Source organism: Pelophylax lessonae (genome assembly GCF_965119305.1).
Source record: "Pelophylax lessonae genome assembly, chromosome: 5".
NCBI lineage: Eukaryota > Metazoa > Chordata > Amphibia > Anura > Ranidae > Pelophylax > Pelophylax lessonae.
This window is the reverse complement of record NC_138772.1, coordinates 536794827-536939005: the sequence shown is the minus strand read 5'-3', so window position 1 is coordinate 536939005 and position 144179 is coordinate 536794827. Positions and strand designations below refer to the sequence as shown.

Here is a 144179-nt window from a genome sequence, read left to right as displayed (position 1 = left end):
TTGTCTGAAGTTCCACCAGGGTGTCCTCATGTATTGTGGAAAGGATGTAGACGTCCCTTTTATCTTTCCACTTCAGAGCTAGTACCTCTTCATTGCGCATACTGGCTTTTTCCCCCCCCGATTTAATCTTTGGCTGATCAATCTCTGTGGGAAGCCCTTGCGGTTGGACCGTGCTGTCCCGCCGGCCACAGTCTTTTTTAAGGTATAGATGGCGGAAAAGTGGGAGACTTGTATAAAAATTGTCTACATATAGGTGGTAACCCTTCCCAAACAGTGGTTCTATCAGCTGCCAGACGATTTTGCCACTTGTCCCGATATAGGTAGGGCACCCAGGGGGGTTTATCTGACTGTCCTTTCCCTCATAAATTTTAAAATCGAAAATGTAGCCCGTGGCCCTGTCGCATACTTTGTAAAACTTTACCCCATATCTGGCACGTTTACTTGAGAGGTATTGTTTTATTCCAAGCCTTCCGGTGAAGTGGACTAGGGATTCATCCACACAAATGTTTTTATCAGGGGTAAACATTTGCTTGAAGCTGGAGCAAATAAAATTGATTAGGGGCCGAATTTTGAATAATTTATCATAATTTGGATGATTTCGGGGGAGGCACTGGGCATTATCGTTGAAATGTAAAAATCGCATCATCATTTCATAACGGGTTCTGGGTATCAAAGAGGAGTAGACTGGCATATGATGGCAAGGTACGGTAGACCAGTAGGAATGGAGTTCATTTTTTTTTGTCAGACCCATGTTGAGGGTCAGTCCAAGGAAAAGTTTAAATTCTTCCACGGTGAGGGGTTTCCAAACAAAGGGGCGGGCATAGGATGAATCGGGATTGCTGGAAATATGTTGGCTGGCGTACAGATTACACTGCTCCACAATGTAGTTCAGCAGATCATTCGTGAAAAACAAATTAAAATAATAAAGTGGGGTTACATTTTCCGATTGGATTTGAGGGCCTGGCTGTGCTGTAAAAGGGGGAATTACAAGTTCTGCTGAAGTATCGGGCAGCCATGTCGTATATAACAGAACATCCGGAAGGCTAGTATGGGCCCTGCCTCGTTGTGGGTGGGACGCCCCGTTACCAGCAGCTGGCCTGTCATGCAGGGATGATGCCCTGCTTGCGCTTGCCACTGCACTAGGACTTGCAGAACTGCTGGTGGATGCCTGCGTATATTCGTGGACGTGGAGTGCTGCACTGCTGGTGGATGCCTGCGGAGTTGTTGCGCGGCTGGTGGATGCCTGCGGAGTTGTTGCGCGGCTGGTGGATGCCTGCGGAGTTGTTGCGCGGCTGGTGGATACCTGAGGAGTTGTTGCGTGGCTGGTGGAGGCCTCAGGAGTTGTTGCGCTGCTGGTGGAAGCCTGCGCCTGCTCAAATCTCCTGACCCTCTTTGATTGAATTCTGTCATCCTCCGTTTCCATTTCTGAGCCACTGCTTTCTACTGGCTCATACTCGCTATCCGAGTGTGACGGAGAGAGTTCCCCGCTACTCTCATCCGACATACTCTGGATAATTTGGACAGCCTCCTCGCCGCTATAAAATTTTTTCGCCATGTGGACAGATGTGCACATATGATTTCTGGGACAGATGTTGAAGTGAGATGCGGCAGATGTTCACTGGGACAGGTGCGTCAGATCACGGACAGGTGTAGCAGATCAGGTGACGATGTGCGCGGGATGATCCACGGACAGATGTGTCAGATCAGACAGGTGTAGCAGATCAGGTGACGATGTGCGCAGGATGATCCACGGACAGATGTGCGCCTGATGATTTTTATATCGGTGTTTTGGGACACTGTGTTTTGGGGACGCTGTTTTTGGGGACGCTGTTTTTGGGGATGCTGTGTTTTGGGGACACTAACAGGGTGATCAGTGTGTAATTAGCAAAAAAAAATGCTTCAAACTCACTAATCCCCTGGCTGCAGCACAGATTGTCTCTTCTCCTCACTGACAGGATCTGTGTGAGGAAAAGAAGAGATCAAAGCCGTTACAACGGCTGTGTTTACATTACATGACAGCTGTGATTGGACACAGCTGTCATGTGATCAGGAGGGCCAATCACAGGGCCCTCCTGCCGAATGTTGTTGCCGCGTGTCCGAGCGACACAGGCACATCGAGATCGCGCCGCTGCGCACGCCTGCGGCGGCGCGATCTCTCTCCTTCTGAAGGACGTTCCGGAACGTCCATTCAGAAGGACAAGACTCCCGCCCGGCCGTATATGTACTATGGCCGGGTGGGAGGTGGTTAACTACTTCTGGATCAGAAGATTTTCCCCTTTAATGACCAGGCCATTTTTTACGATTCGGCACTGCGTTATTTAAACGGACAATTGCGCGGTTGTGCGACACTGTACCACAAATAGAGCTTTATTTTGGTGGTATTTGATAACCTGTGCGATTTTCTTTTTTTTTTTGCGCTATAAACAAAAAAAAGAGTGCAATTCTGAAAAAAAAAAAAAAAACAATATGTTTCACTTTCTGCTATATATATAACATTGCCGAAAAATAAAAAATTAAAAATCAAATGTTTTCATCATTTTAGGCCAATTTGTTTTCTGCTACATATCTTTATTAAAAGAAATCCCAATAAAGATATTTTGATTGGTTTGGGCAAAAGTTATCGTGTCTACAAACTAGGGGAAAGATTTGTCATTTATTTTTATTTATTTTTTTACTAGCAATGGCGGTGATCAGCGGTTTTTAGCGGGACTGCGACATTGCGGCGGACAGATCGTACCCCTAACTTGCATTTTTCAACACTTTTGGGAGTACCAGTGACATTACTACAGTAAGCAGTGCTAAAAATATGCACGGTTACTGTAATAATGACACTGGCAGAGAATGGGGTTAACCCAGGGGCGATCAAAGGGTTAAATGTGAGCCTAGGGGGTGCTTTCTAAATGTGAGGGGGATGGGCTTGTGAAATCAACACAGAGACCTGTGATTCTAAATAGGAGGAACACAGGAACTCTGTTTACAACAGCAGACCCCTTTCTCTCTTCACGGGGGAGCGATCGAGGGAACCTGGTCGGCAAGGAGATCTACAGTCAAAGCTCATTCAGCTGTACATCTCTTATGGGTCACAGGAGTGCAGTTCCTAGTATACACACATATATAATATATGTATACGCATATATATATATATATATATATATATATATATATACTTAAACTTATTTACAGTTATTTATTATATTATAATTTATGATTTCGTGTTTCAAACGTTATCATACCCGAGATGTTATAAAGAAGAACGCACAGTAAAAAAAAATCATATGTAAATAGTTGGTTTGGGCTGCTCGTCCTTAAGAATTGCATGCAAAATAATTGTACCGCTTTCAGCACCTAAAATTGGAAACAATCATACCGCCAGGGAGGTTAAAAGCATTGGCGTTTGTGACGTCCCAAATAAAGCGGAAAATTTTAACTTGATGATTCCTTGAATTTTATTTGCCAATCCACTTTTTACCGGGAGTATGGTAACAGCATCCAATGTTCCACTTTTCCTCTAAGCAACTTCAAAGAGCAGATTCAACTAACCAACCATCACAACTCTTAATATAAGATTATGGAAATCACGTTGAGTCCTGTGAAGCACCATATCAGTTCAGTGCTGCCCTCCGGGTACTCACTGTGTTTTTTGTTGGTGGCAGGGCCTTGGTGAGCTTCTTGTACCCTGAAGAGATTCATCTTCATCTGGGACTAGTGGCAAGAGGCTGACAAAGCTCATTGGAATAGTGGACACATAGGGAGGTCATCTAGATAAAAAAAAAAAACACAGTGGAGTTGATTTACTAAAACTGGAGAGAGAAAAAAATCTGGTGCAGCTGTGCATGGTAGCCAATCAGCTTCCAGGATTTTGTTTTCAAAGTGTTATTGAACAAGCTGAAGTTAGAAGCTGATTGGCTACCATGCACAGCTGCACCAGATTTTGCACCCTCCATTTTTAGTACATAAACCCCACTGTCTCAGTCATGGAAGAGCCATCCCCAGATACCTAGACAGGCATGAAAAATACTTGTGAGTGCATTTTTATCTAGTTTTTTTTTCTGTCTGTGTGCTTACAGTTTTCAGTGCCCACTGGTTGTGAGGGCAGCATGGCTGTGGTGCTATTGAAGATTAACCCGTTCAAGTCTGGAATCATATTGAAATTTTGGCCCCCCTTTGTTCAGGTCACCTGTGGCATTAGCTCAAACACTGGCATATACACTATATTACTAAAAGCATTGGGATGCCTGCCTTTATACGCACATACACTTCAATGGCATCCCAGCCTTAGTCGGTAGGGATCAATACTGAGTTGGCCCACCGTCTGCAGCTATAAAAACTTCAACTCTTCTGGGAAGGCTGTCCACAAGGTTTAGAAGTGTGTCTATGGGAATGTTTGACCATTCTTCTAGTAGCACATTTGTGATTTCAGTCACTGATGTTGAAGAGAAGGCCTGGCTTGCAGTCTCTGCTCGAAATTCATCCCAAAGGTGCTCTATTGGGTTGATGTCAGGTCTCTGTGCAGGCCAGTTAAGTTCCTCCACCCCAAAATCTCTCATCCATGTCTTTATGGACCTAGAAAGTTATGTAGGCAACTAGAAGGTGTGGTGTTACCATAATCCCTGAACATGGGTTTATAAGAAAAAAAACCTTGTTTGGTGTGGGACTTTAAAGGTAACAATTAATTACATATAGAGGATATAGTTTTTCTAAAATTGTTTATTCAAGGCAAGTTCTAATCCTTATGAAATCCTTATTCAACATGATAGTACAACATTTCTGGCCATATACAAAATGGTCAAATACATAAAAATAAGTAGCACCATGTCTTTATGGATCTTGCTTTGTGCACTGGTGCGCAGTCATGTTGGAAGAGGAAGGAACCATCCCCGAACTGTTCCCACAAACTTGGAAGCATAAAATTGTCCAAAATGTCTTGGTATGCTGGCACCTCAAGAGTTCTTTTCACTGGAACTAAGGAGCCAAGCCCAACCTCACACTATAATCCCCCTCCACCAAATGATTCGGACATCTAGCCTGACCTCACAAAAGCGCTTCTGGAAGAATGGTCAAAGATTCCCATAGACACACTCCTAAACCTTGTGGACAGCCTTCCTAGAAGAGTTGAAGCTGTTATAGCTGTAAAAGGTGGGCCCACTAAATATTAAACCCTACAGACTAAGACTGGGATGTCAATAAAGTTCATGGGCGTGTAAAGGCAGAAGTCCCAATACTTTTGGTAATATAGTGTTTGTGTACACAATGAAAGATGGCCAGGCAATGCAAAGAAGAATTGGATGTGATGCCAAGCCTAGAGTTTATTGGCTAAGCCCCCGTTCACACTGGGGCGACCTGTGAGGCGACCTGGTCGCCTGACAGGTCGCCTGCCATACAGAAGCTATGGACCCGTTCTAATAGGAGCGACACAAGTCGCTCCGACTTAGAAAAAGGGTCCGGAGCTTCTTTGGGGTGACCTGGAGCAACCTGCATAGACTTCAATGTTATGACTCCGAGGTCGCGGGGCGAGCAGCGCGCCGCGACCTATGAAGTCGCCCGGCAAAGTCGGGTCGCTGCAATGTGAACGGGGCCTAAGTCTTTGTTACATAAGAAAGACTGGAGCATAGCAAGGCTAGGAGAAAATAAACAGAAGAGAGGTGCTCCATGGAAACCCTTCTAAAGACTGAGAGAAAGAATTCACAGACAGTTCCCATTCAGTATAACATCTCCGAGAAAAGAAAATAGTGCACCACTGAAGTAATCTGAACAGAATTTTTCCTCCTGTTGACCTGAGCTCAGACGATTACCTTAATTTTAGGTTATTAGGCTTGAACTGCAACTAGTATTAGAATTCACAGAGAAAAAGATTTGCCTACTACAGAGAAACAAAATGAGTTGCTGGCCCAGTGTTCTATCAAGTAGAACAGCTGCTGGGGACCAAGTTTGAATGTTACAGAACACTGAGTGGCTGCTTAGTCATTGATCTGTGCAGCATAAATGGCCAACTAACACCCTGTCTAGCCAGAGGGAGCTGTGTTATGGGAGAAAAACCATCATGACTGTTGGAACTCAGCAGCCTGCAGTAACAAATCTAAGAATGCATGCTTGGCCCCCTTTTTGATAAGAACAGTACCTGGGAGTAGGACCTGATACTGCCATATGTAACGTGTAATCTTTTATTAGTCAAAGTGGTTTTAAAGCCGAAACATTTTTTTACCATAATGCATTCCTTGCATTAAGTTAACCTCCCTGGCGGTCTTATTAAGTCAGGATTTCTGTGCTAAAAGAGGTACATTGTTTTGCATGGAAATCTGTTGTTTTATATTTTAAAACTCACCTTCCCCTGCGATCCCCTGCTGTCCTCCCGCCATCCTCCCGCTGTCCTCCCCCGCCATTCTCCCGCCGTCCTCCCCCGCCGTCCTCCCGATGTGTGCTCAGCCGATACTGGCACCTGTCTTCCGGTTCTCTTCCCTGTGAGCATTGCGACGCAGGGGGGAGGAACCGGCGGCAATTTCAAAAATGTAAATACACCAAATGAGATGATAGAAAGCTGTGATCCTAACGGATTACACTGTATCATCCCATTTCACCACAGGATTTCACCTGGGGAATTTTCCAATGCCCTGCCTGTGCTTTTGCACTTCTTTGTACCTGGAAAATAGAGAACGACCATGGCGTCCAAAAAGCGTTCTTTTTGCGCAAAAGCGATTATAGACGAACTGGAAAACAGCGACAGCGAAACGGAACTGAGCGATAGCGATTCATGGGAAAATTTGTCATCAGGTACGGAAAGTGACGGCAGCGATGATTCTGATGTCTTTTTCTGGCACATCATTCCGTTGGAAATTCTGAAGAATCATTTAATATTCTTCCCAAATTCCACATCTATGTGCAAGAAAGAGACATCAGAATCGTCACTGTCGTCACTTTCCGTACCCGATGACGAATTTTCCCACGAATCGCTATCGCTCAGTTCTTCAAGAAACTCCGTTTCGCTTTCGCTGTTTTCCATTTCGTCTAAAAGTGCTTTTGCGCAAAAAGAAGGCTTTTTGGACGCCATGGTCGTTCTCTATTTTCCAGGCACAAGGAACTGGAAAAGCACAGGCAGGGCACTGGAAAAGTCACCAGGTGAAATCCTGTGGTGAAATGGGATGATACAGTGTAATCCGTTAGGATCACAGCTTTATATTATGTAATTTGGTGTATTTACATTTTTGAATTTGCCACCGGCTCCACCCCCCTGCATCGCAACGCTCGCAGGGAAGGGAACCGGAAGGCAAGTGCTGGCATCGGCGGAGCACAGAGTGGGGAGAGAGTGTGAGGACGGCGGGGGGGACAGCGGGGGGACGGCGGGGGATCGCAGGGAAGGTGAGTGTGATTCTGGGGTAATCCCGAGTGTGGCTTGGGGATACCGCTTTTGGTACTGAAAATTAACCCCGAGCCACACTCGGGAATACCGCCAGGGAGGTTAAAAAATGTTTAGGTATCAGCATCCTCCTCAAGGTTCCCCCCCCCTTTTACTTACCTGAGCCCTCATTTGATCCAGCGCTGTGCACGTCTGTAGCCAGGGCCGGTGCTTCCACTAGGCAAACTAGGCAGCCGTCTAGGGCGCATTGCCATCTAGGGGCGCAGCCACGAGTCAGCACTCACTCTCCATCATGAATGATCCTTGTAAGCTGAGGAAAGGGGCGGCAGTGGGGGAGGAAGAAGGGACAGAGGAAGATGCCAGGTGTCTGGGGCAGTGGCAGAACTACCAGGCCCTGGCTTTCTACCATTGTTGGGGGAGCCCCAAGGGGCAGGAAAGGAGCCCACTGGAGTGCTAACTGCATAATGATCCTCTTTGTCTGGAGCTGAGCGGCCTAATCCCTGGGCGGGAAGTGAATCTCTAATCTGAGCAGGGAGTGGGGGAGAGCTGAACCTGAGCCGGAGCTTGGCACTGGAGGGCGGCACCTTTACTGGAGCAGAAGCGACGAGGCAATGGAATGGTCTGAGGAGGTTGGTGATGAAGGAGGTGCGGAGCTCTCTGACTGCTGCTTCTCCCTCCACCAGGAGCCGGTTGGAGCTGCGGTGAGCACTGTGGTCCAGGAGAGGAGCGTCCTGGGAGAAGGAATAAGCAGGATCATGGTGAAGGAGGGCAGAGTGCAGGTCACTCTCTTCATACTGCCCAGTAAGCAGGACCGGTGCTTCCACTAGGCAAACTAGGCAGCCGCCTAGGGCACATTGCCACCTAGGGGCACAGCCAGGAGTCGGCACTCTCTCTCCATCATGAATGATTATTGTGAGCTGAGGGGAGAGGTGACGGTAGGGGAGGAAGAAGGGACAGAGAAAGATGCCAGGTGTCTTAGGCAGTGGTGGAACTATCAGGCCCTGGCTTTCCACCACTGTTGGAGGGGCCCCAAGAGGCAGGAATGGAGCCCACCAGAGTGCTGCCTGCATGATGATCCTCTTCAGCTTAAGCTGAACGGCCCTAACCCCAGGCAGGAAGTGACTCTCTGCACTGAGCTGGTGGGCAGCCGTTCATTTCCCTGGGTTGGTATTAAGCAGGGAGCAGAGGAGAGAGGAGAGCTGAACCTGAGCCGGAGCTCGGCACTGGAGGGCGGAACCTTTACTGGGGCAGAAGCGACGAGGCACCGGAATGGTCTGAGGAGGTTAGTGATGAAGGACATGCGGAGCTCTCTGACTGCTGCTTTTCCCTCCACCAGGAGCCGATTGGAGCTGTGGTGAGCACTGTGGTCCAGGAGAGGAGCGTCCGGGGAGAAGGAATCAGCAGGATCACTGTGAAGGAGGGCAGAGTGGGGGCCACTCTCTTCATACCAGCCAGTTAGTGTCCCCAGAACAGGGGATCAGGGTCCCTGGGTGTTCCATGGAGCATCACTGGTATGAAAGGGAATCGGGGTCACCAGGTGTGCCATGGGGAAGCAGAGTCACCAGGTGTGACATGGAGGATAGGGGTCACCGGGTGTAACAGGAGTTCGGGGTCACCAGGTGTGCCATGAGGAATTGGGGTCCCTGGGTGTGCCATGGGGGATTGGGGTCCCCAGGTGTGACACGGAGGAACATCAGGGTCCCCAGGTGTGACATGGAGGAACATCAGGGTCCCCAACTGTGACATGGAAAAACATCAGGGTCTGACATAAAGGAAAATTGGGGTCACTGAGTATGACAGCATGACATGGAGGAACACGGGGGTCCCTGGGTGTGACATGGAGGAACATCAGGGTCAGTGGGTATGACAGCATGACATGGATGAATATTGGGGTCCAAGGGTGTGACATGGAAAAACATCAAAGTCCCTGGGTGTGACACGGAGGGACATTAGGGTCCCCGAGTGTGACATGGAGGAATATGGGGGGTCACTGGGTATGAAAGCATAACATGGAGGAACCATAAGATCAGGGTCACTGGGTATGACATAGAGGAGTTTTTAACCCCTTCCCTTTTTTTGGGGGGGGGGCGCAAGTAGCTGGTCTTGCCTAGGGTGTAAAATAGTCTGGCACCGGCCCTGCCAGTAAGTGTCCCCAGAACAGGGAATCAGGGTCCCTGGGTGTGACATGGAGTATCCCTGGTGTGAAAGAGAATTGTGGTCACCAGGTGTGACATGGGGGAGAGGGGTCACAAGTGTAACAGGGGTTTGGGGTCACCAGGTGTGCCAATAGTAATTGGGATCCCTGGGTGTGACATGGAGGAACATCAGGGTCCCCAGGTGTGACATGGAGGAACATCAGGGTCCCCAGGTGTGACATGGAGGAACATCAGGGTCCCCAGGTGTGACATGGAGGAACATCAGGGTCCCCAGGTGTGACATGGAGGAACATCAGGGTCCCCAGGTGTGACATGGAGGAACATCAGGATCCCCAGGTGTGACATGGAGGAACATCAGGGTCCCCAGGTGTGACATGGAAAAACATCGGGGTCTCCAGGTATGACATGGAGGAACATCAGGATCACTGGGTATGACAGCATTACATGGAGGAACCATCAGATCAGGGTCACAGGAAATGACATAGAGCAGTTTTTAACCCCTTCCCTTTTTATTTATTTATTTTTTTTTGGGGGGGGGGGCGCAAGTAGCTGATCTTGCCTAGGGCGTAAAACAGTCTAGCACCGGCCCTGTCTGTAGCTCTTCTCTCCTCTCACTTCCAAGTTTCACTTTTATTGTGCGTGTGTATATGGGCATGTTTTTTCACTTGTACTATTATGAGAGAACTGGATCAAATATACAAGAGTGAGTCAATTATTATCTGCACTGTACTTCCATAATTTATTAGAAAAACAGTAGCGAATATACAGTTACATCATTTTTCAACATAGTCACCTTTTCTTTTTTCATTATTTTTATTATCAAAAATAAAATTGTGCAAATTGAGTTAAAAAAAACAACAAGAATAAAGAGCCCAATGGGCATACAAAAATATATGTCCAAAATGATTAAGGAATAGGAACGTCATACACTGAGCATCAGAATTCAGACAGAGAAAAAAACAAGCAGTGGGTCTAAGAAAAATGATGCAAAGAAAATGTTTAATATTTGATGCGGACTGATATCAAACGGAGCATAAAACGTTTATGTCATTTGAAGACACCTATACCAAATTTTCCACTGAGTTTCTAAAGCTGCCTTGGTGCCCCATCTGTTAGCTAATAGGCTTTTATACATATGGTTGTTCGTACTCAACAGCCTTTGATAGGTTGGGTGCCAAGTTTGACTTTCAACATCTGGTAATAAGCTGCTAATAAAATATGAGTCACTATAATACGACAATTTAAGGGAACATTTTCAATACCCAGATTTAGGATTACCAAAGCTGGGTCTGGAGATGTAAAAACTCCTGTGGTTCCCCTTGCTTTTCAATGCACTTGTTCCAGCGCTCCACAAGCTTGTATATACCCTTAACCACTTCAGCCCCGGAAGATTTGGCTGCTCAAAGACCAGGCCCTATTTTGCGATTCGGCACTGAGTGACTTTAATGGACAATTGCGCGGTCGTGCGACGCTGTACCCAAATCAAATTTATGTCCTTTTTTTTCCCACAAACAGAGCTTTCTTTTAGTGGTATTTGATCACCTGTGCGATTTTTATTTTTTGCGCTATAAACAAAAAAGAGCGACAATTTTGAAAAAATAACAATATTTTTCACATTTTTTTTATATGAAATTCTCAAAAAAAAAAAAGTAAAAATCAAAATGTTTTAACATTTTAGGCCAATTTGTTTTCTGCTACATATACTTGGTAAAAAATTTTTTTGAAATAAGCGTATTTTGATTGGTTTGCGCAAAAGTTTTTGCATTTACTAACTATGGGAAAGATTTATGTCATTTTTATTTATTTTTTTATTAACTAGTAATGGCTGCGATCTGCAATTTTTTTTTTTTGCGGGACTGCGACATTGCAGCGGACAGATCGGACCCCTGACTGACATTTTTTACACTTTTGGGGGTACCAGTGACATTACTACAGTAATCAGTGCTATAAATATGCACTGTTACTGTAAAAATGACACTGGCAGGGAAGGGGTTAACTTTATTGGTGATCAAGGGGTTAAGTGTGACCCTAGGGGCGTGATTCTAACTGTTACGGGGCTTGGCTAGTGAAGTAACCACAGAGACATGCGATCCTATATAGCAGGATCGGATAGCCTCTGTGCCTACATCAGGGAGAATGACAGACGGCTGTGTTTACATCAGCCGTCTGTCTTTCTCCCTCTCCCGAGGGAGATCGCGAGTGGCCGGCGGCCATCGAAGCCGCCAGTCACATGCGCTGGCTAGGCAGGGAACGAGCGGTGGCGGGAGCGCGCCGCAGTCGGCGCGCTCACCCCCTACAGGCTCTTTGGCAAGTGATGTAGTGCTACATCACTTTGCCTGTAAGCGGCTGCGTGCCGCAGTAAATATACAGGAGGCGGTCGGCAAGTGGTTAAAAACAAAGTGTTTTTGGTTTGTCCCTCAGCCATGTATGTATCACTTCTTGCACATATTGGTCTGTGGCAAATCAACAACCTGCTTGGTCCATTTAAAGAATCTTTAAGTGGACCAAACAAATGGCAATCCAAGGAAGTGAGTTCTGGACTACGTAAATGCAGGATGCCCCAACACTTTGAAATCCAGTTTCTGAAGTATTTGAACAGTGTGGATGGCACAGTATGTGGGCATGCATTGTCATGCAGCAATAAATAGATAATAGACCTCAGCATTTGGTTCAAACTGCAGGCATGGGGGGGGGGCTTCATTTTAAGGTCACCCATGCTCTGCCCCTTTTTAACAATGTCATCAAGGGGAGAGGCTTAGTCATTATACTTATTATGTATATTTATTTTTAAAGGGCAAACGGCAGCATTTATTTTTAAAGCGTTTGTTAACCTAAAAAAAAAGAAAAGATCCCGTTCCCTTAAAGCATGTTATATAGCACAGTGCTTGTGCTGTGTAATTGCCCCCCCCCATCACTTAAAATACCTGGCTGATCCTGCCTGGCTATGTCCTCCCCTCTGTAAACTGACCACGGTATACCATGGCTGCTGAGCCCTGACACCATGGTCAATTTACGTGCCTCTGTTATCCACAGCTCTCCTGTCCCCCTGTGTCCTCTCTTCCCCCCTCCCTCCCTGCCTGTCTGCTCCTGTGTCAGTGCCCCCTACCCCCTCCCCTCCTGCTGCTGTAGTTTGATTTTAAGTTTCATATCCTGTCTACAGTCTGTTTAATAATCCTGTGTGCCCCTCTGTCTGTGTTTTATAAAAATAAGCCATTCTTTACAAGTTTTCAGCGCGCCAATCACCGCTCACATGACCCGCTGCCTATCTCCTCCTCTCCCCTTCCCCTCCTCCTCCTCCCCTCCCGATTGACGACAGCGAGGAATCTGCGGCCCGCCCACTGCAGGCAGCTGTCAGACAGGGAGAGGAAGGAGCTGATGGGTCACGTGAGCGGTGCTCAGCGCTCTGAAAACTGGTAAAGAACGCCTTATATTTTTAAAACACATACACAGACACAGGGGCACACAGGATTATTAAACAGACCAGACAGAATGGTATAAAGTGGCTTAACAACCACTTTAAAGGGGAAGTTGAGATTCCAGGGGGGGGGGGCATTTGCCCCCCCTTGCCCCTACCTGCGGACACCCATGATTGCAGGCTACGGCAATTTATTTGTATACACTCTGCTTTGGTAAATAATATTTCCATACTGTGACCAAAGCTTTTCAATAGATTTTGGTTCCTGGTACACCATCAGACTACAAAAACAGATCATTGTTTGCTGTTCTTATTTGGTTCAAACAGTGAGTAGGGTGGCCATGTTTACTTTACAACAACAGTGTTGAAGGTCGAAAATCCAATAACAAGGCAATATCTCTCGCAAGCAGGTGCTGAAATCAGTACAACCAACCCAAACATTATCAAAGTAAAAGTATGGATAATTAATGTCTCACTTCATACAGCAAAATCAGTTTCCTTGGGGTTATTGAATAGTGCCAGTCAACTGAAGATCTCTTCAATCTCTGATCATTGGTTTTAGATTCCAAATTCCAAGCACATAATGGGACTTCCTGATTTTGGACCAAGCCAGCTGAATTGTAGCCATAGGGCCCTAGCAGGTGTATGGTTGTATTGGAGATGTGGAGTTACTGGTGACTAAGAACTCTACCCTGTTTTGGCTTCAGTCACCACTCCCATGCTCAAGGCTCCTGGATACCACATACTTTTCTCTATGGAAAAATAATATAATATATCAACAATCATTGAACCAAATTTCCGATGCAGTCTGGGCTAGTAGAACTTGAGACAGGTGTTTTTATTACTTATGCGCAAACACAAACGTGTCACCAATGCAGATTATAGATTGTACGTAACAAAATGCTATACCCCTGAAGAAGAAGCATAATATAGCTTTGAAACGCGTTGGGTATTGTAACGCTATATCACAACATCATCGCTTTTGTATTGTTATGCCATAATTTATGGTTTGCAGTTTTATCCATTATTCTTTGAATATTTTTGTGCATCTACATGTTTTTTAGTATTTATGTGTCAATAAAATGTATACCTTTTATATAAAAATAAATCTTGTGTATTCCAAAAAGTGCCTTAAAAGTCCCAAAACCTTAGGGGAATGTTTTCTGGTTATGTTTCAAATATAGGGATGTGGCACAATAATTAGAGAACCTTATGCTGAGAACATCTATATACTCAATGAACTGTAGCTCCCCTGTGACGGCAGCACTCATGTAGCCCCAGACCATGACACTCCCATCACCATGCTTGACTTTAGGCAAACTTGTCTTTGTACTCCTCATCTGGTTGCCGCCACACACGCTTGACACCATCTGAACCAAATAAGTTTATCTTGGTCTCATCAGACCACAGGAGATGGTTCCAGTAATCCATGTCCTTAGTCTGCTTGTCTTCAGCAAACTGTTTGCAGGCTTTCTTGTGCATCTTTAGAAGAAGCTTCCTTCTGGGATGACAGCCATGCAGACCAATTTTATGCAGTGTGCGGAGTATGGTCTGAGCACTGACCGGCTGACCCACCACTCCTTCAACCTCTACAGCAATGTCTGAAAAAGATGCTGAGCATGTGCACTCAACTTCTTTGGTCAACCATGGCAAGGCCTGTTCCGAGTGGAGCCTGAGTGTTAAACTGCTGTATGGTCTTGGGCACCGTGCTGCAGCTCAGTTTCAGGGTCTTGTCAATCTTCTTATAGCCAAGGCCATCTTTATGTAGAGCAACAATTCTTTATTTCAGATACTCATAGAGTTCTTTGCCATGAGGTGCCACGTTGAACCTCCAGTGACCAGTATGAGAGAGTGAGAGCAATAACACCAGATTTAACACACCTACTCCCCATTCACACCTGAGACCTTGTAACACTAACGAGTCACATAACACCGGGGAGGGAAAATGGCTAATTGGGCCCGATTTGGACATTTTCACTTAGGGGTGTACTCACTTTTATTGCCAGCAGTTTAGACATTAATGGCTGTGTGAGTTATTTTGAGAGGACAGCAAATTTACACTGTTATACAAGCTGTACACTCACTACTTTACATTGTAGCAAAGTGTTATTTCTTCAGTGTTGTCACAGGAAAAGATAGAATATAATATTTACAAAAACGTGAGGGGGTGTATTCATGTTTGTGAAATACTGTATAACATCCCCCCCCCCCCCAAAAAAAAAAAGAAAATGTAAAAATCAAATGTTTTCATCCTTTTAGGCCAATTTGTATTCTGCTACATTTTTTGGTTAAAAAAAAAAAAAAAAAAAATCGCAATAAGCGTGTTTTAATTGGTTTGCGCAAAATTGATTGTGTCTACAAACTAGGGGAAATATTTATGTCATTTTGACGGTATTCACCGTCACTGGAAGTGAAAAACAGATAATTAATGGTTTGAATTGCTTCAGATGGGACAGTCATATTTGTCAGCAAAATCTCAATATAGAAATATAAAGATTCATTCCCATTGCCATGAAATCTGTAATTCCTAAATAATGTGTGTATTGCATATCCCTCAATGTCAGACAGGTTTTCCCTATTGTTTGTGGATTGGGATAATGTGTATTCCAGCTTCAATGTGAGAAAGACACACAGACTGTCACTGGCAGCCTTGTCCTATTGTTTGTGTATTGGGAGGGAATGGGGATTGTGCCGTCCCATTGTCTAATGTTAATGACCTCACATTGTTCTGTCCAGATGGCTAGATAATACGTTTAGGTTATTTCCGGAGGGATTGTGTACACTGTATGGGAATGACTGAGTGTAAAACCCTGTTTCTATTGGATTGTGATTGTCATGTCCAGTTCTCAACAAGGTCCACCTGGGCAGTAACCTTGTGGGGGAAAACTGTATAAACGTATGTTTCTTGTTCAATAAAGAGTTAGTTCACTCTCAATCTAGAGTCAGGTCTCTTATTGGGGGAATCGGCTACAAGGGAATGCTATGTCCTCCATACTCCCTTGGATAATCACTAAGCTCTTGTAAGAGCTTGTGTAAGAGCTTGTTCTGTTGCACTCTCTGGGGAAAGAGAGGTTCACCCACTGGAACCTGGAGTCTTGTAGTAGGTCCAGGGTGGGTAGGAGACGGCGAGAACCTAACCAAGCTGCGGCAGTTCGTGGGGTCTGAAGTAGTTACGGTGTCTGGTGGAGTGCTTGGAGCCCTCGGAAAGCACTAGGAGCATCCGTCAACGGAGGTACCCAGTCGGGGTGCGGTTGATCCGTTACAGTCATTTTTATTTTTATTTATTTTTTATTAGTAATTGCATCGATCTGCGATTTTTAGTGGGACTGCAACATTGCGGCGGACAGATCAGACCCCTAACTGATATTTTTGACACTTTTGGAGGGACCAGTGACATTAATACAGTAATCAGTGCTAATAATATGCACTGTTACTGTAATAATGACATTGGAAGGGAAAGGGTTAACCTAGGGGTGATCACAGGGTTATGTGTGAGCCTAGGGGAGTGTTTTCTAACTGTATGGGGGTGGGCTTATGAAATGACCACAGAGACCTGTGATCCTATATAGAAGGAACACTTCTATCACTCTGTGAACATTTCAGAGAGAACAGTGGTCAGCTATGTTTACAACAGCTGACTGTCCTTCTCTCTCAGCGGGGAACGATTGCGGGTGGCTGGTGCCAATCGCGGCCGCCGGCCCGTGGATCTGTTTCCCCACTGCCTAGAGGGGGCGGGAGTGAGCCGGCAGTGGGGCGCACTCGCCTCCACAGCACCACAAGCACGACCAACGTAGAGCTACGTCGATTCGCGCAGGAGAGGTGATAAAGACATGGATTAGCGGGTTTGAGGTGGGGGAACTTGATTGGCCTGCACAGAGTCCTGACCTCAATACCTTTGTGGTGAATTAAAGTGGAGACTGCGAGCCAGGCTCTCTCATCTAGGGATGATCGAACGGTTCGGGTCGACCATCGGTTCGACCCGAACATTGGGTGTTCGAAATTCGGCCGAATTCCGAACTTTATGCGGTTAAAGTTCGGAATTCGGTCACCCGAACTGCCCAAAATGCAATGGGACAGGAAGTGGGCTTTAAAAGCCGTGATTGGCCCAGAAACGTCAGTAAAAGCCAATGAGGGGGCAGGAGTCTGCTAGGAACGTGATTGGAGTGACTACGGGGACCAGAGGCCAATCAGGAGTGAATACGCCCTCCAGTATATAACATAGCCCCGCCTAACCTCTAGCACTGTAATACAGAGGCTTTGGAAGAGAGTGGAAGCATTTGTGTTTTTCCTGCTGTGTTAAACAACGTTGCTGCATAGCCGATTGCTTGTAAAGCTCCATATCAGCAGAAGAGCAGTCAGCTTACAGAAAGATTGTCAGTGTAGTTAGAAATACAGCGATTGTGCTGTTTGAGTTAGTATAAAAAAAAAATAATAATTTAAAGGGACAGTGTCAGTTAGAAATTATCTTCTGCTGTATGGAGCTGTTCTTTTAGTGTGAGGAAAGGGATATGCAGCGTAGTTAGGGTACTATATACCACTATAGTTAGAGTCAATAATCTAGTTCTTGTAGGGATAGTTTTAAGTGTCAGGGTTCTGTCTAATGAGCACGTTGCACTGCTGATATATCTACAGCAGGTATACGTGCTTTCTAGTCAGCTATTGTACAAAATAAATTTCAGAGATACACACATCTGCTGTATTTAGCGACAACTTTGGGTCGCATAGCAGTGTGCGTTTTGCAGGTGAATTTCACTGCGCAGAGTTGCCAAAGCCTCAGTGACAGCTATACATAAATTAAAATTCATCACAAAAAAAACTGAATATTTTTCTTAGAATTTCAGTAGCGCAGGGATGGTGTTACCCTCCTTTCATAAAGTGCAAATAAATAAAGTACATAAATTGCATAAATAATCCAAAACATCCAACTAAGCAAGAACAGAGTCCTTCAAAAGTCTTTGTTTATGTAGTGCCAGAGCAATACACAGTGCCTTTAATGCACGGTCATTGGTGTCAGTTATAGGAACCACCGTACAATGTCACCACCACCAGCTCTGGCACTACATAAATAAAGACTTTTGAAGGACTCTGTTCTTGCTTAGTTGGATGTTTTGGATTATTTATGCAATTTATGCACTTTATTTATTTGCACTTTATGAAAGGAGGGTAACACCATCCCTGCGCTACTGAAATTCTAAGAAAAATAATCTGTTTTTTTTTGTGATGAATTTTAATTTATGTATAGTTGTCACTGAGGCTTTATCAACTGAGCAATGTGAAAATCACCTGCAAGACGCACACTGCTATGCGACCCAAAGTTGTCGCTAAATAAAGCAGATGTGTGTGACGCAGAGTAGCAAATCCTTTTGCAGTGGACTTAAAGCCTCAGTGACAAGTTAACGCCTGTTCTTGTTGTAAGTTTTAAGTCCACTGCAAAAGGCGTCACACACATCTGCTTTATTAGGAGCAAAAGAAAGGCGCAGTTAAGCAAAAAAGTAATCTTTGAAGGTTTGGCATGCTATAATTCTGGTTCTGGACATGCTACAGAGCTGGAACTTTACAGGTACACTTTTCAGACCCCCCCCCCCCCCCCCCCGACACCAAATCCAAAGAAATCTCTTTTTTTTTTTTCAATAATTTTTTCAATAATTGGCTCTCTATCAAAAACGACAATTTATAAGAACTTTTTTTTGCCTGATTCATAGTCCCTGGGGCATGACCCAGAACCCTAGGCACTTTTTAGAGGCATTTATTAGGTTTTAGGGCTTCAAAGTTGTGTTTTTTGATTCCCGAAGTTCGGGCCCCATTGATTTCAATGGGGTTCGGGAATCCGAACCGAACTTTCGGGAAATTCAGGTGTTCTGGTCGAACCAAACTTTTCAAAAGTTCGATCATCCCTACTCTCATCCACATAAGTGCCTGACCTCACAAATGTGCTTCTGGAAGACTGGTCAAACATTCCCATAGACACACTCCTAAACCTTGTGTACAGCCTTCCCAGAAGAGATGAAGCTGTTATAGCTGCAAAGGGTGGGCCAACTCAATATTGAACCCTAAGGACTAAGACTGGGATACCATATAAATTTAACTTGCGTATGAAGACAGGTGTCCCAAAACCTTTGGTAATATAGTGTATGTACAAGCAAGGTTCTTTTGTTTCAGTCTTGTTTTTTAGCTTTAAACTACACATAGGTTTACGTTAACATCTTTAGTTTAATATCATTTCATTTATATGACACATTTACATTCCCTTCAGAATCAAACTGAGACTACGACAAGGCTGGGTGTTAACCTGAAGCTAATCAGTCATCTCCATTCATTCGAGTCCTTGTTTCATTTCCTCTGGCAAAGAGAACAAAAAAAAATCATGCAAGCCAGAGGGTCATTTTTCCCCAACACTCGGAAGGCACTTACAAATATCCTTGAAGAACATGGCCCATTTCTCTATAACACCATGGTCATGAACCAAAACGCAGCACAGGGAGAAAAAAAAAGGAATCAAAGGCTAAATATAATGTCTGAAATGCATTACCTTTCCAGCTCATTACCACTTTATATTACAACTCCCACATACATAGAGGAATCGACAATCCGGAAAATCCTGATGTGACTTGTAAATTCCAATTGGCCCAACGTAAGATTAATGTTTTTCTTTTAACCTTCATTACATCCATCCCATTCTTTAAAAGGACACTTCCTTTTACTAAAGTTGTTACTAAATTGTATAAAAGGGAGAAGCATAGAGGCTATAATCATTCCCTGGGTTTAACTAAAAATGTTTTATATGTCTTGTTTTATGCTTTCCATTCTATTGAAATGCTATGCCCTTTTTTTTGGAAGGGAGAGGGACGAAGGGCATAACTATGATCAGGGGTTCTTCAATTACAAATCAGTATTAAAAGAGAAGTTTGGTATTTTTTATTTTTTGAAATCACACTTACCTAGATGGATGCTGGATCTGTCCGAGGATGCATCTGTCCAACTGCCGGCTCTAACACAGAGAGTGATCAAACATCGCTGATCACTCAGTTCTCAGTGCTCTGTGCGTCAATAGTGTGGTTGACGCAGGCATTTATTGGGCATTTTTTGGGCGTCTTTGGAGGTAGGCATACCATCTGAACTTCTGTATAGGGGTATATATACACACACACACATATATATGTATATATACACATACACACATACAGGTGTGATAGGAGCGGAGCCACATCCCTGCAAATAATTTCATTAGCGCAGGCATAGGGTTCCGCTACTTTCACACCTATATGTGTGTATGTGTATATATACATATATGTGTGTGTGTATATATACCCCTACACAGAAGTTCAGATGTCATGCCTGCCTCCAAAGACGTCCACAAAAAAGCCCAATAAACGCCTGAAACAAAAACACCCATGTGTGTGGTTGCAAGCGTTTATTGTGCATTTTTTGGGCATCTTTGGAGGCAGGCATAACATCTGAACTTCTGTATAGGGGTATATATATATACACACACACACACACACACATATATGTATATATACACATACACACATATAGGTGTGATAGGAGCGGAGCCACATCCCTGCAAATAATTTCATTAGCGCAGGCATAGGGTTCCGCTACTTTCACACCTATATGTGTGTCTGTGTATATATACATATATGTGTGTGTGTGTATATATCCCTATAAAGAAGTTCAGATGTCATGCCTGCCTCCAAAGACGCCCAAAAAATGCACAATAAACGCCTGCAACAAAAACGCCCAGGTGTGAAAGGAGCGGAGCCCCATCCCTGCTCTACTGCAATTATAAGACAAACTATCTTTTTTTTTTCTGGTTCTGGACATGCTACAGAGCTGAAACTTCACATGTACACCTTTTAGACCCCCCAGACACTAAATCCAAAGAAATCTCTTTTTTTTTTTCAATTTTTTCAATAATTGTCTCTCTATCAAAAATGACAATTTTTAAGAACTTTTTTTGTGTGATTAATAGTCCCTGGGGCATGACCCAGAACCCTAGGTAATTTTTAGGGGCATTTATTGGGTTTTAGGGCTTCAAAGTGATGTTTTTTGAATACCGAAGTTTGGGTCCCATTGATTTCAATGGGGTTCTGGAATCCGGACCCAAACTTCGGGAAGTTCGGGTGTTCTGGTCGAACCAAACTTTTCAAAAGTTCGATCATCCCTAGTCTCAAACTCTCATTGGCTCACTGAGAGGTTGAGCCAGGTGTCGATCCAGACATCTGGGTAGATCCCAACCATTTGGTTGTGGTCTTTCCCCAGCCTGGACTGGCTCTCTGGCATCAGCTAAAAACAAGTCAGAGGGGTGCAGGACAGACTGTGCTCCACGGGAGAAGTACAGCCAAACAAGCTTTGGCTGTACTTCTCCTTTAAGGACCTAAACTCAAAAAGAAAAGATTTGCTCTCTTATAGGTAACACAGTAGTGGTCATCCCCACAGGGGCCGCTAAATAGATCCCCGAGGTTCTTTTCTCAGAGGCTGTCCCGCAGCCAGGAATTTGTCCTTCTTTGGCTCAATGAACAGTCTAGTGCAGTGATGGGGAACCTTGGCACCCCAGATGTTTTGGAACTGCATTTCCCATGATGCTCAACTACACTGTAGCATGCATGAGCATCATGGGAAATGTAGTTACAAAACATCTGGGGTGCCAAGGTTCGCCGTCACTGGTCTAGGGATATGCTTTTCTAAAACTTTATTACAGAACTTGAACTTGGATAGGTGCAGGGTAACTGTGGGATTCTCCAGTAGTGAACCTGTGGACACTAAACTCCCTCTTAGTAGTGTGAGCAAGGATCCATGCTTGTAACAATTACTTAACTGAGCTTTTCAGGACACCAGATACACTGTCCCCTTTGGACAAAACTAACTCTAGCGCCAGTATTAGATTTATAAGGGGCAATTGTCCTACCAGAGGGACTTATCTGAGAACCACGATGACCTATGAAAGACTAAGGGCTCTGTGCCTTTAGCTGTTGAGAGCAATGTCCTCAAGATGATAGATTTATGAGTTAGTTAACTGCTTCTGGACCACCCATCGCACATTTACTGTGGCAGGGATGCCCGGCTGCGCGAAGCGCCGTACTTGTACATCACTTCCTGGTCTGGGCCGTGTGCATGCGCCGCCGGAGACCGGCTTCCGCTGTGATTGGACACAGTACTAGTCAATCAGCGTTTCTGGTGTACGCGATATCTGCTGGGACCCATCAATTGTTCCCCAGAGAGGCAGTATGGTGGTCTGCCTATGTAAACAAGACAGATTGCCGTTTTGTCAAGTGAGAAGAGAGAGATCTTGTGTTCCTGCTAAACAGGAACACGGATCTCTGTCTTCTCCCAGTCAGATCATCCCCTACACAGTTAGCAAGCACCCCCTAGGTACATATTTAACCCTTTGATCGCCCCTGATGTAAACCCCTTCCCTGCTAGTGTCATTAATACAGTAACAGTGCATATCTTTAGCACTGATCACTGTAAAAATGTCACTGGTCCCCAAAAAATTGTCAGTTAGGTTTCCGATTTGTCCGCCGAAAAATTGCTGCTTGCCGCCATTACTAGCAAAAAAAATAAAATAAATAAAAATGCCATAAAAATATCCCATAGTTTGTAGACGTGATAACTTTTGCGCCAACCAATCAATATACGTAGCAGAATCAATAAAATGTAGCAGAATACATATTGGCCCAAATTAATGAAGAAATTCGATTTTTTTTATTTTTTTTATTTTTTTTTTTGGATGTATTATTTAGCAAAAAGTAAAAAATATTTTTTTTTTTTTTTTTTTTTTCAAAATTGTCACTATTTTTTTGTTTAAAGCGCAAAAAATAAAAACCACACAGGTGATCAAATGCCACCAAAAGAAAGCTCTATTTGTGGGGGAAAAAAGGACATCAATTTTATTTGGGTACAGCGTTGCACGACCGCATAATTGTCAGTTACAACAACTCAGTGCCGTATCGCAAAAAATGGCCTGGTCACTAAGGGGGGTGAGCCAATCAGGAGACTGAGGGGGGTGGGGACAAGCCACGGCTCTGCGTGTGCCAAAATGTCTCCAAACAGATCCCTGAGTGCTTTCTTCTTGTTGGCGATACCAATCAGAATATCCTCTCACATATCATAAAAAGAAGAAAGGAGGCTTCCATTGTGTAAAAAAGCATGAACAGGTTTTATTTTAAAATATGCAAAGCTATTCCACTCACATGAACCTAGTGTCCACCCGACACTGGGGATAACGCGCTCAGCTGTGTGGCGTTAGACAATTGGTTGCTACATTTATTTTTTGTGTAGCACCAAAAAGAGCACATATTGTGGTGTGTGGACTTGCGCTACTCATTTTTCATTTAATCACAGCCAGTGAGCCAATCAGGAGACTGAGGGGGCGGGGCCAAGCCACGGCTCCGTGTGTGCACTGCGCACCTGCTTGAGTTACCCCCAGAGCAAACTGCTTGCTGTGTGGTCACCTGGCAGGAGGGTAGGCTGCTTCTATAGCAGATTCCAAACTGTAAAGAAGGGAAGCACACGCAGACCTCGGATAATATCGTTTTAATGAAGGACAATACAAAACAATAAGGTTGCACTCACATTTCGGTCCTTGCAGGACAAGCACATCAGCACATAAACGGTAGCTTCCTGCTCCTCCCGTCCCTCCGGGGTAACCTCCAGTCTCATCTATCGCAGCAGACGCCGCTTAAGCCCGCTCTCTGTTACTTCCTGCTACCAGCCCCCCCGCCAGATCACAACATGCCGATGCTAGTGCGCCTGCGCACCCGCCCACCATCATTCACCGCTGGAAAGGCTGGCCTTAGCCTCAGCCGAGGCTGTATGCAGCGTGGGGTTATGGAGTGGAGGGATCCAAGGGGATGCACTACCTTCTGCTGGTTGCTACGGACAACGTGTTTCGGAGGCGGAGCCTCCTTCAGGCTGCTTCTATACACCGTGGGACCTCCATGGAAAACCTCAGGAAATTAGTATATTGGTTGGAACAAAGGATTGGCGCGCCACCCCGAAATCGAAAAAGTATTTTTTTTTCTAAACAGGAAACTTAGAAGCCAAGGCGTTTTGGGGGCCTCACTCCTCTTCCTTCAGCAGTGTTACAGCATGGAGTAAAAAATTTAAAAACATTAAACTAGTGATAAAAATACAAATAATTAAAAAAAAAATATTAAAATTTTTAAAAAAATTACAAATAATAACTATGAGCCAACCAACCTTTGATCCAACCAATATACAGTGTAGAATAAGGCCTGGTGATTCATTAATGGGGAAAAGAGCAGCTACAGAGAGACCACAGGCAATACTGGTGACTAGCCCTTTGTCTCTTTTTGGGCATACATAGGATGAAGGGCTAGTGACCAGTATTGACCAGTATTCAAGCTACAGGTCCTCTTTAGAAAAGAAAAGTCATCATCTCTATGAAACCTTAAATGTGAATACCCTAATTAACCTTTCACAGTTAAATCACCCTCTTTACTCCATTGTGCAAACATTACCGAGATGGCGTTGAACCCAACCTTTTGAATAATCACACAATTGGCTGGAATGTATACGCTTAAGAAAACCCTGAAAGAACAAGACATGAATGGCAATGGTTTTCGGCTGACATAATTCATCAGCAGTGTTTGCAGGAACTATTGTTTACCTTGAGGGATACTAGATTGAAGAGAAGGGAAAAAAAAAAAAGATCTATAAATAATTATCTGATAAGATGGAATTGCAAGTCTATGGCAGAAATAAGCACATATTGATTGTAACAAGACTGAATGAATAAGGTTTGACATTATTAGGATTACACTATGGACGCTGAAGGTGCCAGAATGGAGGTAAAAAAGGATATAAGCTAATAAAAGAAAATTGGTATGAGAGGCAGTGCTACTGCAGTGACACGTTTAGAAGGTTCTTTGTATTCAGGGCCGTTTTTTTTTTTGCATTCGTTTGTGCAAGTACTGTACTGAAAATCTTCAATAACGTATTTGAAAGTAGAACGTTGAGAAGGGAGGAGTAAGCCATCAGGTTGAAAAAAGACACAAGTCCCTCTAGCTCAACCAATAAAAAACAAAAAAGAAAACACAACCATACAATCCCATATACACAATCCAATATTCACAGTTGATTCAGAGGAAGGTGAAAAACCCCAGCAAAGCATGATCTACTTTGCTACAACATGGGAAAAAATTCCCCCAAGAGGCAATTGGATATTCTTTGGATCAACTTTACCTATACTGTAGAGACAGACACCACCACCCCTCCATTTTACCCTGGCAATGACGGCTCTGAAGCCAGAAGCGGCTTAATGCCTGGTAATGATGTCTCTGAACCCGGAAGTGGCTTAATGCTGAGAAATGAAGGCTCTGAACCTGGAAGTGGCTTAATGTTTGTAAATGAAGGTTCTGAACCCAGAAGTGTCCTAATTACCTGGCAACGATGGCTCTTAAACCAGAAGTGGCTTAATGCCTGGTAATGATGGCTCTGAGCCCAAAAGGGGCTAAATGACAGGTAATGACAGCTCAGAACCCAGAAGTGGCTTAATGCTGAGGAGTTTGGAATGACAGCTCTAGACCTGGAAGTGACTTAATGCTGGGGAATGAAGGTTCTGAACCCAGAAGTGGCTTAATGCCAGGGAATCACAGCTCTGAATCAGAAACTGGCTTAATGACTGGCATTGATGGCTCTGGACCCAAAAGTGGCTTAATGCCAGGCAATGACAGTTCTGAACCCAGATGTGTGTTAATGTCGGGAAACAAAGTCTCTGAACCCAAAAGGGGCCTAATGCCAGGCAATGATGGCTCTGAAGTCAGAAGCGGCTCAATGCCTGGCAATGACATCTCTGAGCCTGGAAGTGGCTTAATGCTGAGAAATGAAGGCTCTGAACCTGGAAGTGACTTAATGTTGGTAAATGAAGGTTCTGAACCCAGAAGTGGCTTAATGCTGGGGAATCACGTCTCTGAACCAGGAACTGGCTTAATGCCAGGCATTGACGGCTCTGGACCCGAAAGTGGTTTAATGCCAGGCAATGACGATTTTGAACCTGGAAGTGTTTTAATGTCAGGGAACGAAGGCTCTGAACCCGGAATGGGCTTAATGCCAGGTAATGACAGCTCTGAAGCCAGAATGGGCTTAATGCCAGGTAATGACGGCTCTGAACCCGGAAGTGACTTAATACCAGGCAATGACGGCTCTAATCCTGAAAGTGGCTTATTGCCAGGCAATGACATATCTGAACCCGAAAGTGGGTTAATGCCAGGGAATGAAGGCTCAGAACCCAGAAATGGCTTAATGTTGGGGAATCACAGCTCTGAATTCAGAAGTGGCCTAATGCCAGGCAATGACAGCGCTGAACCCAGAATTGGCTTATTGCCAGATAATGATGGCTCTGAACTCAGAAGTGGCCTACTACTCCTCACTTCTGAGCTCATTAGTCACAGAGGAGATCAGGGAACTTGTTTTAACCCATTGAAAACCAGGATGTTCATGAACATACCTTGTTAAAGGGGTTTTGCTATAACCTTCAATCCTAAAAGCGAATAGTTTATTAAGAAAAAAATGTGTAAACATTTTGAAAGACAAATCTTAAATATCCCACAACACAATAATACATAGGTGTGTATAAGATGCTGATTTTATTCCCAGTGTTATTGGCTTAAAGCATCTCTCCAGGAAATTTGGAAACCCTTTTCTAGTTACCCACCCGTCTCCCACCCATTCTCAATTTCTTTATTAAAGCTCTTTTTGACGTACCTTAATCCGTCGTCACATGACCCTTCTCCAATAACCCTTCCAGGAATGATTCCAATGATTCACTGCTGTAATTTGAGCTTACCACTGACCAGTCTTCCTACCCCTTATTGTAATGTCATCTCCATCTTGCCACTGCTGGAATCTTCAGGACCTTGTGAAGATTCTGCCAATGGACCCAATGAAAGCTGTCTTACTCAGCAGGCAGGGGTCCTTGTCAGCCTTAAAGTGGTTGTAAACCTTATATATACCCACTAAAGTGACTAGCCTCATGTGACACAGAGATGAAAATAATCCTACCACATAAGTTGTACCTGTCTATCTGCAGCCCTTTCTCTAGATCCATTCAATGTCCAAAATTTACACAGCATGTCTGAGCTTCAGAAGACAGGAGGTTGGGATCAGGTGTCACACACTGCACAGCCTAGAGCAGTTAGCTGAGTGTAACATGAGAACTGAGTGGAGGGAATGGACACACCCCCTTCCACAGTCTCATAGAAAATCATGCACAGCTGATACGCTCAATTACCTTCTGTGTGCTGGAGGGGGGCGGAGCAGTCTCCCGAGATCGTCTGGTGTCAGCATAGACTGTCAGAAGTTATTCATGCAGATGGCAGAGGAATGACAGAGGAAACATAAATCACACTAGGTGCTTTGGATAGAGACAAGCACACCACAGAAAGATATGCTTTGTTCATTACAGAGGTTACAAGCGCCGTGGCAGTTATACTGCGGCAGGCAGCCGCTCCTGCGCAAACCGCTGTAGGTATATGTTGGTCGCGCGCCTGCAGCTAGGGGGCGAGCGTGTGCCACCAGCAGCGCGTTCCACCCCTGCTCGTCAGCGGGAAAGCCGATGCACGGGGCAGACGGCTCCGACTGGCGCCTGACACCCGTGATTGCACCCCGCTGAGAGAGAAGAACGGTCAGCTGTTGTAAACACAGCTGACCGTTCTTCTCCCTGGAATGATCACAGAGCCCTTGTGATCCTTCTATGTAGGATCACAGGTCTCTATGATCATTTAACAAGCCATACCCCCCCCCCACAATTAGAAACACGCCCCTAGGTACACATATAACCCCTTGATCACCCAGACTGTTAACCCCTTCCCTGCCAGTGACATTATTACAGTAACAGTGCATATTTTTAGCACTGACTACTGTAGTAATGTCATTGGTCCCCCAAAAGTGTCAAAAAATGTCAGTCAGGGGTCCGATCTGTCCGTCACAATGTCGCAAAAAAAAAAAAAAAAAACGCAGATCGCCGCCATTACTAGTAAAAATTAAAAAAAAAAAAAACAATAAAATGACATAAATCTTTCCCGTAGTTAGAAGACGCAATAACTTTTGCGCAAACCAATCAAAATATGCTTATTGCATTTTTTTTTTACCAAAAATATGTAGCAGAAAACAAATTTGGCCTAAAGTGTTAAAAAAAATAGATTTTTATATATTTTTTTGGGAATGTTATCTAGCAGAATGTGAAAAAAAATATATATATATATATTTTTTTTTTCAGAATTGTCGCTGTTTTTTTGTTTATAGCACAAAATATAAAAATCGCACAGGTGATCAAATACCACCAAAAGAAAGCTCTATTTGTGGGAAAAAAAGGACATCAATTTTATTTAAGTACAACGTCTCACGACCGCACAATTGTCCGTTAAAGTAACGCAGTGCCGAATCACAAAAAATGGCCTGGTCATTAAGGGGGAAAATCTTCCGGTCCAGAAGTGGTTAAATCATGGAATACTTTTATTTCTAGATTTATTTTTTAATTAATTTAATTAAATTAATTAATTAATTTTTTTATTTGCAATCTGTTTAGAAAAGCGCTAAATATTATTTAAACATATATATTTATTAGTTTATATTAAATTATCAGGAGCAGGCCTTCTGGAATAAAAAAAGTTTGGTGGTTTAAAAGGAGAACAAAAACAACAATTAAAGGAATGTGATATATATTTTTTTTTTTTATCACTATATTACATCATGAAATTTACAGGGTTTTTTTTTATAGTATCTAAAATCTGGAGGCCTTTATGAGTGTTATGATAATCTCTCTTATTGCTTTATATGATTTATGAATTAAAAATATAGTAACAGATGTACCAAAAATTGCTTTAACCCCTCCCAACCTTGGAAAAGCTTAATTTATTTCCAAAAGCTAAAGAGACACCCTGGGGGTTTATAGGTGATACGAAATGTTTCAAAATATTTTGAAACAAATAAAAATCAGTTGCAACAAATAATAGCTGAAATAGGTGCGAAATGAAATACTTTTTATAAAAATAGTTACCCACACAAGAACCACACATAAAGTATTCTAAATATTTCTACAAACATATGCATTTTGTTAAACACAACCAATTGAAGTGGACCTGCACTCAAAAATGTAAGATTTTTTATGTTATAGAGGACATCTATAAATGTTAATTGGACCATGAAAGACTTGTCTTAACCACTTGCCGACTGCCGCACGACTATTTACGTCGGCAGTCAGCCCCTCACAGGCAGAGTAACGTAGGGCTACGTCGCTAGCCTGTGAGGGTTTTGGGAGCGAGCGCGCGCCGCCGGAGGCGCGCTCCCGCGCGGTCACGGACCCCCCCGCGCGTGTACCCGGCGGACCCGATGTCCGCCGGGCACTCGCGATCGTCCCTGACAGCGGGAGAAAGGCAGGCGGCTAATGTAAACAAAGCCGCCTGTCAGTTCTCCCTGTGTAAGAATGATGATCAAACGGTTCTACTATGTAGGACCGTTGATCACTGTTCTTACACATCAAGCCACAGCCAATCACAGTTAGAAGCACGCCCCTAGGACACACTTAACCCCTCCCTCTCCAATACAGTTAACTCCTTCACTGCCAGTGTCATTTTTACAGTAACAATGCATATATATATAGCACTGATTACTATAGAAATGTCACTGGTAACCCCAAAAGTGTCAAAAATGTCAGTCAAGGGTCCGATCTGTCCGCCCCAATGTCGCAGTCCCGCAAAAAAAAAAAAAATCGCAGATCGCCGCCATTACGCGCTAAAAAAAAAAACAACAAAAATGACAAAAATCTTTCCCTTTGTTAGTAAACGCAATAACTTTTGCGCAAACCAATCAAAATACGCTTTTTGCAATTTTTTTTATCTAACATATGGTAAAAAAAAAATTGGCCTAAAATGTTAAAAAATTTAGATTTTTACATTTTTTTGGGGGGGATTTCATATAAAAAAATGTGAAAAATATTGTTATTTTTGCAAAATTGCCGCTCTTTTTTTGTTTATAGCGCATGATAAAAAAAAAAAAAAAAAAAAAAAAATCGCACAGGTGATCAAATACAACCAAAAGAAAGCTCTGTTTGTGTGAAAAAAAGGACGCCAAATTTGTTTAGGTACAGCGTCGCACGACCGCGCAATTGTCCGTTAAAGTCACGCTGTGCCGAATCGCAAAATAGGCCCTGGTCAGGAAGGGGGTAAAATCTTCCGGGGCTTAAGTGGTTAAATTTCTCCTGAAAAACAGAAGGGCACTTCCTGAGCCTAGCCACTCATGTTCTGTATCCTCATAGCTGTTCTATATATCTGCAGAAATATCTAAATCCAGGCTGGTTGTACTGAAGTGGATGGGTGGATCAACTTCAGCACAACCAGCCTGCCTATTGATGGATCAAAATTGGGCCAGTTCCTGTTGAAGCAGCCAAATTTCAATCCATTTATGGGCAGGCTGGTTTTACTGAAGTCGATCTATCAACTTCAGCACAACCAGCCTGTTGGGTTTTTTTTGTTCCATCACTGCCAGTAGTTATAACCATCAACAGTGATCATTGTATTCTGTTGGCTAGGAAACCTCCCAATGTTAGAATACAATAGTGCAGTCAGAGGGATTCCAATTGTGTTGATGGGGGAATTTAGCTATTTTCTTTCCTTCAACTCGTGGTTGAGAGAAAGAGAATTGCGTGATGTATTGCCTACCTAAGGCAGTTTTTCTCAACCAGGGTCCAATTTGGGTTCTCCCAGGGTGCCATGAGCATGAGACCCAGTTTGCCCCGGATCAGAGATGGATGAAAGGACTCTGTGATTAGGTGGACTTTGATGTAATGGGTAGACTCTGTCTTGGGAGACCTCTGATGTGATGGGTGTCTCTCGTGTTTAGAGAGGACTTTGATGTGATTTGAGGACTTTGATTTGAAAAGGGGAGCTTTGATGTGATAGGGCGACCTTGTCATGGGACCACTCTGATTATGAGATGAGGGACTCTGTTGTGATGGAGAAACTCTGACATGAATTGTAGACCTCTGATGGTGTGATGCCACTACTGTGCTGATCACTGTTCTCCTTGCTGGAGAGGAAGCTGTACCTGAAGACGTGAAATGTAAGGATCTCCCTGTTTCTGCTTCATCCGTTTTGTGGACCTGTGCTTCCCCTTCCTCCATCTTATAGAACTGCAGAGAAAGGGATTCATTCTGTAGTCCAGCCAGGGGGAATTCAGACAGAGCTGACATCATTATTTGGGATTTAGGTGCAGCAGAGCCAACATAAGCTCATTAAAGGAAATTAGGATCTCAATGATTTTCTGAAAAATCAAAAGATGTTTTTTTTTTTTTGGTAACTGCACCATTTTTAATTGAGAAGAAATCTAAATGCACTGCAGAAATTCACTAAACTGCTCTTTTTTTTTTTAATTTTGCTTAGGCATACACATTAACCACTTACCGCAAAGTGACGTAGGGGTACGTCGGCAGACTTTGCGGTGTTATACCGGGGTGATGCCTCTAGCTAGAGGCATCACCCCGGTACCGTTGTTTAGAGCCGGCGGTCGGCTTTCTGGCAGTAACGACCGATGCGGCTTGGGAGACCCAAGCACCCAGCCGGCACATCCGCTGGCTGGATGGAGTCCCGATCAAAGCCGGAAGCGGCTTAGATTGGGTCTCCGATGACGTAACCCAGAGACAGTGTCCATGACGTCACTTCCGGGTTACTCTGATGCTAAAGGCGGCAAATTAAAAAAACGAGTGTATTCAAAAATGCCGTTTGCGGCGTTTTGAATACATGGAAATGTAGTGGAAGGGTTTGGGGTCTTTTAGACCCTCGATCCCTCCATAAAGAGTACTTGTCACTGCGTATTGCTGTCACAAGGGATGTTTACATTGCTTGTGACAGCAATAAAAGTGATCTGATTTTTTTTTTTTTTTTAACCGCTTTACCACCGCCCACAGTAATATTACTGCGGCAGAGTGGCTCGTTATCGTCTGAGGACGTAGTACTACGTCGTCAGACACTCCCCCTTCTGGGCGGCGCTTGTGCGCCGCCGGAGGCTCGCTCCCGCTGTTTTCATTCACAGCGGGAGTCGGGCCAGGGGAGGAGCAGCGGCGATCGCCGCTGCTCTGCCCCGATTGCCGGGGATCTAGTGTGGAGATCCGCCCGCCTGTGTAAACACAAGCGGGCGGATCTCCATAGTGACAGGGAGTGACAGATCGGAGTGTTCAGCATAGCTGGACATCCGATCTGTCCATGACTCACTCAGTCACCTCCCCCCCTACACGTCAGTAAGCACCAGGCATACATTAACCCCTCCCTCTCCAATAAAATTAACCCCTTCCCTGCCAGTGTCATTTTTACAGTAACAGTGCATATATATAGCACTGATTACTGCAGTAATGTCACTGGTACCCCCAAAAGTGTCAAAAATGTCAGTCAAGGGTCCGATCTGTCCGCCGCAATGTCGCAGTCCCGCAAAAAAAAAAAAAAAAAAAAAAAAAAAAAAAAAAAAAAAAAAAAAAAATCGCAGATCGCCGCCATTACTCGTTAAAAAAAAAAAACACCAAAAATGACAGAAATCTTTCCCTTTGTTAGTAAACGCAATAACTTTTGCGCAAACCAATCAAAATACGCTTATTGCGATTTTTTTTACCAAACATAGGTAGCAGAAAACAAATTGCCCAAAAATGTTTAAAAAAATTGGTTTTTACATCTCTTTTGGGGGGAATTTTATATAAAAAAAATGTTAAAAATATTGTTATTTTTTCAAAATAAACGCTCTTTTTTTGTTTATAGCGCAAAAAGTAAAAATCGCACAGGTGATCAAATACCACCAAAAGAAAGCTCTGTTTGTGGGAAAAAAAGGACGTAAATTTTGTTTGGGTACGGCGTCGCACGACCGCGCAATTGTCAGTTAAAGTCGCACAGCGCCGAATCGCAAAAAGTGGACTGGACGGAAGACAGCAAAATCCTCCGGTGGTAAAGTGGTTAAACCTGTGATAAAGTTAAAAAAAAAAATAAATAAATAGGAAAAAAAACATTTTTTACCCGCCCCCGTCGCCGTGAGCTCGCACATGAAAGGAAATGCATATGGAAGTCGAGCCGTGAATGAAATTGCTGTTCAAACCACACATGTGAGGTATCACCGCGACCGCCAGAGAATGAGCAAAAAAAAAGAGCTACACTCTAAACTGGTAACCGTTAAAAAATTTTAAAGTGTCGCCTATTGAGATTTCTATTGACCGTAATTTGTCGCCATCCCACCGGTGTTCGCAATTTTAAACCGTAACATGTTGGGTATCTATTTACTCGGTGCGACATCATCTTTCACAATATACAAAAAATGGGCTAACTTTACTGTTTAGTTTTTTTTTAAATGCAGTGAAATGTGATTTTTCGTAATTTTTCCAAAAAAATGGCGTTTTAAAGACCGCTGTGCAAATACCGTGTGACAAAAAATATTGCAATGACCGCCATTTTATTCTCCAGAGTCTTTGCTAAAAAAAAATATATATATATATATATATATATATATATATATATATATATAATGTTTGGGGGTTCTAAGTAGTTTTCTAGGAAAATATACTGATTTTAACTTGTAAACAAAAAGTGTCAGAAATAGGCCTGGGGCTTAAGTGGTTAAATAAACCTCTCATAAGAAGAGCAGGTTGTCATTACCCTTCAGAAAATACTAGGCACCTGGATACCCACAAAATTCTCATGTCCTAATTCTTTCTGAGCCACAGCACGCTTGCTTGCCCCCTCCCCTTTCCTTACCTGCTAGGCTGCATGTTTGGAAAAGGGTCTGGTATGGATTTTGGGGGGACCCCATGCCGTTTTTTTATTTTTTTTATTTTTCTATTGCTAGCAATGGTATTGTATTGCCGGCAAATTAAATTTAATTTCGTGCATTTGTTTTTTTCTTTAGAAATGTCATTATTACTACAGCATATTCTATACATGCTACAGAAGTGCCACTTTACAGACAGACTAAGGGGAACCCCCAGGCACTATGTTTAAAGGATTTTTTCATTTTTATTGTTTCACTTAAACTGGGAACCCCACATTAAGTGAAACAATAAAAATGAAAAATTCCTTTAAAATATAGTGCCTGGGGGGTCCCCTTAGTCTGTCTGCAAATTGGACACTTGGTGCTGCAGCAAAAATGACATATCTAAAGAAAAAAAAAAAAAAGGAGTCAAATCACATTTAAATGGTTATGCGGATACAATTGCAGGCATTCGGCTATTTAAAAAACATAATACAGAAAAAAAATGGTGTGCCCCCCCCCCCCCCCCCCCAGTAAGGTCCAAATGTTAAAAAAAAAAACACATAGGGTCCTCTCCCTCCCTCCTTGTCCATGGATATGGTATGGATTTGAAGGGGAACCAAATGGCAAAATAAAAAAAATAAAAAAAGCCTGGAGTCTCCCCCTCCCCCAATTTCCTGACCTGCCAGGCTGCATGCTCAGATAGGGGGCTGATATTGACCTTGTGGGGGAACCCAGACCGTTTTTTTTTTTTTAAGGGGTTCCCCTTAAAATCCATACCAGAACATTCTTTCTTTTCTTTACATTTATCGGTCAGTGGGGAAGCCCGCTGACAGATGATGATTCATGGTTGTTAAAGACGTGACCAGCTGGCTTCCTGACCCGTTACTTAACAACCAGTTATTTTTTTCAAAAAAATTTCAATGAAATTCATTACTATTTCTTTTTTTTTTTTTTGCCTTTTTTTCCTCAAGGCTTATAACCTCTTTAACCACTTGCCGACCGCCGCAAGTACATAAACTGCGGCGGTCAGCCCCTCCTGGGCAAAGTGACGTACCGGTACGTCACTCTCCCACAAGCCTCTAGGGGGCGAGTGTGCGCCGCCGGAGGCGCGCCCCCTCCCCAGCTCGTTCCCTGACATCCCCGCGCGAGTGACCGGCGGCTCCGATGTCCGCCGGCCACTGGCGATCTCCCGCTGGAGAGGGAGAAAGGCAGGCGGCTGATGTAAACAAAGCCGCCTGTCATTCTCCCTGGTGTAACTGCAGCGACTATACAATCCTGCTATGTAGGATCGTATGTCTCTGTGGTTACATCACAAGCCACGCCCCATGACAGTTAGAATCACGCCCCTAGGGACACATTTAACCCCTTGATCACTAATAAAGTTAACCCCTTCCCTGCCAGTGTCATTTTGACAGTAACAGTGCATATTTTTAGCACTGATTACTGTAGTAATGACACTTGTACACCCAAAAGTGTCAAAAATGTCAGTCAAGGGTCCGATCTGTCCAGCCGCAATGTCGGAGTCACGCAAAAAAAAAAAAATAATAATCGCAGATCGCCGCCATTACTATTAAAAAAAAAAAAAAAACAATAAAAACGACATAAATCTTTCCCATTATTATTATTATTATACAGGATTTATATAGCGCCAACAGTTTGTGCAGTGCTTTACAATGTGAGGGAAGACAATACAGTTACAGTACAATTCAAAACAGGAGGAACTAGAGGGCCCTGCTCGTTAGAGCTTACAATCTAGAATAGTTAGTAAACGCAATAACTTTTGCGCAAACCAATCAAAATCCGCTTATTGCGATTTTTTTTACCAAAAATATGTAGCAGGAAACAAATTGGCCTAAAATGTTAACAAATTTGGATTTTTACATTTTTTTTTATTTGAGAATTTCATATAAAAAAATTTGAAAAATATTGTTATTTTTTCAAAATTGTCGCTCTTTTTTTGTTTATAGCACAAAAAGTAAAAATTGCACAGGTGATCAAATAACACCAAAAGAAAGCTCTGTTTGTGGGGGAAAAAGGACATCAATTTAATTTGGGTACAGCGTCGCACGACCGTGCAATTGTCCATTAAAGTCATGCAGTGCCGAATCACAAAATAGGCCATGGTCTTTGAGCAGCCAAATCCTCCGGGGCTTAAGTGGTTAAAGGGAACCTGTTGCGTTTTCCTGCATAGACCAGAATCAAATTGCCCGGTCAAAATATAAAATTAGCTTTTGCTACAATACCGACCTCATATCCTCTGCTGTCACCAGCAGACTCAGCACTCCCTGGCTCCTGCCACAGCTCCTCTTCCAAGTTGAATAAAACTTAGAGCCACCCAACCCACTTCCTATGAGCCCAGGGTGTCCATGACACACCCCCTGGAGCCTGGGCTCACTGAGGCCACAGGACAGAGCGGCACTCACACATCATTACATAAGCATTGCTCATAACAGGAGGAAGGACCGCCCATCACCACCCCTGAGGAAGACGAGGAAGGTCATGTGACATCATCTGACCAGCCTCACTACAATATGTTGTTCAGGCATACATGGAACAGCAGAAAAAAATAGAACCCGTACATTCTGGATGAGAAGAGCAGAAAAAAGTCTTCCACCTAAAGAGATCAATGTAAAGAGGAAATTGTTTCCCTACAATGATTGCCCAGACCATTAATGCTTTAACTATAACCAGTAAAACCAGTGAAGTGTTGTTGCACCGTATAAAGTACAACAAGATATATACCATGTAAAACATACCACCGAGCAGAGAGTAAAGCGGCATCCTACATTTCTAATCAAGGAAGTTTGGCAAAAAAATCAATACTATATTTTCAGCTCATCAACTGCCACATAAATTTCTTTACCCATAATGACAGGTTGATGCTACAATAAAAAGTGAAATAGTAATATTATGAACAAAATCTAATTCACCACAACATTCTGCAGCAAAAAGGCTAAATAATATATGACATCCAGAAAAATGCTCAGCAAGATCTTGGCTTTGTCTAACTAGAGTCCCCAATTTTCCTACAGGTGTCACTTCAATTGTATATTGTGTTGGGAAATTTTGTACGACCTATGGGATCTGAAAACATCTATAACAGGCATCTCCAAACTTTTAATCAAAGACCCAGTTTGTTGCCCATCAAACTGTGTGGGGACCAGATTGTGCTCAGTAGTAGTGATGAGCCGAACCCCCCCCCCCCCCCCCACCCCCCTGGTTCGGTTCCCAACAGAACACCGCGATCAGGGGAAAAGTTTGTTAGAACATGCAAACTCCAATAACCTTCCTAGCAGTATTCCCCGAATGTGGCTCGGGGTTAAATTTCAGTGCCAAAAGCGGTAACCCCGAGCCACACTCGGGGGAACCGCTAGGAAGATCGCTTGATCCTGAAGAGAGGGTACTCACCTTGTCCCCGGGATTCAGCGATGTATCCCGGCGGTGTGCGGCGGCGGATCTTCCTCCCAATGTTCTGTGTGCCCCGGCTTCCTTCTTCTGCGACGTGACGCTCACAGGGGGGTGGAACCGGCGGCAAATTCAAAAGTAAAACACACCAAACACACTGATACATTGCAAAATAAAATAAATTCACATTAGTTTGCCCCCAGTGCCCTTTCCTGCAGTTTTACTGTACTTTTTATGTATATATATATATGTTTGAAACACAAAATCATAAATTATAATATAATAAATAACTTTAAATAAGTAAAAGTATGTGTATAAATCTATCTATCTATATATATATATATGTATGTATGTATGTATGTATGTATGTATGTATGTATGTATGTATGTATGTATGTATGTATGTATGTATGTATGTATGTATGTATGTATGTATGTATATATATATATATATATATATATATATATATATATATATATATATATATATATATATATATATATATATATATATATATATATATATATATATATATATTTACACATACTTTAACTTATTTATAGTTATTTATTATATTATAATTTATGATTTTGTGTTTCAGACTTTATCATACCTGAGATGTTATAAAGAAGAACGCACAGTAAAAAAAAAAAAAAAATCATATGTAAATAGTTGGTTTGGGCTGCTTGTCCTTAAGAATTACATACAAAATAATGGTACCGCTTTCAGCACCTAAATCGGAAAGAATCATACCGCCAGGGAGGTTAAAGTTTATGGGACTCGAACATGAAAAATCAAAAGTCCTCATTCTAAAGGCTAAAATGCAAGTTATTGGCCCAAAAAAAGTGTATGGGGGACCTGGGTACTGCCCTGGGGGACATGTACCAATGCAATTTTTTTTTTTTAAAAGCAATCGTTTTTACAGGAGCAGTAATTTTAATAATGCTTAAAGTGAAACAATAAAAATGAAAAATTCCTTTAAATATCGTGCCTGGGGGTCCCTTAAGGTGCCTGTAAAGTGGCGCATTTGTGCGATGTTCGTAACCTGCTGCAGCAATACTGATATTTCTACAGGAAAAAAGTTATTTAAACTTGATCGCAGCTGTAATGTATTGTCGGCTCCCGTCAATACAGACAAAAAAAAGCATAAAAATACATCGTGGGGTGACCCTTTGGGTCTGGTACAGTTTTTAAGGGGAACCCCATGCCAAAATAGAAACCGCCCCCCCCAAATCCATACCAGACCCTTATCCAAGCAAGCAGCCTGGGTGGACAGAATAAGGGGGATCCACCCCAGGCCTGAACCATACCAGGCCTCTTGCCCCCAACATGGGGAGGGTGCTTTGGGGTGCCCCCCAAAGCCCTGTGTACCCATGTTGATCGGGACAAGGGTCTCTTCCCGACAACCCTGGGCTGTGGTTGTGGGGGTCTGTGGGTGGGGGGGGGGGTTTGGTACCGTCCAAGTGGGTTGGCACAGACAGTGGTGCATTATGGGACAGGGTATAAAAAGCTATGGGCACATGAGGTAGAGGTCTTTGGGCGGTAAGCCAGGTCCCAGAAGGAGGGTGGCGGCTGCCTCCTCTTCTGCAACAGTTGGTGGTAGTCACAGGCAGTCGGCATGGTGTACCAGGGGCATGAGACTGAACCCAGGGGTCCAGGAGAAGCTGACTACAGGAGTTGGGGCACAGCAGAATCTGGAAAAACAGTGTCCGTGAGTACAGAGGAACTTGCCCAGGGGTCTGCCCAGGAAGGGGACCACTCTGGAGTGTAGAGTCAGTGGACGGGTGTCAGCTAGCCCAGAGAGAAAGGGGGTACTAGGGGAGTGATCTGAAGAGATATGTAATGGAAGCACTTACCTCAGTGGCGTCACTAGGGTTGGTGTCACCCGGTGCGGTAACTCATGGTGTCACCCCAACCCCTTTTAATAATGTTTTTTTTATGGCACTGATGGCCACTCCAGACCTTTGCCGCTCGTCTCGTTTGCCTGCTCCCAGGACCCCAGCAATGTACAGTACACAGGAGGAGCCAAGCCGAGGAGGTGGGGTCAGGTAACACACCCACCATCTGTTCGTGACAAACACTGCTGGAGGAGGCTGCTGGTCTGAATAGATTATAACACACTGCAATTTCGGCGGCCGCGAGACACAGAGGCAGCGAGTGGTGGGGCCACAGACTGGCAGCTTCGGCTCCCGCCTCAGGTACACTGGTGTCACCAGTGTTGCCAACCTACCAGACTGAAATTCACTGACACGACACTCAAAATTTACTGGCACAGCCAAGTTTTTACTGGCATTTTCCAAAAGTTACAAAATGACAGGTTTATTGCAAATTTCAGTGCATAAGCTACAAACAAGTACAATATGCAATTAGCAATGTGGTTTAAGATAGACATTAAGGTAAAATAACATATTTCTTATGTTATTTTTGATATAGTAAGCCAGATTAGATTATAACCCATCAGATTTTGTCACCTATGTCAAAATGGAGAGATTTCCCCTTAATTTCTGTTCCATAGCCATCACAGAAAGTGGGGGGAAATCCCTGGAAGCCACCAGGATCACCCAAATATTATGTCCCCAATTCTAAGGACCGCCTGTCTGTCTCCATCACTCCATCCCTCCATCACCTCCTGTCTCCATCATCTTCTGACGCCATCACCTCCTGTCTCCATCACTCCATCCCCCATCACCTCCTGTTTCCATCCCTCCATCATCTTCTGACTCCATCCCCCCGTTTCCATCACTCCATCACCCCCTGTCTGCATCACTCCATCACCCCCTGTCTGCATCTCTCCATCACCCCCTGTCTGCATCTCTCCATCACCCCCTGTCTGCATCTCTCCATCACCCCCTGTCTGCATCTCTCCATCACCCCCTGTCTGCATCTCTCCATCACCCCCCTGTCTGCATCTCTCCATCACCCCCTGTCTCCAACCCTCCATCACCCCCTGTCTCCAACCCTCCATCACCCCCTGTCTCCATCCCTCCATCACCCCCTGTCTCCATCCCTCCATCACCCCCTGTCTCCATCCCTCCATCACCCCCTGTCTCCATCCCTCCATCACCCCCTGTCTGCATCTCTCCATCACCCCCTGTCTCCAACCCTCCATCACCCCCTGTCTCCAACCCTCCATCACCCCCTGTCTCCAACCCTCCATCACCCCCTGTCTGCATCTCTCCATCACCCCCTGTCTGCATCTCTCCATCACCCCCTGTCTGCATCTCTCCATCACCCCCTGTCTCCAACCCTCCATCACCCCCTGTCTCCATCCCTCCATCACCCCCTGTCTCCATCCCTCCATCACCCCCTGTCTCCATCACCTCCTGTCTCCATCACCCCCTGTCCATCCAACCTTCCCTCCCACCACTTCACCCTCCATTATTTTCATTTTTCCATAACTCCATCGTTTTATCTCTTGGTCCATCCGTCCCTTGCTTCATTTGTCTGCCCCTTGCTCCATCTCTCCATCATACTGTCCATCCAAAAATCCTTGTGCCCTATATATCCCTCCCCCTTTTCTACCCTCCATCACTTTTATCCTATTATTCTGTCTGTCTCTCACTGTCTTTCCATAACTCCATCCCTCCATCCCCCCATCCCTATATCCTTTGCTCCATTGTTCCATTTCTCTGTGTCTCTTACCATCCCTCCATCCCTTCCTCTATCTGTCACCCAATCTATACCTCCATCCCTTACTCACTCCTCACTCTTTCCATCTCTCTGTCCATCTTCCTCCCCCATCACTCCACCACTCTGTCTCTGTCTTTCCATTTTACACTAATAAAAATGCTCCAGAGCACTTCCACTGCAAATGTGCTCTCTACTTACTCTGATAGGTATATGAATGGTAAGCACCTTAAGACCACCAAGCACAATAAATAAATAATGATCATACAGTATACAGTACATATACACTATGCAAATTTAATCTGAAAATCAGCCTGATCTGTCTGCTGCTGCCTCCCCTCTCCTGGCATGCTTGGATTTGTAGTGCCACAGACATGAGGTGGTAATGCAGGAGAGGAGTCTGTGCCTGAACTGGACTGATGAGCAGGTAAGGGATAGGGATTCTAGGGAGGTGTATTAGACACTGGGGTAGAATGTAGAAAATATCCACCCTTCAGAAGCAGAGTAGATCTCACACAAAAAAAAAAAAAAAAACACAGACAGCAGCCTGCTAGAGAGAGCCCATTCTCTCCCCCCTCCCTCCTCCTCCTCCCTCTAGACAACAAGCTACGGACATGACATGTTTATTGCCTAGTTTAGCTAGCAGCTTACCTTAGTGCTAGGCTAAACAAGTCCGTCCTCCCCTGCAGACTGCACTTCTCCCCCCTCCCGGCATCTCTTCCTGTTTAGATCAAATAAGGCGCGCTGGAGAAGGGGGAGGGTGCAAGAAGCATCAGAAGCACTCAGAAAGATCAGTGGAGACTCGTCAGGCAGGCTCCGGAACTGCAAGTGTCACAGACACAGGCTGAGACAGGCTGTTTTTTTTTACTGTCTGGCAGCCTTTTTACTTTACACTGGGTGTCACCCCCCCTCGATGGACACCCTGGTGCGGCCCGCCCCCCCCGCACCCGGCTCGTGACGCCTGTGACTTACCTCATCTTCATTCAAGTGGTAGGATGAAGCAGCAGCCTTGCCGCATTCTCAAGTTAAGAGTCCACATAATTGTGAATAGTTAACAGTTGGAGTATCCCACTCATCCCTTCTCCCATCCCAGTTACTATAACACCTTAAAAACAACCTCCCTGGACTGATCTTTGACTGAGCCAAGAACTTAACCACTTTAGGACCGGAGGATTTTGCTGTCTTACGTCCAGGCCACTTTTTGCGATTCAGCACTGTGCGAATTTAACTGACAATTGCGTGGTCATGCAACGCTGTACCCAAACAAAATGTACGTCCTTTTATTTCCCACACACAGAGCTTCCTTTTGGTGGTATTTGATAACCTCTGCGCTTTTAATTTTTTGCGATATTAATAAAAATCCGTGACAATTTTGAAAAAACAACAATATTTTTCTAATTTGACAGTTAAAAAATATCCAATATATTCAATTTTTGTCATATATTTAGGCCAAAATGTATTTAGCTACATGTCTTTGACAAAAACATTCTCAATCAGCATATTTTTAACCGCTTTAAGACCGGAAGATTTGACCCCATTCCTGACCAGGCCATATTTTGCAATTCTGCACTGCGTTACTTTAACGGACAATTGCGTGGTCGTGCGACGCTGTACCCAAATTAAATGTATTTCCTTTTTTCCCCCACAAATAGAGCTTTCTTTTGGTGGTATTTGATCACCTGTGCGATTTGTTGCTTGACCTGTACTTTTTGCGCTATAATCAAAAAAAGAGCGACAATTTTGAAAAAATAACAATATTTTTCAAATTTTTTATATAAAATTCCCCCAAAAAATGTAAAAATCAAAATTTTTTAACATTTTAGGCCAATTTGTTTTCTGCTACATATTTTTGGTAAAAAAAAAAAATCGCATTAAGCGTATTTTGATTGGTTTGCGCAAAAGTTATCACAGCTACTAACTACGGGAAAGATTTATGTCATTTTTATTGTTTTTTTTTTAACAGTAATGGCGGCAATCTGGCGGCTATCTGCAATTTTTTTTTCGGGACTGTGACATTGCGTCGGACAGATCGGACCCCTAACTGACATTTTTTACACTTTTGGGGGTACCAGTGACCTTACTACAGTAATCAGTGCTATAAATATGCACTGTTACTGTAAAAATGACACTGGCAGGGAAGGGGTTAACTTTATTGGAGAGGGAGGGGTTAATGTATGCCTGGTGCTTACTGACATGTGTGGGGGGAGGGGACTGTGTGACACAGGCACAAATCGCAGGTTCAGTTATGCTGAATCCTGTAATCTGACCCTGCCTGTCACATAGGATATCCGCCCGCTTTGTTTACACAAGCGGGCGGATTTCCTCACTCGATCCCCAACGATCGGGGAAGAGCGGCGGTGATCACCGCCGCTCCTCCCCTGGCCCGACTCCCGCTGTGTCTGAATACAGCAGGAGCGAGCCTCTGGCGGCGTGCGCACGCCGCCCACAAGGAGAGGAGTCCAGCGACGTAGACCTACGTCGCTGGATGATAACAAACCACTTTGCCGCAGTACGCTCCATGTGAGCGGTCGGCAAGTGGTTAAGCAACGATAGTCTCTGAACTGTCCCCGGGTTTCGCTTACCTTTTTAGAAGAAATACTTACCTTGAAAATGTCGTGTCCAGCGCTGCCATCTCAGGTGTGGGCAGCTGAAGCCGGGGCGCCCTCTTCCGTGTCCTCTTCAGTGAGGTCGGAGTCCCAGAATGCCCTGCAGCAGCCCTGCTTGTCACTTCCAGTGCAGGCGCGTCATCCCTGCACAGCTTCTGGTGACGAGCGGGGCCGGTGCAGGCGCATTGACTCCTGGGATCGATGATGCTCATCCCCCAGGATTCAATGCAAGGAGGAAGTGACGGCACGGGCCGCGGCCGCAGAGGGAGGAAGAGGAAGGAAGGTAAGTAACTAAAAAAAAAAAAAAAATTAATTATCCAATTGTTTTTTCAGGTAAATTAAAGCAAGCGTACGATGAAAAGTTCATTTTGAGGGTGGAACTCTGCTTTAAGGTAAAAAACCTTCTGCATGCAGGCCCCCCTTATATTTACCTGAGGCTGATCTCGAATAAGAGGCAGAGGCTCTCCAAGCTCTTCTAGCTCTCCTACTCATTGGCTCAGACACCGCAGCGGGAGCCCTTGAAATAAAATTTGGGTCCAGTTTTTTCGTCCAGAACCTGAATCTTATTATTTTAAGGGTTCCTCTGGGGTAAAATGTTTGAGAAGGATGCTTTAACCACTTCGAAACTGGGCACTTTCACCCCTTTCCTACTCAGGCCAATTTTCAGCTTTCAGTGGCATCATATTTTGAATGACAATTGCACCAACCTGCAACCTTGTACCCATATGAAATTTGTCATTTATTTTTTTTAGACAGAGAGCTTTCTTTTGATGCTATTTAATCATCATTGGGTCTTTTATTTTTTGCATTCTGAAAAAAACAATCAAGCGTTTTTCTTAGCTTCTGTTATAACATTTTGCAAATAAGTAATTTTCTTCTTCACTGATGTGCACTGATGAGGCTTCACTGATGGGTACTGATGAGGCTGCAGTGATGGGCACTGATGAGGCTGCATTGATAAGGGGGCACTGATGAGGCTGCACTAATGGGCACTGGTGAGGCTGCACTGATGTGTACTGGTGATGATACTGCAGTGATTGGCAGTGATGAGGCTGCACTGATGAGGTGGCACTGATGGGCACTGATGAGCACTATTGAGGCTGCACTGATGTGTACTGATGAGGCTACAGTGTCGGGCACTGATGAGGCTGCATTGATGGGCACTGATGAGGCTGCACTGATGGGCACTGTTGAGGCTGCACTGATGGGCACTGTTGAGGCTGCAGTGACGGGAACTGATGAGGCTGCAGTGACAGGAACTGATGAGGCTGCATTGATGGGCACTGATGTGGCAGCACTGATGAGCGCTGATAAGCTGCACTGAAGGGCGCTGCTGGGCCCTGAAGAGGAGGCACTGATGGGGCTGCACTGATGAGGCGGCACTGATGGGCACTGATATGAGACACTGATGTGCACTGATAGGTGGCACTAATAAGCTGCACTGATTGGCACTAATAGGCACCGATGGGGCTGCCCTGATAATCAGGGCACTGTTGAACAGTGGCCTGATTATCAGTGTACATGTGCCATGTCAGCCTTTCTAGTTATCAGCTCGCCTTTCCTCACATTGAGGTTTATTTACTAAAGCTGGAGAGGGCAAAATTAGGCCCAATTCTGCAAAGAAACCATTCAGCTTCTAACCTCAGCTTGTTCAATTCGGTTTGACAATATAACCTGGCAGCTGATTGGTTTCTAAGCAGAAGTGAGCCTGATTTTGCACTCCCCAACTTTAGTAAATAAACCACACAGTGACAGTGACTGAGCAAAGAAAATTCCATAACCTGCAAATTTGTTTACAAGTGATCAGCTGTGATTGGATACAGCTGATCACATGGTAAAGGGTCCCTGTGATTTGCCCTTTACCTGGATCTGTGATCAGCTTTGTCCAAAGGATACAGCGGTCACAGAGCGCACCCAATGGAGGCGTGTACTCGGAGGAAGTCCACAGACACCCTCCCAAAACAAGAGAGCCGCGCTGTAGCCGTCTTTTGGCTAGGGCACAGTATTGAGGTGGTTAACCAGTTCTGAACCGGAAGGATTTGCCCCCTTAATGACCAGGCCATTTTTTGCGATTCGGCACTGCGTTACTTTAACTGACAATTGCGCGGTCATGCAATGCTGTACCCAAATAAAATTGATGTCCTTTTTCCCCACAAATAGAGCTTTCTTTTGGTGGTATTTGATCACCTCTGCGGTTTTTATTTGTTTTGCGCTATAAACAAAAAAACAGCGACAATTCAGATTCAAAAAACAATATTTTTCACATTCTGCTGTATAATACCCCCCCCCTCCCCAAAAAAAAAAAAAAAAAAATCAACATTTTTTATCCCTTTAGGCCCGTTTGTATTCTGCTACATATTTTTGGTAAAACAAAAAAAAAATGGGAAAGATTTATGTAATTTTTATTTCTTTATTTTTTACTAGTAATGGCGGCAATCTGATTTTTAGTGGGACTGCGACATTGGCATGGACAGATCGGAACCCATACTGACATTTTTGACACTTTTGGGGGAATCAGTGACATTACTACAGAAATCGGTACTAAAACATGCACTGTTACTGTAATAATGACACTGGCAGGGAAGGGGTTAACCTAGTGGGTGATCAAAGGGTTAAGTGTGAGCCTAGGGGAGTGTTTTCTAACTATTGGGGGGGGACTTGTGAAATGATCATAGAGACCTGTGGTCCTATATAGAAGGATCACAGGCGCTCTGTGATCATTTCAGAGAGAAGAACGGTCAGCTGTGTTTACAACAGATGACCGTCCTTCTCTCTTAGCTGGGAGCGATCGCGGGTGCCGAGTGGGGGCACAGGCGGTGCGCGCTCGCCTCCTAGCACCACTTCTGTGACCAATGTACCCCTACGTCATTGCATGCAGTGGAGCCAGCCTGCCGCAGTAAAACTGCGGCGGGTGGTTGGCAAGTGGTTAAAGTATATCTAGATTTAATTTTGAAAGTAAGGAATAGTTAAAATGTTTGCAGTTTTTTTCTTTTTGTTTTGTACACTTATATTCTACTGGGGAGAATTCCTATTACATCCTGTCTTGTAGACACAGTAGAAACTGGGAGAGAATCTCTCCAAAGAGAGAACTGCTGTCCAGTGGTGGCCCGTCCAATCGGGGGCGCAGGGGCGCTGCCCCCTATCTATGCGCCCGGCTCCCTAATCTACATGCAGGGCACCGGATGCATGGATTCCAATGTTCCAAGCACGTGATTAGAGCCAGAGTCTCTAATAGGCTTGAAAAAAGGGTAGGCTCGGGGCGCAAAGCACTGTGCCCTGAGCCCACCCAGTTGTGTGACAATAGCGAATGAATATTCGCTATTGTCACATGGATTCTCCTCCTGGCCAATCAGGAAACAGGACCTGAGACCGGTTTCCCGATTGGCCGAAAGGAGAAGCCATCCCATTGGCGAAGGAGGAGGAGGGAGGAGACGCAGGGGAAGCCTGACCCATGGAAGAGACTGAGGGGGAAACCGCCGCTGCTTGCCCTCCACATGTCAGTCCAGGGTGAGTGAGCCGGCGACCGGGGGGGGGGAGGATTGGTGTGCGGGCTGGAGCTGGTGTGGTCCGGAGGGGGGTATGGTGTGTGGGCTGGAGCTGGTGTGGTCCGGGCGGGGGGTATGATGTGCGGGCTGTAGCTGGTGTGGTCCAGGGGGGTATGGTGTGCGAGCTGAACCTGGTGTGGTCCGAGGGGGGGGGTATGGTGTGCAGGCTGGTGCTGGTGTGCAGGCTGGAGCTGGTGTGGTCCGGGGAGGGGGGGGGGCTGAAGCTGGTGTGCGGGCTGGAGCTGGTGTGGTCTGGGGGGGTATGATGTGCGGGCTGGAGCTGGTGTGGTCCAGAGGGGGTATGGTGTGTGGGCTGGAGCTGGTGTGGTCCGGGGGGGTGGTATGGTGTGCGGCTGGAGCTGGTGTGGTCCAGAGGGGGTATGGTGTGTGGGCTGGAGCTGGTGTGGTCCGGGCGGGGGGTATGATGTGCGGGCTGGAGCTGGTGTGGTCCAGGGGGGTATGGTGTGCGAGCTGAACCTGGTGTGGTCCGAGGGGGGGGGGTATGGTGTGCAGGCTGGTGCTGTTGTGCAGGCTGGAGCTGTTGTGGTCCGGGGAGGGGGGGGGCTGAAGCTGGTGTGCGGGCTGGAGCTGGTGTGGTCTGGGGGGGTATGATGTGCGGGCTGGAGCTGGTGTGGTCCAGAGGGGGTATGGTGTGTGGGCTGGAGCTGGTGTGGTCCGGGGGGTGGTATGGTGTGCGGCTGGAGCTGGTGTGGTCCGGAGGGGGTATGGTGTGTGGGCTGGAGCTGGTGTGGTCCGGGCGGGGGGTATGATGTGCGGGCTGGAGCTGGTGTGGCACTGCGTTACTTTAACTGACAATTGCGCGGTCATGCAATGCTGTACCCAAATAAAATTGATGTCCTTTTTCCCCACAAATAGAGCTTTCTTTTGGTGGTATTTGATCACCTCTGCGGTTTTTATTTGTTTTGCGCTATAAACAAAAAAACAGCGACAATTCAGATTAAAAAAACAATATTTTTCACATTCTGCTGTATAATACCCCCCCCCCCCCCCAAAAAAAAAAAAAAAAAATCAACATTTTTTATCCCTTTAGGCCCATTTGTATTCTGCTACATATTTTTGGTAAAACAAAAAAAAAATGGGAAAGATTTATGTAATTTTTATTTCTTTATTTTTTACTAGTAATGGCGGCAATCTGATTTTTAGTGGGACTGCGACATTGGCATGGACAGATCGGAACCCATACTGACATTTTTGACACTTTTGGGGGAATCAGTGACATTACTACAGAAATCGGTACTAAAACATGCACTGTTACTGTAATAATGACACTGGCAGGGAAGGGGTTAACCTAGTGGGTGATCAAAGGGTTAAGTGTGAGCCTAGGGGAGTGTTTTCTAACTATTGGGGGGGGACTTGTGAAATGATCATAGAGACCTGTGGTCCTATATAGAAGGATCACAGGCGCTCTGTGATCATTTCAGAGAGAAGAACGGTCAGCTGTGTTTACAACAGATGACCGTCCTTCTCTCTTAGCTGGGAGCGATCGCGGGTGCCGAGTGGGGGCACAGGCGGTGCGCGCTCGCCTCCTAGCACCACTTCTGTGACCAATGTACCCCTACGTCATTGCATGCAGTGGAGCCAGCCTGCCGCAGTAAAACTGCGGCGGGTGGTTGGCAAGTGGTTAAAGTATATCTAGATTTAATTTTGAAAGTAAGGAATAGTTAAAATGTTTGCAGTTTTTTTCTTTTTGTTTTGTACACTTATATTCTACTGGGGAGAATTCCTATTACATCCTGTCTTGTAGACACAGTAGAAACTGGGAGAGAATCTCTCCAAAGAGAGAACTGCTGTCCAGTGGTGGCCCGTCCAATCGGGGGCGCAGGGGCGCTGCCCCCTATCTATGCGCCCGGCTCCCTAATCTACATGCAGGGCACCGGATGCATGGATTCCAATGTTCCAAGCACGTGATTAGAGCCAGAGTCTCTAATAGGCTTGAAAAAAGGGTAGGCTCGGGGCGCAAAGCACTGTGCCCTGAGCCCACCCAGTTGTGTGACAATAGCGAATGAATATTCGCTATTGTCACATGGATTCTCCTCCTGGCCAATCAGGAAACAGGACCTGAGACCGGTTTCCCGATTGGCCGAAAGGAGAAGCCATCCCATTGGCGAAGGAGGAGGAGGGAGGAGACGCAGGGGAAGCCTGACCCATGGAAGAGACTGAGGGGGAAACCGCCGCTGCTTGCCCTCCACATGTCAGTCCAGGGTGAGTGAGCCGGCGACCGGGGGGGGGGAGGATTGGTGTGCGGGCTGGAGCTGGTGTGGTCCGGAGGGGGGTATGGTGTGTGGGCTGGAGCTGGTGTGGTCCGGGCGGGGGGTATGATGTGCGGGCTGTAGCTGGTGTGGTCCAGGGGGGTATGGTGTGCGAGCTGAACCTGGTGTGGTCCGAGGGGGGGGGGTATGGTGTGCAGGCTGGTGCTGGTGTGCAGGCTGGAGCTGGTGTGGTCCGGGGAGGGGGGGGGGCTGAAGCTGGTGTGCGGGCTGGAGCTGGTGTGGTCTGGGGGGGTATGATGTGCGGGCTGGAGCTGGTGTGGTCCAGAGGGGGTATGGTGTGTGGGCTGGAGCTGGTGTGGTCCGGGGGGGTGGTATGGTGTGCGGCTGGAGCTGGTGTGGTCCAGAGGGGGTATGGTGTGTGGGCTGGAGCTGGTGTGGTCCGGGCGGGGGGTATGATGTGCGGGCTGGAGCTGGTGTGGTCCAGGGGGGTATGGTGTGCGAGCTGAACCTGGTGTGGTCCGAGGGGGGGGGGTATGGTGTGCAGGCTGGTGCTGTTGTGCAGGCTGGAGCTGTTGTGGTCCGGGGAGGGGGGGGGGCTGAAGCTGGTGTGCGGGCTGGAGCTGGTGTGGTCTGGGGGGGTATGATGTGCGGGCTGGAGCTGGTGTGGTCCAGAGGGGGTATGGTGTGTGGGCTGGAGCTGGTGTGGTCCGGGGGGTGGTATGGTGTGCGGCTGGAGCTGGTGTGGTCCGGAGGGGGTATGGTGTGTGGGCTGGAGCTGGTGTGGTCCGGGCGGGGGGTATGATGTGCGGGCTGGAGCTGGTGTGGCACTGCGTTACTTTAACTGACAATTGCGCGGTCATGCAATGCTGTACCCAAATAAAATTGATGTCCTTTTTCCCCACAAATAGAGCTTTCTTTTGGTGGTATTTGATCACCTCTGCGGTTTTTATTTGTTTTGCGCTATAAACAAAAAAACAGCGACAATTCAGATTAAAAAAACAATATTTTTCACATTCTGCTGTATAATACCCCCCCCCCCCCCCCAAAAAAAAAAAAAAAAAATCAACATTTTTTATCCCTTTAGGCCCATTTGTATTCTGCTACATATTTTTGGTAAAACAAAAAAAAAATGGGAAAGATTTATGTAATTTTTATTTCTTTATTTTTTACTAGTAATGGCGGCAATCTGATTTTTAGTGGGACTGCGACATTGGCATGGACAGATCGGAACCCATACTGACATTTTTGACACTTTTGGGGGAATCAGTGACATTACTACAGAAATCGGTACTAAAACATGCACTGTTACTGTAATAATGACACTGGCAGGGAAGGGGTTAACCTAGTGGGTGATCAAAGGGTTAAGTGTGAGCCTAGGGGAGTGTTTTCTAACTATTGGGGGGGGACTTGTGAAATGATCATAGAGACCTGTGGTCCTATATAGAAGGATCACAGGCGCTCTGTGATCATTTCAGAGAGAAGAACGGTCAGCTGTGTTTACAACAGATGACCGTCCTTCTCTCTTAGCTGGGAGCGATCGCGGGTGCCGAGTGGGGGCACAGGCGGTGCGCGCTCGCCTCCTAGCACCACTTCTGTGACCAATGTACCCCTACGTCATTGCATGCAGTGGAGCCAGCCTGCCGCAGTAAAACTGCGGCGGGTGGTTGGCAAGTGGTTAAAGTATATCTAGATTTAATTTTGAAAGTAAGGAATAGTTAAAATGTTTGCAGTTTTTTTCTTTTTGTTTTGTACACTTATATTCTACTGGGGAGAATTCCTATTACATCCTGTCTTGTAGACACAGTAGAAACTGGGAGAGAATCTCTCCAAAGAGAGAACTGCTGTCCAGTGGTGGCCCGTCCAATCGGGGGCGCAGGGGCGCTGCCCCCTATCTATGCGCCCGGCTCCCTAATCTACATGCAGGGCACCGGATGCATGGATTCCAATGTTCCAAGCACGTGATTAGAGCCAGAGTCTCTAATAGGCTTGAAAAAAGGGTAGGCTCGGGGCGCAAAGCACTGTGCCCTGAGCCCACCCAGTTGTGTGACAATAGCGAATGAATATTCGCTATTGTCACATGGATTCTCCTCCTGGCCAATCAGGAAACAGGACCTGAGACCGGTTTCCCGATTGGTCGAAAGGAGAAGCCATCCCATTGGCGAAGGAGGAGGAGGGAGGAGACGCAGGGGAAGCCTGACCCATGGAAGAGACTGAGGGGGAAACCGCCGCTGCTTGCCCTCCACATGTCAGTCCAGGGTGAGTGAGCCGGCGACCGGGGGGGGGGGAGGATTGGTGTGCGGGCTGGAGCTGGTGTGGTCCGGAGGGGGGTATGGTGTGTGGGCTGGAGCTGGTGTGGTCCGGGCGGGGGGTATGATGTGCGGGCTGTAGCTGGTGTGGTCCAGGGGGGTATGGTGTGCGAGCTGAACCTGGTGTGGTCCGAGGGGGGGGGGTATGGTGTGCAGGCTGGTGCTGGTGTGCAGGCTGGAGCTGGTGTGGTCCGGGGAGGGGGGGGGCTGAAGCTGGTGTGCGGGCTGGAGCTGGTGTGGTCTGGGGGGGTATGATGTGCGGGCTGGAGCTGGTGTGGTCCAGAGGGGGTATGGTGTGTGGGCTGGAGCTGGTGTGGTCCGGGGGGGTGGTATGGTGTGCGGCTGGAGCTGGTGTGGTCCAGAGGGGGTATGGTGTGTGGGCTGGAGCTGGTGTGGTCCGGGCGGGGGGTATGATGTGCGGGCTGGAGCTGGTGTGGTCCAGGGGGGTATGGTGTGCGAGCTGAACCTGGTGTGGTCCGAGGGGGGGGGGTATGGTGTGCAGGCTGGTGCTGTTGTGCAGGCTGGAGCTGTTGTGGTCCGGGGAGGGGGGGGGGCTGAAGCTGGTGTGCGGGCTGGAGCTGGTGTGGTCTGGGGGGGTATGATGTGCGGGCTGGAGCTGGTGTGGTCCAGAGGGGGTATGGTGTGTGGGCTGGAGCTGGTGTGGTCCGGGGGGTGGTATGGTGTGCGGCTGGAGCTGGTGTGGTCCGGAGGGGGTATGGTGTGTGGGCTGGAGCTGGTGTGGTCCGGGCGGGGGGTATGATGTGCGGGCTGGAGCTGGTGTGGTCCAGGGGGGTATGGTGTGCGAGCTGAACCTGGTGTGGTCCGAGGGGGGGGGTATGGTGTGCAGGCTGGTGCTGGTGTGCAGGCTGGAGCTGGTGTGGTCCGGGGAGGGGGGGGCTGAAGCTGGTGTGCGGGCTGGAGCTGGTGTGGTCTGGGGGGGTATGATGTGCGGGCTGGAGCTGGTGTGGTCCAGAGGGGGTATGGTGTGTGGGCTGGAGCTGGTGTGGTCCGGGGGGGGGGGGTGGTATGGTGTGTGGGCTGGAGCTGGTGTGGTCGGGGGGGGGGGTATGGTGTGCGGCTGGAGCTGGTGTGGTCCAGGGGGGGTATGGTGTGTGGGCTGGAGCTGGTGCGGCCCGTCTGCCGCCCCCCTCCCAGCCCATGGAGCACCAGTCGCCACTGCTGCCATCTTAGATAATTGTCATATTAAAAAGTGTCCACATTAGAATTTTTTTTTCTCTGTTCCACTTCTTGTGACAACTAACATTTCTTCCCTAACTTTCAGTCCCAGTGGTAGTGGTCACCAAGACAAATAGAGAGAGTCAATCTCCCTAACGGTGACACAGACATCAATAAAAACCTGGTAGGGATTCCAACCCCTTTATCCAAAAACGAAAACAAAAAAGTTTTGGCTTTAGATACCCTTTAAAAAAACCTCATAAAATATGAGATCACTATACTTTATAGATCCCCAGTTCTAGTACTTGTATTAGTTGGCCCTGGGGCAAATGCCCTATTGTTCCTCTCTATTAAAACAACACAAATGTGTCATTTTATTTCCCCCTTTTCTTTACACAAAATAAATCTATATTGTGTCAATGGCATAAATGAAGCTCGTTGGAACCTATTCCAGCTCCATAAAAATGAATTGAATCTATTTTGCATCCAATCTCCTCCTGCTTTGCATGCATCATTACGTTTCCACACTTAAGCACAGGATGAAATGATGCAACGGCAAAAATATACCGGGACTGTTCGAGGATCACACAGCTTTTCCGTAAATCCTCGCAGATGACTTTTACTACGCAAGAATTTCTTGCAGATTTATAGAGTATAGCAGTGCCCACATAGGAGATCCATCAGCAGAACTTTAGTTCAGCTTAATATCTAGTTGCTGAGATTAATGACAACACGCGGCGCAATGATTGCTATATAAGTTATATAAATTGAACAAAATGCATTTTGCATTATGAACTCTAAATTTCCCCTTTCCAACATGATTGGTAGGACTGTGAGATTAAATGTAACAGAAAACGCTGAAATAAATTTGCAGGCCTGACAAGCATTGTTATCTGACAGATTAGCTATATTCTCTGCATTCCACTTTTTTGTACCGCTGGTGTTCTGCAATTATTTTACATTTGTATCAAACAATCAGTAATTATGATTGCAATTGTTACTGTTATTTTATGAATAATTTAGGTTTCCTGTAGTGCTGTGCACAGCAACTTATATGAACCATGGTAAATATTTTAAATTATATTAATACATTTTAATTAGAAATCAGAAGCCTTTTAGAAAAAGAAGACAAAAAAAAAAAAAACAGACACACATACTTTGAAAGTTTTGCTAGCTTGCCCAATGAGGTCACTTCTTTGATGGTGGGCAATCCTTAGCCCTGCAATAAATGGCAGTCTCATAATGACGTGTGAGCGCCATTCAATACATGAATATAAATGAATATAAAGAAAATACTGCAGGAGACAGCTTTGGATTGAGGGTAAGTAATGCTTCAAGAGCTGGCTTCTTTCTTTCTTTCTTTCATTTTGGGAAAGTAATGCTTCAAGAGCTGGCTTCTCTTTCTTTCTTTCTTTCTTTCTTTCTTTCTTTCTCTTTCTTTCTTTCGTTTTGGGAAAGTAATGCTTCAAGAGCTGGCTTCTTTCTTTCTTTCTTTCTTTCTTTCTTTCTTTCTTTCTTTCTTTCTTTCTTTCTTTCTTTCTTTCTTTCTTTCGTTTTGGGTAAGTAATGCTTCAAGAGCTGGCTTCTTTCTTTCTTTCTTTCGTTTTGGGTAAGTAATGCTTCAAGAGCTGGCTTCTTTCTTTCTTTCCTTCTTTCTTTCATTTTGGGAAAGTAATGCTTCAAGAGCTGGCTTTTCTTTCTTTCTTTCTTTCTTTCTTTCTTTCTTTCTTTCTTTCTTTTTGGGTAAGTAATGTTTCAAGAGCTGGCTTCTTTCTTTCTTTCTTTCTTTCATTTTGGGTAAGTAATGCTTCAAGAGCTGGCTTCTTTCTTTCTTTCCTTCTTTCTTTCATTTTGGGAAAGTAATGCTTCAAGAGCTGGCTTCTTTCTTTCTTTCTTTCGTTTTGGGTAAGTAATGCTTCAAGAGCTGGCTTCTTTCTTTCTTTCTTTCGTTTTGGGTAAGTAATGCTTCAAGAGCTGGCTTCTTTCTTTCTTTCCTTCTTTCTTTCATTTTGGGAAAGTAATGCTTCAAGAGCTGGCTTCTTTCTTTCTTTCTTTCTTTCTTTCGTTTTGGGTAAGTAATGCTTCAAGAGCTGGCTTTTCTTTCTTTCTTTCTTTCTTTCTTTTTGGGTAAGTAATGCTTCAAGAGCTGGCTTCTTTCTTCCTTTCCTTCTTTCTTTCATTTTGGGAAAGTAATGCTTCAAGAGCTGGCTTCTTTCTTTCTTTCTTTCGTTTTGGGTAAGTAATGCTTCAAGAGCTGGCTTCTTTCTTTCTTTCTTTCTTTCTTTCTTTCTTTCTTTCTTTCGTTTTGGGTAAGTAATGCTTCAAGAGCTGGCTTCTTTCTTTCTTTCTTTCTTTCTTTCTTTCTTTCTTTCTTTTTGGGTAAGTAATGTTTCAAGAGCTGGCTTCTTTCTTTCTTTCCTTCTTTCTTTCATTTTGGGAAAGTAATGCTTCAAGAGCTGGCTTCTTTCTTTCTTTCTTTCTTTCTTTCGTTTTGGGTAAGTAATGCTTCAAGAGCTGGCTTCTTTCTTTCTTTCTTTCTTTTTGGGTAAGTAATGCTTCAAGTGCTGGCTTCTTTCTTTCTTTCTTTCTTTCTTTCTTTCTTTCTTTCTTTCTTTCTTTCTTTCTTTCTTTCATTTTGGGAAAGTAATGCTTCAAGAGCTGGCTTCTTTCTTTCTCTCTTTCTTTCTTTTTGGGTAAGTAATGTTTCAAGAGCTGGCTTCTTTCTTGCTTTCTTTCTTTCTCTTTCTTTCGTTTTAGGTAATTAATGCTTCAAGAGCTGGCTTCTTTCTTTCTTTCTTTCTTTCTTTCTTTCTTTCTTTCTTTCTTTCTTTCTTTCGTTTTGGGTAAGTAATGTTTCAAGAGCTGGCTTCTTTCTTTCTTTCTTTCTTTCTTTCTTAGCTAATGAATTTGGACTCTTTCATCCATTGGTCTGGCACTCCTTCATTTGTGCATTTTTTTTTTTTTTTAAATGGACGGGCAGGGCAGCTTATTGCATTAAATATCAGATATGCATCTTTTTCTAAGGCAGTGTACTGCAATGCATGGCACCATGACACAATGGAGTACATGCTTTTTTCATGTATTGCAGTAAAAGATGTTTGTTAGGGATACGTTAGGGCCAAACATTTGCCCGTTCGGCCGTTCGCCGAACACCCGAATTTGCAGTGATTGGTGATTTTCAAAAATATCACACATTTCTGAAAAATTATCCATATTTATTACAACATTCAGAAAAAATAATATTTAAGTGGAATAATACAAATCATTCAACAATTCCTACTAGGGGACAAGTAAAACCATATTGCAAGAATTTCAAAATTGAAGCAGGTGGTAAATTTCCAACTGTGATGCTAGTGTGCAAGTAGAATATCTAGGAGACAGTTGGAAATTTACCACCTGTTTTAATTTTGAAATTCTCGCAATATGGTTTTACTTGTCCCCTAGTAGGAATTGTTCAATGATTTGTATTGTTCCACTTAAATAATATTTTTTACTGAATGTTGTAATAAAAATGGATAATTTTTAAGAAATGTGTGATATTTTTGAAAATCTAGAAGAATGTTATAGTTGTGAATTGCCATTATAGACCCGGTAATGGAGAAGGGTTTCTTTTGTTATAAGGTTACATTGTTACATTTGGCACAAAAAAAGCAAAAAAAAAAAAAACAAACGTTCAAAGAAACTTTTTTCTACCCTCACTCTCATGGACATGCCTACCTGTTGAGGCCTCCATAAAGTTACTTTGTTTCATTTGGTACAAAAAACAAAACAAAAAAAAACAAAAACAAACATATCCAAAGAATCTTTCTTTTCCACCCTCACTCTAATGAACTTAGGGCTCTTTCACACGGGCGATCCGATCAGATCCGCCTGTCAGTTTTTTAGGCGGATCTGATCGGATCCTCCATGCAGCTCTATGGGGCAGCGGATGTCAGCGGAGACACCTCAGCTGACACCCGCTGCCATCTGTATCCGATCCTGTCCGTGAAATCTGGATGGATGGAAACCCTATTTTTCCATCCTTTCAGGGATCGGATCGGGTGAGAGTGGACAGGCGGTCCGCTCTCATCCGATCCCCCATAGAGAGCAGCGGGAGCTGTGACACCTCCCTCTTCGCACTGCAAGCAGAGACAGAGTTGTCATCCGCCGGCTCAGCTGGGATTGGCGGATCGATCCCCGCTGAGCAGCACGGATCCGCCTATGGAGGTGGACCGTGTGAAAGAGTCCTTACTGGTGACGCCTCCATAAAATTACATTGTTTTATTTGGTACAAAACAATCTTCTAAGTCCCAGTTCACACTACCGTGACTTGTCAGGCGACTGGTCAGCCTGACAAGTCGCGGTCCATTCTGTGCTACGGGAACCGTTCTAATAGGAGCGACTCAAATCGCTCCGACTTAGAAAATAGTTCCTGTACTACTTCGGGGTGACATCAGAGCGACTTGCATTGACTTCCATTACGTGGAGTCCGTGCAAGTCGCGCCGAAGTCGCGGTGCGCGTGACTTCACAGGTCGCCCCCGAAGTCGGATCGCCATAGTGTAACCCGACACTTATTAAGCCAACACATTCTAACTAAGAGTTACTTTTATATCATTTTTTATAGAAATAGATTGTAACCACTAGTCAGAATTTTAGAAACCTTTTAACAATTTTTCTTTCTTTCTTTTTTTCCCATAACCTCATGATTTAAAGTGTGGAATTTTTATTGGCATCATGCCACTTCTGAATGTCTCATATCCTTCCCAACAAAATAGCTAATTGACAAAAAAAATCTATAAGCCTTCCCTGGCTGACTTGATACTCAGACAGAATCCTGGGGCAGTTATACTGATGTGGGCTGAATGCAATCCTCTTTCCATCTCCAGAGCTAATACTCATGATGGACACATTAAATTATAGAAATTCCTGACATCAGTCATCCCTCCACTAAATCTTCATTGTTTGGTTAAAATTAATCATTGCTATGCCCTTGACTTACTGCTTTGATATATTCTCTCTCTCATGGCACACTTTTATAGGATAATATACATTTTTTATTTCCTATTACTGTTACTTTGCTACTCTTTAGGAATGTAGCATCTCTTTTGTACCTTTTGTATAACTGTATCAGTTTTAAAATTGTACTAGTTGTAAAATTGTTGTAAAATTGTAAAATTGTATCCATTTTAAAATGGTATTAGTTGTACAATTGTTAAAATTTGTAAAACGTTACAAGTTGTAAAATTGTTCCATCTGTAAAATTGCACCAGTTGTAAAATTGTATCAGTTTTAAAATTGTACTAGTTGTACTAGTTGTAAAAATGTGGTAAATTTGTATCCATGTTGAAATTGTATTAGTTGCAAAATTGTTCAATTTGTAAAACTTTACTAGTTGTAAAATTGTCCCATTTATAACATTGCACCAGTTGTAAAATTGTTCCATTTATAAAATTGTACACGTTTTACCAGTTGTATAATTGTTCCATCTGTAAACTTGCTCCATTTGTAAAATTGTACCTGTTGTAAAATTTGCATGTCATTTCTATCACTAATTAGGCATTATTGGTTACAGGAAAAAGAGGGCACGTGGTGGCTACCAACAGTTTGGCAATGTTGGTAATTTACACCAGTGTCTCCCAAACTTTTTTCAACCGTGAACTCCCTTCTGAACTTGTTTTTCTCCTGTGGCCCTCTGTCTTGGTTTCATTATCATTGATAAAAAAGATCTTCACTTATACACTTGGCTTGTAAATAAAATATGCAGTTTTTTTATATATATATATATATATATATATATATATATATATATATAATATTTTACTAATGCCATTTACCATACACAGCTACACATAATATTGTATTCCTAAAGGTACAGTGTAAACTCCACACTAGGGTTTATTGTCTTTGTTGCCGTGTAGCTGCCTGCACAAATGATTAACCCAAAAGAGGTAACTAGTCATGTACATGACGCAGTGTTATCAACCTACTGGATTGAAATTTACTGACTCAACACCCAAAATTTACTGGCACAGCAAAGTTTTTCCTGGCATTTCCAAAAGTTACAAAATTACAGTTTTAAGTGCAAATTTCAGTATTTAGGCTACAAACAAGTACAATATGCAATTAACAATGTAACTAAAGTACGTATTAAAGCAACATAAACATGTTTTTTTGTTTAATTTTCAATATATATATATATATATATATATATATATATATATATGGGTGCTAGCAAGTTGCTTATTCCATACAGATGTCAGGGTAACTTTTCTTCTTCCGGTCCAGAAGTGGTTAAGGAAGCAATCATTTGGATATGTGAACACAAGCCTGTTTTTTTTTTTTTTTTTATGAAAGATTGAGCATATGCAAGAGAACTCATACCAAAGGACACTTTATGGACTGATACATGGTTTATTTTGTTTTGTTAATGTTATATATGGTTTTATATGATATACTGAGTTTGACAATTGCTATGCAAACCGATTTAAAGGGATACTAGTACATTAGCATTTAGGAGCGCGACACCGCTTTTGAATATAATTTTTTTTTTACTGTTTTTAATGCGTTTAAAATAAACAGAATTACGCTATGAAGTAGAGATCGACCAATTATCGGCAAAGCTGATATATCAAGGGCCGATCTGCACTTTCCCTGATATATCGAAATTAGCCACCAAGGCGACCGATATTACCGATAATTCGGAAAGTGCTTGTACCGGAGTGATGCCTGCAGCTAGAGGCATCACCCCGGTACCGGAATCCATAGCTGATGGTCGGCTGTCTTGTAATGACAACCGATGCGACTGAGAAGCCGCTCGGCTGTCATCACAAGGAGCGGGAGGGGACGTCCCCCTTCCTCCCGCCGCCTTCAGCGGTTTTCCCGGGTCTCCCGTCCCACCGGGAGACCCGGGCAACCATCCTGCATGGCCGCTGAAGACCCAATCAAAGCCGCATTCAGCTCTGATCGGATTTCCGGAAGTGATGTCATGAGTGACATCACTTCCAGGTACTGTCTGGCGCCAGATTAAAAAAAAAATGACAGCATTCAAAACAGCCAAACTTGGCGTTTTTAATGCTTTTAAGTGCAGAGGAGGGGTTTGGGGCATTTTAGAATAAAAAAAAATGTTTTTTAAATGTACAAAAATATCAGCGCATATCGGCCGATACCGATATGCATTGGCCAAAATATCAGAATCGGCAACGAAAAACTGATATCGGTCCCCATACATGCACACATAACCGAGTACAGTTGACCCCCTGCAAAGTTGCAGTTCAGAGTTTGCAGCCTCAGTCATTCATAGATTTTTCGCGGATTAAGAAAAGCCAGCACGAAACCCCACCAGAAGAAGACCCATCAGAAGATATGACTCCTCCTGAAGTGCCTGAAGAAGAGGGGCCAACCGAGGAGCTGTAAATCCTCTGCTTTGCTAAGCAGTCATCCTCTTCATGACATACCTTCCTCGTACTGCACAGCTAATTCATCATCATCATCATCTTCAATCAAAATCATTCATTATTGGTGAGTACCTACCCATACATTTTCCTATATTTTTATTAAATGACATTACTACTGTGTTTACCCTTCTTATACCAAAGAAAACGACAGCGTGTTTTACGCTAGGAAATTGATTCTACTGAGATGGAAAAAAGTTGAAACACCCAGGGTACAAAACTTTTATAGTCTGGTGAACAAAGATATACCTGTTTACAAGTTGATATATAAGGGTAGAGCCTGCCCCAATAAGTTATTTAAAATATGGCAGCCCTGGCTTGATATTTCTGATTCCTTTTGTAAAGATATCCCATTATCTCAACACCTGTAAAAAGGAAGCTATTATTTAATGTCTATGTTCCAATGGTGCACAACAACCCAAGCTATGGGCTTCTTGTCTTTCCTGGTCAGGGCTGCTGTTAGAAATCATGGGGCCTCATACAGCCTACCTTTTGGGGCCCCATTTGACCCGCCCTTGACCCAACCTCTGGCCCCTCCCCTGTCCCAGCTTTGAACATTTAATAGAATGAGACATGACAGGTCCTCTTTATGGAGAGGTCAGGGGTCTATTAGACCCCAAATCTCTCCTCTAGCCTTCAAAGCATCTGATAATATTGTGATTTCTGCTCCTACAGGGCTTTAGAAAGCCCTGCTTGTTATTTTGCAGAAATGAAGTGTAAAGGTGCCTGGGTCCCCTTGTTAACCTGATAGGGCCGGGCCCAGTACAACTGAACTGGCTGTACTGCCCTATCAGCGGCCCTTCTCCTGGTATGAGCATATGGCGGAGTGGAGGGTGGTATGAATGTTGAGTGTAGTATGTATGTGTGTGGTTGGCTGGTTGTCCTTCTTGTTTTGTTATATTTGACCTTTCACTGCAAGAGATAGCTGTGCCATATTCCGGACTTGTTGTGGTCCATACGAAATAGCTGTGTTATCCTAAATATTATATCTCCCTATTGGAAAGCCAACCTGTCACTTCAACATGTTGGTTAACTAATAGCCTTGCATGGCTCCCTGTGTTATTCATCCCTATATGCATTTGCTCCTGTATGTTATGTAAAGATTCTGGTGAATGTAAATGTGATAAGAAAAGAAATAAATACCTTTCAAAAAAAAAAAAAAAAAAAAAAAAAGAAAACGACAGCATATACAAAAGAAAACGCGCTTGCATGCATTACAGTACATACAGTATAGTGGTAATGTCGGTATTTTACATTCTAGCACTGTGGTAGACATACCAGTACAGTACTGTTCTGTATATGCAGCCGATGACGTCATCGGCGCATGTGCTCCGAAGGAACGGCCACCTATCACACAGCTCTGGTCAGTCACACAGCCGGAGTCCACTGGCCTGGAAGGAAGATGGGTGAAGTTGTATGTGGCCTCCAGCGGTGACAACAAGGACTTCGTTTGCAGGTACGTTTCACATAATGTCCTACTATGTGATGCATACTAGCACATTATGTCTTTAATTTTGCAGGTTACAAAAGAAAAAAATAGAGCTTTACTTCCTCTTTAAGAATACAATAATGGTAGCAGTATTACCTACCAAATAATTTTTATTTCTGTCCATCCAGTCTTGAGCTCTATAACACAGCACAGTCCTATGTAGCAGGAGAGAGGACCTGATCTTTCTCTTCTGCAGTTTTGATTTCTCCTACAGGTTTCCACCCCATTCCCACTATGAGACTGGAAAGTGAAAGGAGAAGCAGCATGATGATGAGCTCATCCCTTTTTCACTTTGCTCAGCATGCTCCTTTCACTTCAGCGCACTCGACTGACTTGTTGTGCTGTTTCTCCCTCCTACTCTCTGAGCCCTGCTGTAAAGACTGTATAGGTCACATGTGTCAAACACAAGGCCTGCGGGCTGAATCAGGACCTCCAGGCCATTTTATGTGGCCCTCGCACCTCTCTTGCAGCTGAGGCAATCCTCTTGCTTCTGCCCCCAGCAGTCGGCATCAGAAAAGAGGACAGAATTCCTCCTCCAGGTCCTGCGCTTCTCCGTGCAGGTGCGTAGAGGCTTGTCGCTGCCCCCTCCTCCCCATCTCAGCAGCTGTCAGCAGAGAGGAGGACAGAACTCCTCCTACAGATACTCCACCTCTTTGTAGAGCAGCAGCACCCCCTCTGCTTCATCTTCCCTGGGTTCAGCATTTCGCTGACTCCAGTCCTCCTCCAAATCCTGCACTTTTTGCTTCCCAGCTCCACCCCTAGCTTCTTCACCACAGCAACACAAGATAAGTGGGGTGAACTGTGATGTAAGGGAGGGTGGGTGACTCTTGACTTCTGATGGTGGTGGGGCTGTTGGCATCTGATGTAATGTGGGGGGTGCTCTGGACATCTAGTCTTAGAAATACAACCGGCCCTTTGAGGGCAATCATACTACTGATGCAGCCCGCAATGAAATTGAGTTTTACACCCCCTAGTATAGATGATTGTAGAAGGCGAATACCAAGTCAAAGACTTACACTGCATAGAAAAATACATGTAAAAAGGTTATAATGATTACAGAGCTACCTGGAGTTCAGCTTTAAAATCATCTATTATACACATAATGTAACTCTTGGGATTGGTAAACAGAAGGAAGTACGAGGGCTGTACTGAAAGTAATGTAAAAGTGGGCATAACATTTTTAGTTACATAGGTTATCCAAGTGTCACACATTTGTAGAGTATAGGCCCGTACACACGTAGTGATTGTCGGCCGTAAATATTCGGCCGCCGAACGATCGACCAATTGTCGGCTTGTTAGTATGATGCTTCCGACAGCGAATTTTCAGCCAAACAGAATCTGTTGTGCAGACTTTAAAATTTTTGTTGGCCGTCACCAGAACGGCCGATTGTTCGCCAGTCAGTACAGATTTCGGCCGACAAACAGCAGATTAGCAAGACTGGGCATGCTCAGAAAAGAAAAAAACAGACGGAAAGTTAACCATCACATGACATCACTTCTGCAGTCGGCTGTTGTTGGCCAACAAAATTTTTGTGCAGTCTTTAGCACTTTTCAGCCGACAGGACAGCACCGGACAAAAGACGGCCGATCGTTCGGCCGACAATAGCTACGTGTGTACGGGGCTTAACTCTTCCTGTGTAGCAACTCTTCTTCTTTTTCATTGCAGGTAAATAAGGGTTTCCAAGCAGAAGCTGTTCTGTCTGTAGGACAGAGAGCTAAACCTTCCTGCTCCATACACTTCAGATACCATATTTCTTTGATCTCAAATTTTTTAGAACAAGCTGAAACTACAAAATTAATTAAAATAAACATCAATCAGTACAAAACTGCATACAATAAAGAAACAATGATCTATAATACAAGATGGGATAACAAGAACTCACTTTTCAAGCTCTCTCAGAGGTGATGGCGAGAGATTGAGAAAAACATGTCTTGCTGCCCTGCTGTATCTTCTCAAAATGGTGGCTGATTCACTTCCTGTAGAAATCCTACCCAGAATGCTCTAGTTCCTAACAACTTTATTCAACCACTTCTGGACCAGAAGGATTTGCCCCTTAATGACCAGGCCATTTTTTGCGATTTGGCACTACATTATTTTAACGGACAATTGCGCGGTCGTGCAACGCTGTACCCAAATAAAATTGATGTCCTTTTTTCCCCACAAATAGAGCTTTCTTTTGGTGGTATTTTATCACCTGTGCGATTTTTTTTTTTTTACATACTGAAAATGAGCCCACCCAGGCTGATAGGTGGTGTGGCCATGGTCTGCAATAGACTGTCAGGAAGCAGAGGTGGGGGACTTAAGTCACTGATTTGACTTAAGTCAGACTTAAGTCACCAGTTTGAGGACTTGAGACTTGCTTGACTAAAATTAATAAAAGACTCGACTTGACTTTGACTTGGTATTCATGACTTGAGACTTGACTTTGACTTGAGACATATGACTCGAAATGACTTTTTAAGTTATTAAATATTTACATTTTCTCAAGATGTGTTAAAGCAAAATGAATGTGCCTGTTATGTTTCCGACACCACAGTCACTTAAAACATCTCAGTGTGTTCTGATTTTTAGGACACTGACTGTTTAAAAATTGAAATACTTAACATTTTTAATGACTGTGGTGTTGAAACATGACCGGACGAAGGATTTTGAGCTGTTTGGGCATTCAAAGTGTTTCTTTAATATGCCAAGAAAAAAAAGCACTAAGCAGTTTTGGTAATGTTGAAAATAAAACAAAACCTTTCCTGACCACTGACTTTTATCTGATTTAAAGGTGAAAATTGGGGTAGATCAGTATTTTTACTTGATTTGTGACTTGACCAAAATAAATGACTTGACTTGACTTGCTTGACTTCTAGCAGGGACTCGACTTGACTTGCTTGCTTTTTGCCACAGTAACTTGGGACTTGCTTGAGACTTGAAGGTTAAGACTTGAGACTTGCTTGTGACTTGCACATGTGTGACTTACTCCCATGTCTGGGAGGAAGGAAGTCAAGTCGGGGGAATGGCCCAGCGGTTTCCAACTAACTGTAGGCAGAGGCTGCTTCGGAGCGGAGGGGAGGGGGGCCAACTTCGTAGGATTACAAACAGAGCGGGGATCTCCTGCTGTCATACGAATCCCCGCCTCCTGAACCAGCTCCTATGATAGACAGCACATTGGTGACGTCTATCATAGGAGCTGGTCCAGGAGGCAGGACTTCGTATGACAGCGGTCGCCGAGTAAGTGGGAGATCCCCACTCTGTGTAATCCAGCGGCTCTCCTCTTTCTTCATTGCAGACTGCATTAGATGGGCACGCACTGGTGAGGCTGCATTGGATGGGCATGCACTGGTGAGGCTGCATTGGATGGGCATGCACTGGTGAGGCTGCATTGGATGGGCATGCACTGGTGAGGCTACACTGGATGGAAACTGATCAGGCTGCATTGGATGAGCATGCACTGATGAGGCTGCATTGGATGGACACTGATCAGGCTGCATTGGATGGGCATGCACTAGTGAGGCTGCATTGGATAGGAACGCACTGGTGAAGCTGCATTGGTTGGGCACTGAAGAGGCTGCATTGAATGGGCACTGATCAGGCTGCATTGGATGGGCATGCACTGGTGAGGCTGCATTGGATGGGCACTGATCAGGCTGCATTGGATGGGCATGTCCTTATGAGACTGCATTGGATGGGCACTGATCAGGCTGAAATGCATGGGCACGCACTGGTAAAGCTGCAGGAAGGGTGTGGCGGTGTTTTCATTACTTATATACCTTAACTATAGTATATTTTTTTATATGCGGCTCGTGAAAATTTCTCTACACTCAATGTGGCCCAGGGAAGCCAAAAGGTTGGACACCCATGGTGTAGACTGATAATGACAGTTTTTATTTAATACTTTTTGATAATACACTTTGCAAATATGTTATATTGCTAAACACAAGGTACAACCTACTATTTTCAAGAAATAGACTAAAAACAAAAATAAATGTAATTTGTTTTTTAGATTTGTTTTTTTCACTGACTGTCTATGTTTTATCATTTTTTTGCTCTTCAGGCTCCCAACTTCTGAATCAATTTTTTTTTATAAACGAGCGAAATGCCAAATCAAAATAGGTTAAAATATGATGATATAAAAAAAGGGATTCTTATGAAGTAATTTATAAATATGCTTCATTTTTCTTAAATGTGTTGCTTGAATTGCTTTAAATCTGGTTGTTGCTTCTTTGCCCATGTAAAAGATTAGCTTGTGTGTATCACTGTTTATTTTACAATATGCTTCTTCAGGTACAAGATGGATCTGAAAAGTTTTGTATTCCTTTTGGTATGAATCAGAATTACATATTTTATTTCATTTTTTTTTTTTTTTTTTTGCCTCTGCATTTCAGAACTCAGATACTGCTTGTATTGCTATTCTTTTTGTTTTGCTGCTCATCAATAATTCTGTTGTCGGACAGGCTGAAAACATGACAGCTAGGTTCAGCCTTTGGTAGAAATTCTCTCTACTGATCCAAGGAAAGAGAATAAAAAAGTAAAAAAACATACAAAAAACTAGCAGAAACATTTCTGGTCCAACCAGTAAATTGCTGGCAGATTCTCTCTCTATTTACCGTTAAACTATGTAATTTATTTTTATCCTTTCCTGTAAAATTTATTAACAGTGCATAAGAATTATGAAAATTCAGAAGCCTGATATGTAAACTGGATTTGCTGATGATGCATATTTTTATTTTTCTTTGCGCTCTTTAATTAGAGGTGGTTAAAATGGTACTAGTGACAAGAAGGTGTGGAAATCTTTCATATTTTGTGCAATTTGGTTGTCTTTTATAATCACCGCAGAAAAATATTTTAATGCACATGGCATGAAAAATGCTGCTTTCAGGGGTGTCTGGCTTTTTTTTTTTTTTTTACGCCTCTGAATACAGCTGCATGTTAGCTTTGCAGGTGTTTAAGGCAGAACTTTACTCTCTCAATCAATATTGACTATTTTTAATCCCTATTCTCCCGACGTTAGTAAATAGCTAGGAAGGTATATTATACACATATATATATATATATATATATATATATATATATATATATATATATATATATATATATATATAGAATATGTTATTATATATATAATAAATAAAAATAAATTAAAAAAGTTAAACACACACACACATATATATGCACCTGGATAAGAGGGGTGGTGGGGGCAGCATGTAGAGAAATCTCTGTCTTCCTTTTTCCTTCTGTAGCTGCAGGAGGAAAATGGAGGAGATTGGTTCCTCTGCATGCTGCCCCCGCTACTCCTCCTATCCAGTTCACTTGTGTGCTGCTGTCTCTGGGCTCCTGTGTGCTCCCCTGGTTCCCCCTCTACTGCGCTGCCCCCCCTCCCCCCCACTGTGCTCCCTACCCTCTCCTCCAGGCTGCTGCAAGGGATGTGTCACAATAGAGAACCAGGAAGGGGGTCGGTAAATATGCAATTTACCAGCTCCTTCCTTTTCTGAATAGACAGAGTCATAGTCAGTGCCATTGTAAAAAAATAAAATAAAATGATAAAAAATAATACACTTAAAGTACCAAAAAATAAAAACTCCTGACACCAGTGGGTGAACTTCCAGGATCACAAAGGTCACACTTGCGACCGGGCCCTGGCATTCCACCACCATAGGGAGGCCCCAAGATGGCAGGAAGGGGGCCCACTGCAGAACTTGTGAAAGGGTCCCACTGCGGGACCATAATAAAGGGCCCTGCAACGAGTGTAAAGGGCCCCAGGGTCAGTGGGAAGAGCCCCAGGCTTGAAGGGAAGGGCCCCAGCCAAGGGTCCGGGGGGCCCTTCATGGTTTCTTGCACCGGGGCCCTGAAGGTTCTAGTTACGCCTCTGCCTATAGCCCACCGCCAGTTGCGTTGCCTTCACCTCGAGTCACAGTATGTTCTCATTAGGGGTGCCATGGGGTGTTCGGCAATGCTCCAACCTCCATTCCTCTTGTTCTAGATCAGTTACTCCAATTATATATGCGTGTTACAATTGTTCTGGTCTACACACCTTCTTAGACATTGCCTGTTTTCTTGACCTTACATGCAAGACTCACTGTTCCCTATTAAATGTAGCTGTCAGTTTTTATTTCCTACTGTTCTTTCATACTTGTGAACCTCTCTCTTCCTTTTATAATTAAATACGCTTTCAGCGCTACTGTTGTTATGTATGCTCTGCAACCTTCTCAATAAAAATAGCGAACAAGAAAATCAATCTCTTCCCCTAGTAAAAGCAGCACACAAACTTCACACAAAAACACTGGCTAGGCACACAGTTAACCCTTTGATTGCCTTAGATGTTTAACCCCTTCCCAGCCAGTGTCACTAGTGCAGTGACAGTGAACATTTTTAACTCTGATCACTGTATTAGTGTCACTGGTTCCCACAAAGTTTCAAAAGTGTCAGTTAGTGTCAGAATGGTCGTCGCAATATTGCAGTCCTAATATAGTCACCATTACTAGTATAAAAAAATAATAAATAAATAAAAATTGCAGTATATATCCTATAGTTTGTAGACGCTCTAACGTTTGCACAAACCAAGTATTATTCGCTTATTGGGATTTTTTTGTATCAAAGACATGTAGCAGAATATATATATTGGACTAAATTTATGAAGAAATTAGATTTTTGTTTATTTGATTTGTTTATAGCAAAAAGTAAAACATATATATATATATATATATATATATATTTTTTCAAAGTTGTCTATATTTTGGTTTATAGAGCAAAAAATAATAATAAAAAAAACAGTGATGATCAAATATCACCAAAAGAAAGCTCTACTTGTGGTAAAAAGAAAATGCCATCAATTTTATTTGAGTACAGCGTTGCATGACCACGCAATTGTCAGTTAAAGTGACGCAGTGTCGTATCGCAAAAAATGGCCTGGTCATGAAGGGGGGAAAATCTTCTGGCAGTCAAGTGGTTAAAGATCAACTGTGGGTTCTATCCCCTAAAGGAGGATCATATGAAATGTGTCGAGTTTACATGTGGATCATCTTTACATTCTATACATTATGTGATGATGGTGAGTCTCAGACAAGACAAATGGTGCAGAGCTTGCAGTGTGTTCATTGCCACTTGAGAGCAGCCTGTAAGAAATGTATAAATGAACAAGAGATACACGTGGAAGCCCTCACCTGTGACAGCAGAAAGTAACACCCAGAATAAGAGTGGACCGGGATTGGGTTGAGACACCGAGAGATTAGTGAGACAGTTTCCTTCTGGTCTGAGCGATCTGGTAAGAGGCCATACTTACTATCTGATTATTTCACGGTGACCTCCTGGAATTGCCAAGACAATACTGGGTTGACTATCCGCCCTTAACCTTGCTAGCGGTATTCCCGAGTGTGACTCGGGGTAAGATTTTAGTGCCAAAAGCGGTAACTAAGAAGATCGCTGGATGCTGGAAGAGGTTTTACTTACCTTTTCCCTGGGATCCAGCGAAGACTGCGAGCGGTGTGCGGCGGCGGAGCTTCCTCCCGATCGTCTGCGAGCCCCGGCTTCCGTCTCCGGCGACGTGACGTCCGCCGGGGGGTGGAACCGGCGGCAAATTCAAATGTAAAATGCACCAAACACACTGATACAATGCAAAATAAAATAAAATCACATTACATTGCCCCCCAGTGCCCTTTCCTGCAGTTTTACTGTACTTTTTATGTAAATATATGTATATATATATATATATATACAGTATATATATATGTATATATGTTTATATATATATATACGTATATACATATATATATATATATACATATATATATATATATATATATATATACACACACACACACATATATATATATACACGTAATTCTTGTGAATGAGCAGCCCAAACCAACTGTATACATTATATATATATATATATATATATATATATATATATATATATATATATATATATATATACATATACATATACATATAATATATATATATAATATATGTATACATAATATATGTATATATACATATATATATATATATATATATATATATATATATATATATATATATATATATAATATATATAATAAATGTATACAGTTGGTTTGGGCTGCTCATTCACAAGAATTACATGCAAAATAATGGTACCGCTTTCAGCACCTAAAATCCAAAAGAATCATACCGCCAGGGAGGTTAACCTCTTTCTCTATGGTAAGGGGCTAATCCCCATTAAGGTGGTGGAACCCATCTGCACCCCACGGACCTAGAGGAACCCACTGAGTGGATTCTATTTTAGCCTGTGTGGGGACAATTGGGACTTTATGCACTTTTTTATATGTTTATGGACTATACACTGAGGTGGCAATCACTGAAATATTGGACACTTTTCTTTGAATCATTTGTGCAGCTTGTTGGTTTATGTTGATACCACATTATCCATTCATCACTACCTATTTACCATAATACACCTATGTTTATGCACTAGGGTACATAGTATTCACTGTACACCCGTTTAAGTGCACATCAACCCTGGAACACATCACAGGTATATGGGGGACACTCATTATAGTGTCACACCTTTTTCCTGATTTGTGACATTAGTGAATTTTTGCGCACCTGATTTCTTTTCTATATACATTATGTGAAGCAGGCACTTTTTTACTGTGATGTTTTAATTGACATAAATAAAAAAAAAAATATTTAATATACAGTATCCATGTTGTATCTATATGTTCCACATCAAATCAAAGGTTTATATTTGATGTAACCTGTAAAATACTGGAACATTTTGTTAATGTTTTTTTTTTTTTTTTTTTTTTTTTCGATTTAGCTACCATACCACAAAATGTTCCTCTATGAGTGCTTAACCACTTTACCGCTGCTCACTAGAGCTCTACTGCGGCAAAGTGGCTCGATAACGTCTGGCGACTTAGATTCCCCTCTCTCCCGCTGTATTCAGTCACAGCGGGAGTCGGGCCAGGGGAGGAGCAGCGGCGATTACCGCTGCTCTTCCCCGATCGTCGGGGAATCGAGTGTGGAGATCCGCCTGCTTGTGTAAACACAAGCGGGCGGATCTCCTAAGTGACAGGCAGGGTCAGATTGCAGGGATCAGCATAGCTGAACCTGCGATCTGTCCCTGTGTCACTCAGTCACCTCCCCCCACACACGTCAGTAAGCACCAGGCATACATTAACCCCTCCCTCTCCAAGAAAAATTAACCCCTTCCCTGCCAGTGTCATTTTTACAGTAACAGTGCATATGTATAGCACTGATTAGTGTAGTAATGTCACTGGTACCCCCAAAAGTGTCATAAAGGTCAATCAAGGGTCCGATCTGTCCGCCGCAATGTCGCAGTCCCGCAAAAAAAAAAATCGCAGATCGCCGCCATTACTCGTTTAAAAAAAAAACACCAAAAACGACATAAATCTTTCCCTTAGTTAGTAAACGCAATAAATTTTGCGCAAACCAATCAAAATACGCTTATTGCGATTTTTTTTACCAAAAATATGTAGCAGAAAACAAATTGGCCTAAAATGATAAAAAATTTTGATTTTTACATTTTTTTGGGGGGGAATTTCATATAAAAAAATGTGAAAAATATTGTTATTTTTTCAAAATTGTCGCTCTTTTTTTGTTTATAGCACAAAAAGTAAAAATCGCACAGGGGATCAAATACCACCTAAAGAAAGCTCTGTTTGTGGGAAAAAAAGGACATAAATTTTGTTTGGGTACGGCATTGCATGACTGCGCAATTGTCAGTTAAAGTTGCACAGTGCCAAATTGCAAAAAGTGGCCCAGACGTAAGACAGCAAAATCCTCCGGTGGTAAAGTGGTTAAGAAGCAAAATGAGAAACACGTTGACCTATGAGGATCTGTCTCCACAAAGGGCAAATATTGATAATTGACAAATAGATAAAAACAACAAAAATATATCCATGTTGTATCTATATGTTCCACATCAAATCACAGGTTTATATTTGATGTAACCTGTAAAATACTGGAAAATGTTGTTAAATCAAAAAAAAAACATTAGTTACAATACCACTAAAAAATAATTTTCTTCTATGAGCGCTAAAGAAGCAGAACAAGAAACACATTGACCTATGAGGACCTGTCTCCACAAAGGACAAATATTGATAATTGACAAATAAATAATGGAAAAAAAAAAAAGAATTAATAGTATCCATGTTGAATCTATACGTTCCACATCAAAGCAAAGGTTTATATTTGATGTAACCTGTAAAATACTGAAAAATGTTGTTAATGTTTTTTTTTTTTTTTTTTCGATTTAGCTACCATACCACTACAACATTTCAAAATTTTCCTCTATGAGTGCTAAAGAAGCAAAACGAGAAACACATTGACCTATGAGGACCTGTCTCCACAAAGGGCAAATATTGATAATTGACAAATAAATAAAAACAAAAATTAATATCCATGTTGTATCTATATGTTCCACATTAAATCACAGGTTTATATTTGATGTAACCTGTAAAATACTGAAAAATTTTGTTAAATCAAAAAAAAAAAAAAAAAAAAAAAAACATTTGTTACAATACCACTAAAAAAAAGACCTGTCTCCACAAAGGGCAAATATTTTTAATTGACAAATAAATAAAAAAAAAACAATTAATATACAGTATCCATGTTGTATCTATATGTTCCACGTCAAATCAAAGGTTTATATTTGATTAAATCTGTAAAATACTGTAAAATGTTGTTAATGTTTTTTTTCTTTTTTTTTTTTTTTTCGATTTAGCTACCATACCACTACAAAATTTAAAAATTTTCCTCTATGAGTGCTAAAGAAGCAAAACGAGAAACACATTGACCTATGAGGACCTGTCTCCACAAAGGGCAAATATTGATAATTGACAAATAAATAAAAACAACAAATTATATCCATGCTGTATCTATATGTTCCACATCAAATCACGGGTTTATATTTGATGTAACCTGTAAAATACTGAAAAATGTTGTTAAATAAAAAAAAAAAAAAAAATAGTTACAATACCACTAAAAATATTCCTTCTTTGAGTGCTAAAGAAGCAAAACGAGAAACACATTGACCTATGAGGACCTGACTCCACAAAGGGCAAATATTGATAATTGACAAATAAATAATGGAAAAAAAAATAATATATAGTATCCATGTTGTATCAATATGTTCCACATCAAATCAAAGGTTTATATTTGATGTAACCTGTAAAATACTGTAAAATGTTGTTAATGGTTTTTTTTTTTTTTTTTTTTTTTTTTCGATTTAGCTACCATACCACTATAAAATTTTAAAATTTTCCTCTATGAGTGCTAAAGAAGCAAAACGAGAAACACATTGACCTATGAGGACCTGACTCCACAAAGGGCAAATATTGATAATTGACAAATAAATAACAAAATTAAAATTAATATCCATGTTGTATCTATATGTTCCACATCAAATCAAAGGTTTATATTTAATGTAACCTGTAAAATACTGTAAAATGTTGTTAATGTTTTTTTTTTTTTTTTTTTTTTTTTTCGATTTAGCTACCATACCACTATAAAATTTTAAAATTTTCCTCTATGAGTGCTAAAGAAGCAAAACGAGAAACACATTGACCTATGAGGACCTGACTCCACAAAGGGCAAATATTGATAATTGACAAATAAATAATGGAAAAAAAAATAATATATAGTATCCATGTTGTATCAATATGTTCCACATCAAATCAAAGGTTTATATTTGATGTAACCTGTAAAATACTGTAAAATGTTGTTAATGTTTTTTTTTTTTTTTTTTTTTTTCGATTTAGCTACCATACCACTATAAAATTTAAAAATTTTCCTCTATGAGTGCTAAAGAATCAAAACGAGAAACACATTGACCTATGAGGACCTGTCTCCACAAAGGGCAAATATTAATAATTGACAAATAAATAAAAAGAACAAATTATATCCATGCTGTATCTATATGTTCCACATCAAATCATGGGTTTATATTTGATGTAACCTGTAAAATACTGGAAAATGTTGTTAAATAAAAAAAAAAAAAAAAAATAGTTACAATACCACTAAAAATATTCCTTCTGTGAGTGCTAAAGAAGCAGAACAAGAAACACATTGACCTATGAGGACCTGTCTCCACAAAGGGCAAATATTGATAATTGACAAATAAATAACAAAATTAAAATTAATATCCATGTTGTATCTATATGTTCCACATCAAATCAAAGGTTTATATTTGATGTAACCTGTAAAATACTGGAAAATGTTGTTAATGTTTTTTGTTTTTTTTGTTTTTTTTTTTTTTCGATTTAGTTACTATACCACTACAAAATGTTCCTCTATAGAAGCAAAACGAGAAACACATTGACCTAGAAGGACCTGTCTCCACAAAGGGCAAATATTGATAATTGACAAATAAAAAAAAAAAAAAATGATATCCATGCTGTATCTATATGTTCCACATCAAATCACAGGTTTATATTTGATGTAACCTGTAAAATACTGGAAAATGTTGTTAAATAAAAAAAAAAAAAAAAATTAGTTACAATACCACTAAAAATATTTCTTCTATGAGTGCTAAAGAAGCAGAGCAAGAAACACATTGACCTATGAGGACCTGTCTCCACAAAGGGCAAATATTAATAATTGACAAATAAATAAAAAAAAATAAAATTAATATCCATGTTGTATCTATATGTTCCACATCAAATCAAAGGTTTATTATTTGATGTAACCTGTAAAATACTGGAAAATATTGTTAATGTTTTTTTTTTTTTTTTTTTTTTTTTCAATTTAGTTACCATAGCACTAAAAAAAATTCCTCTATAAGTGCTAAAAAGGCAAAACGAGAAACACATGGACCTATAAGGACCTGTCTCCACAAAGGGCAACTATTAATAATTGACAAATAAATAAAAAAAAACAATTAATATACAGTATCCATGTTGTATCTATATGTTCCACATCAAACCAAAGGTTTATATTTGATGTAACCTGTAAAATACTGGAAAATGTTGTTAATGTTTCTTTTTTTTTTTTTTTTTTTTGCTAAAGAAGCAAAACAAGAAACACATTGACCTATGAGGACCTGTCTCCACAAAGGGCAAATATTGATAATTGACAAATAAATAATAATAAAAAAATTATATCCATGTTGTATCTATATGTTCCACATCAAATCAAAGTTTATATTTGATGTAACCTGTAAAGTACTGGAAAATGTTTTTAATGTTTCTTTTTTTATTTCTTTTCGATTTAGTTACCATACCACTACAAATTTTTCCTCTATGAGTGCTAGAGAAGCAAAACAAGAAACACGTTGACCTATGAGGACCTGTCTCCATAAGGGGCAAATATTGATTTAACTAGGAAAAAATAAATAATAGTGTGAGACAAATTGCAACTTGTATTTATTTGCAGTTGATACTTATTCATTATTGTCAAATAGGAATTATTTTTATGACCTTACTAGGTCGTCATGTGATTTTATTTAGCATTTTGTAATAAAATTTGTATGTGGATTTATAAAAAAAATGTTTGTGCCAGTAAAGTCTGACATTTTTTCCTTTAGCTTAAGTTTTTTTTTTTTTTTTTTATCAAGTTGTTTCCATTCTTTTTAACAATAGTTTTCAGCTTTAAGTATGATTTTTTTCCATTCTACATGAATACAAGACAACCTTGAGTTCTAAGGATTTTTTAACAATGTATCATTCAAAAAATAAGAGAAATAAATAACAATAAATATAACAAGCTCCATCACCTTAGCATGTGGGATTGATAGGACAAAGAATGATACTCTTTGGATGACCTTGGCCAGGCGTTGAATACCTGATGGCGAAATTGTTCAATAATTTTTAAGGCATGAAATAGGATGGAGCCACTTTATTCCCACTGTTCAACAGAAGCCTTGCACATTACAGCTTAATCTTCCTGTGTACACCGGAGAGGCCTTTTGCAGCCGTGTAATGACTTTCCAACTGGGACCCTGCGGATGTTTATTTTTGAAAAGGTGAACGAGATAAGGATAAGCTCAGGGGTGGTAGGAAAAGTAGTAGTGGTAAATGTTTTATTTGAGTTAACTGAAAAAAAAGGTCACTTCTTTCTACCTCTGTGAAATATTGTGATAAATAAAAGAAATATCCAAGAACGCTTTTTTTTTTTTTTTTTTTTTTTTTTAGAGCTTTCAAAGAGGTAATGGTTTGAAATATAATTTGACATGGGGATAATACAGAGGTTATAGCTGAATGGCAGATAACGATAAAACATAACTGACATTTTATACATATGGAGTTTGTGTATTCTAGGGCTTATTAGTAATTTTTCAGCATCGGGACTTTGGAGAGGTACTGACAGGGCCGGTGCTTCCACTAGGCAAACTAGGCAGCCGCCTAGGGCGCATCCAGGAGTCGGCACTCTCTCTCCATCATGAATTCTCCATCATGAATGATTATTGTGAGCTGAGACGAGGGGCGGAGGTGGGGAGAAGGGACAGCGGAAGATTCCAAGTGTCTTGGGCAGTGGCGGAACTACCAGGCCCTGGCTTTCCACCACTGTTGGAGGGGCCCCAAAAGGCAAGAAGGGATCCCCTCAGAGTGCTGCCTGCATGATGATCCTCTTCAGGTGGAGCTGAGCGGCCTTAACCCCGGGCAGGAAGTTACTCTCTGCACTGAGCTGGTGGGCAGCCGTTTATTTCATTGGGTCGGTATTAAGCAGGGAGCGGAGGAGAGCTGAACCTGAGCCAGAGCTCGGCACTGGAGGGCGGAACCTTTATTGGGGCAGAAGCGACAAGGCACCAGAATGGTCTGAGAAGGTTGGTGATGAAGGACGTGCGGAGCTCTCTGACTGCTGCTTTTCCCTCTACCAGGAGCCACCGCGTTTAACAGGGGTTCGGGGTCACCAGGTGTGCCATGAGGAATTGGGGTCCCTGGGTGTGCCATGGAGGATTGGGGTCCCCAGGTGTGACACGGAGGAACATCAGGGTCCCTATGTGTGACACGGAGGAACATCAGGGTCCCCAAATGTGACATGGAAAAACATCAGGATCTGACATAGAGTCTCTGGGTGTGACATGGAGGGACATTAGGGTCCCCGGGTGTAAAATGAAGGAATATGGGGGTCACTGGGTATGACAGCATAACATGGAGGAACCATCAGATCAGGGTCACATAGAGGAGTTTTTAACCCCTTCCCTTTTTGGGGGGGGGGGGCGCAAGTAGCTGGTCTTGCCTAGGGCATAAAATAGTCTAGCACCGGCCCTGGGTACTGATATGTTTTGAGGCTGCAAGTCCTGGCTTTTAAATAGGTCATTATTTTCTTCAAGGGTTAGTTTAAGGGTTAAGTTATTGTTAGAATCATGGCGTGTAAAGTAGTTTAGTTTAAGGTTTCTCACCATTTTTTCATTGGTAAAAGTGTGAAAAATCTAGAGGCATCCCCGTCGAGAATGTAAAAAACGTAAATTTAAATAATCAAATAAAACCTAAGCCTGGGATGATGCACACAACTGTCTTAAAGACCCCTTCACATTAGAGGTTCCCCCTTCACATTAGAGGTTCCTCCATCACATTAGAGATTCTCCCATCACATCAGAGGTTCCCCCTTCACATTAGAGGTTCCTCCATCACATTAGAGATTCTCCCATCACATCAGAGGTTCCCCCTTCACATTAGAGGTTCCCCCATCACATTAGAGGCTCCCCCTTCACATTAGAGGTTCCTCCATCACATTAGAGATTCTCCCATCACATCAGAGGTTCCCCGATTACATCAGAGGCTCCCCCATCACATCAGAGGTTCTCCCATCACATCAGAGGTGTTCCCCCTTCACATTAGAGATTCCCCTATCACAACAGAGGTTCCCCGATCACATCAGAGGTTCCCCCTTCACATAAGAGGATCCCCCTTCACATCAGAGGTTCTTTCATCTCATCAGAGGTTCCCTCATCACATCAGAGGATCCCCCTTCACATCAGAGGTTCTTCCATCACATCAGCATTTCTCTCATCACATCAGAGGTTCCAATCTCACCAGAGGTATCCCATTTTGCAGAGCTTCGTCCATCACATCAGAGCCCCCCTTTCATGTCAGAGATACCCTTTACATGAAGGTCCCTTCATCACATCAGAGCCCCCGTATACATCAGGGCCCCTCTATGCATAAAAGCCCCCATCACATCAGAGTCACCCCTATACATCTATGGCCCTCTACAAATGAGTCTTCCCATTACCACAGAGTCCACCCATCACATATCCCCCCAAATCATATTTCCTCCCATCACAGAGCCCCCCAATCACATAAACCACTCATCACAGAGCCCTTCTTTTGTAACAATAATTAGTTTAAATATACTCCACTCCGCATAACTCTCCCATATATAACTATTGGAGCAAGTTACCTTGGTCCCAGGCTCCCCAAAGGTATGGGACATCCCAGAAACCACCTGGACTACAGCAACCGAGGACTAACCCAGAATTGGCTAAATACAAGTTGCTTCCGGGTTCATTAATTGCAGAGGCTGGTCAGGGAACTACAAATAGTTCCTCCTATGAGAGCCAATTACTGCAGCCTTGGGCTCCTCGGAGGTGTGTGGGGTGGGGGTGGGGGCACACTTTCAGAGCCACAAGAAAGTGATTTAGAGATGTTCACTTTTATCTGAAAGTCCTTTGCTGGCCCTAAAAATTAAGAACAAGCTCACTTTAACCCTTTGTATACCTTGCAGTTTATAGAGTAATGTTGATAGACAATAGATTAAAAAAAACAAAAACATAAGGTCGCAATCTTATTTAAATGTTTTTACAGCAGGGTCTTTATTTGTTAGTCCACAATGTACAATTTAGCATAGGTTTTACTTTCCAAGCATCTACTGTCTGATTAGAAAGTCACACACGGAAGCTCTTCATGTTCGCCATGACCTAAGGGACGACAGATGGCCACTACAACCACAAGATGTTGTTTCTCAGTGGTGTAGAAGGCACAAGGTACAGTATCTGTATGGATAAGCCTGATTACTTTGGTGTAAAAATCTTCAGAAACAAGAAAGGCTCAACAAAGTCGAAAATGGTACTCATAAAAGCGCTCAGCTGTATCTTGTAAGAAAAGCAGTTTAATTACGTTGTTTAGAAATCCTAAAGTGTCTTTTCATAATTTGGTCGTCGGGGTATGGTGGATAAGTCTCCACAGGCATGCAGTTTTTGTATATCATGAAACAACATGATCCTCTTATTTCCAGCGCACAAAAGGCTACTTTAAAAGCTATTTAATTCTTGTTTTCATTTCTACATAAATAAACCTTCCTGCTCACATTAACCTAATTATGCAGAGGATCATATGAGAGATAATGATCTGAAGAATTGCTATAGAAGCCCCTATGGTGGAAAGATCCTGGCAACGGTGCCCTCTTCTTGGAAAGCCGTCATTTAGTACTATGAAATCTGACCTCCAGCCTTCCCTCCGGTCTTGCCAAGTTGTACCGGCTCCTCTCCTATATTGAAATGGCTTATTCTGATTTCACTGCACACTGTGAGCTACGAAAAGTCCAGTGAGTTTTAGGAGGAGAAGATTTTTGCACGTATATGGGCTTGCTCATAATTCGTAGCAAAGGCTCACTGCATGACCTGTATTAGAATGCACAAACATGTTAACATGCACATTAAGCAGAGCGTGCATAGACACATGTGCACACTGGTGCCACATACACTATTTAAAAGAGAGTTTTATTTATTTATTTATTTTTTTTGGGGGGGGGGGTCATACTTACCGAGGTAGATACAGCATTGGTCCAAAGCTGCATCTGTCTCTCCACTGGCTTTAAGACTAAAAAACACCTCTGATCACTCATTTCTCAGAGCTCTGTGAGCAGAGAACTGGTGACTGTCAGTCAACAGCTCTCTGCTCTTCCCCCCACCTCCCCACCCTGCGCTCACTGGAGTGCTGGGCTGTGGAGGGGACAGGAGCGGCTGGCTCAGGTTCTCAGCAGCTCGCTGATCCAGGGTTGAGGGCAGATCCAACCCATATTGTCGCAATCTTCCCCCAGCCTGGACTTCACAGGATTCACAGGAAGAAGTACAGCCAAATGAGCTTCAGCTGTACTATTCTTTTAACTACTATGATCTCATAAGAACTTGGTAAAGCCCCGCTCCAAGTGCTGGTACCATAGCTTAAAGTGGAGTTCCATCCATTTTAGTGACTTTAGATGTATGTAATGCCCTTTAAAACGACTTTTACTAATGGAAAGTTTTTTTTTTTGTTGCCAGTAAATACCTTATTTTCTGCTTTATTTATCCTCTTCTCACTTCCGGGTCCGGTCGGCGATTATGTCATTCGGCGATTCGCAGTGTGTGCTGGGATGTATCTCAGGGCATGAAATCTCGCATTATTACACAGGAGATGAGCTGTACTGCGTGCTCTGCCCTACCTCTGCCCCGTCTCCTCTCAGTGAGCTGTACTGTATGTATTGTATTGAAGCCGTGCTCCGCCCCGCCTCCTCTCAGTGAGCTGTACTGTATGTATTGTATTGAGGCCATGCTCTGCCCCGCCTCCTCTCAGTGAGCAAGGACTGAAAGCATTATATCCTCACTGAGCTCACTGAGAGGAGGCGGGGCGGGTGCGGGGCAAAGCACGCAGTGCAGCTCATCTCCTGTGTAATAATGTGAGATTTCATGCCCTGAGATACATCCCAGCACAAACTGCGAATCGCCGAATGACATAATCGCCGACCGGACCCAGAAGTAAGAAGAGGATAAATAAAGCAGAAAATAAGGTATTTACTAGCAACAAAAAAAAACAAAAAAAACTTTCCATTGGTAAAAGTCGTTTTAAAGGGGATTATATACATCTATGTAATCCAATTTATTAAAAATGGGTGGAACTCCACTTTAACCTCCACTGCTAGGTAAGATACTTGCATAAATACTTATCTGGAGAGAATTATGATTAACAACAGAGGAATGCCTCATATCAAGCCCAAAAAGTATATGATATGAAGAGTGGCCTCAGTCCTCATGATAGCCATGCACTTTGACATGTTTCGCCCCTCCCCTGGGGCTTAGTTTGTAGAGCTAGCCTATTTAACTAGTTCCAGACTTTGGGCGTGCTACACACGCCCAAAAAAAGGTCACCTTTGTACAATGGACATGTGTAGCACATCCTGTCATTCTACCCTGCTCCACCCACCCAGTGAACAACAGTTCAGCTCTGGTTAATCAAAGCCACATTGATACTTGCTTAGACAGAAAGATACAACGAAACATATTGTTACTTTTGTATTTTTATGTTTATTCATCTGCAGATCAAAGGGATAAACTTCAATTTGCAGATCATGTCAGTAAAAGCAACCTGACAAGTAGTATTTTTTTTTTATTTTTTAAATAAAATGTTTATCTGTTTAAATTTTTATTAACCCTTAGTATATTTTAATAAGCTCTAAGTAATGTCTCATTCTCCTTCTCCATTCGATTAATATTTTCTGCTTATTTTTTTCTGTTCTTTTCTATTTTATTTACCATTAGATAGCGTAAGATGAACAGTCCGACCCCAGCATGAGTTTGGGCCGAACATTGTTTTCCGCCTGTATGCCAAACACCCGAATTGTCAGGGCATTCGACCGCTTGTTCGGCCCGCCGAGCGCCCTGCAATGCACTGCATGCCGCACATTGCATCGGAAGTCCTGATTGGCTGAAACAATGACGGATTTGCCCATTCAGGGCACAAAACACTGTCAAAGCCATGATTGGAGAAAGTAATGATGACTGTGCCCAATCGTGGCTCATTGCTCATTGACCCACCCCACACTATAAAAGGTTCCTTCCCAAAGCAGCCATTTGTAGTGTGATATTGGAGTAGAAATAGATAGAACATGGCTCTGTTCATTGCTACTAGTGAGTTAGTGTGTTATAGTGTACTATTGTGATTCTATTTTGAGTGTAAAGTATCAGCTTAGTGTGAATTTAGTAATAATGCAGTGTGAGTGTAGTGCGACCATTTTGTTTTTATTTTTACTGTAGTATTAGTTTAGTGTTTCAGGGCAGGTAACCTGCAGTATATTGAAGTGTGTCAGTGTACAGTGTCAGGGCAGTTTTACTGTAGTACAGTAGTATGCCAGGGAACTTTTACTGCAGTATATTAAAGTGCGTTAGTGCACGTTTACTGCAGTATATTTGGGTACCACACGCTTGAAAGGCATTGATCCTCCCACCACTCAGCCCCTTGGCAAGAGCACCTGAAAGCCACACAAAAGTGACACAATTCTGGTCCTCCTCACCCCCCACCTTTCAGGTCTACCAATGCTATATCTCATGACCTCTCAGCAGCCTCCACTGACAGGGATAATGGTATAGTGAAGAGTGTCACAGGTCCTTGCAGCATGTTTGCCAGCAGCACACCACCAGCTGTACACTATATACACTATAGTAGGCACATTTCTCTGCCCCATCTGCTGCAGTGAAAACAAAAATACAGTCACTGCCACCCACATGCCCAGCATCTAAAATCCAGCTTGTCAAGCTGCCGGCTTGACAACTCCTACCTTTCCATCTGGTGGATTCTGCCCCTTTTTTTTTCTTTTTTCCTTTCTTTTGCACCATTTTTGCAGAATGTGCTGTACCACAATGGCAGGTTCCCAATCGCTATTTCTTTGCAAGTAAGGCCATTCCAGCTCTGTACCATCAGGTGGAAGGCAATGTTGTGGCATTGTTGGGCAAGGCAGTCAGCCACAAGGTACATGGCATTGCTAACACGTGGTCCAGCGAACATGGTCAGGGACGATATATTTAGTTCACAGCACACTGGATAACTCTGCTTGTAACTCATAAAGATGCAAGACATGGCTCAGTGCTGCAGCTTGTTTTGCCTCCATGTCTAAATACAGCTGGGGGTGATGATGCGAGTTTTGTCAGATCCACCCCCTCCTTCTCCTCCATGCCTTTCTCTGCTGAATTGTCCTATGAACCACCAGTACCCTCTAAGATTTCAAGGGGCTATTCAATTAGTCAGGCTTAAAGATGCCAGGCAGTGCTTCAGCTGGTCTGTGTAGGGGCAGGAGCCACAGTGGAGCAGAAATTATTTCAGCTCTGCAGGGGCAGGTTCACACCGTGCCAGCTGGATCCAGGAATGGTGGTGTGCGAAAATGATACAAACCACCAGTCTACCTTTAGACAGGAAAAGTTCACATATATGCCATGCCTGGCACATGTCCTCAATTTGGCAGTGCAGCATTATTTAAACAGGTACCCAGGGTTGGAAGATCTGCTAAAGCAGGCCAGAAGAGTCTGCAGCCATTTCAGGCGGTCATACACAGCCAGTGCTCTGTTGGCTGAAATTCAGCGGGAATTCCACCTGCCCATAAACCGTCTGATTTGTGACATGCCTACCAGGTGTAACTCAACTTTGCCAATGCTGCAGCACATGCAGCAGAGGGCCATCAACGAGTACCTGTGTGAGAATAAGAAAACATTAAGTCTCAGGCTGGCTTGGCTTTTTTTCCCCTGCGTCAATGGCTGCTGATAAAGGACTGTACTGTCACCATTTGAGGAGGTGACAAGGATAATGAGCTGAGACAATGCATGCATCAGTGACACAACCCCGGTTGTGTTCCTGCTGGAGCAGACTCTGCATGACATTATAGACAGGGCACTCACAGCAGAGCAGCGGGAGGAAGAGGAGGACTTACTTTCTTCCCAAGGCCCACTTTATGCAGACACCATTCTTGTGATGCCACAGAACACACAAGAGGATGGAGGAGGAGTATTCTGGAAGTTTTGGAGGCATTGAAGCAGAGGAAGGCATACATCAAACCTTAAGAGATGGTTTTCCATCCCCAGAATCCTTTGGAGTAGTACGTGGCTGGGAGGAGGCAGTTTCAGATATTGTAATCCTCAATGACCCAGAGGACTCTGCTTCTCATGCCTCCGCAAACTTGCGGGGATTGAACTTCCTCATTCTTCAAAGTCAGCGAAAGGACCCCAGAATATGTGGCATCAAGGAGAAGGATCACTATTAGTTGGCAACCCTCCTTGTCCACTGTTACAAGGGGAACTCATCCTGTCCTCGCAAAGGAAGCAGAAGAAATATCTTGAGGACACCTTAAAGAGGAGTTTATGTAGACTCTGCTAGGTTAAAGTCTCATTGAAAGGCTAGTTTTGAAGCTTCTTTTGGTCAAGAGAAGGGGGCCGCCTCAGTGACGCATTTACATTTTTTTTTAGTTCTAAGTGCCCAGGGCTGTCAGCTTTCACATCCCATTGGCAGCGTTTGCATCATATGGTGGGGGAGTATCCAGGGGAGAAAACAGACATGGAGAGCTTTCCAGTTGACGATCCACTGGGTTATATGGTCATGGGATTAGACCCCTGGGCAGAACTTGCCAGTATGTAATTGAGCTGCTGGGCTCCCCTGCATCCATCGTGATTTCCAAATGGACACTCAGTGCTGCTGGAGGTTTTGTGACAGTTAAAAGAGCGCGTCTGTCCACAGATACCATTGACCGGCTGACATTTATCAAAATGAATAAGTTCTGTATTAACAGCAGCTATTAAGCCCCTGATGTCGATGTCACCGATTTAGGTGTTTTATGGATCTGGAATCTCTTCATGGGCACCAATTTTTCCACACCTATGTGACAGGTGCATATCATTTCATTTTATACAGCAAGGCCAATTCTTGCTTTCATCAGGAGTACCTCAAAAGGGTTATGGTGTGAAGGCATCACCAACACCCAAAGCCCAATTTTTCTGCCACTGTTTGACCGGGGCATGTCATTTACATTTTTGACAGCAAGGCCAATTCTTGCTTTCATCAAGAGTACGGGTATCAAGTATCAAGATAGGGTTACAGTGTGAAGGTACCACCAACACCCAAAGACCAATTTTTCCACACCTGTTACTTCTATCCAAAGTCTGCGAAACAGACACCAGAATTTATCCAAAAAAATCTCTAATCCTTCCTGTTCCGAGTGCATTCAATTATGGCCTCATCATACAGACTGGCTCCAGTCCCCAAGCCATTGTTTATAAAAACAAGAAAGCTTGCAGGGAAAATGTCATTTTTTGCCTTTATAAATGTCATTTTTGCTGCAACAGGTTCTATACATGGTACAGGTGTGCCACGTTACAGTCAGAATAAGGGGACCCCCCCAGGCACTATATTTAAAGGAATTTTTCATTTTTATTGTTTCTCTTTAGGTATCAGAAAATCACTGCTCATTTAAAAATTATGTTTTTTACAAACTTTTTCTTTGTGGATTCATGTCCTCCAGGGCAGTACCTGGACCCCCTTACCCTTTGTATGCCCAATAACTTGTATCTAAGCCCTCAAAATGGGCACTTTTTGATTTTTTTTCAGTTCGGGTCCCATAGACTTCAATTGGGTTCGGTATTTGGCTCAGAACTTTCACGATGTTCGAGAGTTCTGGCGTGAACCAAACCAGGGGGTGTTCTGCCCATCTCTACAATTAAAATTAAAACTTTTTTTTTTTTCTTTGTTTTTGTTTCAATATTTTTACACATTTAATGTATATTAACAGCGCAAAATGAAAAAAAAAAATAGTTTGCTTCATTTGTAAATAACTTTGCAATGCTTTGTACCAGAATAATAATTTTAGCTTAATTTTCCAGCGATATTCCGGTGAGTACCAGCCAGTGACGTCACTGGCGCATGCGCTCTGAAAAAACAGCATGCTCATGTGCCATGCCAATCAGATGGCCAGAGCTCGAAAACCCAGAATTAGAGTACTGTAGATACAGAAAAAGACAACAAAGAAAATTCCCTCCTTTCAGTGTCCAGATAAACATTATGTTTATATATTGTGTTCATACTCAAACAGTGGATTGGTAAAGAAGAATGTGTTACTATTACAATTGAAGGAGAATTAACTCTCTCTGTAATATTTAAAGCTCATTCAGAACTTCTAAGTTGCAATAATGCGTGGTTTACTCCAATGTACTTTAACTACTTGCCGACCATCCGCCATAGTTTTGCTGTGGCAGGTAGGCTCTATTACGCAAAACGACGTACCTGTAGTGGGAGTGCACGTGCCGCCAGAGGCACGCACACGCACTGATTGGCCAGAGGGGGAGCCAATCAGTGGGTCCAGCTGATGCGATAACCGCTGGCCACCCACAATCGTTCCCTATGGAAACAGAATGGCGGTCTGCTGATGTAAACAAAGCAGACCGCTGTTCTGTCAGTGATGAACACAGGGATCCTCCTATTTAGGAACACGGGTCTCTGTGTTCATCCAGTGAGTCAATCCCCCACACAGTTAGAAAGCACCCCCTAGGGAGACACTTAAGCCCTTGATCGCTCCCGGTGTTAACCCCTTCCCTGCCAGTGTCAATAGTACAATAACATTGCATATTTTTAGCACTGATCACTGTATTAGTGTCACTGGTCCCCTCAAAGTGTCAAAAGTGTCAGTTAGGTGTCCGATCTGTCCGCCGCTAGGTCGAAGTCTCGCTAAAAATCACTAATCGCCGCCAGTACTAGTAAAGAATTAATACAAATGACATAAATCTATCCCCTAGTTTGTAGACGCGATAAATTTTGCACAAACCAATCTAAATACGCTTATTGGGATTTTTGTTTACCAAAAATATGTGGCAGAATTGATGAAAAAATTCGATTTTTTAATTTTTTTCATTGGGAATGTTTTAAAGCAGAAAGTAAAAAACTGCAGAGATAAATCAAATACCACCAAAAGAAAGCTCTATTTGTGGGGGAAAAAAGGATATCAATTTTATTTGGGTACAGAATCGCGTGACTGCGTAATTGTCCATTAAAGTAACGCAGTGCCGTATTGCAAAAAATGGCCTGGTCATTAAGGGGGTAAAAGCTTCTGGTCCTTAAGTGGTTAAAGTACATAATATGTGTTGGTGGGTAGTGGTGCCATTCATTTTTATTAACACCCTAACACACTAAGGCAATCCTTCTACATCATAGTATGCCACAAATGGCAGTGCATCAGGAAAAGAGGTTCATGTGTGATTTTAGGCATTAAAAGGTAGGTTAGCAATGAAGTAATTCACTTTAACATGCATGAGATACAAAAGGGTCCTTAAGGCTTGTGGTTTGGGGGTGATGCAAAAATATACAGATGAACTGCATTTTTGCCATCCACCAGCCACCCCCCCCTTAAGCTGCAATGGGCAGCAGACAGAGGTGTTTACTTGCTGTGGCGTTGATTCCTCGCTTCGCGCCTGTGGCAAATTTTACCCAACATGTGCCGATTGTCGAACTGCAAGCTACACATATAAGTAAATGGGGAAGCTCCTCAAATGCCCTGCAGCTGCATGCAATGTTGAGTTTAAACAGGCAGTGAGAGGGCATCACCTGTCAGTAACCTCTGGAATGCAATACAAATGCGGATTGGGCTTTAGAGTCAAAGGAGATTTAGACACATGTCTAAATTTACCCTAAAGCAGAACTCAACACTTTTTTATTTACCCTTTATAGAATAAGCAAAGTTTAGAATCTCTCTTACATGTGGGAGACCCAGAGGGGCTTCACAGTAACTAGCTGCAGGAGGCAGCCCCATTAAAAGCAATGGAAGGTTTACAGCTCCCACAGCTAATCGTGACCACTCACAGATAACTACTAATGGAACAATTAACTGAAATGATCGGCTATAGATGCAGTCAACATCCAGTGCCAATCATTGCAGGCATTCGCATGCATGTGGCTGAAATATTGCTTTCAATGGGGCTACTACCTAAAGCGGAGGTGGTTGCCATTGCCATGTTTTTTTTTTATGTAGTCATTGGAGAAAATCCTGTAGCTATTTGCGAATAATCTGCCGTAATTGGGTTCTCCACCCCCCATCAAATTTCCAATCCCCCTCCCTCCCTTTTCCTTTAAATAGTAGTCTCTCTAGGGGGTTGATCACATGACTTAATAAGGCTCTTTGCAGCGAAACGCGTTGTCATGGCAAACACCTCCAAGTCCCATTTGCCCGAAATGGTGATCCTGTACCATTAAACAAGCCCGCAGCCAGTAATGCCAAACCCAGGACTGCTCTTGCTGGCATAAACCATTACAGTGCTGGTTTCTTCTTTCCATCTCTCTCCTGGGCCCAGGATTGTAGTATCCACAGAGACCATTAGTGGTGTGTTTACACCATTCCCTGCCGGGACCTGCGCCAGGGACGTCAACCCTAGGCTGCAGTGCCTGACATGTCTTGACATCGCCGGAGGCTTCCTCTTCCCTCCCACCCTCTGCCTACATGGTGAAGGCGACAGACTACCACGACTTCCCCTGCCATCCGGTTTGTTGACTTTACGGCTCCCAGACAGCATCAGGTGACTAAGCAGCGGTCAGTCTCCTTCTCTGTCTTGCGGTTCCCAGCAACCATCTTCCCCCTTCCTCCACTATACATGCCATTGACATGCCACACACCAGCCGCAGGATTGGTCTCCAACTGGCTCCATCTATCAATCTGGGCATGTGGCTTTCATTCCGGGGTCAGGCGGGCTTTTGGGGTAATGTACTCACAATATATGCCATTCTTCAGTGATGTATACCTTTTCGGATCTTTGTGACTGGTAAAATTGTTTTTATTTTGAAGGTTATACCAAACACAGTGGACATACTGATTATTACCCCAAGTGCTTCTTGAGAGTAACTGTGTGCCATTTTCAGCATCCTTATTCCCCAGGATAACTCTCCCTTGCAGCTACGGGTCTATTGTTAATCAACCTGTCATAAGATCCTCCTTGGTGCCTAGTCACACTGGTTGTGTTTTCAATAATCAGAATAGCAGCTCTGACACAAGGAGACAAATCCCTGCCTCTACAAAGATGTCTGCTTTCACACAGAGCTACAGTGCAAAAAGGGCACGATAAAGTCAGTAATGGTAAAAAGGTCAGTTTTCTTTTACAAAGGTAGAAAAAAGGTCAGTTTTCAGGCAGCCTACAGCAGGTAATATTGGTGACCAGTTCTTTGCCCCTCTCTATTTTTTTGGGCATAGCTTCTATGGTTCAGGTCCACATTTATAGAGACCCTGTCAAGTCTCTAGGTAAGGTAACAAAAGTCCTATGACAATTATCTCTCCTCTATAATATCACTTCTTCAAGCACAAAACCCCTCAATCCACAAATCCTCTTCCCCAATTCCCCCTTCAAGCACAGATCCCCCTAAATCACCACTCTTAGCACCCCCCCCCCAAATTTCCCCTCCTAGAAGAATTCCTACCACCTGCTGCCCCCAAAATCTCCCGTTCCAACACAGTAAAACTGCAGGCAAGGGCACTGGGGGGCAAACTAAGGTCAATTTATTTTATTTAGTAATGTTATCCAATAGGATTACAATATATCAGTGTGTTTTACTTTTTGAATTTGCCACCAGTTCCACCCCCCTGCGACGCGACACTCGCAGGGAACGGAAGCCAGGGCACACAAGATCAGGCGGCAGATCCGGCCACCGTACACTCCCGGAATACATTGCGGGATCCTGGGGACAAGGTAAGTAACCACTTCCAGGATCCAGCGACTTCTCCCTGGTGGAAATGGCTAATGGCACTGAAATTCCACCCTGAGCCACACTCAGGAATACCACCAGGGAGGTTAAAAAGAGTGGATGATGCCAAGGTCTGGCTCTGGGGCAGAGAGAAGTCAACTCTGTAATGCAAAAGTGAAAGAAAAAGCGGAGCGCCTCTAAGTGTAGTATGTTTAATTATCCACAGTAGAACAGATACAAAAACTTGCTCACATAAGAACAATGAAAAAAACTCATCTGAAATGTTGCAGTCCAAGATCGGAAGTCTGCATCCAGTTATGTGTATCCACACCAGTAGTTCAGGGGAGGAAGCATTGTACATCCGTGGCACTGTCAGGCTAGACGGCCGGCGGCTTCCGGATACCGCTCTCCTCACAACCACTTGGGACACAGGGTCGTCACTGATCGGGCAGCCAATAGCACCACGCATTTCAGGGAATGCGCGCTCTTTTTTCAAGTACATACTACACTTAGGGGCGCTCCGCTTTTTCTTTCACTCCTGCCACCATCTTGTCCCGGGCCTGGCTGCAGTATTGGAATAGAGGGAGAGGTAAGATACAAGGGCTGCTGGAGAGGAGAATTGGAAACAGTGTCTCTTTAAGCAACCACTCTTTGCATGACTTAAATAATTTGATCTTTACAACTTTTGTCCAAATATAAGTGAATTATGTTATAAAAACACACATTTTACATCAGAGTTTATTTATTTACAGTGCCAAAGAATTTGTTTCATACAGTGATCTGCAAGTGTGGAGGGTAGAAGGTTAAATCTAGCTGCCAGCCGGGGCAACTTACAGGTCATTATATACCAAAAACATTGCATCATAAAGCCCTGGATCCTATGGCAACCAGATCGTGATGTCAGCATATCAGTCTGTGCTAACATTCGTCTTAGTGGATATCAGCTAAAAGTTCCATCTCCAACCATTGAATTAGAAAAAGAGGTCACCAAAGAGTTCCATGACCTGTATGAAAGATTCTGCTTGAAACCATTTACTTTATATCCATATATAAGTTGTTCAGGTTGCCATAGAAACTACTTGACTTCTATAGTAAGTTCCCCTTTTTTGATCTGAGTGAAAGAATCTAAATAGTTCCTATAAAGGATAGAAACAGTTCCTTTTTCAAATACTTTAAAGCTAAACCCCAGGAATTAAAAAAAAAAATAAAAATGTAAAAACAAGTATATTGGATTAAAAAAAATAGTGTATCGCTCCTGTCTCTCATCCCCTCCTCTCCATCCCCTTCCTCTTCCTTTTTCTTTTTCTTTCTTTTGTTTCTTCTCTGCTCATCCTACGCTATACTCCCTTTTATTTCTGCTGCTCTATACCTCTGCAGACATGGTCCTCCTTGGATCTTTATGGATATGCTAGCGCCGCCTAGTGCGGCTCTTAAGCTGTAATTTGCTATATTGATACTTTGGTGTACCACTACAATTGCGTAGGCTTCCCGGGGCCGCTGGTGTGGCGGCGGGCTGGGGTTTGGGCGGCCGCTCTCCTCCTTTCGGCGCAGTGTGTTCCCTTGGGGGCGCCGGGGGGCGGGTCCAGACCTGGTTTGCGTCGCCTCGGTCCAGGGAACAACTGGAAGAGTTCTCTTTAGCCTGCTACACCACTATTTTTAGCCTGCTACACCACCTTCTATTTTGTTCCGTGGTAGGAGGTAGAGCAATAGGGAAGACAGTAGGGCAAAAGTGGCTTTAACCCATTATATAAATACACCTATTGGTTCTAAATATTTTTACTGTCATGGTTCACAACAGGACTGTCTAAGCCCCCGTTCACACTGGGGCGACAGGTCGCCGTAGGTCGCCTTCCACAGAGAAGCTGTGGACCCGTTCTAATAGGAGCGACACAAGTCGCTCCGACTTAGAAAAAGGGTCCGGAGCTTCTTTGGGGCGACCCGGAGCGACCTGCATTGACTTCAATGTTATGAAGTCCGTGCCGGCCGCTCCGAGGTCGCGGTGCGAGCAGCGCGCCGCGACCTGTGAGGTCGCCCCGGGAAGTAGCGTCACCCCAGTGTGAACGGGGCCTAAATTGTGGCCTATGAAAGTCAAGCGGCCCATGGGACCCTAACTTTATTGTGCACAGTACAATATTTTGGGGGTCCGGATCACTAGCCCAGTCCTCTTGGTAAAATAAAACAGTTTCTTTTTTTCAATCAATAATTTTTATTGAATTTCAAATACAGATGAAAAACAGAAAATCACATTAACAGAATATGAAATAAGAAAGAAAAAAGAAAAAACCACAACAAGGTAGAACATTATCCAAAAGTGGATGATACAGTTTTCAAACACTATTATAAACTTCGTAATAGTGCATAGTCATCATGCATGTAAAGGTCAATACAGTTTATTCTGGTGCAGGGAGGAGAAGAGAGGTGTCAAACTACCCCGACTCAGAACCCCAAGGGGAACAATGTCACCAAGTCACGGGACGTCTACACCTCCCATCATCCTCAGGACCAGAACAAGTAGAACTAAGCTAAGTAGCGGGTAATATTATAAACTTCTAGTATCAGGAGTCAAATAGGGCCATTCCGACCAAGCTTTTTGAAATTTGTGATGGGTTAAAGCATTGAAGGATAAGGCTTTTTCAAGTTTGTAGTTTTCATTAACCAGGGTGATTGCCTCAGAAAGATTTGGGGTGTCGGTGGTTTTCCACTTACGTAGTATTAAAGTCCTGGCAGCCGAAAGGAGATGTACAATCATTTGTCTATATGTCAGTGGGTATAGTTCAATGTTTAGATTTAGTAATGCTAACTCTGGTTTGGGAGGCGTTAAGATTCCAGTGAAGGGTGCCATACATTGGAAAATTGCTTTCCAAAAACTTGTGAGGGAGGGGCACTCCCAGAGGATGTGTTGTAGGGTACCTACTTTACCACATTCTCTCCAGCATAGTGGTGAGAGGGAGGCATTTATTTTGGATAACCTATAGGGAGTGAAATACCACCTATGTACAATCTTTGTCATCATTTCCCAATGATTTGTGCAATCTGATAGTGTGTGGGTCGAATTGATTGCTATTTGCCATTGCTTTAGGGTGAAAGAGTGATTAAGCGTTTTCTCCCATTTCAGCATATGTTGAGATTTAGTTTTGAGGGAATCAGATGTAAGGCAGGAGTAAAAGAGAGATATACCTTTGGTTAGGGGCGGTACCGTGGAGATGAAATTCCATGTTTGGGAATTAGTTAGTAGTTCTGATGATGAATAAAACAGTTTCTATTTCTTCAAAAACAGGCAAAGTAAAGTATCTTTTTTTAGCATAAAACAAACAAAACACTCCATACATATGCAACAGGGTTTAGAGTTCCAGCATGCTTGACGGGTCCAGGAAAAAGGTGTACCACAGCTCAGAAGCATCTCAATAGCCCAAGAAGTACACAGCTCCCTCTCACAAGCATGCCTTGCTTCACATAACACCTCATGGACATCTTCTGGCTGTTTCCTGCCCTTTTCAACCATCTCTCACAGATGGGTTAACCACTTTAGGACCAAAGTACCTGTAATCAGGGTTAGAGGTTCTTTTCCCCCTAGATTCTCTCTGAGCCTCTAAATTCTGGGACCTATGGCAAGATTTAACAATCCTTTAACAGCTCTCCATGGAACCCCATGCCCTGCATGGGTGAAAATCCCTGATTACTGCCTTGCCATCAACCAATAAGGGACCACAACCTGAACAGTGGAGACACACGCCTCCCATCCAGGACCCATCCCTTGCATCCCGTACAATAGTCAATGCAAGGTGGCTGCAGGGTACGGACCTGTCACTGCTTGTTGGATGGAGTGATTTCCTGCCCATCAAGCATTGTATAGTTCCAGCCAGAGGAGAAAGCAGCGCAAGAGGGTGGGTACTGGTAAGTTACCAGTGAAGTGGGAATTGTTTTTGCTGCCACTGAACACCGAATGGGGAACATTCCTACCTGCCATAGATGCCAGTGAAGGGGTGAGGAGTTTCATATTGCTACCATTGTCACCAATGAAATGAAGGGGTGGAGTTTATTAATGCGGCCACTGTCAACAGTAACGTTTGGGGATGTATCATTGATGCCAGTCACCAAAAAAGAGGGGGGTTATTACTGCTGTCTCTGCTCTGAGCTAAACCCAACTTCCCAGAAACCCGGCTGCAGCTCTGTCAGTTGCTGCGCATTGCTTCCATACAGGCTGGTGTGAGAGGGAATATAGTGCCAGTACTCAGATAAATGAAGGACCCCTTGTGGAGAAAGCCTTCTGGAAGCAGATTATTACTGTTATGTGCATGTCTTTTCCTGGTTTTGTGAGGGGGTTGTTTGGTGCCTCAGGCCAAGAGGTGGGACTTTAAGTGCAAGTGATTATGTACACAAGTTATACATAAGATCAGAAGGTAGTTTATTCAGTACTTTAAAACATATATTCAAAAAGAAGGACTTATAACAATAATGTGCATAAGTGTTGGGTTAGAGACTCAAGGTGCATAGGTAGGAAAGTAGGTTCGGAAAATTTCCGTGACAAGTGTAAATCTGGTGACTTATTCTGGATGTTATCTTTGTTTTTCAATGCTGTTGGCTTGGAAAGATTCACAGAGGTCATCCGGTAGTTGTCCGACGTGTTTCGGCTACGTTGTAGCCTTTCTCAAGGATTTTATCACCAAGTATTTTTTTGCCTATACATGTGTGCTTCCTTATGTCTTGTAAGACTTGCAACAGGAACCATTGGATGCGGCAATGTGTGCTGCAGAATTGCAGTTGCAATAGTGCTTTACACTATTGTGGGAGCTTTTTGGGGTCCTTTAATTGCTGTGGATAATAATGTGCTGCTGAATTGCAGTCACAGTCATGCTCCACAATGTGGGGGAAGCTTGATGCAGTCTTTTTTGTAGTCGGGGTAAGTGCGTGCTGCAAAATCGCAGTCACCGCAGTGCTCAACACTAGTGAGGGGTCTTCTTAAGGCCCTTCATTTGGTGGGGGTAATAGTGTGCTGCAAAGTCGCAGTCACCGTCATGCTCCAAAATAAAGGGGGAGCTTCTTGAGGTCCTTGTTTGTTGTTGGGGTAAATTTGATGTGTGTGGAGTTTTTGAATAGTTCCAGGCAGCGCGATCCTCGCTGTCTCTCCAGGTCCCTCTCATGCATGTATGGCTGTCAACTGGTATTTTTGAATTGAAAATGATACAAAACAAAGCTGATAAGTTGCATCACTCAACTTGAGTTGTGGCCATTGGACTCTTTTGGTTGGATATCGCTGGTTTATACTGCTTATGGGCTCACATTCCAAAAAAAAGCAGAAAACTACGTTTGTGTAACTGTTGCATTATTATCAGCCATTCCACAAACGTATCTGTTGTTCAAGATCAGTGGCCAAAGATCATGTTATAGGCTTCCCTTTTATTCTCAAGGCACCTATAGCAATAGGAATGGAGAGGGAGGTGGGAGAGTACTGGAGGGCTCTGTGGAAATGCAGGGTAATGTGATTTATGGAGACATTCAATGTACTGAGTGCAGATGTGTCATTCTGCCAGTGCTGTTTATCCTTCTACCACATTCATATTTGAAGACTGTCAAACACAAGGCCAAGGGGCCGAATGTGGCCCTCCAGGCCATTTCATGTGGCCCTCCTACCTCTCCTGCAGCTGCGGCAACCCCCTAATCACTGTCTCCACCTTGTCTCAGCATTTGGCAGCAAGGAGGAGGACAGAACTCCCCATAAAGATTCTGTGCAGCTTCAGCACCATCTCATCTCTGCCTCCCCTGGTCTTAGCATTCAGCAAACTCCAGCCCTCCTCTGGTCTTCCTCCAGCCTCTGCACTTTCTGCTTCCCAGCTCTAGCAACAGCTCCTTCCGGGCAGAAGCACACGGTAAAGGTGGTGTACTGTGAAGTAAGGGAGAGTGGGGGACTTTTGACCTCTGATAGCGAGGGGGGGGGGGGCTCTTGACATCTGATGTAAGGGGGCTCTGGACATTTAGTCTTACAGATACAACCTGTCTTTGAGAGCAACCATAATGCTAATGCGGCCCACAATGAAATTGAGTTTGACACCCCTGCTATAAAACATATTCAAAGGACATATACAGTATGCTGTGTATAATATATATATATATACAGGTCCCTCTCAAAAAATTAGCATATTGTGATAAAGTTCATTATTTTCTGTAATGTACTGATAAACATTAGACTTTCATATATTTTAGATTCATTACACACAACTGAAGTAGTTCAAGCCTTTTATTGTTTTAATATTGATGATTTTGGCATACAGCTCATGAAAACCCAAAATTCCTATCTCAAAAAGTTAGCATATTTCATCCGACCAATAAAAAAAAAGTATATTAAAAAAGAATAGCGCGCAAATGCAAAAGAAATAACTACCAAATCTGAAGACAATCCATGAATAAAAATGGGGGTTTGGTCCCACCATATGGCCATATCGTGCTCAAGCCCACTACTGCGTCAAAGTACCCCATTATCAGTGGGTCCTACACTATCCATGAAAAAGAGATGAATCCAGCCTAACCCTTGGAGATAATACTCCTTGCTGGGAAGGATGTGCAAATGCACTACAGGGGACTCCTACTATATCCACTAGATGGTGGACACTGATTGAGTACAGGTGTGTGTGGGGGGGTGGGGAGGGTTGCTCAACCTCGATAGTCTGGTCAGACCGAATACATAATAAACAGGCAAAAAATTTGGGGGAGCATACCCATGTATTTCTAAAGCTGCTGCAGCTATGAACCAAAAGACATGTATATTAAAAAAGAATAGCGCGCAAATGCAAAAGAAATAACTACCAAATCTGAAGACAATCCATGAATAAAAATGGGGGTTTGGTCCCAAAAAAAAAAGTGTTTTTAATCCAAAAAAAGTCAACCTTCAAATAATTATGTTCAGTTATGCACTCAATACTTGGTCGGGAATCCTTTTGCAGAAATGACTGCTTCAATGCGGCGTGGCATGGAGGCAATCAGCCTGTGGCACTTCTGAGGTGTAATGGAGGCCCAGGATGCTTCGATAGCGGCCTTGAGCTCATCCAGAGTGTTGGGTCTTGCTTCTCTCAACTTTCTCTTCACAACATCCCACATATTCTCTATGGGGTTCAGGTCAGGAGAGTTAGCAGGCCAATTGAGCACAGTAATACCATGGTCAGTAAACCATTTACCAGTGGTTTTGGCACTGAGCAGGTGCCAGGTCGTGCTGAAAAATGAAATCTTCATCTCCATAAAGCTTTTCAACAGATGGAAGCATGAAGTGCTCCAAAATCTCCTGATAGCTAGCTGCATTGACCCTGCCCTTGATAAAACACAGTGGACCAACACCAGCAGCTGACATGGCACCCCAGACCATCACTGACTGTGGGTACTTGACACTGGACTTCAGGCATTTTGGCATTTCTCTCTCCCCAGTCTTCCTCCAGACTCTGGCACCTTGATTTCCGAATGACATGCAAAATTTGCTTTCATCCGAAAAAAGTACTGAGCAACAGTCCAGTGCTGCTTCTCTGTAGCCCAGGTCAGGCGCTTCTGCCGCTGTTTCTGGTTCAAAAGTGGCTTGACCTGGGGAATGCGGCACCTGTAGCCCATTTCCTGCACACGCCTGTACACGGTGGCTCTAGATGTTTCTACTCCAGACTCAGTCCACTGCTTCCGAAGGTCCCCAAGGTCTGGAATCGGTCCTTCTCCACAATCTTCCTCAGGGTCAGGTCACCTCTTCTCGTTGTGCAGCGTTTTCTGCCACACTTTTTTCTTCCCACAGACTTCCCACTGAGGTGCCTTGATACAGCACTCTGGGAACAGCCTATTCGTTCAGAAATTTCTTTCTGTGTCTTACCCTCTTGCTTGAGGGTGTCAATGATGGCCTTCTGGACAGCAGTCAGGTCGGCAGTCTTACCCATGATTGCGGTTTTGAGTAATGAACCAGGTTGGGAGTTTTTAAAAGCCTCAGGAATCTTTTGCAGGTGTTTAGAGTTAATTAGTTGATTCAGATGATTAGGTTAATGGCTCGTTTAGAGAACCTTTTCATGATATGCTAATTTTTTGAGATAGGAATTTTGGGTTTTCATGAGCTGTATGCCAAAATCATCAATATTAAAACAATAAAAGGCTTGCACTACTTCAGTTGTTTGTAATGAATCTAAAATATATGAAAGTCTAATGTTTATCAGTACATTACAGAAAATAATGAACTTTATCACAATATGCTAATTTTTTGAGAGGGACCTGTATATATATATATGCACAAACAAGGTCAATAAAGACATGGATGAGGGTGGAGGAACTTGACTGCGTAATTTATTCCCTTCATATTCACCTGTCAAATTTTCAATTTTTGGGACTGGTTGAAAAATGCTACTAGTAGAGTAAGTGACAGAGAACAAACAACTTGCAGCTCAAGGATGTCCATGTATGTCCTTGGGTTGCAGTAGTTATAGCGGGATGATGCTTGCATCTACAGATATCATCTCAGTATTTTTATTTTCATCCGGGAAATTCTCCTTTTTGTAAAAGCGATCCTAGTGGCTAGTTAGCTTTTACAGGTGGCGGAAAGCGGGTTCCCCCCTCCCACGTCTTCCGCTGCCTTCCCAGGCTCTTCCATCCCACTAGGAAACCCAGGATAGCAGTCGGTGGTTTTGCCAGCTAACCATAGAGGTTGTCGAGAACCAGAAGGTCCCTGTTGATCTTTCTGGTATGGGAAACCAGAAGTGGCAAGCATTTTCATCACCTCGGGTCTCCCGAATGTAAACAGCGCCATTTTTAAATTGGTAAAGGATCTAATCACACCAATCTTAATGTGATCAGATGCATGTAAGGGCAGAGGAAACATCTGGGGTCCAATAGATCATGAGCATTCCATGGACATACCCAATTAAAATTATGAAATGTTAGGTATCTATTTACTGGGCAGAACATTGTATTTTATATTTTACTAAGCAATTTGGTATTATATTGTGTCTTTGCACATTAAAACTCAATAAATTGTATTTTCCCCCAAAAAAATTGTGTTTGAAAATTCACTGTGCAAATAGCATGTGACATAAAACTATGCAACATCCACCATTTTATTATTTAGAGTCTCTGCTTAAAAAAATAACAATGAAGCATGTGATATAAAAATATGTAACATCCACCATTTTATTCTTTAGGGTCTCTGCTTAAAAATATAATAATAATTTTTTTTTAGGGGTTCTAAGTATTTTTCTAGCAAAAAAAAAAGTTGATAATTTTTAAATGTAGGAGAGTAGTGTCAGAATAGGCTTAAAGTGGCAAAAGAGAACTGTAGGATGCTTTAAAAGACACAATTTAATGCAGCTCTATTATATATTTTTTTATTTATAAATTATTATGTTTACTGTTTTTTTTTTTATATTTATTGTAAGTACCTGATTTTGACTTGGTACTAACTTTTTGCAGTGCCCTGTACAAAACAGCACAGGTTGGGAGAAGGAGAAGCCGGAACAATGCGTCCGTTTTGCTGCAGTGCTCATATGCCAACAAGATGCAAGTGTCAGTTAAGACGCATGCATGCAGAGTTGTATAAAGTACTCAAAACCCATACTTGAGTAAAAGTACAAGTGCTCGATCAAAAAGTGACTTGAGTAGAAGTGGAAGTGCTCGATCAAAAAGTGACTTTAGTAGAAGTACTAAAGTATTCAACATTTTTTGTACTTAAGTATTGCAAGTAGTTTTTTTAAAAAAAATTGCTACTCAAGTACTGAAAGTAAAAGTACAAGTACTGTGTTATGTAGTTATTAAAGAAAGAAGTTAAAAGTTTGAACATCATATTGTTTTTTAATATTTCAAATGCAGCTTTTATTTATACATACATGTGTGATATAATTACTCGCGCCAAAATGTAAAAGGTCAGATATGGGAAAGCTGCAAGTATTCAAAGACACTAACTGAACAGGTAGTAGTCTCAAAATTGATAGGTGAATGGGTGTATATACTGCGCTAACCTTATAGAATTAAACCCAGAAAATGCACGTGCTGTAATATGATTAACCTTCAGTGATAAATAAATATTAAATATTAAATAAATTGTTGAATATATAAACAATGAACTCCAAATGTGATGTGTCTTCCACTAAATTACATGTGCAAACTTAAGAAATGGTGCAAACATATGACTTAAAAATGAATGAAAATTGACATAAAAAATTCCATAAAATTTTCAATAAATATACATCAGAGGATAGTCCGTGGAAAGTTCTTTAAAGTGCAATAAACGTGCTCAAAAACAGTCTCTATTGTGCTGGATGGGATCGTGCGTGCCGGTGATTCTTACAGGTTCTACCACTCTGTGCCGGGTGAAGTAAGGTATCACACTTACTGGACGGTGTGGATTCCAATGGCGTACGCCTAGTGGAATCTAAAACGCTTATTGCTGCTGCTCCTCTATATGGATACCAAGGTGGACGTTCTCTTTATGGATGAAGGATGGACACTCAGCATGGAAGAAAGAAAGATATGCTTCTCATAGTGCAAAAAGGTTTTCCTTTAATTGAACTTGCATAAAAAATCTCACATCAATCTTCACAAACACTGTCCATGTAAAAACACCATAAAAAGTCCCCCGATCAAAAGCTGCAGCTGATGCTAAAACTCCCAAATGGTAAAAAACACTCCAAATAAAACGTAGGTGACACAGCAAAAAAACAGCACCAATGATCCCCAACAAGTGTACCGGGGTAAAGTGCAAAAGGATAGATCGCTATTGAGCTCCTAGTTCCGCCTTACGGCTGGGTAACCATAGGCGCTGGTTCTCTCCGCTCTCCTCGCCGAACCCGGAAGTAAGAGTCTCGGTGTGCGGTCCAGCTCCTGGCTCAAAGCGAGGCAACGTGCGTGCCAACTCAAAGCGTTGGCACGCACGTTGCCTCGCTTTGAGCCAGGAGCTGGACCGCACACCGAGACTCTTACTTCCGGGTTCGGCGAGGAGAGCGGAGAGAACCAGCGCCTATGGTTACCCAGCCGTAAGGCGGAACTAGGAGCTCAATAGCGATCTATCCTTTTGCACTTTACCCCGGTACACTTGTTGGGGATCATTGGTGCTGTTTTTTTGCTGTGTCACCTACGTTTTATTTGGAGTGTTTTTTACCATTTGGGAGTTTTAGCATCAGCTGCAGCTTTTGATCGGGGGACTTTTTATGGTGTTTTTACATGGACAGTGTTTGTGAAGATTGATGTGAGATTTTTTATGCAAGTTCAATTAAAGGAAAACCTTTTTGCACTATGAGAAGCATATCTTTCTTTCTTCCATGCTGAGTGTCCATCCTTCATCCATAAAGAGAACGTCCACCTTGGTATCCATATAGAGGAGCAGCAGCAATAAGCGTTTTAGATTCCACTAGGCGTACGCCATTGGAATCCACACCGTCCGGTAAGTGTGATACCTTACTTCACCCGGCACAGAGTGGTAGAACCTGTAAGAATCACCGGCACGCACGATCCCATCCAGCACAATAGAGACTGTTTTTGAGCACGTTTATTGCACTTTAAAGAACTTTCCACGGACTATCCTCTGATGTATATTTATTGAAAATTTTATGGAATTTTTTATGTCAATTTTCATTCATTTTTAAGTCATATGTTTGCACCATTTCTTAAGTTTGCACATGTAATTTAGTGGAAGACACATCACATTTGGAGTTCATTGTTTATATATTCAACAATTTATTTAATATTTAATATTTATTTATCACTGAAGGTTAATCACATTACAGCACGTGCATTTTCTGGGTTTAATTCTATAAGGTTAGCGCAGTATTTATACATACAGTAGCATTTATTTTTGTATGCGCTGATAATACACATGTTTTGAGCTTCATGAAACCTGCCATCTACTGTTCTGGCAGTGGTAATTTTTATAATTGTAACGAGTAACTATGCAGCAAAAAAAAAAAAAAAAATATCGGAGTAGAAGTATTGAAATCATTGAAAAAATGTAGTGAAGTAAAAGTGGAAGTAGGAGAAAAAAATTCTACTCCAGGAAAGTACAGATACTGCCTTTCAGTACTTAAGTACAGTAGTGAAGTAGTTCTACTTAGTTACTATACATCTCTGCATGCATGTGCACAGGTGCATGTTTCCTGCAAGCCCTGTTCATTGCCATTTAGTGGGTGCGCATACGTGATTGTTCACACAAGTTCTCGAGTGTGCGTGTGCGCATGCACGAGTGCGCATCGGTGCCAGGCAGGCTATTTAAACTGCAGTAGTGCCTTGTGTCAGTGCTGTTTGGTCTTTTTTTTTGTTCCTGAAGCATTTGTTCCTGTATTATTCACGTGTTGCCATCTCAAACTGCTCTTGATTTTGCCTGAACTCTGCCTGTACTGACCCCTGGCTTGACCCTTGATTATGCTTCTGCCTTATCCTTCTGTTCATCTGCCTTGCCATTACCGAACCCGGCCTGACTTCTGACTACTCTTCTGCCTGCCGCTTGTGTCTGATCTGCCTGCTAGTTGCTAACTTGGACTGTCATCAGTTCCTGCTCTTCTGCCAGCGTGCCAAAAGCCAGCTGTTCCTGCACATCCAGACGCGCACCAGCACTCTCCAGCAAAAGTCTTACCAGGCACGCGTTCCACTCTGTGCTCCGGCATTCCCTTTTACTTTACCAGGGCTCCTGAGCCAGAGCTGTAAGTGAGGCCCTCCTCTACACTCTGGGCTTCATCACCCGGTGTGTTACAGCAGGGTTTTGTTTTGCTGCAGTCCTCATATGTTCTCAAGAAACATGCTGATTGGAGGAGAGGTAAGAGTAAGAGTGACAAACCATTACATTTATATTTTTTGCAAGCATAGTAAGTACCTGATTTTTACTTGGTATCAGCTTTTTTTTTTTGCTGTCCCCTGTACAGGAGAGCTTAGACTGTGAGCAGGAAAAGCAACAGAATGAGTTATACAGACAAAAGAGTGCAGCGCTAGATCTACAAATGAACATTAGTATGATAAATTGTGATTTGAAAAAGTCCAAAGGAGGTGAATAAAAACACCAGATCTACAGAAGAAGTTACAGCAGGGAAAGAGCCACCGGTGATGACAGATGTAGATGATTGCCGAAATAATGGGTGACTGAAAAATAATTACTTCACACCCAAAGTGATCATTTGAATCTACTTACCAGATTACATAGTTATACAGTTAGTCAGGTTGAAAAAAAGACACAAGTCCATCTGGCTCAACCAATAAAAAACAAACAACAGTAGAGAAAACCCAACCATAAAATCCCATATACACAATCCAATACCCGCCAGAGGAAGGCAAAAAACCCAGCAAAGCATGATCCAATTTGCTACAGCAGGGGAAAAAACTCCTTCCTGATCCCCTGAGAGGCAATCCGATATTCCCTTGATAAACTTTACCTATAAATATTATTACCCACTTATGTTATGTACACCCAGGAAAGAATCCAGGCCTTTTTTAAAGCAATCTGGTGAGCTTTAAAAAGATTATATGGCCGCTAGATTATAGGTGGTCTGATGGAGCATGAAAAGATAAACCTCTCACGATTCATGTAGATGAAAACCACTCAGATTATAAAATTGAATCCCAACAGTTATAAAATATAAAGCACTCCCATATTGTATTAAAAGGATAACACTTTTATCGGTATATAAATTATTGCACTTACAAAATCCAAGGTTCAAATTGGCATATAAACAAATGTTGTGGTGTTCCCGCGGGCTTCTCCTCGTGCATTCAGGTCCAACAAGGAGTCGACCAATCGGGTAAGAATAGCGTAAATATGTCAGCGTCGTAGACCCGGTCCTACGCATTTCGTCACACATAGCATCTTCTGGGGTTGGTCCTGTAGCACTGATATTTTGACATTTTGAGATCTGGTGATTTTTGTGCATGTACCCAGAGAAAAGAGCGCATCAGTGTCCTGCTTTTTTTAATTTTTCAGTTAGAGGCTGAGGGAGGCACAAGACCTGACAGTGTCCAATGCAGGTCTTCTACCTACCAGACAAGGCTGTGCTGTGTGGCAGAGCTGTGGAGATCTCAGGATGGATAGACAGAAATATAAATGTTTTGGCAGGCAGAGCAGCAGACATTTCATCTGCGCATTTAGCTATTTCCCCAGAATTCATCATGAACTCTGAATAGGTTGTCCTGGAGCTGTCCGTGGTGCTGAAGCTGTGTTTTTGCAGTTAGCACTCAGAGCCCTATCTGTGTGTGAGTAAAGTGTGCAAACACGTAAAGGTTGAGAAGAGAAGAGTTGGGTGCTGTTTTAAAAAAATGGAAATAAATAAATAAATTAAATTAAATAAAAAATAAAAAAAAGTTGGCTTTGAAATGTTAAACATACAGGTCCAACCCTATAGTTTTCCAAAGGCAATTTCTGAATAAAATAATAGAAATTAAATAATTTCCCAACAATATTAAATTGTGCAGACAATGTAACATTGGTTTGCTTTAAATGAAAACATGGATTTTACATGTAGCACTACCCCTACAGGAGATGCTGATATTTAATTGATTGTAAAGTCTTGTTTTTTTTTTTTTATCTAAATAACAAACATGTTATACTTACTTGCTCTGTGCAGTGATTTTGCACAGAGCAGCCCAGATCCTCCTCTTCTGGGGTCCCTCTTCGCTGCTCCTGGCCCCTCACTCATATCAAGTGCCCCCACAGCAAGCAGCTTGCTATGGGGGCACCCGAGCCGAGCTGCAGCTCCGTCTGTCCATTCAGACATGGAGCTGCCATTCATCTCCGCCCCCTACCTCTCCCGATTGGCTAACTGACTTTGATTGACAGCCGCAGTGGCTGTAATCATAGACAATCAGGAGGGGGAGTCCCAGGACAGACGAGAGATTCATGGACATTGCTGGACAGAGAGGGGGCACAGGTAAGTATTAGTGGGACTGGGGATGCTGCTACACACAGAAGATATTTTATCATAATGCATAGAATGCATTAAGGTAAAAAAACCTTCCTGACTTTTCAACTCCTTTAACTGGCTCTTTCCCCCAACAGTGCAGAGGCAGCCAGGCACACAGCAAAAGTCCAATTGGCCATTGAACAGTCTAGGGCAGTGATGGCGAACCTTGGCACCCCAGATGTTTTGGAACCACATTTCCCATGATCCTTATGCACTCTGCAGTGTAGTAGAGCTTAACTACTTCTGGATCGGAAGGATTTGCCCTCTTAACCACTTACTGCAAAGTGACGTAGGGCTACGTCGGCTGACTTTGCAGTGTTATACCGGGGTGATGCCTCGAGCTAGAGGCATCAACCCGGTACTGTTGTTTAGAGCCGGCGGTCGGCTTTCTGGCGGTAACGACCTATGCGGCTCGGGAGCCGCTCGGTCATTACCCCGGCGAGCGGGAGGGGACATCCCCCCCTCCCGCCGCCTTCTGCGGCTTTGCCCGGGTCTCCCGTCCCACCGGGAGACCCGAGCACCCAGTCGACACGTCCACCGGCTGGATGGAGTCCCGATCAAGGCCGTAAGCGGCTTCGATCGGGTCTACGATGACGTAACCTGGAGGCGGCGTCCATGACGTCACGTCTGGGTTACTCTGCTGCTAAAGGCGGCAAATTTAAAAAATGAGTGTATTCAAAAATGCCGTTTGTGGCGTTTTGAATACATGGAAGTGTAGTGGAGGGGTCTAGGGTCTTTTAGACTCTCAATCCCTCCATAAAGAGTACCTGTCACTGCATATTGCTGTCACAAGGGATGTTTACATTGCTTGTGACAGCAATAAAAGTGATCAGATTTTTTTATTTTTTTTTTAAAAACCTGTGCTAAAGTTAAAAAAATAAATAAATAAATAGGAAAAAAAATGTAGGCTCCCCGTTAACTCGCACATGAAAGAAAATCCATATGGAAGTCGAGCCGCCAATGAAATCGCTGTTCAAACCACACATGTGAGGTATCCTCGCGATCGCCAGAGAGTGAGCAATAATTTTAAAAAAAGAGCTACACTCTAAGAGCTACAACTCTAAACTGGTAACCGTTAAAATTTTTTAAAACGTTGCCTATTGAGATTTCTATTGACCGTAGTTTGTCACCATCCCACGGGTGTGTGCAATTTTAAACCGTAACATGTTGGGTATCTATTTACTCGGCGTGACATCATCTTTCACAATATACAAAAAAAATGGGCTAACTTTACTGGACTAACTTTAAACTTTACAAAAAGTGTCCGAAATAGACCTGGGGCTTAAGTGGTTAATGACCAGGTCATTTTTTTGCAATTCGCCACTGCATTACTTTAACTGACAATTGCACGGTCGTGCGATGCTGTACCCAAATAAAATTGTCTTTTTTTTCCCACAAATAGAGCTTTCTTTTGGTGGTATTTGATCACCTGTGCGATTTTTTGATTATGTGCTTTAAACAAAAAAAGAGCGACATTTTTAAAAAAAAAAAAAGCAGTATTTTTCACTTTCTGCTATATAAAAAAAAAAAATAAATAAAAATCAAATGTTTTCATAATTTTAGCCCAATTTGTATTCTGCTACATACTTTTGGTAAACAAAAATCCAAATAAGCATATTTTGATTGGTTTGCGCAAAAGTTATCACATCTACAAAGGATCGGATCGTTTTCCCTGCTACCGACGGTTCGGGAAAACGACCCAGGAAGTGGCGGGAAAGGGGTGGGCACCTCTCACGCCGCCCATAAAAGTGATCCCATGGCGAATCTGCCACTGGGACCACTTTTATGTGAAAGCCGGCCACCCACTGTTTAAAAATATATTGGGGTTATGCCAATATACCCCAGTATTTTACGTCAAACTAGCAACGTAAATACACCATATTGTGGAAGTGGTTAATACAGCTGGAACTCAATCTAAAAGTGGTCAGGCTTAAAGATGCACTTGGCCAAAACTGAAAAGTAGACCCAGACAAGGGGGATGAGCCTTGACTTCTATTCCTTTAGACAAAACTTTAGTGCCACCCCACCTATTCAATTGTGGTTGTTGGTGAGCAAAGTGAATCTGCTGTTCAGGTATTTCATCATCCATTAGAGGCACTTTACCATGCCTGGGCATTTTATGGCCCTGGGCCACAACTGACCCTTTGGCTGTCCGCATCCGACCTGTGTGAGGTCAACCAGAAATTAGAAATACGTGGATCCCCGCTGGCCAGTCACCAAAATGGCAGCAGCTATTTTTCTTCCCTTGTTTGTCCACTGGTTGCCAAGATGGCAGCAGTTGCACAGTAGGGGTGGTGCCACAATTTATGTCATTTTTATTTATTTATTTTATAATTTGCACAATTTATGTTATTTTTATTTATTTATTTTATAATTTGCACTAGTAATGGCAGCGATCTACGATTTTTAGTGGGACTGCAACATTGCGGCAGACAGATCTGACCCCTAACTGAAATTTTTGATTCTTTTGGGGGAGACCAGTGACATTACTACAGTAATCAGTGCTAAAAATATACACTGTTACTGCAGTAATGACGCTGGCAGGGAAGGGGTTAACTGAGGGGAGATAAAAGGGTTAAATGTGAGCCTAGGGGGTGTTTTCTAACTGTGAGGGGGTTGGGCTTGTGGAATCAACACAGAGACCTGTGATCCTAAATAGAAGGATCACAGGAGCGCTGTATTTATTCCTAAGAGAACAATGGTCTGCTGTGTTTACAACAGCAGACCGCAGTTCTCTCTCCACGGGGAGCGATCGCAGGTGCCGGGCGGCAATCGTGGCCGCCGGTCCTGTGAATCAGCTTCCCCTCTGGCGAATGGGGGGTGCTGCCAGGATCGCTCCTGCAAACCACCTTACAGGTACGGCGATTAGCAGTAACCTGTTGCCGTATATCGACGATGGCAAGTGGTTAAATGGTTACTTGCACTGCTTTTTAATTTCATAAACCATTTTTTATTCACTTGCTAGGGGGTTTGACCACTCCAGCAAGAATCAATTGCATAGCACAGCCCCCTCCATCCTGCCATGGCATAGCCCTCCCCTAGCTCCTCACCTCCCTACATAACTTTTTATGTAGCTGCCAAGGGATTAGTGAAAGGGAAAATTATAAAGTGTCATTTGACAGCTTTGAGTCTATTGGGGAAGCTGACATCACATCCAAAGGCAACACCCAGCAGCAGTTTCAAACCTATTGGATGTTGTGACAAAATCAGAGTTTTGCCTGTAAAGGAGAGTTATAGTTATCAACAATATCTCTCAAGAGGTATGAAGATTTGGTCCCACTTTACACTGTAAGACCAATGGCCTGTTGCCATGAAGTCTGTAACTCCTAAATAATCAAGGCCATGCTTAGATGTGTACTTCTTGTGACAGATGCTAATGTCATCAGCTCAACCACCTGTCTTCCAGACATCATTGAATAGGCTGATTTACCCATCTGTTGGACAATGTGTATTGTATTGCATGAGCTTGAGGATGGCCGTCTGCAAGTTAATTGGCTCAGGTTGATTGAACCATTGTCATCTGTTGAGTTTCTGAGTGGAAATAGAATACTGTTTGTGGTCTTTTTCCTTAGAAATGTTAATGAACTTACATTGCTTCAGTTCAGATGGCTAGACAATTAGTTCAGGTTAATTCTGTATACAATTTCATCTGCATATTATAATGTAATCAGGCAACCCCTGACCTGCGTGTGGTAATTTGATCAGGAAGGGGTTGTCCATGCTGTATATAAATTCTGTGTGACTGTTCAATAAAGAGTTCGTTTTTACCTCTTCATGAAGTCTCGACTCATGTTTGGGGGATTGGGAGCTATTTTCACTTCTTGGTGTTACTTTGACTGGGTGGGATTTAGGGAGAAGTTGCACGAATCTCTCTCATAGAGACTATAGGATCCGTTACAGATGTCTACACAAATGCGGTTTTAATAGGTAAATTATAACCTAATAAACCCCCAATATTTTGCTTGTTTATTATGTATTCGGTCTGACCAGATATGATAGTCATTTCTTTTGCATGTGTGCGCTATTCTTTTTTAATATACATGTCGCTTGGTCCATAGCTGCACCGGCTTTAGATATACATGTTCAGGGTTTGCTCCCCCAATTTTTTGCTTGTTTATTATGTATTTGGTCTGACCAGACTTCTGAGGTTGAGCACCCCACACACACACACCTGTACTCTATCAGTGTCCACTATCAAGTAGATATAGGAGGAGTCCCTTGTAGTGCATTAGCACATCCATCCCAGCAAGGAGTGTTGTCTCCAAGGGTTAGAGAGGCTGGATTCACCCCTTTTTTATGGATAGTGTAGGACCCACTGATAATGGGGTACTTTGATGTAGTGGTGGGCTTGAGCACGATATGGCCGTATGGTGGGACCAAATCCCCATTTTTATTTATGGATTGTCTCCATATTTGATAGTCATTTCTTTTGCATGTGTGCGCTATTCTTTTTTACTATACATGTCGCTTGGTCCATAGCTGCACCGGCTTTAGATATACATGTTCAGGGTTTGCTCCCCCAATTTTTTGCTTGTTTAAATTATAACCTAAAATATGTTGAAAACACATATAATTTTATGAAAATATTATTGTAGAAATAAACTGTCTGGCCCCAGGGGCCCTTGTCTTGGCAGGGGTGCACTTTAATTCACAACAAGATCCAATTATTATTATTATTATTTTCATTTTACCCTTTTAATTATTCATTCCTGTATTTACATGGGAAGTACAGATCTCTGGATGGATATTAGTACTTGCAAAGGTTGACATGGTCTGGAGGCAGCCTGGGGAACATGTTGGGTTCATTATTGAAGCACTAATAACTGCTTTTGGTCTAGGCAAGAATTATAACAGTTCTAAAGAATTTGTACTTAACAGATTAGTTATACATACTGCTTTTCCTTATGAATCACTGAATAATTTAAATGGGGGATAATGATATATGCTTCAATAAAAATGCATTTGGTATAATTACAATTTTATTTACAGGCCACTTAACTCATGCTCAGTGAAGCTTCTTGTTCTAAATTGCCAGCAACTTCTCCTACTATAAAATGTTTAATTATTTTGTCTTCTGTTATGCTGAAGTTGTGTTTTTTTTCCTAATAAGAAATAGAAATATCCTCTCATTATTAACCCCAGATTATCCAAGGAGCCATAGTGTGTTTTCCTAAAAGGGAATATTATAGAAATACAACATACAGTAAAAAGTATATATTAGGGATTGACCGATTATCGGCAAAGCCGATATATCGGGGGCTGATCTGCACTTTCCCCGATATATCGGAATCGGCCCCTGAGGTTACCGATATTGCCGATATTTTGGAAAGTGCATGTACCGGAGTGATGCCTGCAGCTAGAGGCATCACGCCGGTACCGGTATCCATAGCCGATGGTCGGCTGTCTTGTAATGACAACCGATGCTCATTACAAGGAGCGGGAGGGGACATCCCCCCCTTCTCCCACCCCCTTCCGCAGCTCGCCCAGGTCTCCCCTCCCACCAGGAGACCCGGGAAACCAGCCTGCACGGCCGCCAAAGACCCAATCAAAGCCGCATTCGGCTCTGATCGGGTCTCCATGCAAAAACTCTGCGCCAAATTAAAAAAAATGACCGCATTCAAAACAGCCAAACTTGGCGTTTTGAATGCTTTTAAGTGCAGAGGAGGGGTTTGGGGTCTCTCCCTCAACAAAAGTACCTGTCAAAAAAATAAATACAATTTTTTTTTAAATGTACAAAAATATCGGCCAATATCGGCCGATACAGATATGCATTCGCCGAAATTTCTGTATCGACAACGAAAAACTGATATCGGTCGATCACTAGTATATATATATATATATATATATATATATATATATATATATATATATATATATATATGATATCCAATGGCTGCCACCGCACACAAATCAGCGCATGTAAACCAAAAAAGAAAGTGGCACTCACGGGTCTTGTAAGGTGAACGCACAATAACGGTTTTAATCAACGTTTCAACGAGCCACAAGCTTGTCTTTCTCAGGATAACAAAAAAGTGAAGCAACACACCATACAGTATCTCGCAAAAGTGAGTACACCCCTCACATTTTTGTAAATATTTTATTTTATCTTTTCATGTGACAACACTGAAGAAATGACATTTTGCTACAATGTAAAGTAGTGAGTGTACAGCTTGTATAACAGTGTAAATTTGCTGCCCCCTCAAAAAAACTCGACACACAGCCATTAATGTCTAAACCGCTGGCAACAAAAGTGAGTACACCCCTAAAATATAATGTTAAATCTAAAAGTGTTAATATTTTGTGTGGCCACCATTATTTTCTAGCACTGCCTTAACCCTTTTGGGCATGGAGTTCACCAAAGCTTCATAGGTTGCCACTGGAGTTCTCTTCCACTCCTCCATGATGACAACATGGAAGTGGTGGATGTTAGAGACCTTGCGCTTCTCCATCTTCCATTTCAGGATGCCCACCGATGCTCAATAAGGTTTAGGTTTGGAGACATGATTTGCCAGTCCATCTCCTTTACCCTTTAGCTTTACCCTTTAGCTTCTTTAGCAAGGCAGTGGTCGTCTTGGAGGTGTGTTTGGGGTCCTTATGTTGGAACACTGCCCTGCGGCCCATGCTCTGCTTCAGTATGTCACAGTACATGTTAGCATTCATGGTTCCCTCAATGAACTGTTGCTTCCCAGTGCTAACACTAACAGCACTCATGCAGCCACAGACCATGACACTCCCACCACCATGCTTGACTGTAGGCAAGACACACTTGTCTTTGTACTCCTCACCTGGTTGCCGCCACACACGCTTGACACCATCTGAACCAAATAAGTTTATCTTGGTCTCATCAGACCACAGGGCATGGTTCCAGTAATGTTCAAATGGCAAAGTATCACTAGATAAGTAAAACTCTTGTTGCTTAGAATGTTGTATCAAGTGAATTACATCAAAAATAATTTTTTTGTGAATAAATAGCCATGATCTGTTCACAAAAAAGGATAACTAATAAATGGTGCACAAAGTTCATAAATAGTCCAGTGCTCCACAATTCAATGTGTTAAGTGAAAAGATGTTGCTCCAGCTTTCCCACATGCAAATACAACAAACTATTTGTAGTGGAGCTGAAATAATCCACAATGGAAAGTGGGTCACCGCTGTGCTTTATATGTGAAAATTGGCCGTTAACCAAATCAAAAATTCCACCAAGAGATCATATGCATGTGAGTGGAAGTGCCTCTGAAGACAAGTGGTCAGCCAGCTCCAGGTAATGTATCCTGGCCTATGGTGCTCCTTAACCACTTTAAGACCGCAAGGATTTGCCCCCTTCCTGACTAGGCCCTATTTTGCAATTTGGCACTGCATTAATTTAACGGAACAATTGTGCGGTCGTGCGACGATGTACCCAAACAAAATGTACATCCTTTTTTCCCCACAAATAAAGCTTTCTTTTGGTGGTATTTGATCACCTGTGTGATTTTTATTTTTTACGCTATAAACAAAAAAAATAAACAAGGATATGACCATCAGTGGGGGCCCCTGTATAATGTGCAGATTTGTTTGCTTGGCAGGGATAAGTTTGCTCTGTGAAGTCAATATGTTTTGATATCTATCTGCCTTTATGAAGGGATACATGCTCATGTCTTTCTACTGTGCCTGATCACCATAGTGGCAACAGCCTGGCTCTTTCCCTGCAGATAGCCTCACGTCTATGGGAACAGTGGTATAATCCTATTAGGCATTGTTCTCTGAGCCTTGCTGAGTGGGATTCATGCCAGTAGTAGTGGTGGGAATACATGCACGAGTTTGATTAGAGCAGCGTTCACGGATCTACACGCTGGTTAAGTTGTGTAGTGTTTGGCATGAATTCCGCTACACGTGGGTTTCATTGTTAACTGCGGTGCCTGGATTTCCATGCACCAACAGAGGGAAGCCGTGCATACTGTTCTGCTTGTTCACATTTGTCTACTCCCCCTTTCTATTGTATATTTGAATGTATACGGGTATGTCATTGGCTGATTCTATGTGAGTAACTTATGTCATGTGACTGTACATTTGGAATGGCTGATGTTGTAAAGCCATCATTTCCTGCTCTCATCCCTGTGTTGTCCCATAACTAAACTGAGCTCAATGCTTTAGGCAACATTCTATCGAGCATCCAATGTGATAACAGCCTGTGTGTCTATTACTGGGTACTGCTGAGCGCGCTCCATTACCTTATACAAAAGAGCTAAACACTGTGCTTTTTAGCACAACGGGATTAATTGCGCTTGGCATATATTAACCACTTGCCGACCGCCCTACGCAGATTTACTGCGGCAGGGCTGCTCGGCTGCACATAATCACGTAGATCTACGTGATCATGTGTACGTGGATCCGGTGGCGCACGCGCGCCGCCAGAGCCGCGCTCCCGCTGTGATTAGATACAGCGGGAGCCAGACCACGTCTGGTTGCTTTTTACTAGTGACCTTAATCTTTGGCCCTGACTTATACATATATTTATATATATATACATATTGACCTGTTATGCTGGGACTTGGTCACCTTAGTATGTAAGCCCATAATGGACACTTATTTGGTAGCTCTCCTGTTTTCTTTTCCCTAATACAGATAAGAATTGCCTGTCATTTTGGAGCAAACACTTGGACGTTACAAAACGCAATGTTTTTGTGTCTTTCTTTTCTTTACTCAGGACGTTTGCAATATAACTTCCCTAGTCATTGGAAGTGAGAAAGAATACTCCTTACAAGGTTTCCTTTATGAGTCCACCTGCTTGTGGTCCAACTGGCCTCATAGAAACTGACAGAAGACCCGTCTTCTTTGATTACACAGGCAGGGAGAGATCATGAGTTGCAGTTAAGCTGAAACCCTGATCTCTGTGTCTGTCACAGAACCCCCCCCCCCCACAGTCAGTAAGCATTATTAGGCATAAATTTAACCCCTTTGATCACCCCCAGTGTTAACCCCTTCCCTGCCTGTGTCATTTATACAGTAACAGTGCATTAGTACTGATTACTGTAGTTTTGTCACTGGTTAGTTAGGGGTCTGATTTGTCCGCCGCAATGTCGCAGTCCCGCTAAAAATCGCAAATTGCCGCCATTACTAATAAAAACAAAAAAATAGAAAATAAAAAGTCCAAAAATCTATCCCGTAGTTTGTAAACGCTATAACTTTTGTGCAAACCAATTAAAATACGCTTTTTGGGATTTTTTTTTTTTACCAAAAAATATGTAGCAGAATACAAATTGGCCTAAACTTATAAAAAAATTTGATTTTTAAAATGTTTTTATTGGGAATGTTTTATAGCAGAAAGTAAAAAATATTGAGTTTTTTTTCAAAATTGTCGCTCTTTTTTTGTTTATAGCACAAAATCTAAAAACCGCAAAGGTGATCATATACCACCAAAAGAAAGCTCTATTTGTGGGGAAAAAAGGACATCAATTGTGTTTGGGTACAGCGTCGCACAACCGTGCAATTTTTTGTTAAAGTAACGCAGTACCGAATCGCAAAAAATGGCCTGGTTATTAAAACCTTCCGGAGCTGAAGTGGCTAATATCCAATAGTGTACTTATTAGCACAATAGAGTTACTTGCGCATCAAGCGCACATTACAATCCAAGACACTCCCCCATAGTGTACTTGTTTGCACAATAACGGTGGCACCTTTGTTCGTGTTTTTGGCACTAGTGAGCATTAATATTGTGTATCATTTTTATATATATATATATTACATGGTTTTACACTAAACTTCTGAATAATGTATTTAAATGTATTCAGTTTGTGGTACCATTGCACTTTTTTGTGTATTTGCACATTTCTTGGGCACTTTGCTTGCACTTATTGCCATTGGGCCCCTTTCACACTAGTGTGACTTGTCCTGCGATTTTGGACTGCAAAATCGCATGACAAGTCGTTTTCCATTATTTTCAATGAGCCCCATTCATATCAGTGCATTTTGAAGTCGCACCGACTTCAAAGTAGTTCCTGCACTACTTTGGCACGATTTTAATGCGTTTTGAGGTCTATAGCCCTGAGCCATTGCTCAAAATTGCGTCAAAATCGCAGCAAAGTCGCGTCAAAATTGTGTCACAAAATTGCGGTAAAATCGTGTCGCATAAGTGTGAAAGGGGCCTTACCAAGATGTATTGTTTAGGTGTTGAATAGCACTGATCTATTTTGTTTACCATTTCAGTGAAAACATAAAATCAGCTTTTTTAAATATTCAGTCCATGCATTTTAAACTTCAGAGGACGCCCAGTGGGAGGGGCGAAACACGTAAAGCTAGCACCTAACGTCTGACGTCACGTCCGGTCACTTCTGGTGGTTGGAACGCAAACGGGAACGGCGTCCACCACAAGATTCCAGGAAGCAGAACAGATTGATTTTTTAACTGTGAGCGTATTTTATTTCATTTAATTAACATCTATATGGTTTTACACTATGGAGTTTTCTTTTCCTACCTACATGAATACCTACATTGGGAGCCATTTGTATAAGGAGAGTACATAGGAATTTGATATCCAGGAGACCTAGACCTTACCAGGAAGGAACATACCTGACCCTACCAGGAAGACAGATAGGGGTGTGCACCTCAGTGTTTATCCACCAGCTATGCTCATTTCGTCCATTGTCTGGTGAGTGGGGTACACAAGAGGGGAGCACAGAGTGGAGCATGAAGATTGTCTTAATTTTTTTTTTGAGCACTAGCACTTTCGGAGTAATTTTGGAACACTATCATTGTGGACTATTCACACTTTTCTACTGCAAGTACCAGCTCGGCTCCACTCGGCCCTGCTTGGCCCTGCTTGGCTCGGTTTGGTTTTCCACTGAATGGTACCATATGGTACGGTGTTGGAACGGTTCGGTACGGTTTGGTACAGTTTGTTTTTACACTAAAGTAAAGTGGGTGGGATAACAACGATTCTCTGACCAATCAGTGGCTAGTAGTGACAAACAGTCAAGGCTGCATGCAAAGGATTGTGGGATATGGTACCGGTACGACCCTCTTGGAACCACAACCGAGGTGGTACTGTTTAAGCGAGCCGTACCATTCGGTTCCATGTAGTGGAAAAGCGCCGCCGTACCGAACCGTTCCAGCACCGTACCATGCGGTACCATGCAGTGGAAAAGCGCAAAAGCGAGCCGAACCGTTCAGTTCCATGCAGTGGAAAAGCGCCATGTAAGGACTTACACTTGGCGCTTTATTTAATATTTTTATTGAAGATTTTTATTGATTGGTTTATGTGCACAGTATTTATTACCAGAGTTGTAAGATTGTATAGATGCAATTTTGAATTGTCATACTTTGGCACATTTTTTTAATTAGATGATATTTGCACATCAGATATAACATATTTATGTACACATGCACATTTTCTGATAACACATGCACTTTTTCAACAAATAATCATATAATTTTAAAGTTTCACGCAATATAGGAGAATTACAAGTTTTGGCACATGATATTCTTTACATTTATTGATGAAGAGCAGCGCTGATCTTTATATTCCTTTATAGCTTTCAAGGTATTTACCTTGTTATCAGCAGCAGCCCACTTTCTGTGGATTGTTTACAGTTATTTTTTAGTCAGTTATTCCGGTTTATATATGAGTATACATCATATAATATATTCCTAAGCGCGGGCCTATTTACATTTCTTAACATGCATTTTAATTGCCAACCAGTGAAAAAAATGATCAGAAATTCGCATGATCCTTTTGTTATAAAAAAGGGGCTCCTTAACCACTTTACCGCTGCTCACTAGAGCTCTACTGCGGCAAAGTGGCTCGATAATGTCTGGCGACGTAGACCTACGTCGCCAGACATTCCCCCCTCTCGGCGGCGCGCGCGCGCCACCGGAGGCTCGCTCCCGCTGTATTCAGTCACAGCGGGAGTCGGGCCAGGAGAGGAGCGGTGGTGATCACCACCGCTCTCCCCCGATCGTCGGGGAATCGAGTGTGGAGATCCGCCCGCTTGTGTAAACAAAGCGGGCGGATCTCCTAAGTGACAGGCAGGGTCAGATTGCAGGGTTCAGCATAGCTGAACCTGCGATCTGTCCCTGTGTCACTCAGTCACCTTCCCCCACACATGTTAGTAAGCACCAGGCATACATTAACCCCTCCCTCTCCAGTAAAATTAACCCCTTCCCTGCCAGTGTAATTTTTACAGTAACAGTGCATACAGTATGTATAGCAGTGATTACTGTAGTAATGTCACTGGTACCCCCAAAAGTATCAAAAATGTCAGTCAAGGGTCCGATCTGTCCGCCGCAATGTCGCAGTCTCGCAAAAAAATCGCAGATCGCCGTCATTACTCGTTAAAAAAAAAAACACCAAAAACGACAGAAATCTTTCCCTTAGTTAGTAAACGCAATAACTTTTGCGCAAACCAATCAAAATACGCTTTTTGCGATTTTTTTTTACCAAAAATATGTAGCAGAAAACAAATTGGCCTAAAATGATAAAAAAATTTGATTTTTACATTTTTTTGGGGGGGAATTTCATATAAAAAAAATGTGAAAAATATTGTTATTTTTTCAAAATTGTCGCTCTTTTTTTGTTTATAGCGCAAAAGTAAAAATCGCACAGGTGATCAAATACCACCAAAAGAAAGCTCTGTTTGTGGAAAAAAAAAAAGGATGTCAATTTCGTTTGGGTACGGCATTGCATGACCGCGCAATTGTCAGTTAAAGTCGCACAGTGCCGAATCGCAAAAACTGGCCCAGACGTAAGACAGCAAAATCCTCCGGTGGTAAAGTGGTTAAATGTCCAGACCAACTTTAGAAAACTCTTCCCTTTGCCATGGCCTTTCTTTTACAGAAAGGATATTAATTAGGAAAAACAGCTCTAATCCTCCTTAGCTCCCTTTAGTTGTAATTCGAGCACTAGACCTTTCAGCATGGGTCAGTGGAACAGCTGCAGGACCGTTAAAGGACTTCCGAAAAATAAATTGCAAGGGGAATATGTGTTACAATGGAGGATCATGAAGGTTTGGCGGGATTTCTTCACTGATTGGCAATTATTGTAAAGAAAAGTTGAGAAAACAGGAAAACTTGTTAACTTTGATTCCACTGCTATAATAAGAAGCTTAAAGGATATTTGGGCTAATTTTAAATAATTATTTAACCACTTCAATAATGGGCACTTTCACCACATTCCTGCCCAGACCAAATTTCAGCTTTCAGTGCTGTTGCACTTTCAATAACAATTGCGGGGGTCATGCAACACTGTAACCAAATTAAAATGTTATCATTTTTTTGAGACACATAGAGCTTTCTTTTGGCGATATTTATTCACCACTGGGAAAAAAGACCGGAAAAAAAACAAACACATTTTTTTTTAGTTTCTGTTATAAAATTATTATTATTTTTATTTATTATTATACAGGATTTATATAGCGCCGACAGTTTGCGCAGCACTTTACAATATGAGGGAAGACAATACAGTTACAATACAATCCAATACAGGAGGAAGAAGAGGGCCCTGCTCGTTAGAGCTTACAATCTAGAAGGGAGGGTCAAGTGAAACAAAAGGCAAAAACTGTGGGGGATGAGCTGATGGAGAAAATGGAGGTATAGTTGTTAGGTGTGGGTAGGATAGGCAATTATGCAAATTATGCAAATAAGTAATTTTTCTTGTTCACTGATGAGGCTGCAGTGATGGGCACTGATATAATGCACTGATGGGCACTGATGGACACTGATAGAATGCACTGATGGACACTGATGAGGCTGCAGTGATGGGCACTGATGTACATGGATGAGGCTGCACTGATGAGGCAATACTGATGAGGCTGCACTGATGGGCATTGATGAGGTTGCACTGATGGGCATTGATGTGGCTTCACAGATGAGGCATCACTGATAGGCATCACTGATGGGCACTGATAGGTGACGCTGATGGGCACTGATAGGCAGCACTAATGAGGCAGCACTGATGGTCACTGATGTGGCTGCACAGATGATACGGTATTGATGGGCACTAATAGGCGGCACTGATGGGCACTGATAGGCGACACTGATGGCCACTGATAGGGCAGCACTGACGGCACTGATGGGGATGCAGTAATGGACACTGATAAAGCTAAACTGATGAGACAGTATGGATGGGCATTGATGAGGTTGCACTGATGGGCATTGATGTGGCTGCACAGATGGGGCATCACTGATAGGCATCACTGATGGGCACTGATAGGTGGCACTGATAGGCGGCACTAATGAGGCGGCACTGATGGTCACTGATGTGCCTGCACAGATGAGGCGGCATTGATTGGCACTGATAGGCGGCACTGATGGGCAATGATAGGCGACACTGATGGCCACTGATTGGCAGCACTGATTGGCACTGATTGGGTTACAGTGATGGGCACTGATAAAGCTGCACTGATGAGGCAGCACTGATGGGCATTGATGAGGTTGCACTGATGGGCATTGATATGGCTGCACAGATGAGGCATTACTGATAGGCATCACTGATAAGCATCACTGATAGGCACTGATAGGTGGCACTGATGGGCACTGATAGGCAGCACTAATGAGGCTTCACTGATGGTCACTGATGTGGCTGCACAGATGAGACGGCATTGATGGGCACTGATAGGCGGCACCGATGGCCACTGATAGGCAGCACTGATTGGCACTGATGGGGCTGCACTGATAATCAGGAATTTTTTTGATCAGTGCCCTGATCTTCAATGTAAGTTTTGTGCTGACAGGCTTGCAGGTTATTGGCACTCCTTTCCTCACACAGACACAGCGTGTGAAGAAAGGACTCCCAATAACCAGCAAGTCTGTTTACATGTGATCAGCTATGATTGGATACAGCTGATCACATGGTAAAGGTCCTGTAAATGGCCCTTTACCCTGATCGGTGATCAGCTGTATCCAAAGGACTTAGCGTTCACAGAGAGTGTCCGATGCGCACTGTTGGAGGAGGCGCATTGGGGGCAGGGTTCTGGGAGGACATCTATGAACGCCCTTTCAGAACTATAGTACCATGCTGAAGCCGTTTTTTGGCTATAGCCTGGTAAGAAAATGGTTAATTTTTTAATTATCTATTTGATTTATTATTATAAATTATTATTAATTAATGTTTTTTTTTATATTTATATTATATTTTATATTTATATTATATTTTTTAATTATTTGTAAAGTATTATTTCATTTTAATTAATAAATATGTAATTTACTATTATATTTTATTATTTATTAATTATTTCACATAATAAAAATAATAATAATACTATTAAAAATAATAACAACTAATATTAGTAATAATGATAATAATAATAATAATAATAATAATAATAATAATAATAATAATAATAATAATAATAATAATAATCATTTTATTGCATGATAAATAATTACTATGTAATAATTATTTAATGTTTATTTTTAAGTTATTGTATAAAAGATTTCTTTGTGAGGCTGTAGTTTCACATTTTATTTCACACAATAGCAGTATATTTACTGTATACTATTCACTGTAGCGGCTTATTTAGATTTATCCAGTTTAGAAATCTACTGTAGGTTCACACTACTGTGGGTGCAGTGTAAATTGCGTGTAAATTGCACGCATTCCCACACCCACAGGCACTTAAACTGTTTAGCAGATATGCAGGGGTGCCAATAATCTATAAAAGCACCCTCCTACATCAGAATATGCAGCATGTTTTCTGGTGTGTGTAAATGTGCAAAATCACACGATTCCAAATTACCATGCGGTTTTCGTGCGGCTTCGGTTTCAGAAAAGGGTTGGGGACCTTTTTCTCTAAATTTTCTGCAGGTACAGCAGCCCATTCAAATGAATTCTCTGCCTGCGCTATTGCGCCCTGAAGTAAATGCACAGATGTGAACCTAGCCGTAGGCAGGGCAGAAACATGTTATATGTATTTTCCTTTATAAAATCAGGCTTAAAGTGGATGTGACTGCTACGAATTTAGGGGTTACTCTCTCAATCAGCATTGACTATTTCTAATCTATGTTGCTAGCATTGGAAAATAGATAGGAAAGTATATTATGTTTAAAAACTTTTTGTTTTAAACTTTTTTTTTTTTTTACATTTCTTGTTTTAAGTTCTTTTTATTAAATTTTCAAAAGACAAAGGACATAAACCATAACAGTACAAAACACTTAAAAACATATATAGTTTTCCTGAAAAGAGCATAAGGGAAAGAAGAAATAAAAGATAAAGTAGCAAAAACAACCAACCATATACCTACAGTATACATGTGATTCCTGACCTTTTTTTTTTCTACAAACCTTAATCTTTAAATCAGGGATCCTCAAACTACGGCCCTCCAGCTGCTGCGGAACTACACATCCCATGAGGCATTGTAAAACTCTGACATTCACAGACATGACTAGGCATGATGGGAATTGTAGTTCCTGAACAACTCGAGGGCCATCGTTTGAAGACCCCTGCTTTAAAGTATGGCTACCTTTGCTGATCTACTCCTCCTCCCAAATCTCCTTTTATAAACTCCCCCTTTCTCTCCCCAGTGAAGGAGAAAAAAGGGTGTTATCCAATCATTATTTATAAAGGGGTGGGCCCGGGGTGGCTACCTATAGCTAACCAGTGTTATCTTACGAGCAATAAAGGCCCAAGGGCAATGCAGTGCACTGGGGCCCTGCCTACACAATTACCCACGAGATTAAATATGCAAATTATTGAAAAAGGCAATTTGCCCAAGTGGCCTGACAGCAGGGCATGGCCGACAGGCGCTTGCCACCTGCTAAGTTCGGCAGCTGGATGCACAAGGAAATCTGGACTAATGCTTGGTTGGGGCTGGGTCACTGGGCAGGTTGGGCCCCCCCGAGCAAGTTGGGCCCCCGGGCAACTGCCCAGCGTGCCCATTCAGAAAGATGGCCCTGTAGCTAACACTCCATTCCCACCCTGACTTACTGTGTTCCCCTATCTATCCCCCACTTTCCTCTCTCCGTGTAGTGGAAGAGAGCAGATAAAAACATCAACCACCCTAAAATACCGTGATACCTATTCCATCCCCAATGATCCCTCCCTACTATGTATTAAAAACCCCATGAAAGTATACAAGCTCGATGGATACAATTAGTTTCCAATTCCTGTGAAAAAAATAAATAAATTTGGGGGTAGACCCAGGGATATACTACCCTTGTCCATTCCCCTGATCCCTCCCTTCCATATATTTTATGAACTTATCAAAGAGTGTTTTATCTCAATGCGTGAAAGCACTATTCCTAATTACTGTGAGAAGAGAGAAAGAAAAAAAAAAAGGAGGGGAGGATCTCCCCCATCTCTCTCTCCCCTCAACTCCTGGAGAGCATTCTTATTATCCTTCCACCTTGTATAAACTGTGGATTGTTTAAAATCAAACCAACATCCCCAGATTCCATGGAATTTTGACCAACAGTCATTCTGCAAAAAGTGATGTGCCGAACACCCCTAAACCCCCCCCCCCCCATTCGGTTTGCACCAGAATACTGCGAAACAGGGGGAAAGTTTGTTACAACATGCAAACTCCATTGAACATGAAAAATCAAAAGTCCTAATTCTAAAGGCTTAAATGCAAGCTATTGCCCACAAAAAGTGTATGGGGGTCCGGGTATTGCCTTGGGGAACATGTATCAATGCAAACATTTTTTTAAAAACAATCGTTTTTATAGGAGCAGTGATTTTAATGATGCTTAAAGTGAACCAATAAAAAATAAAAATTCCTTTATATTGTGCCTGGGGGCCCCCCGTAATGTGCCTGTAAAGTGGCGCATCTGTGCGATGTATGGAGCCTGCTGCAGCAATACTGACATTTCTAAAGGAAAAAATGTCAATTAAACTTGCTCATGGCTGTAATGTATTGTCGGCTCCTGGCAATACAGATAAAAAACATGAAAAAAACGGCGTGGGGTCCCCCCCCCACTCAGTCCCCCCACGCCAAAGTTGATTAAAAAAAATGGCATGGGGCCCCCCAAAATCCATACCAGACCCATATCCGAGCAAGCAGCCTGGCTGGACAGGATAAGGGGGAATGAGCGAGTGCCATCCCTCCTTTACCATACCAGGCCACTTGCCCTCAACATGGGGAGGGTGCTTTGGGGTGCCCCCAAAAGCACCTTGTCCCCATGTTGATGGGGACAAGGGTCTCTTCCCGACAACCCTGGGCTGTGGTTGTGGGGGTCTGTGGGTGGGGGGCTTATCGGGAATCTGGAAGCCCCCTTTAACAAGGGGGCCCCCAGATCCCAGCCCTCCCCCTATGTGAATAGATATCGGGTACCCCTACCCATTCAACAAAAAAGTGTTAAAAAAATAAAGTAAAAAGCCCATTTTGACAAGTCCTTTATTAAAAATTAAAAAAATAATGTCCCAGATGTAAATCCATCGTCAATCATGTCGCCCGCCGCACCCTAAAAATAGAAAAAAAAAATAAGCTCTTGCTTCTTTGGACGCTTCTCGCACAATGAGCTGCTTGAGTTGTGACAGCTCTTTTATAGGAATCTGACGTCACAAGCTCCCCATAATGCACTGCTCAGATGCAGTGAGTAAATTACTGACGTCAGGTCAGAAGGGGCAGTTCCACCCGCTGGTGTCCCCGCCCCTATTCTATAAAAGAGCTGTCACAGCTCCAGCAGCTCATTACGCCAGTGGCGTCTCAAGAGGCGTGTTTTTTTATTTTTTCTATTTTTCGGGTGCGGCGGCGAGCAAACAGGAAAAATCAAAAGTTCCCATTTTGAGGGCTTATATGCAAGTAATTGGCTATAAAAGTGGTCCGGGTACTGTCCTGGGGAACATGCATCAATAAAAAAAAATAATTGTAAAAACTATTGGTTTTTCAGGAGCAGTGATTTTAATGATGCTTAAAAAGCAACAATAAAAATGAAAAATGCCTTTAAATATAGTGCCTGGGGGGTCCCCTTAATGTGCCTGTAAAGTGGCGCATTTGTAGCGTGTATAGATCTTGCTAAAGAAAAAAATAAATTTCTAAAGAAAAAATTTGTCAAATCACATATTAAACTTAAGACTCACAGTTACAATTGCTGGTTCCCAACTATCAAAAATATTAAAGAAAAAAACGGCATGGTGTCTCCCCCAAAGTCAATACCAGACCCTTATCTGGGCACGCAGCCTGGCTACTTCCGCTAAACGCTTCCCGCGGACTGCCTGTTCCGCAGTTTGACAGTTCTTATATAGGGAATAGGCGGGACCATACCAGTGATGTCACAGGGTGCTCCCGTCCCTCGTGACATCACAGACTTGTGCATGCTGGGTCAGTGAAGTCACGAGGGATGGGGCCACCAGGTGATGTCACCAGCTCTCTGCAGCATGAAGACCGATAGTGGTTAGTGTTTTTTCTATCACTTAGTTCTCGGTCTTAGAGCTCGCGGGAAACGGATGCAGTATCGGTCCACCTAGGTGAGTAAATGTTTTTTTTTTTTTTTTTTTACCTAAACCCATATATATATATATATATATATTTTTTTTTTTTTTAACCTCCCTGGCGGTATGATTGTTTCCGATTTTAGGTGCTGAAAGCCGTACAATTATTTTGCATGTAATTCTTAAGGACGAGCAGCCCAAACCAACTATTTACATATGATTTTTTTTTTTACTGTGCGTTCTCCTTTATAACATCTCAGGTATGATAAATTTTGAAACACAAAATCATAAATTATAATATAATAAATAACTATAAATAAATTAAAGTATATATATATATATATATATATATATATATATATATATATATATATATATGTAGCACCACCCCCGCAGGAGCTGCTAATTATGTTCAAGAAATGAAACAAGTGGCGCAAGCTGTTAGCACTACATAAAAACTATAGTCCATATAATAGCACATCAAGGCTATGATAAAGTCTTAAGGTGAGATGAGGAAATAGTCTGAATGCTCAGGGCCAGCCTGTTGGGGAGCGGAAGCGATCTCCAAACATGCAACAAACAAAAGAGAAAACAGGCGCCTCTGAGTTAAGACTGCGATTTAATATGGCAAACAAGTAATAAAAACTTACATCAAGGTAAGTATAAGCAGACAAGATGGGTCCTTTCCGGTGTCCATGTGGAGGCTGGGGCTTGGAGTCATCACTGTGGGTCTGTAATCATCTCCTCTCTTCCTCTTCCTGTCCAGCAGGAAGTGGAGGGTGTCACAGCAGTGAGATGGAGGCTTGGACAGCAGGGTGAAACCGCAGTGAGATGGAGGCTTGGGCCGCACAGTGGCTGTGATGCTTGTCCACAGGATCTTCCGGCGTAATGACTGACGCGTTTCCGAGCATGCGCACTGTGGTGGGAAACCAGCGCGCGCTCCTTTTTCAAAGTCAAATGTAAAAGGGGAAGAGAAGGACCAATTTATGTGTTCCGGGACAATGCCCTCTGGTGGTGAAGTTATAAAATTACTATCAAAGTAAACATGACTCTACATTATAGCTGTATGAGGAACAATGCCCTCTGGTGGTGAAGTTATTAAATTACCATCAAAGTAAACATGACTCTACGTTATGGCTGTATGAGGAACAAGGGTCCCTCTAGAGGTCAAACCAGTAAGAAATAAAAATAAACAATAATATACATGTGATACGATGCATGAAGAGAATAATGCCATAGACAATGAGAGGAAAATTAGAGGGAAAAAAAAAAAACCATGGGATGAAATGAAAAAGAAATGATAAATGTGGAAATAAAATTAAATATTAATAAAAATAAAATATAAAAATGAAATTAAATTAGAAATAAAAATCAAAAATGGGAAATTAAAAATAAATGTAAACAAAATAAATAAAGAATTGTATATGATATAAGCATATCATTAACTGAGACTAAATATACAATAAAAAAAATAAATAAATAAATAAATAAAAAAAAAAAAAAAAAAATTATTATATTTGTATGTGATAATGTAAAATTCTTATAGTATATATTGATACATGTATGTATAAAATCAGGAAATGGATACTAATGCAATGAGATGGATGGAATGGGAACAATGATGAATATCAACCTGAAAGAGGTATGAATATGGAATGTATAATCATACGGTGGAGACAAGGGATAAATGCTAGACAGTGAGTGGATGAGGAATTGTTGGCGGCAGGAAGGGTAGGAAGGGGGGTGGGAAAAAATAAATAAATAAATAAATAAATAAATAAATAAATAAAAATTAGCACTGGATGGATTACCTAAAGTGAACCTTAGAGGGGACTAATTAAAGAATGGTGGATACATCCAATTCTTCGTTCATCCCATTGGGCGAAAGTGTATTGAGGGAATAGATCCAAAACGTTTCACGTTCGCACAGTTTGTGAAATCTTTCGGCTTCGGGAAGGTCTTTTGATATTTGCTCAATGATCCATACCTCAAGATTTGAGGTAGATTTGTCATGGTGTCTGAGAAAGTGGCGGGGGACGCTATGTTTGTCTTTTCCTTCCTCTATTTTTCTCCTGTGTTCCCCAAATCTTTGTCGAAGGGGACGGATCGTGCGTCCTACATAGAGGAGGTTGCAAGGACAACTGAGGCAATAGATTACAAAATCAGATGAACAATTGAAAAAAATCAGCGAGGTTGTATGTTTTGTTATGTGTATGAAATGATTTTTTACCATGTTTTACATATGCACAGGTTTTGCACAAAGACTTGTTGCACCTATACATGCCTGTTAAAGGAATCAGGCACACCCTAGGGGTGGCATCTTTAATGGTTTTAAGTTTGCTGGGAGCAATTTTGTTTTTAAGGTTGGGTGCTTTCCTGTATGTGACTCTGGGAGTACTTGGGAGGACTAATTTGAGATGGGGGTCCTCCAAGAGTATAGGCCAGTGTTTTAGAAGAATCTGTTCCATGGTCTTGTGTTTGTAATGGAATTTGGTGGTGAAACGAATGGATTGATCAAATGTGTCTTGGGTTTTGGCAGGAGGGGGATCTGTGAGGTACAGATGATATGCTTGATCTACCAGGGGGAGTGGATAACCTTTGTCCAATAATTTGGCTTTTAGAAGCTGACTTTCAGCTACATAGTCATCGTGCCTGGTGCAATTGCGCTTCAGCCGACAAAATTGTCCCTTAGGAATATTGTTGGTCCATTTGTTGTAATGGCAGCTCTTGTAGTGCAATAGGGAATTACCTGCAGTAGGTTTGGAGTAATTCTTGGCATGAATTTGATTTCCTATGTAGTACAATTCAAGGTCCAGAAAAGCAAGTCGTTCAGAATTGGTGACATGGGTGAATGTTAATCCGTGGGGGTTTTGGTTGCAATGTTGTGTGAAATTATGGATGATGTCGGGGGGTCCATCCCAAATTATAAGAATATCATCTATGTACCTACCATAGAAGATAAGGTGTCTGGAATATGGGTTGTTGTGCCATATTTTCTGGGATTCCCATAGCCCCATGGCTAAATTTGCGTATGAAGGTGCAAAATTTGCTCCCATGGCTGTTCCGTTGATTTGTAAATAAAATTGATCATTAAATTTAAAATAGTTGTGAGTGAGACAAAATTTTGTACATTCCAGAATGAAGTGGGCTTGTTTGGGGCTCATGTAAGGATCCAGATGGAGAAAATGATCTAGGGCTGTAAGGCCGAAATGGTGTGGAATAGATGTATACAGTGAATTAACATCCAGAGACATCCAGGTATAACTAGGTTCCCATGTGTAGGGGGACAGTAGTTCCAACAGATGAGTACCGTCTCTGATGTAGGCAGGTAAACTTTGAGCTAGTGGTTGGAGAAAATGGTCTATGTATAAGGAGAGACCAGAGGTGATACTCTCCATGGATGCAATGATGGGACGGCCTGGGGGATCGGTGAGACTTTTGTGGATCTTGGGAATATGGTAAAAATATGGGGTCCGATAAAACATCCTATTGAGGAAGGAGGCTTCATTGGAGTCTATAGTTTTGGTTTCAATGGCATGGTCAATGATAGCCTTCAGGTCCAATTTGTATTCAGGAAGGGGATCCTTATGGAGTGGAGTGTAAGTGTTGGAATCAGCCAAAAGTCTTTCGGCCTCTTGGATGTAAGAATCTCGATCCAGGAGGACAATGCCTCCTCCTTTATCAGCATTTTTAATGATAATGTCATTGTTATTAATCAAGGATGAAAGGGCTTTTGATTCTTGAGGTGTAAGGGTGCCTAACTGGGTAGGGGTGTGGGAAGATGGTTTGCATAATTTCAGGAAGTCGGAATAGACCATATTGTAAAAAGTGGTAAGATGTGGGCCTTTATGCTGGTAAGGGTTAAAGACTGATTTGGGTTTCAATGTTGAATGTTGGACCGGGGGGGAGGTTGCTAAATGCTGTGTAAACAAATCTAAGTCAGTGAGAGTGTCATTGTTATATAGCTGTTCCAATGTCTCGATAATGTCTGTCTCAAAGTCAAATTCTTGGGGTTCAGGAGTAAGACTGAGGGGTGCAATCAATGTGGTGTTGGGTCTGGAACCCTGTTTGGTTTCGTTTATTTGGAAAAATCTTTTCAATGTCAAGTTTCTCACGTATTTGTTTAGATCCTTGAAAAGGAGAAACGGATCTGGTTTATTGCAGGGGGCAAAGTTGAGGCCCCTGCTTAAGAGGGATGTTTCTGCCTGAGAGAGTGTGTGTTTGGATAAATTGAATATTTTGATGGTTTCAGTGTTTTGGGTTTTTTTGTGCTTGTTTCTATTTTTCCCCCCTCTGCATCCTCTTCTGTGTGTTTTCTTTTGGATGAGCCTGTCTGAGGGGGGCCCGTCACTAAAAAAGACTCCCTAGTGATGGTGTTGAGATGGATGGAGGGGTTTTGGGGAGGACAATCAGAAGAGGCCCTATGAGTAGCTGGGGATGCCTCCATAATTGGGGTGTCTCTGTGGGATGAGACAGGAGCAGCGGGGTTATGGGGAGACTGGCAGGGTGGTTGGCTAGATGGAATCCCAATGACCTCTCTGGAGGTAGTAGCCATGGATATAGGGGATAGGGGTTTATTCAGAGTGTTGATTGTAGCGATCACTGATAAATTGTGAGCTACAGATTCACGTGAAGTAGATGGTGTACTTAGACGTGCTGGTATCTGTGGTCCACGATCTGAATGTTTTGTAGTGGTAGGGTGATGCTTGGCTTTATGCAAAGCTGTGGATGGGTGAGTATGGTAGGAATGGTGGGGCCGATTATAAAAGGTAGTGAGGTGTTGTAATGTTTTGGTATGAGATGGGGTACAACCTTTTGTGTTGCGGGGAAGAAGTCTGGGGTTGGATCTGACTGGTGTGTGGACTCTGATGGGATGTGAAGTAAGAGGTAAGGGAGACCTGCCATGTGTGTGGCGATTATGGGGCCTAAGTGGCGGTTCTAGGTTGAGGGTCAGCAAAGATGGGGGAGTAGTGGAGGGAGGGGGAGGGATGACCAGGTCAACAGAATTCGATGACTGCTGTGGTTGGTTCCAAGTGAAGACCCTATTGTTGGTGTAATCATGGAGATCACGTCTAAATTTACCTATTTTTGTGCGGATAAGGGTGTCTTCTTGTCTTTTGGTGTTTTTCTTTAAAGTGTCCAGCCAATTATGTTGTTGGGTCTACACCCTGCCTAACAACCCAATCAAATTGGCTCAATCCCTCCTCAGGCACAACTGACCCAGAATAGGACTGGACTATCAAATGGATACACAGATTGGAATACAATACTTCAATATGCAACAGTGACTTGTTACCTTCTTCAATGGTAGTCCTTCTGGGTGACACAATGGAACAGCACACAGGATTGTAATTAATCAAAGCTTGATTTACTATGTATCAAATTGAGCAAGGGAGATACAATGCAATACAAGTCCATAAAAGGTTACTTAAATCAGCTTTAAAAGAGATAAAAGAAATGCCCCCACACTCCTCCTTCACTAATGCTAAACACAGTACAAAATAGGTAGACCTCTCCGAGTCCCTCCCCCAGAGTTCTCTTCTTTCTTCTTCTTTGAATCTTCGCTAGCAAAATTACTGTGCAGATATATTTGTAATCTGCATTAGGAATGAAGATCAAAAGAGAAGAGAAAGAGCCGTGAGTTGTTGGTTGTCACCGCAGGGTGTCTGTGTAACTGAGCAATAACTTCTGTGAGAGAGATAGGCCTCTGGCGACTCCTTTATAGCTATTATTGTTTGTCTATGAGTCTCCTGAGAGAGGATGCTGATCTACCCCGGGGTTTATCACCTTCTGTTACGCTACCGCTATCTGTAGATAAAGCTACTTCTTTGGCAGATAAGTCAGTTGTTGGGCAGGTGCCCTCTCACCAACAGGAGTGTCTCTTTGGCGCGCTCCACTGCGATCTTAGTCTCTGCCTCCGTGTTCAGCTGCGCGAGGTCTGTCTTTGGTGGATGCCTCCAGTCTCTGCGAACAGCGGTACGAGCTCCGGAAATGTGTCTCGTGCTTGAGATAGGACGGTTCAACGTCGTCACTCCAGGCTTAGAGGCTTTGGCCTAATATCCAGCATCAGTCCTCAGCTCTAGCTTCTTGGTTCCTCGGAGTCCAGCGCAGAAAGAGGCCGAGCCTGGCCCCTCCCTTCCTTTAAATAACTTCCCCCATAAAGCTGTGCGGTGCAGCCGTGCACCCTGGATCTTACAATGCACACTGGGAGATGTAGTCTCTTCATCTTGCCAAAAAGGAAGTCACAGCCCGGGAAATTCCATGCAGCTACCACTAGAGGGAGCCTAATTCCTTCTCACATATCAACAGTATCTTTAGGCATATTTAACCCCGCTACACATATATATATATATATTCACACACACACATACATGTGCATATATATATATATATATATAGTACAGTAAAACTGCAGGCACGGGCACTGGGGGGCAAACTAATGTCAATTTTTTTTTTTTTAGTAATATAATCCAATAGGATTACAATATATCAGTGTGTTTGTGTGTTTTACTTTTTGAATTTGCCGCCGGTTCCACTCCCCTGCGACGCGATGCTCGCAGGGAACGGAAGCCGGGGCACACATCATCAGGCGAAAGATCTGGTCGCCGTGCACTGCCAGAATACATTGTGGGATCACGGGGACAAGGTAAGTAACCTCTTCCAGGATCCAGCAATGCTCCCTGGCGGTACCCCGAGTGTGGCTCGGGGTTACCACTAATGGAACTGAAATTCCACCCCGAGCCACACTCGGGAATACCACCAGGAAGGTTAAGGACTTTATATCCCATTGTACCTTGCCGCCCGCAAACAGTGATTCCTGACTGTAATGTTCCGGTACCTTTGGTACCCTAAATTACACTTTCCACAAGTGTATGCGCCCTACCATTTACTTTTGGAAAGGTGCGCATACACCTTTAAGACTGGAGCTGTCATCACTCAGCGCCGGACTAGATGGCTATTTAAGGCGTCGGCTCTCACTCACATGTGTTCGTTCAAACACCCTTATCTGGATGCTAACCTTGCTTGAAGCTTCCATGCTTGCAAGCTTACTTCGCTGACGGAACCTCGCTGCGCTGATCCCTGTATCCCGCTACTGGATCATCCGCCTCTCCTGAACCACCCTTCGGCTGTATCGCTAATAGTGCTAAGTACCCCGCAGGGGAATTCTCTATAAACTTATACTAAGCTTACACTATCTAGCTCTGCATAGTAGAGACTGTTTATCACATCTGCATAAACTAGATTGCTAGCTCTTGAGACTACTGCTACTTTTCTGCACTGGGTTGATCTCTTTTGTATGTCCACCTGCTATTCTATCGTCTGCTATCATACAACATTGTTAAACCTTCCTGCATCCATCTGCTACTGTCTCACCTTCAAGTGTCTATCACCTACCACCTCCACTCAACCTATCCCTCAAACCTTCATCATTGTGTTACCACATATATAAAGTCACTCTAGGAACCAGCTTGCTAATTGTGTGTATTTACTGGCTGAAATAAGACCTTCCACACATGATGAGTCATTGAGGTTGGGAATGGTATCTCAGCATATCTCTTACATGACAACTGACGTGGAACTATTTCTGCAGCTGAAAATCCACACCATATAAGAAACGCAGGAGTGTTACACTGACTTGACTTCTGAATGTCCTCCTTTTAGCACCTCTGTGATTCAGAAGGCAGGCTCTGTGAAATGTGTGACACAGCAGTGCCTACTCACAAGACGTAGTGATTACGTGTCACAGGATTCAAGGACGTAAATATGTGGGGAATCGGATCTTCACAAAGTAAGTTTACGATCTATAGGATCATTCAGAATAATATGAGTAGGCTGGAAATAATTTAAACACAATATGGAAATGAATATACCATATTATATTTTGACCATAGATACGCATTAATGGGCAACTCCACTTCCGTGGGAAAAAAATTGCAAATAAAGAAAATAATATATCATATCCAACTGTTACACACACCATATTGTAATTGAATGTTATCAAAAATGACCTTTCCTTTTCAATCTGCAGAGCTGTAATTTTTTTGTAAAATGCAATTTGGCAACCTTGAGACCTTCTGTACAGTACACTACTTAGAAATGTAATTTCCTGCTTGTGCGATTGGCTTATCAATTTTTCCAGAAGTCTGCACTAAGATACAAGTCAGATTGTTGACATCCCCTGCAACAAAAATGTCATTTTTGGTGAGATACTCCCATAGTGAAATTGCATCTAAAGGGATGCAGATCCTGACACTTTCCCCATTAGAACCCTGCAAGTGCAGCAGTTGATTGATAATCATAAAATCCCTCCTATTCTTATTCATTTAGCAGATGGACACAGACAAACAAACAGTTATTTCTTCAGAATACCAAACAATAGGAATCTGCAACAAGTTTGCAATCCTTGCAATGTACAGAGATCCCCCAGAGGGTGATGTTCTTTTCTCCATAAAAGTAGAGTTACTCGTTAACCACTTACCAACCACCCCACACAGATTTACTGTGGCAGGGCGGCTTGGCTGTGCATGATCATGTAGATCTACGTTATTATGTGCATGTGATTAGACACAGCGGAAGCCAGTCGGTGGGTACAGCGGGCGCGATCGCCGCTGGACTCCTGCGATCTTCAGGGAAACTGACAGGAGAGCCACATGCCTATGTAAACAAAGCAGGCGTCTCTCCTGTCACACAGGAACAGAGAGATTGTGTGTCTCAGCTAAGCTGAAACACCGATCTCTGTGTGCCTGTCATAGAGCCCACCCCCCCTCACACAGTTAGCAAGCACAATTTAGGAGCACACTTAAAGTCTTTTGAAAACGCCCACTCATCGGGTGAAACGCGTTGACGCAACTTCCGGCGTACAGCTACGCATCGTCACATCCGGTCAAGCTTCCTGGATTTGGTGGAATGCACGCCATTGCGGCGTTCTTGTTTGTCTTATCTATGCAAATGATTATTTTCTTTCCAGTAAGTACATTTTAAAAACCTTTGGGGAAATAAATATCTGGACGTATTACACTATTGGCCCCTTTCTTTTATTCCATATATCTGGATTATACGAATATTACTTGCTTGGAGCGATTCCATCAAAGGCCCTTCCTATCCCTTGGAACAACAAATATTGGGAGCTCGGTTGCCACAAGCCGCATCTGATTTCTTCATGCGCTGATACCTTTCAATTGTGGTGAGTAGGGGACCTGGAGGGTCACTCACTGGAGCACCTTTGTTTGATCAGACCGATTTGCACTCGAGCACCTTACCTAAATTATTTGCACCAAGGATTAAGGATCTACACTTGAGCACTTTATATAATTACTGCACTAATAAAGAAGGACTTTTTATAGATTTTTATAATATTATTATTCACACAGAAAATGTATTATATATTTTCTTTCAATAATTTTTATTCAAGAATAACAAGTGAACATGGCATCAAAATACAATAATGAAATGTTGAGAAAGTAACATATCTTGGAGAAATAGCAATAATAATAGAACAAGGCAATCAAAAGAATGAAGGTTTTCAGTCCATACGGCAACATTCCCAAGAGCAAAGCAGTACAGAAAACACTAGAAATGTAATGGCCAATGAGAAAACAGGAAAAGTACATTTAAAAGTAACAGTACGGCCTCAAGAATAGCATACCTGTCTGCCAGCTCTCTTCCCAGCAGGGGGGCTAATTTGAACACGGTAAAAAGAAAAAAATAGCACAGGCAAAAGCAGAATACACCTTGTACAGTTCGACAGCTAACTAGAGTGCTATCTCCCCCAACAAACTTAACGTAATAAAAAGTAGTTACCTCCCAATAACATGGAAGAGGGGCCACTGGCCCAGAGAAGTACTAGGTAGGAGAGGATCAGGGGTAGAGAAGGAAGGGAAAGAGAAAAGAGAAGAGAATAGGACAGAAAGAAGAGGGTACAGCCAATCCCCAGGAGAAGACAATTAGGTAATCTAATTCAAGGTCACTCCAGGTACCAGTGAGATACCTACATATTTGGCCCAGGACTCCCAGATTAATTCAAATCTGGGTACCGTATTGGTCAGGACACTGACCATCCTTTCTTGGGTCATTATCCAGGTGATTTTATTTCGTATCTTCCTGATGGAGACCCTGGATAATTTCCAGGACCCCGCAATGGAGAGTTTTGCACCCAGTAGAATATAGCGAACTAATGTTTGGGTGTATTTCGGAATGCCAGGGAGCCTCGAATGCAGAAGAGCAACAGGGGCAGTGGTGGGAAGCCTGTGACCGGTAACTTTGTATATCATGTGAAAAATTCTGTTCCACGTGCCTCTTAGTCTAGGACACTCCCACCAAACATGTAGCATAGTACCAGGCATCTGACATCCCCTGAAGCATAAAGGTGAGGAAGAGGGATACATCTTGTGAAGTTTAACTGGTACAAGATACCATCGGGTCATTACTTTTAATCCCGCTTCCATTAAAGGAACACTTCCGATCCCCTGAAAGGAGCGAAAGCCAGCTCTACTCCATTCCTCCATGTCCCAGGTGAATGCCAGGTCCCTTTCCCAAGCCTGCATATATGGAAGCTTCTCTTGATCGGATATCAGTGACTGATAGATTATTGAGATGCCCCCTCTCTGCTCTGCAGAGTTACAGCACCATACCTCATAGCTTGTGAAGGAGAAGGGGGGTGTCTCATCTTTCGAAATGGTTGCAAGAAAGTGAGAGATTTGCAGAAATCTATACTTTTCCGATAGTGGCATTTTGAGCTTGTCAGAGCAATATTTAAGTGTGAAGGGGCCCTTGGGAGTGAAAAAGTGTCCTATACGATAAATTCCCTTATCCAGCCACCATTGAAAGGCCTTGATGTCCATACCGGGTTGGAAGGCCGGGTTATGGAATAAGTGTGAAAGTGGTCTCATACGGGAAGTAAGAGAGGAGGACTGCCGTAGCCTATCCCACAAAGCGAAGGAAGAGGACAATACTGGGGACAGTATGGGAGGTCTGAGTCTGGGCGGACTCCAGAGAAGGAAATCCAGAGTGTATGAGGGGACTGCCTGTCTCTCGATTTGTATCCAGTCTGGTTTTTCAAATCTAGAGTAAACCACAGAGAGCTGAGCTAGTCGTGCTGCACGATAGTAGAGCCACAGGTTGGGGACTCCCAACCCCCCCCCTTCGTCTATGAGTGTATAAAACCTTGCGGGAGAGTCTATGACCCATGCCCCCCCAAATAAAATCGATTACCGCATTTTGAAACTTGCGCAATGGTTCCCTGAGGAGGTGAATTGGGAGAGCCCTAAATAGGTATAGTAGTCTAGGAAGCAGGTTCATCTTAATGGCATTAATTCTGCCTAGCCATGATAAGCGATAGAGAGACCAACTCTGTAGTTCTCCACGTAGGGATTGGTAGACAGCTGGGTAATTTGCTTTGTGTAGATCCTCGAACTTGGCTGTAAGATTAACCCCTAGATATCTGATATGGGAATTATTCCAGAGGAACTCGAAGGAGGATTGTAGACGTTGGGCCTCCTCCCTTTTAACTGAAATATTCAGGATGGATGATTTCGTTAAGTTAACCCGAAGGCCTGAAACTTTCGCAAAGTCCTCCAGTGTTTTGCAGATATTAGGAAGGGAAACGGAAGGTGAAGTGACGAATAGAAGCAGGTCGTCTGCAAATAACGCACATTTATGTTCTTGGGTGCCACATGTGACCCCCTTGATGTCTGGATTGGATCTGAGTGCAAGGGCGAGAGTCTCAATCGCGATCGCGAAAATAAGAGGAGAAAGGGGACACCCCTGTCTCGTCCCCTTAGAGATTGGGAACGAGTCAGAGTAATAGCCCTGATATCTAATCCTTGCTTCGGGGGAGGAATAAAGAGCCCTGATTATGCCCATGAAGCTTGTGCCAAATCCCCATCTTTCCAGAATTGTGAATAGATATGGCCATTCGACAGTGTCAAATGCCTTTTGAAGATCTATAGAAAGAAGTAATCCTTCCTGCGGATCCCCCCCAGCCCATCCCGACTGTAGTATAGAGATGATGTCGATCGCCCGCCTTACTTGGTCAGGGCCCTGTCTACCCGGGATAAAGCCTACCTGATCCTTATGAACGTACAGATTAATAAAGGACGCTAACCTATTCGCTAGTAGTTTGGTAAGTATCTTTAAATCATTATTTATAAGCGAGATGGGCCTATAGTTGCTAACTTCTCCTGGGTCCTTATCTGGCTTAGGTATTACTGAGATGAAAGCCTGATTGTTTTGCTTGTCGACCGGACTACCTTCTTTAAGGTTGTTAAAGTACCTAGTTAAGTAGGGGGAGAGCAACTCAGAGAATGTCTTGTAGTAAATGTTAGGGAAACCATCTGGTCCCGGTGCAGAACCCAATTTAAGGTTTTTAACCACTCCTCTAATCTCCGCTTCAGAGAAGTGTGCTTCCATGACCTCCTTATGTTGTTTAGATATACTAGGGATAGGCAAGTTGTCTAGAAAGGAATGTAACGCTTGTGACTTGTCGGAGCGGGCATCGCTATAAAGGTTTTGAAAGTAGGTTGCAAATTCCTGCAATATGCGTGTTGGGTTCTGGGTTTTACCTCCCCCCCCGATGGACATTTTGGGCATTGCGTGGAGTCTCATCCTGGGTCTAAGTTTCAGGGCAAGTAGTGTCCCTATTTTATCCCTCTGATGGTAGAATTTAGCTCCCTGCCATCTAATGTGCTTCTCAGCCGAGCTGGTCAGAGCCATATTGAGGTCAGCCCTGGCTGCGTCGAGAGCCCTCAGAGACGCCCTGGAAGGTTTACGTTTGTGTTCGGCACTTAAAGCCGCAAAGTCCTTTTCCAGGCTCAATAGGTGAGCCTTCCGTTCCCTTTTGATATTGGACGAAATCTGTATCAGTTTCCCCCTAATGGTCGATTTATGAGCTGCCCAGAGGGTTTCAGGAGAGATCCCATCTAGGTCGTTCAAAGAAAAATATTCCGAAATTGCGCGTTCAACTTCCGTCACTCGACATGGGTCGCAAAGAATGGACTCATTAAGTCTACAGTGAAATGGGCCCTTAGGGGCGCAGGATCCAGTAATCTTAATTATCACCATCGAGTGGTCTGACCAGACCACATCTTTGATAGATGCCATAACCAGTGAGGGGATCAAGGCCTGAGAGACCAGAACATGGTCTATGCGAGCAAAGGTCTGGTGTGGATGAGAGAAGTGTGTGTAATCTTTCGAGGTTGGGTGTAATTCCCTCCAGCTGTCCACCAATCCCATTTGATTGATCAATTTGGCAATCTGTGAACTACGTTTGGGTGGTTTGACCGTTTGAGAACCCGGTGGTTTGGATTTGTCTAAGCCATAATCAAAAGCCGTGTTGGAGTCCCCCCCAAAAATGACGTGGCCCTCTAGTTGTGGCATAATCCGGCTAAACATATTCTGGAAGAAGTGTGTCTGATTCTGATTAGGCGCGTAGTAGGAGACAAAAGTATACAATAGTCCCTCTATGGTCCCTTTAACAAGGATGAATCGCCCCCCGGGGTCCCGTAGTTCATAGTGGGGGGTGAAATTACAAGATTTAGCAAAAAGGATAGCTACTCCCCGCGTTTTGTCCTCTGCATTAGCTAAAAAAAAATTGGGGTACTTAGCGTGTATAAACGAGGGACAGTAAGATCGGGGAAAGTGAGTTTCCTGGATCATTAAGACCTCTATCCCCCTGCGGTGAAAGTCCTGAAATGCCTTCCTTCGCTTCATGGGAGAGTTGAGACCTTGGGTATTGTGGGAAGCTATTTTGAGGTATGGGGCTATAGTTTTAGAAAGAGACATGAGGCAGGCAGTGTTGGTGCATCTGAAGAATCTTTTCACTCACCCCGTTCCAAGACAATATATCTGGAGTGCAGAGTCGATATTGCATGAGGATCCAGTTTAGAGCTGAAGTGGTATGTGATATCCTCCCGGAGACCAGCTGTGAGAAAAGAAGAGAGGCAGTAAGAAAGAGGAACAGGGGAAAATAGGAAAGAGGAGAGAAAGGGAGAGAGAGTGGACCTGCGTCCAAAAAGGACATCCAATGCCGGGTTGAGGTCCACACCAACCCGACAAGGTTAAGTACGGGGTTCCAGCCTCCCGGAAAGGGGGGCTGGAGAGAGTCACGCGAGAAAACCGAAATCCTCTCCCGTGACTGGTGGAGGCGTCATCCGACCACTCCGGCAGGGCTCCCGCCCCATAGAAAAAATTGCTGTAGAGATAAAACAAACAAATGTGGTAAAGCATGCAAAAATAATTGACTGCAATAAACGCACGACCCTCAGGGGCTCCGCTACCCCCCAGCTACTCAGCCGGAAGGGTCCCCAAGAGTGACGTCAGAGTCCACTGCTGAGTACATAAATTGGTAGCAGGCTCATGTACCGGCTGCGAATTGCCTCGATCAGGGCCCCCCCCCCGCAGAGGGGGGACCCGCTCAAGGGGCTGAAACAAAAACAGCAGGTATCCAAAAAAAAAAAAAAAAGGGGGGTGCAGTACTTGCAGACAAAAGCCAAAAAGTAAACGGAACGTCTGAAGGCCAGTCCAACAGGGTCTAGTCTGAAGAGAAAAAGGAAAAGCCATGAAATTCCATAGACATCAATCTCGAACCAGGAGGATGGAGACAGACACATGAGGAGGAACTCCACTGTGAAGGAACTCTTGCTAGAAGCTTCCGCGGCGACGATCAGGGAGGTTTACCATCTTTAGAGCGCTTAAATTTGGATCCATTCCAAAGGGGAGCAATGGGGCTTGATGGGTTAGGGCGTTTTGACGGGCCTGATCCGGAGGAGGATGACGGGTGATCCGGGGGCTGTGGCAGTAGTTGCAGATGCTGAAGTAGCCTTTCTCCCTCCGTGAAGCTGGAAAAAGTATAGGTCTTATTCCTGTAAGTGAATTTGAGGGCAAAGGGGAAAGCCCACCAATATTTAAGCTCCTTCTGTGACAGAATGGAAAGAAGTGGCTTCAATGTTCTCCGCCGTTGTATTGTAGAGGGGGCTAGATCAGTGAAAACCTGGACTGCCTGGCCCTGACAAGTAAGATTTGGAACCTTCCTGGCTCTGCTGACAATTTCTTCCTTTATCATATAGAAGTGGGGTTTGACCACTATGTCCCTCGGATTACCGTCCCGCCTTGGGGGACCCAGTGCTCTGTGCGCTCTGTCAAGTTCAAGTTTGTGTGCTGGTATATCAGGGATAAGATCCTTAATGAGCCCCTGCACAGCGGTCTGGACATCCGCAATCGATTCCGGCAGACCACTCAGTCTAAAATTGTACCTGCGAGACCTGTTTTCAAGGTCTTCCACCTTAAGGAGGGCCGAGTCCAGCTGATCCTGAAGTGATTGTATAAGGGTAGTGTGCTGGTTAGTTTTTGTCACTGTCCTGTCAATTTTATTCTCCATGGCTTCCATCCTGTCCCCCAGGTTTTGAAAATCCACTTTTAAGTTTGAGGTAATTTTGTCAGCAATTTGTGACATACCCCTCTCCATCATGATGGACATTTTGAGGAGAAGATCCTCATAATCTGAGTGGGAGAGCCCTCCGGATCCCTCTGTGGCAGGGGGTCTGATGGTGGTTATTGGTGTATAGCTGGCAGGGGAGAAATCCCCCAGCACCCTGCTCAGGAGGGACTCAGTGGAGGCTGGAGAGGGAGTCAGAAGCAGGGGGTTACTCACAGGTCCCTGAGGATTAGTTAGGCAGTGTCCTCTAGTCTGAGAGTCCGAGTGTGGCTGAGCGGAGTCCCCCTCCTCCATCTCCTCACGCTGCGGGGACGGGTCCGCCATATTGGAATGCTCGGCCGCCGGAAAGCCTGAGGTAAAGATCTCCGTTAGGCTTCTTCTGACCCGATCGGCCTGCATGGATCGTTTCCCGCGGGTCCGGTGGAGGTGCGGACCCCGATTTGGGTCTGCTAGTGTGCCGCTTCACCGCGCTGGGCGGGAGACAGTGCCGGGATGGCGCGGAGCTCCGGTCCTAAGCGGCCATCTTGGGAGCTACCGCGCATGCGCCTCTCAATTTATTATATATTTATTGTTTTTTTGCACTTGCACTTTACAATATATTTATTCACCACAATGTTTTCTTGCTAGCGCTGTTATAATTTAATTTCACACACACTTAACCCCTTGATCACCCCCAGTATTAACCCCTTCCCTGCCAGTGTCATTTATACAGTAACAGTGCATATTATTTAGCACTGATCACTGTATTGGTGTCACTGGTCCTCAAAAGGTATCACTTAGTGTCAGATTAGTCCACCGCGATGTCGCAGTCGCGCTAAAAATCGCTGATCACCGCCATTACTAATAAAAACAATAAAAAAAGTCCAAAAATGTATCCCATAGTTTGTAAATGCTATAACTTTTGCGCAAACCAATTAATATACACTTTTTGGGATTTGTTGTACCAAAATTATGTAGCAGAATTCAAATTGGCCTAAACTTATAAAAAAAATAGATTTTTTACATTTTATTGGGAATGTATTATAGTAGAAAGTAAAAAAAACATATTGTATTGTATTGATCAAATACCACCAAAAGAAAGCTCTATTTGTGGGGAAAAAAAGGACATCATTTTTTTTTTTTCGGAATAGCGCCGCACGACAGCGCAATTGTTAGTTAAAACAACGCAGTGCGCAAAAAATGCCCTGGTCATTAAGGAGGTAAAACCTTTTGTGGCTGAAGTGGTTAAAGTGCCAGTAATTGTTGCCATTTTTACACGAATTATTAAATAGAATTTTGCTGCCAATATTTCAGTCTTTCATTCCCAATTTCATTCCGCAGGCTTAGATACATAATGGATAGAGTTTTTATTGGCTCTCACAGCTGGTCATCCCTCTCCCAAATAATATGCCATGCTGTGGTTTATGGGAAGGACTGATTTGAGATACATTTACCCACAGGATTAAAAAAATTAATTCAATATTTTTTTTTCTTTAACAAATATATACTGTAACGGAACCGCCGACCCACACTGTACTCTTGGGCTTTCGTCAGTATACGTCTTCCTCCAGTCAAAATATAGATACATATTATAGTCACCCTACATACAAAACCAGTCGACAACTTTGCTTGTATGTGTCTGAAAACAACAAACTCTTTATTGAACAAGAAACAGACTTTTATACACTTGAGAAGCATGTCAGTCACTACATGAACAATGACCCAAATATTTACCCAAAACATCACACAATGGTTAGATAATGAGGTACAGCTGACTCATTGCTAATCCCATCTAGACAAGGTTATCATTTGCATGCTAATTAACTCAGCACACTTAAACCAGCTGGGCTGGTGCTTGCCTCGGCAGTACATATGCTAAAATTGGAACGATACAGAGTAGATTAGCATGGCCCCTGCGCAAGTATGACACGCAAATTCGTGAAGCGTTCCATATTTAAAAAAAAAAAAAAAAAAACAGCTGGGCTGAGAAGACTGCCCGGCAACAAAGCTAAAACAAAATACAAAATTACACATTATCCTAATTATGAACACAGAACACCTTATTATACAGACAATGGCAAGAGACCCCAGTATCAGTCTGTCCATCTCCTACACCGAAGCACATGGAACACACATCAAAGCAAAGCCCTGAACATTTAGGAGTCACAGACCTCACGGCAACAGTCTACAACAATCTAGGTCTCACAGTTTAAAGTGGGACTAAATCCTTATAGTTCTTGAGATATATTGTTGATAATTATTACTATCCCATTTGAGTATTCCAAACCATATGCTGTTTCCATTAAGTCCATAACTTTCTTGACCACCATGTGTCCTTAATAGACACAGGGTGACTTACACATGTAGCGCCCTCCTAGGTAGGTGCTGGGTGGAATGTATCTGTGACCCTGTTTTGCTTATCAGGAGGGTTTGATCTCTTAGTTTAGCCTGTCACATGTTTCCAAGTGTGAATCACTGGGTCTGAGGGAGTGTCCGCACTGTAGCCAATGAGGGAGCTAATTGGGCAGTGCAGGAAACCTAGCCAGTGGCACACTCTGTTTTATGTCAGTTCCAGTGGGAGGGCATTCCTGAAATGCCTCCTGGGATTGCACATAAATAAGAGGGGAGCATGTGACAGGGTGTCTTTGGGCGGGAAGCCAGGTCACAGGAGGAGGGTGACGGCTGTCTCTCCTCCTGTTGCTGAGGAAGGTGGTCCAGGCAGTCAGCCTTGGGACCAGGGGTTGAGCTGTGTTGCAGAAGGATCCAGTGTGCTGACCAAGTGGAGCTGCTGGGCAGAATACTTCTGGAAAAACAGTATTGTGAGTACTCAAGCATCTGCCCAGGGGTCTGCCTAAGAGAGAGGGGACCACTCCAGAGGGGTCAAGGGGATCCAGAAGTCAGAGTGTTACAGTAAAGGGGGTGCCTAAATTGTTAAACCTTGAAGATTAGAGGGTAAAGAGGGCACCAGGAAGGGCCCTGAAGTTGCTCAGCAGTGCAGTCTACTATTAAAAGTCAGCTACCTCAGGAAGAGAGTACCTTAGGAAGCTAATAGGACTCTTTCATAGTCAAAGGCAAAGTAAAGTAAGTGGCCTAGCCATGACTAGCTCAAACAGTGTTAACCAGCGTCAGTCAGCGTTGAACAGCATCAATCAGCATTTTTGTATATTGTCTCAGCATATTGTGCATAGTTCAGTTTAATTGGAGTATCCCACTCATCCCTTCTCCTATCCAAGTTTCTAATAAAACATAAAAACCAAAGAAACTGGACTGGTCCTTGTCTGAGGTAAAAACACTTGGAAACATGCCAGAATGTTCTACCGTTGCTAATGGTAACCCAGGGAAACCCACACACAGCAGCTCCCATGGGAGTAGTGCTACACACATAAGAGGGGCCTAGGGACCTGAGACAGGGATTCCCCAACCTCTCTAAGGTAAGCTGGGTCCCACAGGCCCCCCAACCAAAGTGACTCCCGTCAAATATACAGTAGCTGTATTAGAGCATTATTTAATATTTGCCTGGAGTCCAGTTTTAATGTATGGCCGGGAGTCACTCTTTAAGAAAAACATTTTGCTGCCTTAGCATAATGACTGAACACAATTAGACAGCCAGCCTGCCTCCATATATATACTTAACTGATATATCTGACCTTTGGGGTTCTTTGCAAACACTTGGCAGTCTCTTACTCAATCAATCATTCTCTTTAGTATATATTTGAAAAACTAGCATAAGACATTCTCGTCGAGCTTGCAAAACGTTCCTTCAGTTTGTTGAATATTATTCCGCGTAGGATTTAGGTCAAGAGGGGTAACGCTAACTCCAAAGCACAGAGAATGTGTCTGCAATAAAATCCCGTTCTTGAATTATTCATACATAACAGCATAGGTGACTCTTCAAGCATTTTGAATTAAGCAGAATTGATTTCTCACTTTTTTTTTATGCTCAGCCTTTACAGCTCTTTTTTTTTTTTTTCTCTTTACTTTTACTTCTCCTTAACAAATAAAATATTGATCGGCCTTCATTGAACATATGTTTTATTTAAACTTTGACCTTTGTCAACTTGTTATGCCTCCACCTGAAAATGCTACAATATTCTTTGACTCTGGTTAAATTGTCTTCTAATCTTGAAGGTGAGGAGGAATTGAATGTTGTTGGTGCCATGGCTGTTGGGAGGAATATATTCTTTTAAAGCCTAAAATAAAAAATTGTGAGAAAAAAAGCAAGAAAATATATATTTCTTTTCTCTTTCCTTCTAAAGGAGGTAAAATGTTCCGTTTGGTGGTGGTAATGATTTATGGAGTTCAAAAAGATGGAAAAATAAAATACAAACTATTAAACAATAACTCCACTTTCATTAAAAAAACAAAAAAAAAACATTCCCCTCTAGTTGGTCAATATATATTGCAAGGATTTTAACAAACTTTGTTGCAGATTCCAACCCGGTTCTGCGCTGAAGAAATAGCTGTTTGTTGCCCTTTTATGTCTTTGCATACTGGACGCTGGGGCACAGTGTATGGTCCCCCAAGAGAGAGTAAGAGTGTAGGTAGGTGCTTGTATGGTAGCACTTATGGCTCGTTTCCACTGAGCTTTCTGGTACGGTTCGGTTCGGTACGCTATTTATGCCGTTTCCATTATGAATGGTTCCCTAATTCCGAACCGTACCGTACCACTTTTTTGGTACCCTTTCGTTGGGGTACCACATTAGTACCGTACCAACAGGGTGGAGCTACTTGGTTGGTTGACAGAGAATCGTCGATCACAGCTTTCTTGCTACACCACGCCTATCATGAAAGGGTACTATTGGAAGTGGAAAAGCAAGGTGTACCGTTCCGAACCGTACTGTAATGAACCGAACCGTACCACTCAGTGGAAACGAGGCATTAGTGTATTGCTGCTGTTGTTTTAATTGCACTGCTCAGCTATGTAGTTATACTGGACAAAATTATAAACGCAACACTTGTTTTTGACTCCATGACTCCTTGACTTTTCATGAGCTGAACTCAAAGATCTAAGAAAACCAGAATTCATCCATGAAGAGAACACCTCTCCAAAGTGCCAGAGGTCATTGAATGTGAGCATTTGTCCACTCAAGTCGGTTACAATGACGAACTGCAGTCAGGTGGAGAACCCAATGAGGACGACGAGCATGCAGATGAGCTTTCCTGAGACGGTTTCTAACAGTTTGTGCAGAAATTATTTGGTTATGCAAACTGATTGTTGCAGCAGCTGTCCGGGTGGCTGGTCTTAAACGATCTTGGAGGTGAAGATGCTGGATGTGGAGGTCCTGGGCTGGTGTGGTTACACATGGTCTGCGGTTGTGAGGCCAGGTAGATGTACTGCCAAATTCTCAGACGGCTTATGGTAGAGAAATGAACCTTAAATTCACGGGCAACAGCTCTGGTGGACATTCCTGCAGTCAGCATGCCAATTGCACGCTCCCTCAAAACTTGTGACATCTGTGGCATTGTGCTGTGTGATAAAACTGCACATTTTAGAGTGGCCTTTTATTGTGGACAGTCTAAGGCACACCTGTGCAATAATCATGCTGTCTAATCAGCATCTTGATATGCCACACCTGTGAGGTGGATGGATTATCTCGGCAAAGGAGAAGCGCTCACTAACACAGATTTAGACAGATTTGTGAACAATATTTGAGAGAAATAGGTATTTTGTGTACATAGAAAAAGCC

At 43.0% G+C, this 144179-nt stretch overlaps 1 protein-coding gene across 1 annotated transcript; it reads right to left on the bottom strand.

Moving 5' to 3' along the window:
• Positions 1 to 36486: 36486 nt before the first annotated feature.
• Positions 36487 to 126247, bottom strand: LOC309556584 (uncharacterized protein; the record flags this gene model as incomplete). Its single annotated transcript, XM_082259024.1, has 2 exons — positions 36487 to 36546; positions 125663 to 126247. 2 exons carry the CDS (start codon positions 126245 to 126247, stop codon positions 36487 to 36489), a joined length of 645 nt encoding a protein of 214 aa, XP_082115150.1.
• Between the last annotated feature and the right edge of the window lie 17932 nt (positions 126248 to 144179).